Genomic DNA, 144,179 nt, shown 5'->3' with positions numbered 1-144,179 from the left:
TTCCAAGGCCCGCAGTCTGTGTCTGGCCTGCACGAACGAGGGGTGCTGTCCTACTCATCAGTACCTAATCCCCGAAAGACATGCAGAGCTTCCAACAGCACACACCCCCTCCCCCCGCCTCGCAAAAATGTGGATCAAATTAACCCAGCGGCAGCAATGTTCTCTCTCGACAATCAGTTGACTCTCCAAGTCCTAAAAACAGAGAATCTTGTTTCTTCTCCGAGCCAGACATGAACTGTGTTCTCTGCTCCATGTTGTCTGCTGCTGTTTGTTTGACTCTGTCAGTTTCTTAATGACAGAAAAATTGCTCCTCTCCGGAGAACAGAGTAGATTGTTGTAGTCGACTTTTTTCATTAATTACCAGCAGGTGTGCAGGGTCCAAAAACCCAATGCTACGAGCTGGAATGGCGATATTAACCCTTTTGTCATACAACCGCCCTGAGGATTTGTTTTATATTTGCACTTTTCCCAGCCCTAGTCAGGTGAACCACCATGTACCTGTTGGTTTTGGCATGTGTGGTCTCATTAGTGCTCAGAGTAGTCCATCATGTAACTGGCAGCCCGCTCTTGATTGGGATTAACCGTTGCAGCAGTTTCCTTCGCTGGGACTGGGCTGTCAATCAACCGCTCGGTGCTCGTTCCCAAAAAAACTGAGTGTGCCCCTTGTGCGCGAGGATTCCAGCACGAACACAGGCCCTTTTCTTCTCCTGTATGTAAGCGCTCCGAAATGTTTGTAGTTTTATCCTTCATAGAGCGACCAAGGTCAGTTGCTTGTGTGTCACAGTGTCACTGCTAAATGATTGTCCTTTGCTCTGTTAACTAAGCCACCAAACCCCAAGGAAGCAGGGCTCATCTTATTTGAGCCCATGAGAGAAAAACAGAGCAGAACAGGTGAGAAACACAAGAGCAAGAAAGTCGTCATGATGTCATGCTAAGTGTGTTGGTTTGGTTTCTGTCTAGGTTGATGTGCTAAGCTAAATCAAATGAAACCAAAGCCAAGCAGTTAGTGATGCAAGAGGCCTTGAGAAATATGTCTCCACTTTCTGTGTCACAATCATAGACTATAAATAAAAATGGACGATGTGACTGCAATGGTGAAGCCAAAGCAACTTAATTGCCCCCTAGTGGCTGGCTACAGTATAGGTCATAAACCCTGCCTCCTCCGTGTTAATGGGTTGGACACGGACCAAACCAAGAGCTCAATTTACATGTCAGTTGGTTTAAATGACTAATTTAATACTACAAAACAGGGTGAGACATCATGATTGACGGCTGACACTGATTTGCAATAGGTCAAGCGCGTGTATCAGTAGGATCTCATTCGCACAACTCCACTTCACGACTATTACTCTTGCTCCAGATGACGTCTTCAATGCAAGATGGCAGCTCTCGTATGCAGGATACTTTGGCTTGATTTCTGGATAGTGGAAAGAGGTGGATACTTGTCGTCCATCTTTGTTTACAGTTTGTGATCATAAACCACTCCCGTCCATATGCTACGTTTGTTTAACCACATCGATCCCATCTCAGTCCTCACACTCTGTCACCTCGATTCCTGACAAAGTCTCCCACTTTGATAGCCTTCAGGAGTCACACATTCATCAAAACATGACTGCATTGATAACCAAAACAACAACCCTAAAAATACCTTTTCCCCCGACCAGTGAAAGAGCAGGAGGTTGGTGCCTTTGATATGTGAAAATCAATGTGTGCAAAAGTTGTGAGAGGAGAGAGGTATATGCCGTGTTGGGAACAGACCAGGCAAACGAACCTAGAGCCGAGAACTAGATGTTCTGCAGAAATGATACGAAATCTTTCTGTGGATATTTAGATTTGTATTTCCACAGCTACAACTGCATCCTACTGGTGTTCATATCCACTGTGATCTGTAAGGAACAATTGTATTTTAAAGCTGCCTCTTAAACCCACAGAGAATGACTTTTTAATGCTTACAAAAAGAGTTTGGGTGGAGTATCAGTTAATTCAACTTTAACTACAGTAGCAGTGTGGAAACATTGGCTAATTTCAGGGCCATATTATTTGAAACCACAAGGATTTAACAAAAGCTATTCAAATGGAGTCAAATTACTTTTCTATTAGTTTTGCATTTTGCCTCGAACCCTCTTGCCCCACGAATAAATGTAATCCATTATGTAAGAGTAAGGAGATGAACAATGTATAAATCTCTATCAGCACTGTTGCCCTCCTTTATTCAGCCATATACGTTTTTGGGTCACACATGTTTAAAACGGAAAAGAAATTGGGACAATCTCTCCAGTTTTAGTTTTCCCTGCACATGTCCTGCTGTAATAAGAGGAGCAGTGGAAAGTGGGAGTAGCTTATCCAATTCAACCACTGGATCTAACCAGAAATAACTTGTCCAAATAATATGGTTCATAATAAAAGCGTCTTCCAAGTTTTAAGCGACCATTGGAAGTTTAGCTGGAAATAAATGAAAAGGAAAGCAGTTTTTCCTTCGCCACTTCAAGGGGACATCCTAATTAAAGTGAAATGTAACCCATATTAGTGAATGTTTAAAGCTCTGGAGTAAGAGGACAACAAAAAACATTAAATCAAACACGTGTAACTTTCAAGATCCATTTATTTGAGTTGATACAGTACTACAGACGCTTTGTGTTGAGTAGAAATACACCCAAAATGGATGAGTTAAGACATTTTATAAGATTTGAGGAACCCCTATTTATTTCTTATAATGCACACTTGAGCACTGGCTTCACGATGAGATGATACCACTCTAACTTTGAACAAACACGTGTTCGCGTGAAGTATGTTCTGAACACAACACACTGCCTGAAGCTGGCCGAAGCATTGACACGGAGCACTTAACTAATTAAATGGCTTGATCACCAATAAATACAAGTATAAAAACACATTGATAATAAGTTTCATTATCAAAAAAAGAAAAAAAAGATAATAAAAGATACCAAAGGCACACAACTTAATCCACCTTGGCAGTCCAGAATCACCAACAAAAGTAATGAGCCATAACGAAAATAATAATACTTAAATAACATAATAATACTAACTTATTATTATTGTCATAACAATATCCAGTCAAGTTTTCCTATGAGTAGACTTTCTGCTAACTAACAGATATGCACCATTTCCAGTTTGGCAGAGTTAAAGTTTCATCTTCACTTTTTTTCCATTCTCGAGATGCTGTTCCAGCATTTGGGACTGTTTGGATCTCCTGTGCTTTGGTAGAGGTGATGCTGAAGTTCAATTTTTTAAATTTTTCAGAGCGTCACCTGTCCACATATGGGTACATATGTTTTCATTTTCCCCTATTCGATTTGAAATTTAAAATCCAAAAAGTCAGTTTTTGCCACTTGGATGTGGTTAATGGGTTTCACTTACGACAACGAAACAGAGGGGAAATTAAGTTTAGCCAATTTTTTCTGTTTTTTGGAGAGATATTTTAGCACTTCGAGGAAGGAAGTATTTTCTGCCATAACATAAAGCAATACAAAGTTTCTTATATTTTGGAAAATCAAAAACAGAAGCATAATAAAACAAAATACTAACATAGTATAATTTTCTCACTGTAAATCCAGTTGACAATAAAAATGCAATACAAAAAGGCAATAAAATGCAATATAATACGCAGCGGGTCTTTCATTTGACTACCCAGGACCTTTCCTTCACACGAGCCGACCACTGAAACATTCAACATGTGCTCCGGTTTTCCTCGGGGGTCATCCACTGCATGGTTTTATATCCACATAATCTGATATCTAGGATGTCAGGCACCGTTTTCCCACTTCCCTTTGTCACTGCTGCTTAAAAGCATAACACACTTTCTAAGGCCATGCAGGACACACAAAGTCACACACTGACCCTCAAGAACAACACCCTCCGGCCTCTCGCAGCCAACGTGGTGGTGATTTCAATCCAAAGGGATCTTATTAGTCCCTATATTAGTTCCCCTGAATCCTGTCAAAGCTTCCTCACATCTTTGGTATAAAATAAAAACGTTCCATCTACTCTTTCTACTTACTTTTCTTTACTCTTACTCATCTACAGTGCAATCCCTTCTCAAAAAGAAATCTATCTCCTTCACCTCTCCTGTTTTCCAGGAGAAGCCCTCTCTAATCTACAGCACCACTCCGTGCATCCCTCTTTCACACTTTTCTCAACTCCCTCTAGCTATCAATCTCTACGCTCTGCTGCTCTCTTACTCACAAATGGAAACAATAGCTGGCTAATTGTACTCGGTTGGAATAATGGACTAGTATACACAGCTGGAGGGCTCAGCGCGGACCGCAGATCCCACCTGTGCTGAGTCGGACTGGAGCTGATAGCGATCTCGAGCACCGACATGTCTCCAGCCTTTTGTCTGAGGAATGCGCTGTGTCATCAGCTGGCAAAAAAACAAAAAACCTTACTTGGCTTTTCTCGAAACGCTCCGGGTGAAATATTAACCAGTCCAACAATGGGAAAACACCTTAACTTATCTTTGGTAGGAAAAAAAAAAATCTCACACAAAAGATCCTATTTGATCAGGTAGCCCTGTAAATGTGGACAGGTCAAAGGAGCACCAGGCACATTCCAGGACTGTGAGATGGTGTCTGTGCCATCTCCCTCCACCACATGTAGGTGAGTCCCCGCAGACCTCTGGTGCTGTCGGCTAATCTGTGTTCGACCAAGCAACCTAAACTGCTGACAAACCCAACTATGGGCTTAGACACTGACAAAGAACACAGAGGAGGTTGTTCTGAGGCTGCCTGCAGATGTTGGCATATCTGTGTGTGAGTGTGTGAAGGCACGGGAAGGGATGGGATGGGGGGGGGGGGGGGGGACGAGAGCGTTTGATCTCAACTCTCTCAGTTTGACCTTTGAACCACAACATAAGTAAAGCTAGTCAGCTGTGCGGCGAAGGCCCTGGGTCTCTCCACATTCACAAACAACATGAAAAAAAAAAAAAAGCACAACTGGTGACAGGTTGGCCTGGCTTTTCCCTCCACTTTCAGGAAATGACATACATAATTTTTTTATTATGAATCAAAAAAGGCACTTCCTACATAGTCCATAGTATCATACACATATATAGGACATACGCTTTTATGAAGGTATAATCGCCTGCGTTTCTTACATGCACAGACGTAGTTATATATGCTGAGTATATATATGTTTCTCATCACCGAGTAACATAATTATATATGTCAGTTCCACACCTGGAGTTGGAGACTCTTCCAGTAACAGCCAGCGCCCACCAGTTTAGCACATGAAAGTAAAAAGCTACGCAAAACATTATTAATAAATAATCAGCAATGTCAGTTTTTTTTTGGAACAAGACCCTGGTTTGTTTTTCAAAGGAAGTAAAGATCACAAAAGCATGTGCTCTGTGTGAGTTTTAAGGTGCTTTTGTAAACTCAAACTCAAAGATTGGGTGGTGTACGAGGAGAGGCAACCAGTGTCATGGTCGCTGCGTTTGTGATTCTAACTTGCCTTCTTGCTGAATATGTAAACATGTTGAACACAGCAAAGTCTATGGGCGGGCCGAGAAAGCAGACTGGGTGGCATTCTCCCGTGCCAGCTCCCTCTCCTCCTCTCTCCTGTTCACAAAGCCCTAACTGAATTTCCTCTGGCCAGAGAAGTTCACCTAAGTGTGTGCACGTGTGTGTGTAGATGTAGATCATTTCCTTCAAGACTTCAGTCCTATTTCGAGAAGCCGCAGCTTCCAAAAAAGGTGTATCCCAGTAACGCACTGGTCGTTAATGCCGCCCACATACATCTGTGCACACACATACACGCACACACTCAGGTTTAACTCCCTCTGCTTCTTCTCTCATTGCCACCCGAGTGTTAGGTGAGGTTGCCGCTGATGTCCAGGGCTTGCTGGTACACCTGAGTCATGTCCTCGAGGTCCCCCAGCAAGGAGAAGCTGCCATTGTCCGCCGGGGAGCCTTTCGTTTTGGAGCAGCGGCCGAACTTGGGTCCCTGGAGAGGCGGGGCTGCCTGGAAGCCCTTGAAGTTGGCGAGCTGCAGCAGGTTTTCGGCCGAGGCGCATGCCCTGATGTTCGGGCGGAGGTGCTGGGTGGAAGGATGCCACTCTGCCCCGCTTAGAGAAGTGGGCGACAGGGACAGGACAGAGCTGTCCTCCCCGACTATGCTGGAGGGCCGACTCTGACTGCGTGACAGACCGGCATCAGTCGATGGAGGAGGCTCGCCATGAACTCCGGCCAATGCTGCTGCTGAGGGAGGCCCGCTGTAGGTGGAGTACTTGCCATTTCGCTTCAAGATGCCTTTTCTCCCCATCATTCTCTTGGGTGGGGAGGTGGCGAGTAGAGACATACTGGCCCCTCCTAAAAGCTCCGAGGACTCGCTACGCTCCGGGGAGGAGTAGTACCCTGATTCCCGCTGTTGGTTGTTCTTCAAGATGCCTTTCTTGGGCAGAGAGGGCACTATCTTCGCTGTCGAGCCTCCTCCCAGAATCGGCTCCTCTTCCTCTGGGTCTGGACTTGAGGCCTCCTCTCCCCCTTCAGCTTGTTGAGGCAGTGCCGTCTGGCCCAACTCCACTCCATCCAGACAGGCTGCCTGCTGCTCCTCAGTGACCCTGGTCTTCAGGATGCCCTTGGGTCTCTTTAGACCCGGCTTGTCCTCTGCTCCGCAGTGCGTCTGTCCCCCTTCAACATTTTCCTTCTTGGACTTTTTGGGCCTCTGGCGCAGCAGCTGGGGCATGGCCGCAGCTTTGGCTCCAGAACCACGTGGCTCAGTGCGATTCTGCCAGTCGATGAAGCGGGCCAGCATGGGCGAGCCTCCGTGGTCACGTTGGGTCTCGCAGTCACACACACTGTTCTTCCAGCCCCAGTTTACCCACCAGTGATTAGCTATGTCCTCAACTGTGGCCCGGCGGTCAGGGTTCACCATCAGCATCCAGCGGATCAGTCCACGGGCATCTGGCGGCAGACAACAAGAACATCTGTATGCTGTCTCATACAACACAACACTTGACAATAAAATTATTGCAATCTGATAAGAATATATTGCTTTACTGAGCACTGAATGGAGAGGTGGAGTGGAGAAGTCTCACTCTGACATACGGAGGGACTGTGAAGTTCAGTGCATGTCTAAAAGCAGCTACATAGTGTTTTTACTGCGATAAAAAAATCCCTCAATATTTTTCATGGTTACTTTTAATAATTTTGTCTTGTGTAAACCTCAAAATCCACAGTAAAATAAGACAACACAATGACAGTGAACAAAGTCAAACATCCACGTGTCTATGCTGGTTTAGCAACATTCAGAACTCAAAAATAAAAGCTTGAAAAGAAAATAGTTTTATAGTTCCTCTGTTTCCAATTCTGTAATTCTAGTGTGATACAATACAAATAAATGGTATTTCTCACTCTCACATGTTGTTTGTATAAAGGGCAGATGTGTTTTCCTGCCATGACTAAATATACAGAGTCAAAGGTTCCAGTCGTACCTGAGGACTGAGTGGGCTCTTTGTACTCGCCGTTGCTAATCTGGCGAATGAGGTTCTTATGGTCTCCCCCATCGAATGGCATGGTCCCGTAGACCAGGGTGTACAACAGCACGCCCAGAGCCCAGCTGTCCACCTGGTGAAAAGGAAAACATCGTCATGAGCTTGTTCATTCAGTCACACAAAACAAACACAGCCCACAGCGTGAGGTGGAGATACTGTTATACATACAGAAAATAATAGATAGATAAAAATATCCCTGTCTTGTTTTATTTAGTTATTCAATGCATTCGACTTGCTCAGCACAATAAACACCTTTTCACACTTACATCTCACATGTTGGAACATTTTAGACAAAGATACTCTTTGGCTTGGCTTTTATAGAAATCATGACAAACTCCAGTTCTCTGGTGGGAAATGTCTCGTTTTCACACACACATCCACTCACCCGACCCCAGCCCTTACCCTTTCACCCTCCCATTCTCTCCTGCTCTGTCAGGCAGAAGCAAGAACTTTCCGACCACCAACCTAATGCAGTGAGGCTCTCTAAGTTAGCGGTTACATAAGACTTTGTGTCTGGGGCATGAGGAGGAGCAGCAGCCGAGGGGGAAGCGGTTGGGAGACGAGACGGTGTAATGAGTCCAGCAGAGATGGCAGCGTTGTGATATCCTGAGCTCCTGAAGACTGAGCGGAGACGGGCTGCCACTCAGTGATCAGCGGATGACCCATCTCACTGTGTGTGTGTGTGTGTCTGTGTGTGTGTGACAGAGCTGTAAATGTATTGTGTGCATGTGTGAGGTGACTGCGGTTAGGGGAGGATGAGATGTCCTGAGGAATTTGCTGCTGATGGCAGCTCTGAGGCTATGAGACATAGTCAAGGAAGTGGAAATCAGATAGGACCAGTTAAGGAGCTGGTGTACTTCCTCTAAAAGGCTCTGGAACCCACATCAAAAAATAATTTCACTCTCCTGCTGCCATTGGTCCATTCCTGAGGGCGAGACAGGGCACGCACTATTGTTTAGTTCTATTTTTGCTGCCTGTGTTTGCTGTAATTTGTGGCCTCACCCCAAACTGAGGTTCTGTAATTTCGATCGCAATCGGACTGCTGTCGTTTTTAGCACTCTATAGTAAATTATAGTGAATTACGCAAAATTGAACGGTTGGACTTGAAATCTAAATCTGAAAGTGCAACTTTTTTTTCCCCTCCCTCCGCTGCTTTGTCTTATGGATCTGATGGGATTCCAGAGCCGACGCCCTTCAGAGCGACTTTGGAATTTCCAGATAAGTGGCTTTGAGGAGATGTTTTCACTCTTTCTTTAACCAAAACTATTTGACTTTGACCGTGGCGCTCATTTCTATCCCATTAAGCACAGGAGAAAAATGAGCAAATTCTATCCTCCAGTTCCTCACTTCAAAGACGCCAGGCGTAGGAAGGAGAGGACTGGGGAGGGATGCAGAGGGTTTCTGGGCGGACCCACTGTGTTGTTGCCGGAGAGACCTCCCTCTGACTGGAAACGAACAGTAATCCCATCAAAGAACCAGAAACTAAATCTGACCCACAACTTTGTGTACGGCCTGATGATGACGACAATCCCAAACGATGATAAAAGCTACATACGGTGAGAACCAGGAAGGACGATAATGATAAGGATGGCTACACAAAAGGAGAGCAGGTCCTGGAAATTAAATTCTAGGGATTAAGTCATTGTCACGGTTCGGTTCAGCGGGCCTCACCTCTGGCCCACGGTACGGTCTCCCATTGACGATCTCTGGCGAAGCGTAGAGCGGGCTCCCGCAGAAGGTTTGCAGCAGCTTGTCCTTGTGGTAGAGGTTCGACAGCCCAAAGTCAGCAATCTGTGGAGACAGGAGTACGTGTCATTTCTCTTTCCTTTTTACACCAGCCTCATGATAGCTAATCTCATGCAAAGGTCCTTTGAGGTGAGGTATTTCAGTCCAACGCATCACAGATCTAGGACAAACCTTAATATTACAGTTTTCATCCAGTAGCACATTTTCCAGTTTTAGATCCCTGTGCACCACTCCATTCTGAAACACAAAGAGTTACAAAATGATTAAAGGATGAATCAATGTATTCATTCAAGAGAGATGGATCCAAGTATTGTGGAGTGGATCCTTTGTGTGAACAGATGATTTGCTCTGACAGTGTTAGCCTGTGTCTCTCGGGGGGAATCAAGGCCTGTTGGTCTAGTTCTCTTTAATTGCTCCTGTCCCCTCTGGGGTCTTTATGCTGACATGCTGCAATTTCTTTTTTCAAATCCACTCACATGTGTCACGTAAAGCTGAGCCTGCAATTACCATCATGTATGAATTATGTTCTCACAGCATCTTTGGATTAAAAAACAACTAAACTGTTAAAAAAAAGAAAAAAAAGAATGAACTTGTGGTATGCAGACAGACAGATCACCGCTCAGATGTGGTCTGACTTCACTTTAGCCACCTGGTCGTGCTCTGCGTGGCATCTCCTATTGGTTACGGCCTAGCAGGGGATCTCACCCTGATTGGTGGATACAAAAGAAGAAATAGCTTCTTGCTCGTGGTGTCAGTGACTCACGTCACCCCACCCGACGGGAGGATGTGCATGGTAGTGATGATTCATCGCGCACAGCAGTTTGGGACTCCTATCTTAGGAGCATGACATCATCTCTATCTCCAGCTGGGAAAGAGTGTGGCAGGAGGAGACCGTCCTACAAGGGCCGTGGGAGCTTGGGAGTATGATGGGAATTACTGAGGTGTGGAACGAGGGTTGATGCGGGGTGTGGCTGGATAGACATCTTCAGGGGGGAAAGCTTAGGGGGTATCTTGGGACGTCCATCAGCGTGTCAACAGATGAGGCGCAGAATTAAGGCTTGTTTGGTGCAGAGGGCATAAGCATGAATTAAACTGGCCTGTGTTTCATCTCCACTCAGAAACAGATGACTCCCTTCGACCAGCACGCCAAGAAAAGCATACGGAGTAGGGCCTGCAGATTAACTGGCTATATGACTGAGTGCGGAGGTGCATGGTTAATGTAACAAAAAAGCCTGGAAAATAAAGACTGTGTGTATGTGCGCTTGTGTGAGAGAGAAAAACAGATATTTAAGGTGGGCAGGAAATAAATGTGCATGTGTTTTTTCTGTATGTAAAGTACAGTATGGGTTGTCTCACCTTGTGGCAGTGGTGTACGGCGGAGACTATCTGTCTGAAGAAGTGTCGCGTCTCCCGCTCGCTCAGGCGCCTGCGCTCGCTGATGTAGTCGTACAGCTCGCCCTTGCTGGCATACTCCATCACAATCACGATCTTGTCCTTGTTCTCAAACACTGAGAAAATAGGAAAGAAAAAAATTGGGAGTTCACTGATATGTACTTTCAGGGAAAGAACATCTACATTAAGAGCAGGAGAGGTGGGAGGACAATCTTTAAAGTCGGGCCATGTACGTTCTATCACATTACAATAACACGTTGTTATGTAAAATACAGAGGGAAACAGCTGACACACACACACACACGCATCCCTGCTTAAGTTTCGGAGCAGGAATCCAGATTTCAGAGAAGCACATTACATCTATACACTTCTCCCAAGGTGACATCACCCCAAACCCCACCTCATGAGTTTGGCTCCTTCACAACATCGCCGGGAGGGGCTGTTAACTCAATCAAGCCCACTCCTCAGAGACCGGAGTGAGTGGAGAGACCAGTGAAAAAAAAGAAAACTGAGAGAAGGCAGGAACTGGGACAAGAACAAAAAGGAGTTATCATCGTGGAGGATCACGCGATGGCCCCTGACACGTCCCAGGTCCCAACACAATCTCACACTCTCAAGTCTGTCACAAAAATATTACAACAGCAGGTGATTACCCCTAAAACGAATTATCAGAGAGTGAACGATAATGGAAACTATGTTATTTCCTTTATTTGTTCTCCATTATGTTCACATTTGCTAATAATTATGATTTATTATTAATTATTTATGTTTCCTTTTCCACTTATTTTTTCCTTTTTTGACCCTCGCTTTCTTTTTTTTCTGTCTACTAGTTTCATTTTCATTTTCAGTTACTGTAATTATTACTGTTCATTTATTTCCTTTTCTCTTGTTACCTAAATTTTGTTAATAAGATACAACCCATATATGGACTATTGATTGTAACAATTGTACTTATTTATTTATTGTCATCGGTGGGATGGCATGTGAAGATAAAGAAGTGTTGTTACAATAACAAAATTAAGGGATCAAATTCTAAGAGATGAAGAATATATCAAATTAAAGTCCTGACTAATTATGAAGCATAATCGTACAATCCTACAATATAGCTTCCAATTGGCTTTTAAAAGAGACAACAGCATGATCAGTTGGGTTTTTGTGTTTTACAGGATCATTTCAATTAAAACGGTGAATTGCTACACTTCCAGTGACTGAGGGGAAATCAGTGTTGTTACAGTGGTATTACTGTGATGCATTAGATGCAGCTGCAGCTCATCAAACACACCATTCTGTCTCAGTATTTAGTCCCGTAGTGTATAATTTCAACTTGGCAACTTCCTTTCTCTCCCAGTGCCTTGGCATGAAGGGAATGACAGTGGTTAGGCAGAGGAGAGGGAAGGAGAGAGAGGGGGGGGAAAAGGCCAAGGGAACACTGAGGAGATGACAACAACACAGTCCACCATGTTGCTCTGCATTGTGCGGCTGGATTTTCCCACACAGCGGGGTCGCCGGGGTGAGGGCCTCTGCTTTCTGCACCCTTGAGTGAGCACCTTCATAGTTTGTCACACTACTTTCCTCACCCCCCTCCGCTACCTCCACCAGGGTCCTTTTAAAGATATAATCCTCTACAAAAACACAAAGTTGCTGAGTGATGGTAATGCTCCCTGATTGTGACCGTCTGGCCGCTTTGTAGAAGTAACAGACGGGACGTGAGCCAAGCAGCCTGGGCGGGCAGAGTCCATGCTGCCCTCCGATTGGTGGACGGAGCGGTGACCTAGGGTGACATTTGCGCTGATCCATGGTTGGGGTTGTTCTCAGCTTGCATTCCCATTTACCCTTGACCCCTGGGGTTGAAGTAATTACCTGGCTTACATAACTTGGGTTTGTTACGGCCTGTTGGGTACAACAGCCACCGCCACAGCCATGCTGTCACTCACTGGGCTTTGTTAAGAGGTCAGGCCCTCAAATCTGACTAATTAGCACCTATTGTCCCATCGCCTTCGCTGATGATAGACAGCTATTGCTTAAGAGGCAAAAAGCCGAGAAGTATTACAGTGTATTCCAGAAGAGTGGTAGTGAACTAATGCTGCAGACCATAAAGACGCAAACACTTAAAGCTGAATACTTTTCTGGTTTTAAGTATTTTAATGCTGTAGGAATAGTTGTTTTTCCCCCAAACTGGTGTATTTTGAGGACTTAACTACCATTACAACATATCTACAGGCTTTAACTCACCATAGGTGTATGTCACCTTTGGAGAATGCAGTATAATGAGTACAATAAAAAAAATGTGGCTCTTTGTTCACAGCAGGGTGAATGGTTTTAAGTCTGTTCTGAGTTTATGTGTCCATCTCATTTCCCCCTTTCACTCCCCAAAAAGAATTGGTTCAATGTTACTGGGAAATACTTGTCTCTTGCCAAGAATTTCAGGAAAAGATTGATACCAGTCTCATATCTCTTTGGTAAATATGTGAAGCTTTGGCCAGCTGCTGTGAAGCTTAGCTTAGTCTGTGCCCCAAGGTAAAAAAGTCTGTCTCCCAGCGCCATCCAATCTTACTGATTTACACACTATACAACAAGTTCTGCTTTTCTAGATGGGTTATGTGTTAGACTACTTCAGCTAACCAGCTGCTTGTGTTACATTTACTGTCAAAGTCATATCAAACGTCTCATCTAACTCTTGCAATACTTTTAACTTTTCCTTTAATGTGTCTTTGCCTCGTCGGGCGTAGTTTTACTTAAACCATCTCTTTCTGCAAACATGAACGTGCTAGTAATGTTTTATTTGGCTGTATCAATTTGCACATTTACAGCATTCTTCGGGTTTGACTATTTGTTTTAAGAGGGGGGCAACGGGGCTACATGCTATCGCCTGAGGAGCGAAGAGCAAAATCCGCTTTTTAAATGCCCCGCACAGCATGCTGAGGGATGCAGAATGTGAGGGAGTGGTAGAAAATCTCTCTTCACACACACATCTGGTTCAGCTTTGCTTCACACAAGGCAGTTAGCAGGGGCTGTTGAAGAGGGTGTTGCCAGATACACAAATCTCAGGGCCTCCTATATATCTCTAAAGCGAGGCTGGGCAGAGGCCAGGCCACAACAGTAAACGCTGGGTTTGAGGGGAAACACCAAAAGACTGCGTGCAATGAGTGTGTTTGGTGGAGTGCAGCGTTTTTAAAAGGGAGGCAGCGCACACAGGAAAAGGATCCTCCAAGTTTACAAAACTGGGTGTTCTTTTAATCATTCTCTTCTCAAATGCATAAAACCCCCGGCTGCACTTCCGCTCTCCAGCTGACTACTGGCACGTTCCCATGACAAATAGTGATGTTTGTCACATATACACGTTACCGATAACGACCTGGGGACTCTGATACTGAACAAAGGAGAGTTGGTAAGCCAGTTTGAGCAGTGGCACACACACACATTGTGCTGGGGCAGCTAGCCTGAAAAGGGCATTGAAAGTGTTGCTCTGTTGACACAGGCATTAAAATTGTCACGAGTCACAAATCATATGAAACTGACTGACAGCCTTGTGACTTTAATTGCCTGCACATAGGCCCGAGCTACGTTATAAGAGATGATTAATAGCGAGCGATATGTTGAAAAAGTTCAGTGGGAATTGTTCAGCCTTTACACCGTATGTTTTCCTCTAGTAAGGTTAAGGTCATTTGAAAGGGCTCATATCGAAAACGGAAAGAGTAAGTAAGTGTGCTGTTTTAGCCCGACTCAAGGGCTTTGACATTTAAAGAGTTGCTTCCTGGGGTAGAGATACGTTGATGTTGCTCCAGGGAGAGTTTAAAGCCCTTTCCTCCCTCTGAAAAGCACTGGACCAGAGTCAGGCAGGGTGCAGGTCTGGGTGACCGGGGTCAATCCAATGTCTAAATGCATGCTCACCTCACCGGCACATATTTATACAAAAACGTACAAAGGAACACGCACACACACACACACACACACACACCGGACAAGTAGAGTCTGGTTCCCAGCTGCAGTTGTCCCTAAGTATCCGCAGATGTCTGGCCCTGAGATCAAGACCAGAGGAGACAAGGGATGAGACCTCTCAGATGTGGGAGAGGCAATCCCTTAGAATACCACCTCTCTTATGCACACAAACTTTCATCACACACCAGCACACATGCATTGACAGCGATCCAGACTTTTACTGGCCCAGGCGGCCAGACAGAAGATGAATAACATCCCAGAACCGCAGTCCAGGTCTTATTATGACATCTGCATGTCATAACACGACAATCCTGCAGCTTAAGCCGCGAGTGCTGCATGAGCTGAGGGAGGGCTGGATTTTGGACATGTGTGCTTTTTTGTTTATGCGCGTATCCAGTCAAATGAAAGTGTATTATTTGTTGTGTGTGTGTGTGTGTGTGTGTGTGTGTGTGTGTGTGCGCAATGACATGTCATGCAGCAGAGCCTCACCTTCATATATAGAGATGATGTGTGGGTGGCGGAGCGACGACATGATCTCGATCTCTCTGCGAATGTGAACCATGTCCTGCTCATCCTTGATCTTCTCCTTCCGAATGGACTTGATTGCCACCTGGAACCAGAAGAGCAGACTTTGATCAGCTCTAAATCTTCAGTAACACACAGCTTATGTGCATCATGTGAAACAGGTTCCCTTTTCCCCTGAGATAAGTTGATTCAATTTGGGAAATTTAATTAAAATAAAAACAGTGAAAAAATACTACAAGACAACACAATCATTATATCTGTACAAACATGTGGGCCGACTCAGTGTGTAGCTCATTGCTTCATCACTTTCTCCAATAAACTCTGTGTGCTTCATCTGGCTCATTTACCTCCCCCTCTCAGGGGTCCTATAGGGCCAAAAGAGCAACCTTTGACCTCATCACCAAGCCTCGCTGACATGACAGCCAGATGAGTCAAGCAAGCAGAGGTATCATCTTCTCACACTGTGTAATTTACTCAGTCTCCACTCTGGATGAAGCGAAATGAAGGGGAGAAAAACAACCCGTGACACGTGGAGCCATAATGTAGGCTCGCTTTGTACTCTCTCAGGGCGAGAGCCTACATTTAACCAAGTATTAGTCAGTGTTTGGGCTGGACCTAGGATCTGACCCCCCAACTCTTCTCTAACAGAAAGATCAGAAGGCAGACTTGCATGGTAAAACACAGTGGTTTCCCTAGCAGCCGTTTACCCGGGTGCAGCTGTAGTTAGAAAACAAGAAGAATATTCTGCTACGATTCAGACACACACATGCTTCGTGCTATATGCTAATGTCAGCAAGTTTATCATGTATAATGTTCACCATTTTCTTCTTTTCTTTCATGTTTCTAATTAGAAACATTATGAAACGTCCATTCAAATTATTTTTCAACAAGCAACATTGCCACCCAGAGCGCCAGTGAGGACCATGACCATCATGAAATTGAGGTGGGAAAGGTGTGAAATTGTCATGATTTCTGGGGGTAAGGGAGGCCTCGAGGTCAGAACTCCTCCATAAATCTGATGTCAGTTTCAACCTGCAAAGCTGTGTTTCCCAAGCTGTTCAAAAGGCCTTGAGAGGACACTACATCAGTAACCGCTCTCTTATTCTTACTTATTCTGATTAGGAACAGCCAATGGCCTACTTTTGAAAAGCTGGCCTGCTGGGAGTTTTATGGAGAAATCAGAGGAGAGTTAGCTGGGCTTGGGGAAGCCATTCAGTCTCCTTGCCTTGCCAACAGGGGTTAGCTGCAGCCGATTCAACTGCACTTGATTTGACAGCTTTTCACTGTCATGGCAATGCCACCGGAGTACGAGTGAACCGCAACTGCATGCATTCAAACTTCCACTCAGTGCACTCCTTAAATGAGAGGTTAGCGGCCCTCTCCAAATAAACCGATCGAGAGCACAGTGCAGCACATGTCACTATAATTGTAGCCTAAACATTTTTGATTGAGTCCTGGGTTTTGCTTTGATCCGGCCTGTATAGAGTCTGTCCGCTCAAAATTCTGTTGGTTTAAACTTTTGTCCTCTCCTAGCTAAGCTGTGTCTTCTGAAGAGCCCAGCATCATTCCACGCAGCCCAAACCACAGGCAGTAGCAGAGTGCCAAGCTAATTACCGTGTACATCAATAAAAATAACCCCAAACCGGAATAGTTCCCTTCCAGAGAATGCCTTGATTAAACAGAATTCAAAGAAATGATACCATAACAAACAAGCTGGGGTCTGGAGTGGGGGTCAACATGCTGTGTTCTGAATTGCTAAAAGTTGTTTGTGCCTTAACAGTCATGTTTTCCTTTACCTCATTGCAATCATCGGCACTTCATTTCCAGAATGTGAGCAACATCTTTGACTTTGGTGCTCAACAGAGAATTAGAATGTAAGACCTCCTGGACTTAGTGCAGGAATTAAGTCAGGAACAGTTAAGACGTGAGAAAGTTTCAGGCAGAGGCAAGTCAAAATGTTTCTGTAAGACTACTGCCTAAAACCAAAAATGATGTTGTCTCCCCCCCCCACACACAAAGGGCTTGAGACAAAGCCAGGTATCTATGTGGATCTCCTCATGTTCGCCTGCCCTGACCCCAACGTGGATCATTAAACAGGACTGCAGATCAGCCACTTGCCAGCTGGCCGGGTCGGCTGACACAGCTACGCTTGTCCTTAAGTGGATCCCTATTACTGTCACTCACAGTAAACAGGCGCCGCACTACTGCCCACACTAGCCACTGCCAGGTATGGGGCCCGTCTTGTCTGCCCCCCCCACCCCCCAACGCCCTTGTTCACAACCGACCTAGTTTCAAGTGAAAGTCCATGTTCGCTTCAGCGGAGCCTGACGTCTTCCTCAGCTTTCTCAGGCCATTAAAATAGATGAAGTATTCATCACAAGCTCGCCCATCCCAACACTTTCAAAAGATCGCGACCATTTGTTGTGGTGACCGCGTGCCTGGGAAAATAGAAAGGGTAAGAGCTCTTCCAGGAAACTATATATTCTCAAACACAGCCAGGAGTCATAATACCTCATCAACAGCACCACATATAGCTGAGGAATGTCTGTGTTTTCACCTCTCGCGTACCTCTCCTGTGAATCCATTTTTGGGGAATGATGTAATCTGGTGCTTTAAGCTCATATTAATATGACTCCCTGACCGCTTTAACTGAGGCCATCCCTCCCTTGTTATGGTGGTGGGTTTCCCTGTGTCTCTGTGCTGCCCACCCCTCCTCTCTGCGATGGGTGCCCCCCCCCCCATACAGGATATTAACCTTCCCCTCCAATCTCATTTCCTGCTGTGGATGGCCTTTCATGTGTCACTGCCCATTTTAGGCCTGCTTGCCACCACGACCTTTTCATTATCGTAATCTAGATGGCAAATAATACAGCACGACGCACACGTCTCTTTCTATCTCTCTCACTAGTATACAAACATGAAACACATCTTCTAGAGGCATGCACAAACACATGAGCCTGCGCATGTTTAACATAACCCTTCTATGATCTCTATGATCAATTGCACTTCACATAATGCTGGGTTTCCATGAGGCTGCCAAGCGGCCCTACATATGGCTTTGCAGATTAAAGCAGACAGTCACTCAGTTCCACTTTTCGCTGACACGCTGAATGTGCCCACATCTAATCAATCATCCTCCAGTGCCTTCGGTGCACTCCACACTTGTGTGTACACAGTCATGCACAGTACTTCCTCAGTCTGCGTCCTCGTCGGGTTATCTCTGCTCCTCTCATTTGGTTTGTGGTGCGAGCCAGGAAACGGCACAGGGAGTCGAGTTGATTGCATAACGGCCTCGCCACGCTGCTCTATCTGCCATATGGACGCAAGGGACTTCCACTGGGTCAGAGGTCGCGTAAACCCGAGCATTGCATTGCCAGACACATGTGGCCCGTGAGGTGGCCGGCAGACCAGCTCTATGTGTAGAGGTGCTGATTCTTCGAGGGCTTCCTTAACTGAGATATACAAACTCCCACGTAAAACTGTGTAATCTAAGGAAGCCCCATACTTTACTGAGCTCTAACTCTAAGTCTGACTCTGGTGCTTGGAAGAGTGATGCAGATAATGGGAGAATGAAAGAAATTGGGCTCCTGATTGCTGTCCTACATTTATGTGTGTGTGTTTTGGGTATTTGGCTAATTTAAGCATCAATGCAAACAAGGTGTGCTTTCTTGCATGATGTTAGAAACATTATAAATGTAAACAGATCTAAAGTTTGTTCAAAGATTGTTACTCCCCCTTCTTGACTCAGCTAGTGCTATCACAGGGAAACAATGTCTTTATATCTCTCATGTCTAAACAGTAAACTTTGACCTGTACAGCACTTAAACATTGTGCAATGTTACCACGCAACTGAAAGCGAAATACTTCACATTCGTCTTGCTGCCATGGAAATAATGAACAGGGGAAAACATACAGAAGAAAAGGATAATGTGCCAAGAGAGAGCCAGCGAGCACTACCAGAGGATTTATGCTCCCCCTATCAAGTACATATGCGTACCAGGAGCAATGAAACCACTGAGGGACACTGTTGACCTATACTAAGTTCCCCCCCTGACATTCTCAGCACATGGAAAATTCCTTGTGTCCTGCCAGGTTGGGCACGGGGGTCCAACTTTGGCACACGTGAACATGTTTTGGAGACATCCGCAGATGGTGGCTTTATTATGGTCAAGTGTGCTAATAACTTTTTCATGAAAGAAACAGACAGTGGTGGGCTACGCAAAGCAAACACACACACGCCATCACAAAGGAATAAAAACAAAACCAAAAGGAGAAAACTGTGTCTAAAATGTTTCGAAACACTACAGGGAGAATGTGAGTGGGAAACTGTAGTAACTCTGACGGACTGCTGGCTGGTTTTACATGATGCTCACTGGGGCCACTGGAGTCGCATTAGTCAGTCAGTAGCCGGATTTGCACTCCAGCATCCGGTCGTGTGGCCCTGCTTTGGAGCAGACATGTGCCGCAACTGCTCCCTGGCCCCATGGGAGCATTTCTGACCATAAGGGGAACTCCCAGTGGTGGCAGGAGGTGCACTCGCCTCTGAGAGCAACAACGCTTATTTTAGGACCACTGATGTTTGCAGTGGGGACTGGGGAGCATTACAAAAACATGCATGCACACAAGGACTGAGTCTGCAGGCGTTGCACGAGTGCATTTAACCATCTGGACTTGTTTCTTGAAGACAGTTCACCTCTCATCCAAGAGACTTCTTCAGTTATTTTTCAAATGCTTCTTCTTTATCCAGGGGGCTAGTGAAGAAAGCACTGAACAGAAGTGAAGAAGCCCCTTGGATGAGAGGTGAAATGCCAGCAGGTCCAGTTGTCTACTTCCACATGTGCAACTCCTGAGAATCATGCGTCAGGGCAGGTTAAAGGCATCATGACAGATGTTTCCCCTCGAGTGGCTCACCTCTCTGCCGGAGTGCCGCTCGATGGCCTTCTTGACCTTCCCGTAGGTGCCTCTCCCCAGCGTCTCCAGCAGCTCGTAGCGGTGCTTCAGGTTGTGCTTGTGGTGGTGCTTCTTCACGCCCGAGCAGCGTCGCCCGTCGCCGCTCGCCGGGACCTCCGCGCCGGGCGGCGGAGCAGCTGGAGGTGGAGAACGGGGCAGGTCACCACCACCACCACCACCAACGCCGCCCACCGCCTTTCCCGCTGACGTTTGCCCGGCTCCCGGGACCTCGGGCCGGGTTGCCCCCCGCTGGGGCGATAAATATGCGGTTTCCATCTCAACTATATGGGGAAGCGTTTTAACAACGCACCCCTGCTGTTTAAAAAATATATATTTCAAACTACCTACTTGATGCTATAATACTTAAAGGCCTAATAATAGTTACAATAAATAAATAAATTACAAGGAATAACGCATAGCTTGCTAGTCATGTTAAAACACGTGGAAACATTTCCAGATTGTCTTGGTTGATCATTTGGCTCTGATCATAGCTGGTTCCTACCTAGTCATGTTATTATCGATACATAATCAATCTACTAATGGATTAAGCACGAGGAGTCTATTATCGGTCTATAATAACCTGATACATAATCATGGAGCCTGATACACATGAACTCTAGTGCCAATGTTGTAATAACAGGTTTGAGGAGCAGGCTGCTTTAAAAAACGACGCCCCTCCTCCGGTAGTAATAATAATAATGATGCTAATAATAATAATAAAACGGGATAAATGGGTCTGATCCCGTCACTCTTTCACTGACTGGCACGATCTGTCTGATTCTGGCTCGTCTGTCATCCTACACGCTGCCGACATCACCGACTCACGTCTACGGGGGCCGAGAAAGCTGCGACGAAACCGGCGTTTAGGATGAAGATGACCCGCATTTTGTCCGCGGCCCAGGTGCAGCGGAGCCTCATTCATCCGGACTCTGTCTATTGTGCGACTGCAGGCTCCGTGCCGGGCTCGACTCAGGCAGAGGCGCGCTGTGCTCGGACACCAGCTCAGGCTGAGGCGCTCTGGACATTGCCATGGTGGTTCCGCTGCTCCCCCCGTGTTCGTCTTCGTCCTCTGCCTTTCTTTTTCGTCTCCTTTTTGATTCTCCTGTGTTGTTCCCCTCTTCTCCTTTCTCTCTCTCTCTCGCTCTCTTTCTCTCTCTCTCTCTCTCTCTCTCTCTCTCACTCTATTCTCAACGTCAGAGGCTGTGAATAAGGAAAGCGCAAGGATCCGAAGGCGGAGGCGGGGTTTTACGCAGACCTCCTCCTCCTTCTCCTCCTCCTGCACTGTCTTCTCTCTTGCCTTTCGCCATCTCTGGTATATCAGGGGCGTAGCCAGGATTCATGTGTTTCCCCCCGTCCCCCCCTCCCATCCACACACACACACACACACACACACACACACACACATACACTTCAACGTCATCTCTTTCCCCCCCAAAAATGCGTCAGCCATTCATAACTCAAATACAAATCATTATCTACTTCTCTCTAAGAGGCACATGGACATCCAATAATCTAACGTTTTTAGAAAATACACTGAGAAACATGTCGATACCACTCTCGTCTCTTTCAGTGAATATCTTTAATTGTTATCAGCTGACTGATTTAGCATTAGGACAAAAGACCCATGGGGAAAAGAAGCTTTGCTTTTATCAGAATATTACCAAATCAGCCTATACCAGCATCTTCAAAGCTCAATAGTCATCACATTATTAACATCCATTAACCAATTCTGCATGTGAATGAAGGTGGTGTAAGATTTTGGGTCTGGAAGCCTTCTGCTTTGTGTTTCCAGTTTAACCAATGACAATTGAGCAGGTGTTGGTTTCTTGCTGGTCAATCGTCCGTGTGAGGGAGGAACACATTGACCAAAATGCATTGGCTATTGTTTTTCTGCATTCATATGTAGATAGATGTTCATAGAGATATAATATTTACAAAAAGTATCAATGTTTATGTTTTATGTTGAGAAACATTCAAATCACATGGACTCGTCAGACTTTAAACAGTGAACAGAAGACAGAGTCTTGGTGCGTTTATCCACTGTCTTCACCGGAAGCCCCAAAATATCAGCCGCAGCCCCCAGAGGATAATTTGCCATCAGACGATAGCTGATGAGACAAACACGTTATAGATAGTTCAGTTTGTTCATACAAAAACTCCCAAGAACTTCCCATATTGTTCCATTGACTGATCTAAATGCATGGGCTAACAGCTTTTAAAATGATCTGCATTCACATGCACATAGCTGTTATAGAGATTAGTCAAAAGGCTATCTGGACCTAAACAATACAACAAGTATTGCTATTTTTATGGATAAATGTTCCACTTGGACTTGTCAGACTGTAAAGATTGCAGACAGAGTCTTTGCCTGGATATTCACTGTCTACACAGCCATCCAGTGTTTCCACTGCAAATTTTCTCCTGTAGGTAAAGGTGAGAGTGTAAGCACACTGACCACATCAGGAATGAGTGATTAAACGTCACACCATCTTTTAGATAACTGACTAAATGATTGATACTCCTGGTATCTAATGTTCCACATAAAATACAATGATACATCAAAACAGATCAATACTCTTACAGTATTGATATAGAGAATGGAATTGTAAATGGCAATCATCAATCAATGACAGCCATTGTTATCGCTTGCAGCTACCATATGAAACATTTTGCACGGCAGGGTTCACACTGACAATGACATGAATATTCAAAGTGTGCGAGCACTACTTAACGTTGCTAAATTTTTGTCTCCATGTTTTTTCCAATAGTTTGCAAGATGTTATAAAAACCACATGCTAACCATGAATTTCATCTCAAATATCTTAACAGGGCAAAATGCGAAAGAAAACAATTCTCACACATATCCCAACATCTGCCTCAATGTTTCTTTCAATTAATTGCATTTTTATTATCTCAATGCAAACAACAGCAACAAATACTAGACACTAAATGAAAGCATTGGCTCTGTTTGCCGGTGCTAGGTTCCTACACTTCCCCCTGTGTTTTACACACATTCATCAAAACAAATCAATTCCTATTTGCATCTGGTTTCAATACTGGATGGTAATGGAGATAGATGTCAGAAGGGAATATCTTGTGAATCCAGTTTTTTTTGGTTCTCCACTATACATATACACAGTAGGCTACATGTGTCCATATATACAGTATTATTGTTTAAGTCCTGCTTATAGTATATTTTTTATTTGCTTCTACTTAATGTACATTTTTTATATTCAACTTTTGTTTCCTATTTTTATATTGTCTATATTTATAATTGCACAAACACACCACAGCAAATTCCTTGTATGTGTAAACCTGCTTTACAATAAAACTATTCTAACCGATTCTGATTCTGATGTGTTTGTCAAATCATAACTCGAAGGGAAAAAAACTCCACTTTAGAGCTTAGAGTTATTTCTTCTAGGAGGATTCTATTGTGTATCTGTGGAACTTGATATTGACCTCACATTGACCTCTGTTCGAGGAGCACTGTATCGTTCTCATGGAGGAATATACATTTGTTGTAAGTCTCAAGTGATATGTACAAAAGAAGGACAAATATAATGTTGTGGTTAACACTGGATTACACATTATGTGGCATATAAAGAATGTTTGAATTTGAGGGGATTTTTCTCTAAACACCACATGTTTTGACATCTGAAAACATTTCCCATTGACATCATCAACTTGCAAATATTTGTTTCTTTGGTCAGTTTTGAACGATTTTAAATATATCTTTTCATGTTTTTTAAATTGACATGCTTAATGTTTGTAAACAGGCAGGGAGCCATTTCTTCAAATTCTTGAGCAGCCAACCTGTTGTGGCCAAACTCCTGTCTAACAGTCAGACTCGTGACTCTAGTGGTCACCAGCATGCTTGTGTATTAAGATGCTAATTACAGAAGAGGAAGTTTAGGCCCTTGTCAAACACTATCAGATTAAACAGGGAAATCTGTTTTCCCTCTCTGCGCCGCACAATAGCAGGCTTAATTTCTAAGCATTCGCGGCATTTGTTGCCATTGAACAGGGTAAGTAGAGTGTCCAGTTATAGCAACAGAGACTGTGAGATTAGTATCTGATCTGATTTCTCCCTTGGCCTCATTTGTCCCCTGCAGCACAGACTGTAGCCGTCTGGTGAACAAAGAGGGGAACCACTGCTCTCTTTTGGTGAAAGTTGGGTACTGTCAATGTCAGATGTAGAGTGTACACAAGCAAATTAATTTGGGGCTGGCAGGGGAAAAGATCCCCTCTCTTAAAGTATATGACAAGATCAGTAATATGTCACAGTTGTTGCATGTTTTACAATTTGCATGTCCACAGACTATAAATATCGTATACCACCCTTAACTGCTGAGCACTTTCTATCGCAAGACTTTGGGATATTTAGTCTTCAAGACAACAATATGGCAGTGTGAAATCAGCATGTTTGCAAAACAATATTACCAGTTCAATAACTTGAATGTGCTGAATAATAAAAAATTATATTAAAAAAATGTTAATCTAGAGAACAGCCGCTTAATGGACCGTGTGCTGTATCCCAGTTTAAGATCCAACAATCAATCTCTGTTTTTAAGTAAACGTGAAGGAGAAATATGATTTTAACACCAAACTCCATCTGCTGATAAAGACTGTGCATGATCAAATCTCCACAAAGCAACCGAGTGTTTTGTTTGTTAAGGCTGGTTCTTGAAATCTTAGTCTTACAATCTTGAAATTTGAATAGAAGTAAATTTAACTACAAAGGATGTAGTATCCACACGATCACCCGATAGTAAAGAAAAACCTGTCGACCCCAGTCCAGGGAGGCAGGGGCGGCTCCTGGTACAGGGGACATAGCCGGTTGCCTAGGGCTCAACATACCGAGAGGGCGGCACAAGAGACTGATTTGTCATGACGTAACACATGCAATGTAAAACAATACAGTAACGTCACACCATCATCCTCGAACCCCGGGGACGCACCGGAGCTGGAAGCGCTGCGAAAAGCGATCAGCCTCCTTTCCTCGCCCATGTTGAATACTTGGGCTGTTCGCACCGGCTACGTAGTGCCGGGAAGAGAAGAACCTGGAAGCGTCGCGGCCACACACACACACGCTCTAGCACATCATCTCCGGTGGGGGGGCTTGCGTAGGTCAATCATCTGTGAAGACCATCATCATTTACCCCTAAACCAGCGCGGAGAAATGCTCCCTGGGCCACAGGGATGAGCCAGCCCCACGCAACTACGCTGCCACGGCTGAGGGGTGTTTTGATTACGGCGAAACAACTGTTGCACCAGTTGTGTCCCTAACATTTCAAAAGAGAGATTCGCCATCTCGACTGTATTCAGAGAGTCTTTTCAAATGGAACCGCGCTGTTTGACTCATTACGGTAAACTGCGCAGATTCTGCGCAGAAGCCCATTGCGCATGAATTGCGCGCGCATTTTTTAAATATTTAACTTAAATTAAAATGTTATTTAATTAGCTTACGCTTTTTTGTATTTAGTTAGGTATTGAATTTTTTTTGCAAATTATGAGAGTTCAGTATATTGCCGCCATGAAGAGGGGAGGAGCAGGACTCGAACCATAGACGATTTCATTGGAGTCACCCACCACACCTACTAGACCACACAGCCTGCTGATTTCCATGAAGAACTAAGCACATTAAGAAAATGTGATGTCCTGAGGCTGCCCCTGCTGGCTGCTGGGTTCCTCTGCATTCCAGCTTTTGTCCTGAATGAGCTTTGCTGAGGAAAGAATACTGCATAGTCACATGCAGTATACTATCAACACATCTCCTTTAATTAATTAATTAACACTGCATACAGTACAAGCGACACAAAAGTTTTGTACTAACAGGAGAAAACAATCTTGCCTAGGGCGCCAACATTGCCAGGGAGGGAGACAGAACATATAACTAGGAAATGCAATAGATGGATGATATTCTTTATTTCTTCTTTTAGTATTTTTGGTGGTTCCTCAAAAATTCCTTATGGTTGTACTGGGCCAATTTGGACCTAAGAAATCTTTTATTATTATTATTTTTTTTAACTCTTGGCTACTGTCCTGTCTGGAAGACACTTCAAGTTCATTAAAACATTGTGGAAGGTATATGATACAATTTGAGAAATGATTGGCAGTGATATAAAATCTGTATTTTTAGACCGAAACTACCAGGTACTACTTAATATTATTAATATCTATCGATGAATTTGCATGATATAAGCTACAACAGCTCTGAACATCTACAGTAAAACTACCAGATGCAAAAGTTTATAGCGTACAGTGATATACGCTTCACACTTACATTCACAGCACATACATTCTGCAAGTCTTCACTACTGAACCACTGAAAATGATTTACCAGTGGATATTCCAATTCTCTTTTGCTGATAGTATTAGTGTTAGTGACACAGAAACGACACCCACATATTTGACAGAGTGAGAATCTAAAGAGAGGTGGGATTCTTTGACATGAATGAACATCTGCGGGATCAAACATAAACTGAGCGACATGAAGAGTTTTATGTGGTACCCTTTGACAGTGTAGAGCAGAGGATAGTGACAAGGAAACATTTCACACTTCGTCATCAGATGACAGCCAACATGGTGACTCATTGGTTCAGTTTGTCATTAGTTTAGTGATGCAGCATGGAGACTTGTACCAGGCACGTCACAGATGGAAATGTGATGGTTCTGAGAGAACGTGCTCCGGCAGAAAAAGAGCAGAGTAGATGTTTTCCTTCAATGTATCCAATCTCGCCAAAATGTAATCCACTGTCTTCTTTCTATGGAAAAATGCAAAAAGAGCCAAAAAGTAGTTGACGTGCAAGAGGCGAATGAGGTGAATGAGGCCCAGGGACAGTTGGTGAGGAACCAGTTGGTGCTTTTATACTCATATGTTTCTAAAAGGCAAACTGGATGGATGTTATTTCGGATAAATTTCCATACTGCATTGGATTTCACAAGTTTTTAACAAATAAAATGTTTCACAATGGACTCTGTATGAATTTTGATTCCCTGTCTTTGCAGCAGAGTTAAAGTTTTCATAATCAATTAAAAATGTAAATGCATGTATGGTTAAATAGAATAAAATGTCAAACTGCAGAAGCCAAAACAATAATGTGAGACTTTGGCAAATAAAGCCGGAAAGGTTATCAAAATATATGTTTGTATTATTCTGATGGCACAGTGAAAATGCACAGTAATTCTGTGAGGTCTCTGATTAAAGCTTTGGGCCTTTAAACGCACATATGTCTATATATCTATATCTAAATAGGAGGGTTTGAGGATTTTGTATGTTTTCGATCCCACATACAGAGCTGAATACCACTGAGTTTACTCGCGGTGAATTCTGGGATACCAGAACACATTTGATGGGTTCACGGAAAATCTCAAAACACCAGCTCTCACCAAAGCCATGACCTGGTGCCCCCGCGCGTGCCCGTCAAACACTTCGTATTCGTGAGAAAGGTGCACAGAAGGCTCGCTCCTGATCCTGACACGTGAACTGCACTTTCATATTAAGTCTTGAGAAAGGTAATTTTTAAATAATCTGCGCGCTTCCTCTGTTCCACACGTAAATTGTGTACTTCTATCCACACGCTGGGCGTTGTGTTGGAGCTCAGGTAACTTTAGCTAACATTAGCCTTGAGGCCGTTTTTGCTAACGCGCTAATAACAAAAACCTGCATTTGCTGACGACCGAGCTTACTTCCAAAAAAATATATTTTCTGTGTTGTTTTTCCGGCTCCTGGACGCGTTAGCTAGCTCAGGAAGTATAACAGCTAACGTTGCTAGCTCACCTATAGCTAACTAGCTTCCAATAACTGGCTAAATTAATCGGGTTGCCAAAGGTGTTGAATGTACTAATTGTAAGTCGCTTTGGATAAAAGCGTCCGCCAAATGACATGTAATGTAATGTAATGTTAAAGCTGTTCTCTGTTGATAGGAGCTCAGACATGCTGACTGCCCTGCGCTGTGTGCTGTCCAAGCTGGTGTCTCCACTGTGGAGGACCGAAAAGGTGGATGGAGAAGACAGCTTCCCCAGTGCACCAGGTCAATGTAACAACCCTAAAAAAACCTGTCTCCGCCATTCTGCACATCTAAACCACTGCATTTCAAACACACTAACATGTCGGGTGGCCCTTATTTCTCACGGGGGTCAGGCACGGAGGACGTCCGCCACCTGCGGGGCGGTGTGGTGACCCAGCTCTTCCTCGACCATGGCATGATAGACGGTGCTGTGTACTTCACCAGCGGCCAGGTGTTGGGCGGGATGCCGCTGAAAGAAGGGGACCTGGTGAACTGTATAGCAGTGAGAGATGGTGCCCAGGGTGGATGGAAAGCTGTCAGGGTGAGTCGTTATTCTCCTGCAAGTAGCTCAAAGGTTGTGTTCCTAAGTACAGGATATGCGCAGCCTGTTGATCCAGTGCCAGAATCCAAATGGCTGTGTACCACTTTGGATATGGACGTCCATTTTGGGCTTTACAATACACAGGCTGTTTCATCCTGTCGTTCAGGTGGAGAAGAGTGCCGATGCCTGGGAGGACGGAGGAAGAACCTCCCTAGAGGCTGACAGCATGCATCTCCGGCCTCTCATCGGCACAGTCACGTCATTTGACAGAGATGGCGGCTACATTAACCAGACCACATACTTCCCACGCAACAGTCTTTGGGAAGGTACGGCTACTGTACTTCACACACCAACAGTTTGAGCCTGTTTAACCTCCATGATGATTTGCATTTACTTACTGTGTCACATTAGCCCACAGTAGTCATGGAGCCCCAGACAGCATTTTTCTTCAATTTGTTTTACAGTTGATGTTTGGTTAGCTTTAAGACCGAGTGTGGGTTAAACAAACTTGCAGCTAGACCAAAATGTACTACCACTTGGATGAATGCTGATGTTGACTTCCCTGCCCACTGGCACACTCAGTGTATTTCCTCTCCTCTCTTTTAGGTTATGAGCCAATGAAAGGAGACTGGGTCCAAGCTAAATATTTTGTCAATCCAACCCAGTGGACCACCCAGGCTCATTCTGTGGTCCCCTTACGCTATTGCCGCCTAGACCAGGTAATTGCATCATTGAAAGTGTTAGGCTCTACACACTTATTAGGCTTTTTGCACTACATATGGAAAAGATTAAAAAAATGTTGTGTTAGTGCCTCAAAAGTAATTATGCTCATGCAGGAGTTAATCCTTGTTAAGTTCTAAGTGTAATTACTTCTTTATTTTTGCTTTCCCCTTATTTGAATGATCCTCTGTTCTCAGGTGCGTGTGACCAGCGTGTTTGGTAACAATGGAGTGCTGGAGGAAAAAGTGTTCTTCAGCCTGGACTCTCTGCTACTGCCCGCACAATACCGGCCTGTTCTAGGGCACCTGGTGAACCTGGTAATGGTGGAGAGCAATCAGTCCATCTACAGTTGGAGAGCCCTGTGCATGGCGCCCTGTCTTCAGAGGTAGTGTGTTTTGACTTCTATTGTTCATAGGACTTCAACAAACAATTAGATGCATTATTGATTAATCTGCTGATTTGTTTTTAATCTTTGGATTGTTGTAATACCAGTGACAAGTTCACAAGGTCGTGGTATTCAGTTTACCGTGTTCAAATTTCGATGATGGTGATGCAGATAAGTAATTTGATGCCTTCCTTTTTTGTTTGTTGGTGTTGCAGTGTGAGTCTTCCTGCTGCAATTCTCCCAGATACTGAAGTCCAGAGCCTCCTTGAAAACAAAGGAGGCCTGAACGTAACAGAGTATGGACAGTTTGGAGATCTGAGTATTGGGGAGAGACGAGAGCTGGTGCTTTGGATACAGTAAGTGACCACAATAAAAAAAAGAAAATATTCACATTCTAAGTGAACAAATTTGTAAGCATTGGCACTGCCCTTCATTTTTGATTGATGTTGCACATTATACTGTGATTCATTTTCATCTTTCTACTACAACAGAAATAAAGGTTCAGAGAACCACAGGTTGAAATGCTGCGACTTTGCCGGCTGGGACTCTGAAAAACAGTTCAGCCTTGTTACTGTCAGAGACTCCGCATCACAGGGACGGAAACAACATTTGCGTGGAAACAGTTCAGGGCCTGGCTCTACTCCTGTGTCTACTGAACATCTAGCCTGTGATTTAAAAGAGGTAGAGAAAGAAAATGGTGATGTGGATAAGGAGAATATCCATATCCAGGAAAGAGAGCTGGATATTCCACCAGGAGGGCGGCTGGCTTGTGTAGTAGCCTGCCAAGCAAAGTAAGTTACTTTTTTAAATTCTTGTGGCAATATAGTATAAATTACAGAAGGAGTAATGGGTCAAAAAGATAAATGTAGACTGTAGAAGTTTTTGGCTTCATCTCTGTCGGGACTTGCTCTGCTGCCATGAAAAATGAGCTCCACTCACTGAGGTGCCAAGTGTGTCTGAATTTCATGGGGAAATTGCTCAGGAGTCTGGGAAGCTGTGCCGAGCTGCTGTTGCTGCACTTCTCTTCTTTCACCATTGGGAGGCGCCTGGAGGTCACAGTGGGCAGTGAAGAGGAGAACCTGCTGCAGCCCTCGCTGCCCTACGCTCCCAGTGACGCTTGTTCTCTCCCAGCAGTACCCTCTCAAGTGATCACTGTCAGTGCTGCAAAAGGTCCACCAAGGTATGCACTGAGGAAGAGCTCTGGAATTCATTGCCCACCAGTCTATACGTTTTGTTACGGAAACTGATATCCAGTCTTTGCTGTGTTTTGCCTTTTATACAAGTCAATTGAGTATTTAGATTTAGTACATCATTTTGCAGCAGCATCCCATCCTCCCTCCTCACTCCCCCACTGGTCTGCGCTCAGTTTGTACTTCAACAATGAACACCAACACTAATGAAGATTTAAGGATCCATCCAGTTTTGAAGCTCAAGAATTTATGGGGAACACATTTCCCATAAAAAAAAAAAAAAAATCAACATTTTGTACACACGCAACTCACCTGCCACACACCACACAAGATGCACACAGCCAGGACATCAGGTTAAATTTGATTGCAACAATTTGGATTCGTGATAACAATGATTAATAACTATTTGAATGCGATTGTCAGTTTGTGTGTGAAGAGCAGACAAACACGCACACACTCACAGTTAAAGAATCCGAGAGGAAACCCTGTCAGGATTGTCATAGATGTCTGTTGTTATTATAAGTGATAAATACTATACGTGTACATTGCTGTGCCTAATTGACCATGAAGATAGCTTCCTCTGTGTATTTCTGAAACACAGGCTTACATTTGTCAAAAATGTACTGTTTATGTCCCCTTGTTTGACTTGGCTTTTCCTCCACCAGGCTTACTAATCGGCGGCTGCCAAACTTCTTAGGGAGCTTTCCAGCGCCTCGTGCTTTGAGAGACTGTGTGGAGGCGCAGAGGGACGTGCTGGTGGTTGAGCCAAGCCTCGGAGAGGTGAGCAGGCACATGATGATGTTTAGTGGTCATGTTGATCAATGTAAGAAAAGTATTAAAAAAAAAGGGGGGCCACTTCATCAACACGTGTTGATTAGTTGTGTAGCCATTGATTTTTGATGATGGAGTCTACCAATGTTTACTTACCATAAGTATAGATTAAATGCTAAGGAAGGAGATGAGCTCTAGGTCAACATTTTTCAGCACAGAGTTTGCTCCAGACTCTCCTGTTGTGTGTTATATTTCACCTTTGGTGTGGAAAAGAATAATTTGAAATATCCGGTTTCCTTCTCCTGCTGTGTCTTTTTGCTCAGGTGCTGTCACCATCCAACATGTATTCACGCTTCTCAGCCCTTCTCTGGTTGGAAGAACTGCATGCAGAGAGGGAAGTGGGAGAATTCACAATCATTGGAGCCATTCTCAGGAAGGGAGCTGTCCACCTGCACTTAGAGGTTTTGGGGTTGGCTGAAGGCAGACCCAGTCTTAATATAGGTGAATAATATAAGTGTCTTTCTGTTAATGCTGAGGTATTGCAGCGATTTATCTTGTAAGTTTTTGTGTAACACAAGAAGTCTTGACTAGCTGTTTCTACAGGGGACAGAATAGTGTTGAAGAAACCACGGAGTGACGGTGCGGTAATGGAGTACTTGAGTTTCGTTACTGAGGTACGGAGATATTTTATACTTTGAAGTACAGGTTATCCCGAGTCCACACAAAGCCAAGGACCCAAGACCTGACCCTGGACCTGTATGGGTTGGATCCACCTTTTACACAGTTAGTCGGGTCGGGCCCTGTTCTATTACCACTGGCCCAGGTCTATGTAACAATATGTGTAATAATGCAAAGGGTTTCTGGGCGGCCATAGATAATAGCTATTTAGCAATGGTAGCAGCCACAACTACGAACATGTAATTGTAGAAGGGAATATCCAAATTATCTTTATTATACTGGAACAGAACTGCAAATCTAATTGTAAACGAATAATGTTAACAGATAAAGATTTAAGATTTAATCTGAACTCACTAGTCGATTAAATTAGCCATGCTGCTATTACAATCCGCAAATGAAGAATAGCACAAAGTCTCTTTCTTGGAGGACAGCTGATTCATGGCCAGGAACAGGGGACAAGGCTGCTAAAATGGCTTTAGGTTAAAAACAATGTTTGGTTTTGACACCTTCTGAACTAATATTAACTAAATAAAGAAATCAAATGTGGAAATCTGTTCCGGTCGGGTCTCCCGGACTGATTCCAGTCCAGCGTTTCTCGGCTCTGCAAAGGTCCGGTTCCCAGCTTTCAAATGAAAGATGGGTACGGCTTGTGTTCTGGTAAACCATATCCGGGTCTGTTCAGTTTCGGGCGTGAATTTTTGGAACTGGGATGCATCTTGCTCGATCAATCATAAATATTGATAAAATGTTGATGTAATCTGATGCTCTGTTTTGACACAGATCAATGATGAGGATGTTAGTTTGAGAGTAAACTCAGAGTTTCAGCGCAGTTACATCGGAGAGCCGCTTGATGTCGAGTTTTCTTACAACAGGTGAGAAAAAGAGGAAGTCTTAATATCATATTAAATTCTTCTCTCAATGATGCTTTTACATTTCAGTTGCACATAATGCTTTGTGGTTGATCTGATTCAATTTGCCTTTAATATGAGTCCTTTGACCATTTGCATTTGCAGAACAACCTCGAGGCGATGTCATAATGCACTTCTCCAGACCAAGCAGTTTGGAGGCAGTAAGCTGAGGCTTTTTCTGAATTGCTCTTTATTGCATGTGTTTCCTGACATTTTAGGGATTATTGTTTTCAAAAAGGTTAATATCCAAATTATATAAAATAAGAAATAATAGATAAATGCTATGTAAAAGTCTTTATATTATCGTAAATATATAGGTAAAAGAGATAATTCCTTATGATATAGAGTACGCATTGTTTGCAAAGTTAAAGAAAAGAGTAAATATTTCTGCCTCATTTCAGTAACACAAAACTTACACCAGAGGACGCTATTTGTCCTTTACCTCCTCCTTTAGTACACTAGTATTGTTAGCTTGCACAGATGCTTAGAATCATTTTCACACAGTAGCACCACAATAGTTTAATAGACAAAATCCCCAATTAAATGCTTAACCTGCTTGGTTTAGGTTTTAATAGTATCTGTTTTTAAATGGTTTAAATTGCTGTCATTTCCCCTTTCTTGTGCAGTTCTCTTCCCCTCCAGAGTGACTCCTCAAACCCCTCAGTGGACAGGAAAGTGGATGGAGGACAATGAGGTGAAAGAAAGAAACTCAGACACCAATGTCTGTTTTTGTTTAGCTTTTCATTAATTGTATCTGTATCTTAAAACCAGGCTCCAAGTCCGAAAAACAGTAAGGTGTCGAGGGTTTCCATCGATATGAAATCAAAGGCCACGCAGACTAAAAGTACAAGTTACTTTGATTTTCAGTTTTGTTTTTAACATTTCGTTTACATATCAGGTCACTTTGTGCACATCAATAACAAAAGCATTATTGCTCTTAGGTGGAGGACTGCTGTCGAAACCCATTCCCAGCCAAGGGCACCTCTTTAACCCAGAGCTGAACCCCCCTCAGAGAAAGGCAGTGAAGAGCATCCTGGAAGGAGAGTGTCGCCCCATTCCATATGTGCTATTTGGACCTCCAGGCACCGGAAAGACAATCACCCTCATAGAGGCCATACTACAGGTGCATACACACATTCTCTCCCTTCTCAAAGGCTAAATTCAGTGTAACATTAAAAGTAGCTCCAAACCTCTCAAAAGAAACCCCATGTATTGATGATAATGTGTTTTATGATTATAGCAAATCAGTCCTAACTTTAGGATTACTTGTTCAAAGATAATTAGACTTGAACATAATGTGTTTTAGAAAATAATCTGAAAATACTGGTATTGATGGAAATCATAAGTTAAGTTATTATAAACTATATTACCTGTAGTGGTCATCGGGGTTTGTACCTGCCTAAGGTTTTTCTCACTCTGGTCCCCTGTTTGAGCAACTTCATAGTCAAAGTCTTTTCCCCTCCAGGTTTACCACTTTATCCCCAGCAGCCGGGTCCTCGTGTGCACTCCCTCCAACAGTGCTGCTGATCTCATCTGCGTCCGTCTGCTTGAGAGCGGCTTCCTGCATTCAGCAAGTCTGGCCCGCGTCAATGCGTCTTGTAGGCAGGATGAGGTACCCAGCAGCAGCAGGAAAACGTTATTCACTGCAGGTTTTTGGCTACAGGCACCTCAGTTTCATTATGTATGATCAAAGGGAGAATATGCATGTTCCACTGTGCAGTAATGTCTGTACAGATGCCATCGCCACCAGGTAGGGTGGTACAGTTGTCAGTAATCCTTTATAAATAATAGATGAGGCTTTGGTGAAATACTCTGCCCGCATCTTCTTTTAGTATCTTGCTTAATAATCAAAAATGTATATGCCACGTTGATATGTCTGTTTCTTACTAGTCAATCCCAGAAGTGCTGAGACTGTACTCCAGGGCAGGAGAGGACATCCGTCAGGCCTCTTTTCACAGGATCGTGGTCAGCACCTGCTCCAGTGCTGGGATGTTCCACAGTATTGGACTACAGTAAGAGCTGTATTCAACAGTGTATACATGTTAAGGGGAGATATATTATGCTCATATTCAGATTCATAATTTTATTTGAGCTATTAGGTGAAATGGTGTACATGCTCTAATGTTCAGACAAGCTTTCAATTTCCTCATTATGTTCACTGCTGAAGCTCCTCTTTGTAGCCTCGGTCTAAAGCCTAGTTCACATGATTTTTCGTCATTAATGAATCCCAGATTCTGATCAGATTTCTAACTTGCTGTAAATCTAGTTTGTGTCTGTGACAATTCCAGACATCAGAACACAGGACAAGGTAAAGGTGGTAAATGTGTCACCTCATCCAGCCTGATGTTTCATGCTGTGAGAAGGATGACGCAGAAGAGCAGGAGAATCATTTTGACTCGGACTAGCTTCACAAACAAATGTTTTTTGTCAGGTGTTGGTCCTCGTGAAAGATTGTGTAGTGTGTGACCCCCTGTTTCCAGTCAGCTTTGTAGTGTGAACTCACTATACCTGCAAGACTCCCAATCGCACGAAAAAGGAAGTCAAGGAGTGTGAACTCTGCTTCAAAAACTCAGGTCTATGCTAGCCGCAAGGCATGTATTCTGCATATGTGAGGCATGACTCATCACAGGACATCACGATTCCCCAGAAGTATCAGCCAGACTACTGGAGAGATGCATGACAGGAGCAGAGACTTCTGTGGGGGAGAGGGGCTCCCTTTACCATGAACTGTATAGACCTTTTACAGACACATGAAACTTCAATAACACACTAAAGAGGAAAAATGTATTGTGAAATAGTATAATGTGTCCAAACACACTGTCTCCTACTTCAGTTTCTATTTACTTACTATGATTTTGATCTTACTCAGAGTGGGACATTTCACTCACTTGTTCTTGGACGAAGCCGGCCAGGCCACTGAGCCAGAGTCCCTGATCCCCATGAGCCTTGTGTCAGAGAGAGATGGACAGGTCAGCACACATCATACTCACACACAGTCTTAGTTCATAGTGAAGTCAAGTATCCAGTATTTGTCTAATTATATCATATTTTTCAGAATCAGAACTCTTTTTATTGCCATGTATATTTGCACATACAGGAAATTGCCTTGGTGTGGTTGGTGCACTTTACAAACAACAATATAAAAACAACAATATCAAACAATATAAACAACAATATAAAAGACAATATATACAGTAAAAGAGTAACGTGTGGTTTTAAGGTGCAGAGATTGGTGATAGTGCCAGTAATATAGAGTTATGAATTATGTGCAAGGGTGGGTGGGGGGTGGGGGGTGGGGGGGAGGGTCAGCCGAGTCAGTGTGATGCAGGGGGCTTGTTTGTGAGCCCCACTACCTGTTCAGGTGACGCAAGGTTTTAGTCCTGATGGCCCGGAGCCTTTTTCTGGACGGGATTCTCTGGAACAGGTGGTGACCAGGATGGGAAGGATCAGCGATGATCTTGCCTGCTCTCTTACTGGTCCTGGAGTGGAACAGATCTATGAGAGCCGGCAGATCACAGCCGATGACCTTCTCAGCTGACCGAATGATCCGCAGTCTGCCCTTATCCTTGGCAGTGGAGGCAGTGAACCAGACGGTGATGGATGAGGTGAGGATGGACTCAATGATGGCTGTGTAGAACTCAACCATCACTTTCCGCGGCATGCTGAATTTCCTCAGTTGCCGCAGGAAGAACATCCTCTGCTGGGCCTTCTTGATGATGGAGGGGATGTTATCCGCCCATCTCAGTTCCTGTGCAATGATCGTCCCCAGGAATCTGAAAGACACAATTGTTTTAACTGGGGAGTCGCACATGGTGAGGGGGCGGTTTGGGCTGGGCTCCTCCTGAAGTCTGCTACCAACTCTACAGTTTTTAAAGCGTTCAGCTCCAGTTGGTTCTGGCTGCACCAGGAAGCCAGGCTGTTAACTTCCTCTCTATAGGCGGCCTCGTCCCCATTGGAAATTAATCCAATAAGGGTTGTGTCGTCAGCAAACTTCAGAAGTTTTACAGAGGGGTGGCTGGAGGTGCAGTTGTTGGTGTAGAGGGAGAAGAGGAGAGGAGAGAGCACACAACCTTGAGGGGCTCCAGTGCTGATGGTCCGGGTCTCAGAGACAAGCTTCCCCAGCCTAATGCACTGCTTCCTGTCGGTCAAGAAGTTAGTGATCCATCTGCAGGTGGGCTCAGGCACACTCAGCTGTGTCAGCTTGTCCCGGAGAAGAGCTGGGGAGATGGTGTTGAATGCGGAGCTGAAGTCCACAAACAGGATCCTGGCGTAGGTGCCAGGGGAGTCAAGGTGCTGGAGGAGGAAGTGGAGTCCCATGTTGACTGCGTCGTCTACAGACCTGTTGGCTCTGTAGGCAAACTGCAGTGGTTCGAGGAGGTGGTTGGTTATGGTCTTGAGGTGGGTCAGCACGAGGCGCTCGAAGGTCTTCATTACTACGGAGGTCAGGGCGCCTGGTCTGTAGTCATTAAGGCCTGTGATCCTCTGCTTCTTGGGAACGGGGATGATGGTGGAAGTTTTGGGGCAGGCGGGTAAACACATTCAGCCAGTGAGGTGTTAAAGATTTGGATCAAAGATTAAATTTGCAACAGCCCTGTTTCTATTGTGGATGCATAAGAGCAACACCAATTGCAGTTAACATTTTTACTTCTTCACTTCACTTAATTAAAACTAATTAATTGCTTACCCTCACATTTTTCATGCCTTTTTTATTATCACTTGTGGTCCTTTCCTGGATAAACTGATTCATTTATGTATTTCTGTATTCTTAGCAAATCAGGGTAACAGATTGTGAATTAACTCCCTGATGGATTGAGCTTTGTTTATTCATTACTCTTTTGTACCCTTGCCTGCTTAGATAGTGTTGGCCGGAGACCCCCGTCAGTTGGGTCCAATAGTGAAGTCCAAGCTGGCTGCTGCATTTGGCCTGGGGGTGTCTTTGTTGGAGAGGCTCATGTCCAACCCACTGTACTCCAGACAGGACTGGGGATACAACCCAAAGCTGGTGGGTGCACAGCATTCAACAGTCTATTGTGTGATCAGCTATTTTAAGGTGGTCTCTGAGAGAAAGAGTCACACTGGCAATCATGAGTATCTCACATGTTATGTAGATTCTGTGCTACATGGTGCCTGTAATGTGTATATATATGTTTATTTTTAAATAATTGTACGTTAATACAATAATAATTGTTGAGAACGGTAAATCTTTGTGCTCTGTATACTTAATGAATTTGCTTCTTTTTTTACTACAGGTGACTAAGCTTATTTACAACTATCGTTCTCATGAGGCCCTGCTCACGCTTCCCTCCAAGCTCTTCTACCAGGGGGAGCTGTGCTGTGAAGCCTCCAGGGCCGTAGTAGAGTCCCTCTGTCAGTGGAAAACCCTGCCCAAAAAAGGCTTCCCTCTCCTCTTTCACGGCGTCAGGGTAAGGAGGACTCTTTTCAATAACGTATATGCAACTTTGCAAGTCTAATCTCCTGTAGAGTGAGACTTATTGTTGACCATGGACTGAATATACATTTGCACCAGGTTACCAGTTTCCATCCAGGTCACATCTGTGCACTCTAATAGTATCTAATATTTATTGCAGTGATTTTGATTTCTTTTTTAGGGTACAGAAATGAGGGAAGGTAAAAACCCATCGTGGTTCAACCCTGTGGAGGCCGTGCAGGTGATGCTCTACTGCTGCCAGCTGGCCAAGAAGCTCTACAACCCTGTGGGTGCCTCTGACATTGGCATCATTGCCCCCTACAAGAAACAAGTAAGAGTCCTCAGAATAGCTGAGTGGGAACTACTTACTTTCATTATCTTATTAGAATAAAAGTAAAGTAAACGAGAATGGCCATTGGTTGAGCACATGAGTCATTCCCCCCTCCCCAAAATTTGTGAAAATAAGTTAAGTCTTTTTTGTGTGTAATGCTGCAAAGTAACCAATAAGCAAACTGGTGAAAACAATGTAATTCAATATCATTTTATATTCAACCTCAATAAACATTAAATGGCTTTTAGAATTGTGGATGTTCAGCTTTTCATTGTGCAGATCCTGACGTGTTCTTGTTTTCAAATTGCTGTTTTCAGTGTGAGAAGATTCGGGTGCTGCTGGGTAAAGTTGGCCTCTCTGACATCAAAGTGGGCTCAGTGGAAGAGTTCCAAGGACAAGAGTTCCTGGTCATCATCATGTCTACGGTAGGCAAACACTGACTCTGTGTAATTCTTATAAGATAAACATCAGAATGAGCTTTATTCTGAATCAGATGTCCTTTTTTAATTTAACAGCATCTACATGACTTAACATTTCATCCAAGCACTTGAAAAGTATAAAAAAGGAACTGGATCAGATCTTAATAATGTATTTCTGAGAAACTAGCACTAATCTGTGCTAATTCTCCTCATCAGAAAGGTGTTTGCAGATGGCCGCTTATTTTTGAGGAACAGTTAAAATCCTGAATTATATTACAGTATATCCTCTTCTTCATTGAACTTGCATAAAATATGAACTTGTAAAAGCAGCTATCTTTGCTCCACACCAAAATATACATTTAACTTTTGCCTCTTTATATGAAGGCGCTGACTATAATGTATTTTAAATTGTGAGATTTACCAACAATAAAGAAAACCCCACTGTTTGCCAGAATCAAGAAATCACATCAGCCATTATCCTCCTTTTTAAGCGAGGAGAGTCTGTGGAGCACGAACATCAGTCATAACCTTCCCGTAGTACATTTCCTGTATTCGTTCTCTGATGATATAGGTGCGCTCTAATGAGTCAGTACCGAGTGATGATTTGCAGAACTCGCTCGGCTTCCTCGCCAACCCCAAACGCTTCAACGTGGCCGTCACTCGTCCCAAAGCACTGCTCTTAATTGTCGGAAATCCCCACATTCTCATTAGGGTAAGTGACAAACCACTGAATTAGATCCTGGCTCTAATACAGCATGTTTGTTGGTTCAGTCCTGTTATACACTGCATCTTGCCTATTAGGTTCTTTACACGTTTTCATCCCTTTCCAGGATTTATGCTTCAGGGCTCTGCTGCAGTACTGTTTCATCAATGGAGCATATCTGGGCTGCGACCCCCCTCCCTCCCTCAGAGACTCCCAGATGTACGTAAACCCATCACAGATGCACGCTTTATCCATAATGGACATTTACACTCAGTGGCCAGTCTATTAGGTACACATTTACAATCTAATGCAGCACAACACAACTGGTTCTGCCATGAAGTCGTTTATGATCTTTTTTTTTACGATGGAGCTCTGTGGTCATGTTAGTTGTACTAGACAAAATTATATTTAGAGGAGTTTCTAATATCTTTACTTTGTCTTATATGGACATTCGGGAGGACAGAAAACGAAATGATGGATCGATTTAGGTGTTACAGCGGCAGAAGTACGCAATACATAAAATAAAATAACATCCATGAGTGATGTGCTGGACCAAGTCAGCAGATTTAGTTCATGTAAAGTAAATAATAGCAGCTCACCAAGGCATCCCATGAAATGTATATGTAATTAAACTTAAGCTGGTGCAAATCCTAAACAGTATAGCAATATGGCTCAGTTTAAGATGTATAATATATATATAGTAAATAAATAATGTATAGTCTTTGTAAAGGAGTTAGTTGTTTTGAATTGCTGCAAGTTGTACAGATGTAACAAAAAAAATTGACACAGAGTGCATGAGTTTCGTTATAAATCTATACTTTGTATCTGATGTGTGCGATATGCAACAATATTAACTGTAAATCAATTTTTTCTTTGTGTTAAAATTGTTTTTGCTTGTCACAAAGTTGGTGTTTTTTAGTTTTCAGTTTTTTGCAAAGTAGAAAAACATTTCTAAGTGAAAAAACTATTTCACAAGCTTTATATGACAAATGGAGTTTTAATGTTGTTTGAATCCATCTTCTGCCCCTAATCAACTTACTTCTCTAACTCTCCCACAGTGTTACAGAGGAGCAAAGGGTTGAATAGGTGGATGATGTAATCATGGTGTACCTCAGCTCTGTCAACTGGACTGTATTTTTTTTGTTCCCTTCACTTTTCCTTGGCTTGTCTCTGTTGACTGAAATGTCTTGTTTCTGTGAAAGCTCAATACAGCTCCAGTCGGGGATAGAAATGAATAAAGATAATTATTGTGTACACTGCACAATTACTTGTCATTATTAGCCTGATGTGCTTGACTGTGCATAAGATTTTCTTCTATTTAGCCCTTTCAGATCAATGGTAAATAATCGTGAATTGCGTCACAGCAATTCCAATGACCTCTGCACAATACTACTCAGAATGATCTTATTTGCCTGATTTGGACAGCAGAAATGTCAGTGCTTTAGTATCAAAGAGAAATTAGATGCAAGCGAAACACTTTATTTTAGTACTTGGAGAGCAGTACCCTGGTTTAACAAACTGAGTGGATCCACAGAAGTCTGCAGGTACTGGGGGCAAGTTGTCTGGACACCTCGGTGTGGCTGCGTCTGCCCACAGGACCCGGAGACTGGATGTGGCAATTGAGTGCTACTGACAGTCTGCACGGGGACTGTCAGTCCTACTGGAGCCCAGCAGGATGCAGGGGTGGGGGGGGTTTTGGGTAAGGGTGAATGGGGAGGGAGGGGGCGAGGGGCAAAAAGAGACAAATGGGGATTCAATCTCTTTAAGTTAATGAGTCTCTTATGTGCAGGGAGGAGACCGCTTTTATCTGAGTGTGTTGTGCTGCAAGGGAGCCCAGCTCAGACACCCAGACCCCCCCAACCCACTCTCGTCCTTCCCCATCCAGTCACACCTTTGTCTTTGAAGTATGTCTCAGGTGTTTGGTCTGCTGTCCCACTCTGTCCAGAAAGACTCAACTTTCCATCGAGACCAATCTGTCACAGGACAAACAATCCAACCTGTTTTATAGATAAATGATTTTAGACAATAACTACAATAGCTCCACAGTGACCTGTCCTCGCTGTATATTGGAGCATGAAGACTTTCAGCCTTGTATTGGCAGTACTGTTGTGCTCATGGAATATTTGAGATATCAGAAATTATGGCTGTCAATCCGAAATCACCTCCATATCGTTGCCATGGTGTAAGTGTGATTATTTCACATTATAGTTTGACTCCAAACGACTCTTGTTATTCTCTTATCAGGTTAATAGAACGTTTCAGATTCACAATTTAAAACTCTGCAATATTACAGAAATATGAGTTCAGCCTTAGAATTGAAATGATGCATCTTATATTTATAGTAAATTTCTATATACTAGTCATCACATATACAATAGAAAATGAAACTAATATTCTTCCTGTTGTCCCCTCAGTCTGCTGCTGTTCAACATCACATCTTTTTTTAAATGTTTTTGTACACAAGAATGGAAGTATCACACAGCTTGTTAGCGAGTTCGAAACATATACTCTGTACAGAAAGACAGAAGCATGGGAAATTACTTTCCAGATTATAATCTGATATTATTTTTAAGTTTCACCTAGAGCAGGAGCACGTTTTGAGCAGGCAGGTTGATTTGTGAGTTGTAGGTCAGCGCTTTAATAGTTTGTGTTCTCCAGTGGTTTTTAGTATTGTTAGATTTCCTGAAATCTAGCTCTGATTCATTTTATGGCAGCGTCAAGTTTTTGAACAATCTCGTTTCTATCTTCCAAGAGACTCATAACAAGACAACATAGTATAGTTATTAAAGATACATATCATACTTGCTGCAGACATTTATTTTTTATGATTTTCATTTACTTTTTTAAAAACTTTAGCTCGAGTCAGAAATGAACACTGAGCCACACTATTTGATAAAATAACTAATTATTATATTTAAGGGTGAATTTACGCTTAGATATTCCTGCAATCAATCTGGCAGTGTTGAATCAGACAGCATGTCCTGCACCAGCAAAAAAATCCAATACTTGACAACACTTTGTCAACTTTGGTTGGTTGATAGTTGTGATTTTGTATCTAAAGATTTGTCCTGTTCCTCCAGCCATGTTTTTTTTTTGACCAGACTGCTCTCTGAAGTCTGTTTGACAGACAGGTGCCCATCAATTCAGCTCGTACTCTTATCACCTTCTCATTAACTGAGGCAGGGGCAGGCCACACATTACCAACACAGACACCGTGTCTACAGGGCAGCCATTAGGCCCAACAACAGACCCCTGCTGGGCTCCTGGCAGGGGGAGCTTGTTAATTGTGTGGCCTTATTGTTCTCCCAAATTGGTCTGTGACTCTAATTGCCCAGTTAGTCCCCTCTTACGGGCTGTACTCGTCTACCCAAACTCCACTCATCAGATCGGGCCGTAAAAGAAAACAAAAAAAACATTGGCTGTACTGTGGCTGATGGAGGGCTGTGGCCGGCTGGGAGTCGGGCCAATCAGAATGGGCTTTACTGTGGCACGTCTGAAGCATGTCTGAGGCCGCAGGCTCGGTGGGATAGAGACCTCTGATTCATGAGGGCCCAGAGGCATCAGGAGCAGATCTGCATCTAAATCTGGAGACAGACGACATCTAAACAAACACGATGATGCTGTAACGTGGCTGTTTTGTTAGATTTAAGAGGCATAAATACAGGAGACAATAGAGAACGAGACAAATTAGCTCTGACGTCTTTGCCGCTGGTCTGCGTCTCAGGACGGGATCTGTGGAACTCTTGAATGGGATGTTAGGAGTGTGTAGATGTTGCCCTGGTTATTTTTAAAATATACGAAATGCCATTGAAAGACATCCCGTTGAATATTCACATCTATATTATTTCCAAAAGAAAGGACAGAAATGTACATATATGTCCTTAGAACATCGTTTGAAGCAATCATTTTTAAACCGCATGAACCCATTTTAGACTGTATAACACAGATCTTTGTTTTTCTGACAAGCGCCAGTTGTACAGTAGCTGATGCTGAAATGTCTTTGCATCAAACAGGCAAGCGAAATAAAAGCAGCCTCGTGGTATTTTGCATGTGGGTCTCAGTCGGTGTTATTGGCACATCAAAGCCAGGTGAGCAGGAGAGACGCTGCCTTGCTAATGAGAACCGGAGGCCCTGCCGAAGAAACCCTCCAATTAGGAAGCAGGAGCACATGAAAGGGACTGGCAATATGTAGGAGACTGTCTGTCTACGAAAAAATCTGATTTCTCTCCAAAGGAGCTCAGAGATGATTGTGTTTTATTTGTCTCTTCATATTAGCCTACGGAGAAGGGGGTGCAATTATTTTCTATCTTTTTCAGACAAGTTATTACGTAAGAAGTGAACAAAATAACAAACTCACGATTGACTCGCTGGAAAAGCTCACAGGGTGATAAGCATTACATGTCAGTTTACACTACTGTCTCATACCTCCTACAACATAAAAGCAAATGAACGTATTCAGCTCTGTGTTATACTGGGCCTCAGTCACACAGTGAAAGCTGGGCTGTGATTGCCCATTGTGATTGCCCCCCCCCCCCCCCCCAGCAACCTCACCCTTCTCATTCTCACAACGCCCTCCATCTGCTTACGGCCCCCCTCTCTGTCTGCAGTCATCACAAAACAAGCCGTTGTCTCCCAACACATCGTCTCGGTGTCTTTGATAGGTACTTGATAACAGACTGGAGACTTGATGGGGCTGGCTCAGCACCGGTATATAAAGCGAGCTGCAGCAGTGACAAAGCCATCCAAGGACAGCACTGTCTCCTGACAACACCAGGCAGCCCTCAGTCAAAAGCTGATCTTTCCATCTCCTGGATTCCCTGTATTTTTTTGGCGAGACTCTTTCGACATGGCTCTGTTCTTCACCCTGGCTCTCCTGGCTCTGGCACCACATCTTTCAATGGCATTTGACATGGGGCAGTCCACTCGCTGCGTCACCATCCCTAACCAGATGAAGGTCTGCAAAGACGTGGGATACTCCGAGATGCGTCTGCCCAATTTCCTGGGCCATAGCAACCTGGAGCTGGAGGTGGTGCCACGGTCGGAGGACTGGAAGCCCCTGCTGCAGACAGGCTGCCACCCTCAAGCCCAGGCCTTCCTCTGCTCCATCATCGCCCCCGTCTGTCTCGACACGTAAGTTGAATTTACCACTTCTTTTTTTACTCTCTGTTTGTCCACAAATTGCCCAATAATTCACTCCCATGTTTTCCTGTGTACATTGTTTGACATTCGTTCTTTCTCTCCTTCAGTTTCATCCAGCCCTGCCGCAGTCTGTGTGTGGCAGTGAGGGACAGCTGTGCCCCAGTGCTGGCCTGCCAGGGTCACCAATGGCCAGAGGCTCTTGAATGTGACCGATTCCCGGCTGAAGAGGAAACGTGCCTCACTCCCCACGCGAAAACAAGTCACTTTGCCAAAGGTAAGGACCACAGTCTTACTATTATACTGTATTATTACATATCTCTCAAGTGCTGGCTGTTCATGTTGCATGTTATTGCTTCACATGCCCTGTAATTTTACTAAATGATTTGCTTTTGATCCCAGATCTTCCTAAACCTGCTTGCCAAAACTGTCCAGCGGTGGAAGAGGCTCCTGCAATGGAAACTGTCCTGGAGGCTTTTTGTCATCATGACTTCAGTAAGTCAGAATTCTTTCAGAAAGCTGTGGCTTGCTGATGCGTAATGATGTTAGTTGAGTCAAATTTTTCAGTCCTGTTTATTAATTTATTTCTTCTCTTTTCCACAGCTGTAACCGCCAAACTCCATCGCCATCGCCTTCCCACGGGTGAACCAGAATTTGAGGTGGGGGGCCGGGTCGAGTTTATCCATCAGGGACCTCTGCTGCCCTACGACACAAAGCTCCTGCTCCAGCAGTGGCTCCTCATCAACCTGCGATGTGCCAAAGTCCTTGTGCGCTCTGGACGCTCCCAGCTGTACGTGCTGACCGGCTCTGTGCAGCCTGACGGCACTCTGGCTCTCACCCAACTCTTCCCGTGGCACAAAAAAGACGCAAACATTGCAGTGGCCACACGTAAGTGGAAGCACCACAGGTGTTGATTGGCCTGATACTTAACAAATGAAAACTAGAGCCCTGAATCAATGATTGAATTGTAGAATCACATAACTTTTTAAGATTATATATCAAGGAGCAGTTTTGAGAAGGAGACTTTCTTAACATTGGGTGTTAATGAGAAATTGTCCAGCAAGCTAAATGGAAAAAGGACGAGAGCTGGACTCAGCTAAACATCAGCACTATTTGCTTCCCTCTGTAGCTCTCGGTCTCATCTCTGTTCTCGCAGCACATTGGAATTAAATGCACTCAACTCTTGTACATAGTAATAATAAATGTAAATTGATTGTAAATTCTATTTTCTATAAGGATATTGGTGTATTTATGAAATCGTTTTGATGTGTATTTTATAAGAAAAAGATGACAATAAAATATTTGCGTTGTAAAACTATCTCTGATGGCTATTTGTGATTATTAACAATGTTGCACATAAATGCACCGTATGAGTGTGTGTGTGTGTGTCAATGGGCGATATCATTTACCATTTGTTGTCGATCACATTGAGTCGTTATTTAATGCTGGCAAATTGCACTTTTAAACAACAAAGGGAAGGGGGTATGTACAGGAGAACCGGAGCAGCACGGCACTGTTTTTTCTATCGTGTTGCCATACCAAGTATTAGTATTGTACTCTCAAATTGGTCTCCCCATAATGTAGAAAGGGACTCAAACTGGTTGGAATGACTGGAGACTGTATTCATAGTGGGTGCGTGTGGTGCTGATCGTACAATGTCGCACTAATGAGAAGATGAATCACTTGCTTTACATCTGAATGGGCCTGTTTTCATGACCAGGCTGAACAGGTCTCATTGGGGTTAATGGACAATGGGGTCATTCAAAAACGCTTTTTCACAATACTAGTTCCCTGCACAGATAATGAGCTGTCCTGCGGTTTAAAATAAATGATGAATGCCTTCAAAGTTGACCCTTAATTATCTCTGTATGAGTTTGTTCAGGGGACATGTTTTCCCTCGAGCGACAATGGGTAGCAGTGAAGTTATGGCGTCTTTATTCAATAGCACGCAATAAAAATGGTATTCATCACGATTTTGATTTTACTGCTAAAGCAAGATAAACGCCTTGAAGATTTGAAAAGGGTTAACTTACACAAAGTGTTGACAATTACCAACAGCCTGCATCTTCTGTATTCTTTTATTTCCTAATTTACCAATATGAGAAAAATGTTAGTCATTTATTCCATACTGTAATGTTGTTTGTAATTTTAAATTGACAAATTGCCCACGTCCGTCTTCCGTGTGTAAGACAGTTTCCGCCTGGAATAGTTGTGTCTGCTCTGGGCCGAGCGGATAACTAAGCCAAGCATGTGACGTGCAAATTCCTTTTTTTTTTAATCACTTGGTATGCTTTATAAAGTCACTTGTTTTAATCAGTGACATCATTATATGACTTAGCTTCTGCTGGAAGTACTCTAGCAGCAAAAGAGCTCTACTCGTCATCCCGTGCATCATCATCTACAAAGGAGGCATGAAAAAAGGTAAGATGAAATGTCAAATGGAATTTAATTTTAAAGCAGTGTTATCATCTTGGGTGACTTTGTTTTTTTTTCCAGTTTGGTTTACCGTCCTCACACTGGTGTACCTGGAGCGTTCCATGAGGGCTGGCTCAGCTCCGATCTGTGCTTACGGACAGGCTGGATGTCTCCTCCCTTCCCTGGCCGATCTCTTTGATAGAGTCATACAGCACTCTTCAAGAATGCATGGCATCTCCAGTGATCTGCACTCTGAATTCGTGAGTCCTTTTTTTCAACTCTGGTCTTGACATCACCATCCATCACCCTTCATTCAGGCCCAATTCATTCATCATCAATCATTCCTGTTTGGGCTGACAACTTTTTCAAGCTAAGATAGCAGTGAGTGAGTGTGATTTGTGTTTCTTTCTGCGCAGGAGCAGTATTTCCTTCCCAGCAAACACCTCATCGGAAAACGGAAATGCCACACATACGGAATACTGACGCCAGACGACAAAGAGAATGCCCAACGAATGGGAGTGAGTGTTCATTTAAATATGTCATGGTTCATGCACGCACGGAAACGATACCACTGCATCTTAACATCAAGACCATGTTAATTAAAAGTTCAGTGCTTTACGATTTTGGATAAAATGGATCTATTAGCAGAAATTGAAAATAAAATAATCCTAGTGATGTTCTCACTAGGATTACTTAATTGTAGGAATTGTGGTTTTCTTTACCCTAGAATAGTTTCCACAGGTTCTCTTTCATGTTTGGAATGGGAGGGTGAGGTGAAGGGTATATTCAGCTGCAACATGCAACTTCACAAATAACTTCCACACAGTGACCCATTAACTTTTTTCACTTGCAGCGAGAACAACTGACGGAGGTGATCCTGAGGCTGCTGGGGGCTTGGGGTGATCCCTTGTCCCAGTTCTACCAGAGCATGTCTGAGGATCAGAATCAAGACTTCAACCACTACAGCTCCAACAAGGCACTGGAAATCGGTGATATGGTGTACGAGCTGAGGGATGGAGTAGCTAAAATGGCGGAAAGGGTAAGAAGAAAATATATAACAGAATATCAGTAGAAAATATCTGTTATTTAAATTTTTTTGTGTATATTTACATTTCGGTGACATACCGTATGTCTCTTTATTTGTTCTTTTATGAAATGAGTTGTGTCTCTTGAATCCCCCCCCCCCTTAGATGAAGCTGTTGGGAGTGCTTGACAACACTGTGGGTTTCGTTTCCCCTGAGAGTTTTGTCCCCCTCTCTTCCATTTCCTTCTACAAACGGGGAGAGCTCAGATCAATGGACCACCATGATCTGCTCTACTGCTTCCGCAGAGACTCCAACAAAGTCAAAAACTATCTACGGATCCTGAAATGCACCACCCTCCCCGGACTGGACTGTTGATAGTCACTGCAAAACAGTGAAGTACGAGGCCTTTGCTTTTACCTACAAATCGGGCTCTTGCTGCATGTGCTCATGTCCTTTGTAATGTACGAAATTAAAATGTCCAAAAATAAAAGACTAAGTAAACCTACTCTATCCTCGTTGGTCATCTTATGAATCGGGAGCTCTGCATATCTACAGGTGTGCTGCACAGTGCTTATTATAATGTAAGAGGTTTTGCCCCAGAGCGACACAGCTAGAATAAATATTGAGGACAAGTGGATTCACTGAAACACTTTATTTACAACAGATCTATGCATTTAAGATCATGAAAAGAAATATTTACAAAATATATCATGAGTAATTTGACTTCAAGAAGGATTTGGGGTAATATTGTAAAGATTACCAAAGATGAGACAAGAAATCGCTGTTCGCCGTTTTCCTCCGATACTGTTCAACCAATTGACTTCAAACTAGGTTGTTTCATTGGACCTGAGGAAGTGTGGTGTTGACAGTGTTTTGGCTGAGCAGTTGCACATTTTAACCCACACACGCGATGCACAACTAAGACACCATCAGTGACATTGCAGAATGATGCTTAGATGATGCTATGCTAGTTACCAGATGGAAAATAGTCTAATTTGTAAATGCAGCAAATGTCGTGACAAATTTCCCCCTTTAACTGATTGTAATTATAATCGGAGAGTAGGAATCCTCCTGGAAAGACTTGTCAGGGTAATAACCATGAAATTGATCATCCGAAGCCAGTGAAACCCAATGAGATGATTGACCAGGCAGTTGAGCCTAATCATGTTTCTTTTTTAACGAAACAATCCCTTGCCTTCTTGACAGAAAAGTTAACATTATCAGTTTTAGTTTTCACAGACAGCATATTCCATCCACATTTTTTAAACAACCCTACTGTGGAAGTCAGAAAGTCCACATTTTACTCTCCACTCATTACAGCCCCTCATGTGTCTCTGACACTCTTGTGTGGTGGTGATTGCTGTGTCTTTGCGCCAGTGTTATTCTGAGGTGGTTCTTCCTCGTCCTCTGCGAGACCTCGGGCCATGAGCTCATCCATCGGGGAACGGGTATTATGGACCTCCTTCTCCTTGCAGTTTCTCCACTTCATTCGTCGGTTCTGGAACCAGATCTTCACCTGGAGTGAAAGAATCAATTTAGTTCAATTTCTGTCGTCCAGTCATTGTTAGCCATGCCAGTGGTGTAGATCTGTCTGGCTACCATTTAGGGACACTCTGAAATATCTCAAATACATGCAGACATTCATGTCGGCCAGTGATCCTGAAAGTTTCGCTCCAGGACGACTATGAAGCTCCTATTTGTGGCTTTGAACAATTGTGTCTCAACAGCTATTGAAAAAAAAAAATGGTATAAAATTCAAAATCCCCTACAGATTGGTTATCCTGGTTAGACTTTTTATTGGCACTGTCATCGGTTCAAAATTTCAATTTGACTTATAATTTGGTTTATTAACAAATCATTTCAAACTAATGAAATAAGCTGCAGCTTGAGCTGTACCTAAAATGTTCTGCTTAAACAACTAATCATCAAATGTAAACCAAATGGGCAAATGGTAAGTATTATACCTGATTAGCATCAGTATGCTAGCATTATTAACACCTAACCCAGCCTGTTAAAGGCAGCAATGTTGCACCTTCATTCAGCCTAGCTGTTCTGTATAAGAAGTGCAAATAGGGAATGGGGGTGCGTTGTTGTTCGGCCTGTATGCCAGCCAGGGAGGTAGTTGTAATAGTCACAGAGTCAAATCAATGAAATGAGTCTGAAAGTAGGGACACATGCTGACGCTGTTGTGTTACACATCATTGCTCTGATCCTAGAGTGCCAACATGCTATGGGTCCATTGGGAGCATTTGAATATGTAGCTTAGCCAAGACCACCACTAGTATGGCTTTAGACTCTTTGCATGTTAAAGCCAATATTTATCTTGATGTTGCTCACTTGTGTCATGTTTCTGCCCCCTCACATTTACATGCATGTCTTTAAGCTAACGGGCAGTCTTCAATTATTCGTCACAAAGTGAGATTTAGGTTCCTTCATCAAGAGTTGATGATGAAAACCTTCAGGATCATTCAAAGTGTCAGGTAATATACACATCCGATTACCTGTGACTCTTTGAGACTGAGATCAGCTGCCAGTTTGTTCCGGTCTGTCTTGCTGATGTACTTCTGTCTGCGAAAAGTTCTCTCCAGCTCCTTCCGTTGTTCTTCTGAGAACACAGCCCTCCGAAGGATCCCTCTGCGAACTTTCGGGCTCACATCAGCAGACCACATCCGAAGATTTGCTCCCTCTTAAAGATGAAAGGGAAAAAAAATAAACTTTATTATTGTCAGTGGGAACCATCCTGCAGATTTTTGTAAGGGGGAGAAAGGGTACATGTAGCCGCTGGGAGAATACAGACTTGCAGTGAATTGAGACAAACCAGCTAAATTAATATTTAAACTGCCCAGATCAGATTATTTACGGATCATTTATACGAGATTTAAGTCAATTGAATTCCGAAGTAAAAAATCAGATTCGGTCCACAGCCGCCCTGTATACATTTTTTACCAACCATTACCCCATTTCCTTCCTTTTCAAACCAAGATGATGCCTGTTTTTGTCACACTCACTTTATCACTCACTTTCAATTCCTCTCCCTCTGTTTGCCCAATTTAACAAACTGGGGGTGACTAAAGAGAATAGAAAGCCATTTCAACTGTGAAAAAAGAGATTTGGTGACCTGTGAGGAGCAATCCCACGCTGCTTCACTCACAGGTGCACTCACAACAAAAGTCAAGTGGAACAATTTATCCGATCCATTCAACGTTGCCTTTTTAATCTGTACGACAAATCTGCACATAGACCACCTCTAGGGAGCACATAAGAGGTTTCGACATGCTTCTCAATTCTCTATTGGGACTCAATGGCTTTCACTTAAATAGCTGATTACCAGGTCATTCCTGGGCAACGTGTGTGTCTACCCTAGTGGGCCAACTATAGAGCCCTGGGGGACACCAACAATAGAGCCGTTCAATGGAAATGCCATTACGCGATGGCTCAGTAGCCCAACACTAAATCTTTTCACTTGCAGGTATGAAGCAAGTTTGTATGTGAAGATGAGCTCGAATAAGTCTATAAAAGTCACTTTCATTGAATGCTTTATGTCGTAGTCAAGAGGTCTCCAATGGGAAGGAATGGGAGTTGAGGGACAGGAGAAAGGAGGGGGGGCAGCGAACCAAACCCTTTAGCCACACAATGGCCGGGGGATGTTCCTGGTCCATCCCTCTTCTGCAGAGAAATGGGCAGGTTTTTTGTGCTTGGCGGAGTTCATTGCTGCAATGAAAAATTGCAGTGAGGTCGCGTGTGGATGGTGGAGTGAATGTGCCAATTGGTCACGGCCTGACTTGGCATTGTTGTGTTGCTGGGCACTGTGGGAAAGTGTCAGCCTACTAAGGCGATTCCAGGGACCTGTGGGATGAGGCCTTTCTGATTTGTGCTTTTTTCCACAAGTCTTGACAGGCATCATAGGATGCAGCAAGTAATAACTTCCAATTGCTTTAGGACAATGCCAAAATAAGACAGCTGCTAGATTTAATGCTACCCAAGTATAATATTGTAAAAGTGTACTTCTGCTACTCAAGTCTTAAATTAGATGCATTTCAAGCACAATTCTTGGACAATTTTAACATTTCATTGTTGCTCTTTCCAGGATGTTTTCAATTTTATGGCAGCCTTAAAATTTAACTTGAATGTGTTTAAATTTACAGCAAAATTAATTTATGTGCTGTGGGAGTATTAAACTTTGGATCAATCTGCCTTATTCAGCAGTAACAATCTGCACCTGGAAATTATGATCTTCATATGACAGAAGACAAGATGTTTATTAGCTCTGCATAGCTTTGCCAGTAAAAGTCTGTATTTGCAAGCGCAAAATAGGGGGCCCCAGTGACTCAAAAGCCTTGCAACACAGCCCCCCCGCTTCGTCCTGAACAGCCGTGAATGGTTATGAATAGAGCTGTGCAGAGTGGAGCGGAGAATTAGTTCTTTGGTATTGCATCAGTAATTAGCTGGGGAGAGCATGGGAGACCGGGCTGATGCTAATGCTTAGAGAGTAGCTGAGGCATTGCTGATGAGGCATAAAACACTCACTGGAGAAGACGGGAGGGGGGCTGGACCCACCGCAGCATGCCAGCAGATACTGGGGGCTCCGCAGGAAAACACTGTTGAGAACACCTGCAAAGACAGATAGGGACAGTCAGATATGGTCATGTAATATCCAGGTGTGACATATGGTCTTCAAGGGACTCTATGAGTCCCACTCTGCCTCATTTTATTGGTTGTTTTTCTTATCTACTTTTTTAACAACAGTGCTGAGCTTAAGGCGATGAGCACAGATGGACCTTCTACTTTTTTGAATGATGGAATTTTGTAAAATTTGATCTTATTTGAAACCTGCAGAGGAAAGATAGGTAATCCAGTCTGATAAGTATTTGCTTAAATGACGCTAAGGCTATCAAAAGTATCATGTTGTGATTAGAGGATACAAATTTTTCTTGCATATCTTTATAGTATTCTAATAGAAACATTTAGATTTTCCTTCTCAAAACATTTGCAGTTGTTGTATCTATTGGATCAGTAGATCCAATTATCTACTCTTGACTATCAGTTATTTGTTGATACTTTTGGTATTTATTTAAATGTATTACCAATTTTTTATTTCATTTTGTTGAGTTTCTAACTAACTTAAAATATTTTTTTCTTTACTTTGCCATGTTTTCAATGGCAAAGTAAATGTTTTTCTTTGCCATTGAAGGTGGGGCAAAGTAAAATGTTTCAAATTAATTTGGTAATTTGGAAAAATGAATGTGATAATAAATTATACATTGATTGCATAAAAACAGTTAATAATGGTAGTGTGTGAATGACTCATGCCATGCGTAGTTGTGATCTCTCTTACAACATAGCCCTCTTACAAGACATGTTATCTACCTCATTTTAATTTAAGAGCTATAGATAATTTCCTATTTAAAAGAAATACCTGAAGCTTAATTCATACCTTAACATTATTTATCTTTATAAAAATTATAAGTCATTGTGTTATATTATACATTGTAGCTCCACACATTTAAAACCCTGTCATAACCAAATATATTAGACTAAGTTTAAAAATAAGCTTTGCTTAGAAAGAAATAAATCAGTTCACCTGAGTGTGCCAGAAGTGGTCCTCCTAGGTCTTTCACCTGCTGGGGACCCTGGGCCTGGCTTTGGAAGGTTCTATGCTCATGGCCCCAGGTTCTTCTGGAATGTTCACATGCTGCTCGTCTCAGGTGTCCCCCGATTGTCCCTTCCGAGCGGGCTGAAGACGTCTGCAGTAGATTGTCAATGAGAAAGCTCTTCCCCGAGCTCCCGAAACCCGGTAAAGCGGGAGGAGAACCAGGCATATTCCTCCTGGAGTAGCTCTGAACTGAGACCATCCTGTTCACACAGTGACCCGAACACTGGAGCTCCCTCTTCAGCAGTCACTGCTCAGTGACACCAAATTCTCCTCTAATCCCTTCTTGAGTGACCAGGCCAACTTCATTAAACTCTGGAGAAAACAAAAGTTCTCTGCTCTTCCTCTTTCGGGCCTGCACTTTGCTACAGGGCTGCGTCGTGATTGGCTGAGAGGGTCTAATGTGCTTCTCAATTCAGATAAGGCTGGGGTCCTTTCTGGAGTGGCAGAAGGTGGGTCTGGTTCATTCATTATGTCAACTAGCCTATTAAATGATAGACACCAGAGACAATGAACTGCTGGCAAAAGTTTAACATGCACCAAACAGACCTTTATAGTAGTAAATAGTTTTCTCTATTCTCCGGACTCCTCAGAGCTCAGTCGTGCTTTAGACTAACCTCACAGAGGTTCATTAACAATGTGCTTTTATGCTGTTTCATTTCAGAAACATTTAGCCTGTGAGAGTTTTCTGAATTGTTAAATAATCCAAAGGTGACAGAACACATTGGTGTGAATACATGTGTTGACAAAATAACGTGTTGACTAAAATAGCATGTTGACAAAATAACATGGTCAAATAATAGGAAAAGGTGCAAGAATTGAATAAAATAAAACTTCTAATCTTTTTACCTAACCTACGGTCACTTTGTACTGCCTTACAAGATGACTTGTTTTTTTTAGTTGGCGGCATTGCATCACAATTTTATTAATAATACCACTAAACAGTGGTTAAACTTTTTTAGGTATTTAAAATAAAACTTTTTTCGAACATTTTACGAAATGCTAATACTGAATTGTTTTAGTGGATGAAAATTCTTCACACTAATCAGACTTATTGAGTACATTTTTATTTTATGTTTTAACAGGACAGCATTATTTTATATTGTAAATGTCATTTATAGTAAAAAAAAATTGATAGAACAAGATTTCATTAATGAAACAACCCTCCTAACCATTACTTTTAATGATAATTTAATTTAGAGTGTGAAAGGCTATTTGCCATAGGGTCAAAACGTATATTGTACATTTACAGAGGGGTTGGCAGGATCCTGGTAGGATTCAGTTCTAGGTTGGCAGTGGTAGAAACATGTGGCTCGACAGGCAGCAGATCCAACCACCTCACACTGATATTTGAGGTTGCAACTCGGTCACACGTATGCATGTGGTGATGTTTTGGTACAAACATGTCGAATGAGAAGCTTGTGTAACCTTTCACACTGCAACTAATGATCCTCAACATCATAATAGAAAGTCCAACAAGAGAGGCGACGGACCTGGAGTTTAGGCACAGTAAACAGGCATATCCGCACTGGTCCGGGGTTTTCTGTGTGTGTGCGTGCGGTGGGGGGGTGTTGGAGCAGGGAGCTGCAGTCTGCGCGTGTAGATACCTCATGCTGAGCATGGAAATTGGCCCAGACAGCTCAGCCTATTGTGTGATGGCCAGGGAGCCAAAGGTTGCTTGTAATCAAATTTGAGGTTTTTATTCCTCAGACTGGTGGAGAAGGCATAGCGCTCTGTCACTTGATGAGTGTTAGCAAATCTGTGTGCACTCTCTACTTTTGTGTAGCGAGTGTGTGGTAACATGCAGCACATAGACCTGTGACAGTGGTAGGTCCCAGGCTTTTTGTGTGGTGGACTCATTTGTTTCTATGCCACACATGGAAAACAGGAGGGACAGATGGCGTTTCAGAGCTAGGGAATGTATTTGTTTTCAATTTGAAAAGTTTTATGTGATGACATTGAGGAGTTTTGTTTAGTTTATTTGTGCAGTCACACTCTCTCCTATTCGAATAGCTTCTGAACAACAAATGAGAATCTGTGGCAAGTTTAAAAGTCGTTCCATGCACCTCAAAACGACCTGCCTTAAATGTTCCTGTTAAAATCTGATATTTCTCTGCTTTCCCAGATGTTGTTTTGGAGGAACAAATCTCACACGACTGTGTGCACATTTTAAAAAGGCACAGCTAAGAGCGTATCATCATTAAGATTCACCACTTCGTAATTAGTCAGATTCCAAAAGAGCTCTCCAGGAGAGGGAGGTATAATTAAGCTATTCTTAAACGGTAGGTCTTGGAAACACCCTGAAGCAAGTTCATGTGAATTTATTTGATGTCCATCTCTTTTAAGAAATGGAGGGAAAAAACAGGGGTCCCTTCATTCAGAATCCTCACAATGGCCCTGTTGAAAGCTCGCACTCTGCAGTCCGGCTGAGATCCCTTTTCTCTCTTTTTTAACCCCACTAAAGCTCTTAAAAAGATACCGGCCCATTGCACACGCAATTGATATTCCACCACTCGAACTTAATATCGTGAATGGAGGGCCAGGCTCTATGAATCAGGAAGACAATGCGCTTAGCTTAGCAGCAAACTGGCACTTTGTGTGCGGTGTCTGTGCCCCTGAGGAGGAAGTTTCTAATGTGAGCCTCACAATTGTGTGTCTATAGAGTTCTAATGAGCTTCTGTATGCTGAGTGAATGGCCGTGGGCCTTTCACTACGAGGGCCCAATGAGCCAGCTCACTGCACACATTCACAATAGGATCCAGGGGGAATGGGAGTGGCTGTGTGGAGCAACCGCACTGCCTGGGCAGTCTATAAAAGATCAACCCACGTAGAACCAAGTTACGATCAAGGCTTTCTTCATGTTAAGCCGATTACCGTTTAAAATACATATTTTTTTGCTAATCTTCGTTTTCATATCCTGCATGTTTATGTCTTTTTCTAACCCCAAAATGTTGCCTTTTTGATATGGTCTTTAGAGTGTTAAAATGTTTTTCACTGTTAACTAAATAGAGCTTTTGCAAATCAATGACGTAAGCCTGCTCAGTCCTATAGCTGGGGGGTTGTACAGAAGTTCATAAAAGAAAAAGGTACCTCAGGTTATGGCCTCTGCAACAGTGACATAAATATTGACCAATTAATAGCATTGATATTTAGCTCCTGCATTGTTGATGCACTTGGTAAAATGTTTGGAAAAACGTTAATAAATAGCTACTATCAGTCCATTCTTCCTTCTTTGAGGGGAGCTCGGGATGGGAGCCAATCACAGCTGACATCATGCAAGCGTAGTTCCAGTCCATCGCAGGGACGACATGTTGGGACAAACAAACACACATTCTCAAATGTACAATTATGAGCAATTTATAGTTTTCACTTGACCTCACAGTCATTAAATCAAAAACACATAAACTCATAAAAGATACACAAAACCCATATAGACGATTCTTGTTTCCCCCTTTCCTTCCTTTTTGTTTATGAATTTCACACATTTAATGATAATACCAATAATTATTATAAGCTCTATGAATCTTTTTTTTGCAACACGTGGCAGATTTGTGATCAGGAGAGTTTTACCACTTTACCACAAGTATTATTTTCAGAATCGTCTTCACAGTTTTGGTTTTTCACAATATACCAGTATTATATCCCTGTGTACCAAAATAGATAATACCACTGTTCAAATATACAAATACAAAACATCAGGGTACAGATAAACACATCCTTGGTCCCAGACATCCACAGGTTGAAACGTCAATAGACCAGTAAGGGAGGTCCCGCACTATACAGCATTTCCTATTTTTAATATTTGTTCATAATTCTTTTCGATCCACATTGTCTGTGCACTAACTTTGTTGTTGTCCAGATCTCAGCTCATCATGTATTGGCCTGAGGTGGTCCCAGGGTGACACTGTCTGTCTGACCTCAGTACTGCTCCTCTTTGCAGACTCTGTGGCTGCAGTTCACCATCATGACCCCAAGGTGGCGCTGGGAGAACGAGAACCGTCTATTTTAGAGGATGAGCGTGGTGGAGGATTTAAAAAAATCTTCTTTTAGAATCAAACCTTTGTTTAACATTTTCTTATTTTTTAGTGAATCACATATTGTACCTGAATTACAACTTATACATGGTGGATTTCCAATGACATAATTCCCAATGTAGTCACTTAAGTCAAATTTCCCTTTCATATTCAAATTCATCTTATGAAGTCCATGCCGTGCTCATGAATATCACTTGGGCACACAGTTTTTAATATGACTCATGGATGTCAGATTTGAAAAAAGAGACAAGGTCAGTTTAACATGGGAGTTATGCAACATATAAATCGCAGGAGAGCCCTGTGGGACCAGTAGCTTCTCTCTGCAGTTCATTTAAACCTGGCATGGCGACTCTGAGCGATTTCCATTCTATCTGTGGCGTGTCTGTGTGCGACAGCTATGGCTCTAAGTGATGACACGTTTGTAATGCATCACCCATCTGGATCTTCAAGAGGAGAGGAACAAAAGGACTCACTGTCCCTCATGTTTCTCATGTCCTTGCCCAGAGAGATTTGGTGTGTGTGTGTGTGTGTGTGTGTGTGTGTGTGTGTGTGTGTGTGTGTGTGTGCGTGTTTGCGGGCACGTGCACAGCAAGTGTGTGTTACCACTGTGTGCTTTTATTACTATTCATTCCTGGCTGTGCGCTTACTTTAATGACGCTTATTTTCCTGATGGCACTTTAGGAAATGACAACTTGTGGGCAATAAAAAGTAATTACATTTCCCCACGTCTGGACCCAGAAGAAATCTCATAGTAGTAATAATGAAAAGATGGGTGGAGGCCCCCTCACACAGCTGATGTGACACTCTGCACGCAGAGCAATTGGCTGCATTTGTTTTATCCACAATAGGCACCCATTAGCTGCTCACTGTGGAACCACGAACAAGCTTTAGATAAGAGCCCATTTGCCAATATATATCCGTTTTAAAATTAATTAAAACAAAACGTGATTTGGCCCTAATGAAAACCGTAAAGGAAGTGGAGGCGGATTGATATGACAAATATGTTGGTGTTAAATGAGGCACTCAGCAAGGAGCTCTGCACCACACGCTTCTGGAACTGTTCCTATACTCATATCTGCTGGCCTCCACTTGTCAGCCTACTTCAACAGAGCAGCTCAGCCAACAGAAGAGTGTTTGATCCAGGGGTTGGCCACGGTTGCAGGAAATTGATTCAGGGGATTCAAATGTAACTGTTTATCACCCTTCAAATAATCATCTCTAGCAGAGCGTGGCTGCTGATAAGACAGCAATGTTGAAAAAAATAAAAAAATTGCAAGTGCTTTCATGGATGAAGACGATACTAGATGAATAAACAAATATTCAAAGCACAACCTATCTGTGCTCTATAAAAAGACATTAACAGGGGCTGAGTCACACAGGCAGCCGAGCACTCACGTTTTATTCATTTTCATACCACCTGCCAAACAGGCAAACTTGGACTTTACAGGATGACTTAACTAATTGAAGAAAGGGAAATGTACGTGTACAGGAGGTCGTAACTCCATGAAACATTTATGACACTTCTGGTAGACTTGATGCTTTCAGACAATTATTTTACTCTAACCAGCGTCTATTCTCACACGAGGACAGAGAACACAGATGGTGGAAAAGAGCAGTAAAGGAGGCCACCCACTTCGAACTGGAACAACCATTTCTGAACAGAAAAGAGGGGGGGTGTTACTGATCAGCTGCGCATAATGGCCCCCACCCTGACATCCCTTTCCAAGCAGTTAAACCCACATTTACACTCTGATTCATGAGACTCTACAGATGATCGTCATGTGACCTTGACCTCTTCTGTGACCCACTGGTGAGGGTTAAATGCCCGGGGATCTTCCACACATCAGAAGAACAAATGAAGCTGGAGCATCTTCAGAACTAAGACAAGGCTAATCCAGATCTAGATGCCTTTGGCTTAGTATTTCTAGACCACTCTATGTGGATTGACAATTTAATAAAGTGAAAAATATGAACTATCCTTCCTAAATTACCAACTAGTTAGTTAAAGACTGGTAATATACCAAATAAGGGTGCTTCTTCACAACATAAAGTCTTCTGTAGTAAAGGCTTAGGCTAAGTTCACCAATGTTCAGCAGCTTCAAGAATTGTGTGGCTCATGGGATATATAAGCAAATTACCTTTGTCCAATGTAAATTTACAAGCCAGGTGTCTACAACTCCTCTGTAAAGACTCATCGCTGTGATCCAAGTCCTGTCTTCGGGTGATGGTTTGGGTTTCTAGAGATTTGGCTCTTATGTGCAGAACAAATTCCTACCCTACCACTTTCTGCAGAAATACATAGAGGTGATTTAAGTGTATGTGCACGATGCTGTAGAATTCTGGGTTACTCTGCTATGGATACACCCGGCTTACGCTACTCTGGAGTTTTAGATCAACCAAGATTGAGAAGTTATGAAATGCTGCTAGCCCTGTTTTAGTTTGAAACAACTCAAGAGCATGTGCCATACAAGAAAGCTTCTTGAAACAAAAACTAAAAATCTACATTGTGCAAAAACAAATTCTTCTTAATTTTCTACCCACAAAAACAGGTTTTAATTGAAGTAAAAATATGAACCAAAAATTGTCTGTTTGATACACATATTGTTCGATTGAGGCAAAACTGACCCTTATCCATGTGAGCGATGCAAAGTTATTCCTTGAGGGGTTTTCTCATTACCCCACCATCTCCACAGGACTCACAGAAACCACCAGGGGCAGATCCTGCATGAGCTCCATTCCAGTGCCTTTTTAGGGTCCTCTGTTTCCTCATAAGTCTGCAAAAGCACATGGCTTATTTCTTTACTTTTTAGTTTTCCTTCTTTGCGAGGGCTTGGAGGTAAACTCCAGATGGAGGAAATGTATTATTTATCAATAAGAACTATGAAATTTTAGCTCAAATCATTATTTATTTCTTGGAAACCTTATACTTTGCTCTTCAAATTTTGAGCAAACGTTTCACTTGGACTCAATGGTGACCTGATTAGAGCATTGAGATCAAAGGTCAAGGCCACTGTGACCTCACAAAACTCCTTTGCCGAAACACCTCGAGAGAATCCAGGCACAAATGTTCACTTAGACTCACAGGTTAACTGATGGGATTTGGGCAGTCAAAAGGTGGAGGTCTCAGTGTCTTCACAATGGTTTTAAGTCGGCCTTTAGGAATTTCTTCACATCTTTGTGTTGCTTGGACCCAAAGATGACCTGATCAGATTTCAGGTCACAGTGACCTCAAATGACTCTGGGTGAAATATGTCTGTAGCCAAAACCCGCAGGAGCCACCACAGGGCTGACCTGCAGTGACAGTGTTCAATCTTTTCCCCTTTAATTTGAAACGATTGTTTCAAAAGGAATTTACAATTTTTGATCTGTCTACATTTTCTTCTCTTTCCAGTACCAGTGGTTACAATCAACACCAGCAGCCTCGCTGTGGCTCCACCAAGGCGTTCCTCGCCTCAGGCCACAAGGGGGCTTCATTGTCCCTCTTTCCGCCTCCCTCTCTCGCTCCTGATCAGTTCTTTTCTTCTCCCCCTCCCTCTCCCCTCCCATCCTCTCCCTCCTCTCCTCTGGTGCGCAGTTCTCACTGTATCGCTGCTGCTGCTGCTGCCGGAGCGTCTGCTGAGGAAGCGGCTGCTGCGCCCTGTGAGTCCTCTGTGTGCCACCTGTGCCGATGGAGGAGACCACGCGTTACACGGAATAATCTACACCCTCGTGACGCTCCCTCTTCTTCTTCTTTTTCCGTCTGGATTTGCATTGTTTTCCATGTATTTTGCATCGTCTTAAAGTTGTGATGATGCCTCCGCTCAACATTTGGGATTGGTAGAAGCCGTCTGTGCGAGGAGGCTGACAGCGTCGGATTGATTGAACAATCGACCGTCTCTCGGGAAGTGGATAAAAACATGGACTAATATCTTTTTTTATACATTCACCATGGGATTATTACAGCTCTTTCTGGTCCTCGGCATTTTCTGCGCCTCCCCAGGTAGGACACGATGCTGTCATCACCACGCACCGACACTCTCTGGCAACATGCAGCCTCAGAGATCCGATGGCATGATTAAATGATGTGTTGTTTTGCGCGTGTTGGACACTGTGTGCTTCTCACAGACAACCAGACCTGTGCCTGATTTATTGTTTTTTGCATTGTACTGAACACTGTCCTCTCCTCCCCCGATACCTCCTGAGTTTTTATATACAGCACCACACGTGTCCTTTGCCTGCTGTTAACAATGGCAATAATGTTGTTCTCTGTGTGTGTGTTTGTGTGTTTGTGTGCACATTAGTTGCAGGTTTTGGGGTCGACCCTGCCCTGCGCATTAGCGTGTTTGATGAACTAACACTTGGAGAAGGGTTTGATGGAGTTACTCAGGTCCAGGGCTTCCACAGCGAATCTCGAGCTTTCCACTTCCAAGGTACAGTAATCACCCCCCCCCCCCCCCCCCCCCCACACACACACACACACATACACACTCCTTGTGGTTTCCCTCCTAAATGGAAGATACAAATTGTTGACAAAAACCCGCTTGGAATGGAAACTGACACAAAATCTGCATTGCTGCTAATGTTTTTGCTTTAACAACTTCTTGCCAGACTAACAGGATTGCATGAATCCTCGGATCCGCTCCTCTGAGATGCCTGATGCAGGGATCTCTCTCATAATGTCAGATCGTGCGAGGATATTTTTACCTCAATATGCCTTCAAACGGTTCCTACTCTCCATAGTGTAACTGTCAGGGGGCCAACATGCATACAGTGGGTTTTCAGTTTTCCTCGGGGGGGGGGCCCCACGCTGCCACCTGCCTGAACAATAGGCAGAGGGTTGGTGGGCTGAGCAGGGACGAGCAGAGGGGGGGGGGGGGGGTGGGGGGAGATGGGTGAATCACGCAAAGAATCATAAAGACGGGGCATAATCAGATTAGGCAGGGATGTATGATGTGAGTCTGGAGGGTGAACGGGCCCCCTGCCACAGTATAGCCATGGGTGATCCTCTGGAGTGTGTGAGCGAAACAGTTTCTACACCCAGAAAGTATGAATGTGCGGAAGAGTGAGTCAGATGCCCGTGGTGTCGGCTGTAAGTCTGCGTATGTTATATATGTGGCATTCAGCTGTGTTCATAATGAATTTTTCAAAGCTGCGCCCGTGCTTTATCTTCTTATCCACTGTTTTGCCGGTGTTACATCATCGCCATTTAATGTCAGACACTTATTACAGTCCGAAATGAGACTGTTAAACAGTGTCATCACAGGGACGGAGATGTCTATCACAACCCTGCTAATGGTAGCAACAGAGGAAATTGCTTTTGGCTCCCAGATCAGTGGGAAACCGAGGATGTGGCAACACTTGAATCCTCACGAGGACAATCCCGACACGGAACCACAAGATGTACCAAAGTGACAATGTTGTTTTGGGGTTGGGGGGGGGGGCAGAGAAACACCACAAACATTTGTTGGCATGTCTCTGCTGTTCCTCTCCTCCCGCGGCACAGCGGCTGAGACAGCTGCACTTCTTCTGCACGGAGCAGCACCTCCAGCATCAGCATGGTGAATTCAGGCCATTTGATGTCGTCCGCGTAGACAACACTCAGAAGTGCTGTACAACCGAGTCAGGTGGTGAGAGGCAGGGAGGCGGAAGACCATGCACGGGGAAGAGTTGGAGAAAGAGAGAGAGCAACGAAGACAGTCGCAGACATAAGCTCCCACCGCTTTTGTCATAAACTAAAATAAAAAAAAACAAGAGGGCTTGGCAACTGGCACCTCTCCATCATTACTCTCTGTTTTTCCTCTGCATTACCTCTGCTAAGTACATTCAGTCGCAGAGGCAGAGCGGGCGGCGTGTTATTTATGGCAGTGCTAGCCTCCATCCTTCATTTGGGATGTCTATGTTAAGTCAATGATGCTGAGTGAGGGGGAGGCAGCAGGGAGAGGTGTACCCGCTAAAGCAAACCTGGGCCTGCTGCTTGTTTGTGATCAGAAATAGACAGGGACACACAAACACACACACTTACACACACACTCACACACACACAAACAGTACTGTAGATATGCAGAGAGATAGAAGGAAAACGAGGGAGAATGGAGGAGAGAGAGAGAGATAGGGAGCAGAGCTGTCTGGCAGCTGTTTGATAGACTGTGCTGATTCCACATGTGTGGATGCTTGGCTGGTTGGGACCAGGAGACAGGCCCACAGTGACATTCCGACGCTCATTAGATAGCAGGCAGAACACATCCCCGGCTGTCCCCTGCTCTGCCTGCCTGCCTGAAGGGCTGGCTGTTATCTCTGGGCGCTGGGTGCGGAGGCAGGAGGAGGGGTTGCTGGTGAGAGCTGAAAGTGAAAGAGAATGTAATTCACACTATAGGAATGCGTGTATGGATAAATAATTGTGGCGAGCACAATGCCGTTCGCTACAGCAGCCAAAGTGTGTTGTTTCCTGTGTCGGAGTCGGGGAGAGCAGCGAGCGGGGGGGGGGGTGATGGTTCTTAAGCGCCCCCCTGCTGGTGCTTCTGAAGGTAGCTGTCAGTTGCTACATTGCCCGGCATGAGGAGAGGTGGACCTCCAGGGAGAGAGAGAAAAGCCCCGGGGCAGTGCGCACCTCCCTTGTCCCGGTGCGTGGTGATGCACAGCCCCCACCACCCAAAAAAATCACGACATCATTAGCACCCCCCATCCGCCCACCACTTTTTAATATCGAGTCATTGAGATGTCTATCTGTCTCTGTATAAACAAGCAGGGGGGGCCACACCCAGAAGCACTCCCTTCCCCCAACAGACATGCACCAACACTCTGCCTCTCTTGCTACGAGCGTATGGACCAAACTCAGTCCAAGTGCAAACAGCACAATTGCTAGAAGCATCCATTCAGCTGCAGCACAAGGCTCCCTTGTAATTGTATCTCTCCGTGTGTGTGTTTGTGTGTGTGTGTGTGTGTGCATGTGTGAGTCCTGTCTGTCTCAGAATCCTGTTTTTGCTCCGACTGTTTGAACACACCGAGGTGAGGTGTTTCACTGTATGTTGTGATGATTATGTCCATGACTGAAGTGTAACAGGATGGAAGAGACTCATCTATAATATAGGAGCAGATCTTTGTGTGTGTGTGTGTGTGTGTGTGTGTGTGTGTGTGTGAATGAAAGAGGACAGAGGGACTCTGTGTGAATGTGAGTTATCCTGCTTTAACGTGGGTGTGTGTGTGTGGACAAGTGTTTGAATAGGAACAGCAAACGTGGGTTTCCAGTGTAGATTCAAAGATTCAAGCTCCAGTGTAGATTAGCAGCTTCTGAGCACGTCCAGTGGTCAATGTGTAGCTAACACCAGACTTAAAGGAGGACAGGAAAAGAAAATGGAAATTTACCAATAACAATCAACCAGAGTCTTTTGTAACTCTCATTCTAAACTTTATGCTTAAAGGAGCTTTGAATAAGCAAGTGTTATATTTTGCTGATTGTAATTTTTCAGTTCCTGGAACATGAGGTTCTGCAAATCATTGCAAATCTCTCCCAATGGAAAGAAGCTTGTGATGTAATATAGAGAAATGTGGTTGCATCATGCAAAAAAAATGCACATACATGAACAAAGTGAATACAATGTGGGTACAATGTTTGCTTTTTAAAGCCTAAAGCTAAAAATCTATCCTACAACAGACCCTTAAAACAATTTCAGCAGACCTAAAAAGCACTTTAGTGATGCAGTTGTATGCTTTGGAAGAGAGAAATTAGAAAACTGTGTCGAAAAACCAAAGAGGGCAGCTTGTAACAAAGGTTTGATATTTGAACATGTCATTTGGATTTACTTGAAAACTAAGCTAACTTGGGTAATAGCACTGTAATACATGACGAGTTCATTAACCTTTACTTTACTTTCTGGGGAGGATTTCAGTTTTTTTCAGATATAAGCAACGAGTGACCGAACAGAGCTGTGTTTGAAACTGTTTTGCTTCAGTTCAGCCCGGTTAAGGAGTTCATATTTTATTCCCTGAAGGTGAAGAGCTTAAAGAATGGGCTTAAAACAATGCTGACGTGTCCAAATGTGCCTCAACTATAAATACCACACAGTAGAATCGTTAGCAAGCAACAAGGACGTCAAAACTTGTGAAATGTCAAGGATCACATCGATCCTTTTTGGACAATCTCCCTTATAATTTCTCAGAAAAATTAATTAACATGTCCACATATTTGTACAGTATGACATTTCTTTGCAGTTTAAAAAATAGGACTCAATGAAAGATGGAATAACTCTGTGTGGCCTTGTGATGGGTCTTTTTTGTGATTAAACATCTAGAAGGACACGCAATGGAGCGCATTCCTCCACCAAGGCCTAACAGTTGCTTTCAATTCAATAAAGCTGCACCCAAATTTCACAGAGTCATAACTATCCATTCCCTAACTGGGACAGATTTGTTATTATCAAGATCCATGAATTATTAGCTGGGAAAACAAGATAGTCAAGATTTTCTATTTAAATATGAGATGATCACACTTGTTTTGATTCATATATTCTTATATATATTTTTCTCCAAACTGTTGACTGGCATCATCCCCCCAACTCCCCATGGTCAAGATCTGTGTTGCTTACCGCCTTCTGAGGCGAGCCTGATCCCATGTTCCACACAGGAGCACCGGTGACCATGTAGAGAGAGAGAGAGATATTTCTACCCCCCCCAGGGCACTTACACAGTTGGGTGGCTGGGAGCCTGTCATTAGCTCTGTGTATGTGTGAATGACAGGTCACCGAGGAGGCGATCTGAGAATTGGGGGGGGGAAAATTGCTGGCCAAAGCAGTCCTGGAGGTGCCCTTGGCTCAGTTTAGTGTTTGTTCCAGGAGAGTGGAGACACAGTGGGGGGAGACGGGGCGCCGAATGCAGATTGAGTGAGCACGGTGGAATATTCAGGAGCTGTAATGACCAGCTTTTTGGGGTCGGCCTATGCAGCAGTGTACGTATATGTGCGTGTGTGTGTGTGTGTGTGTCTGTGAATGCATTCATCTCTGTGGTTGTGTGGTAGCCCCATGTTGCTGCATATTTCTCTGCGCCCGTCTCTCTCTATTTGTATTGAATAACTGTTAGTGTGGAGCTGTATAGGCTACAGACAAAATGTCTGTAGTTTAGTTTCTTTCTTTGTTTGCACATGTTGTCGTCTACACCTGTTCACTAATGTGCACGTGTGTGTGTGTTGACAGAAAAGAAAGCTTTGCAGTTTGCTGCCGGTGGAGAATTCATCATTAGTCTAATCCCTCTGGAGAGAGATTTTTCTGCCTAACCCTCCCACATATATTCCTCTCAGCTCAGGCCAACAGATAAAATGTGTCCTTTGGAAATATGCTCTATCATAATTTTTTTAAATACAAAACATTATGCAATCCCAAAATTTGTACATTTTCACCCGGTTTATTGTAATACTGTGCTTCTTCCTCTCCTGATTGGATCACAGTGTTTATCCTGACCCCTCTTGGCTCCCCGTGTTTACTGCGTTACGCAACGGCTCGCTGGTGGAAAGATGACTTATTCGCAAAATGTTATTGAAGAGTTGTCGGGGAGATGTAGGAGGTGTTATTTTGTACTGGCAGTCCAGACCAAAGAACCAGAGTCCTCATTATTCACATATAAAAGTGGCTATGATCTTCTTCTAGTATCAGCAACAACCTTTTTTTAGTCCCAGTTTCCTCTGGAAGTTCATTAAATCGGAAGCCAAATATCTAATGCAAATAAAAGACACTTCATACTATGTTATTTTTACTGGGGGGGGGGAACGGACCAGCTCTTTCCAGTACAAAAACCCTCACTCTGTAAGCACAGGTAGAAGTGAAAAGCAGTGTGTGAGAAAGGGATTGTGTTAAAGCTCGGTATAGCTGCGCTCTCAAGCTTTGCTGCAGGGCACCTGTTCTAAATACTCGATGTGTGAGCAAGCGACCGGTGGAGCACCGACGGTATATGTACATGTAATACTGAGTGCGGGGGTCTTACAGCTGTGTGTGTCCTAACTGTCAGACCAAATAAGACCACATTAGACCGTTTAAGATTAGAGGTGATGCTGAGGGATGGAAGTTGTGGCCTGAGTGTGACCGTTAGAGCACAATGTACACAGGAGATAAGATTAGGCTGTAGCCCGAAGCTGCGCTTCCTCCGGATGCTGTTGAGCTGGAGGCTTTTTGGAAATCCCTCCAGTAAAACTTTGTATGTCTCTCTGACAAGAGGTGACAAGAGCTGTGCTGAAAATCTTTTGCTGATTGGAATTTGATTGCTCCATCATCATTTTAAAGCTATTTTGTGTCAATGTCTCTCGTCAAAGTGGTGGTTACAGGAGCAGGTGGCTGCCCCATCCAGGCTGCTGCCAATAGATAATCGACCAAAGGCCCCCCTCTGCAGGGCCACATTGATTTGGAAGGTGGGAAAGCTGGCCCCCTCATCACAGCACAAACTAATGTACTGCTCCTTCATGTAGTTTTTAGGGAATGGAGAGCAATGGCGGATCTAGAATTTGTCTAAATCAGGGGTTGCAAAGGGGCCATCATTTACAGGGAGGGGCCAATTATGTCCAACGTCCATGCTCACCTTTCATTTCCTGTTTACTGTTATATCAATACAAATATATTGAAATTTCTTCCTTGTTTAAGCACATTGTGGAAATCAAAAAAAGTGTAGAAAATAATATGTTTAGTTCAGTTAGTTTTAATGTTTCTGGTATATCTGATCAATATTCGTTTGAAGACCAGTTAGGAGTACTGAGATCCGTACGCTTTTTCCTACAGACAAGTCTACAGACCAACCTCATCACTCCATCCAAATGATGCCTCCTCCGCCCCCTTTACAACCCCCACAGACCCACTTGAAGCAGCCCCTTCCCCTCAAAGTACAAAGATTGGCGATGAGCGTTATCCCCTCATAGATCAAACGTGGCTGCCAAAGCTGTGGAGCAGCCCAGTGTGGTGGTTTTCTTCAGTCCTCACCATCCCCCCCCACCCCCTGCATCATCAACCGTCCCTCCGTGCGGACCCCGCCCTGACACCTGCTCCCACTGCGCTCATTTTGCCCGTGATTAAAATGTCAGCGTTCCCTCTGTTCAACACAGCACATTGGGGTCGTTAGACTGACCTGGCCGGAGCTTATCTTTGTTCCAAAAGTGGAAAATTACAAATTTCACAAGCATTTGTGTAAAAAAAAATGCTAACATATAAGACAGACCGTTGAAGCTTTAATTGCAGCTCAGTAAACACAAAATGATATCCTATATTTTCTGCGGTTACTGTCACCAGTGGTCATTTGGATTTGGTTATTAAGTGGGATCTGTTGATGAAGGCAGATTACTGCGAGGCAGAACTCCTGTCACAGTCATCGGACCATCTGTCCCGCCTCAGCCAATGACACTGGAATGATACTCTGCTGGCAATGCAAGACGCATGATAACGGGCCCTGTGCATCTCTGCTGCTGAGAAACAGATCCAGTGAGCAGTTTTTGTGTAGACAGAAATGACTCCCAATGTATCCCTGATGGGCTTAAAGCCTCCATCAGGGCAGAAAGGGCTAATGCTAGCACGATGAGTGCTTTGCTGAAGGTCTAAGAAGAGAAACTCGAACACAGCTTCCTGTTTTTTTCAGTGTTGTCATTGTGTGGCATGAAAGCGATGAGCACCCCAGTCGTGGCTTTTTCTTGCTGTTTCATGTTGCATTGTGTTAATTGGCTTCTCTCACCAGCTGGAAATAATGTTAATACACTGAGGAGAAGCTGCCACGCTAGCTTCCTGGAGCGCTTAAGTGTGCCAGGGCATCTTGCATGCATCCCATAGCTGGAAGTGAACTCTTTGATGTGATTGCTTCTGAGAAACGTCATCATTTATTGATGCCTCCATTAAAGTGGCATGGACGTCTGTGTGGAGTCGGGGAGGAGGAACAGGAGCTCACGAGCGAACAGCACAGAAAACGCCCTCGCTGTCCGCACCACCAGCTGTCGATTCATGTAGATTCATGTCAATTCATGTAGATTCATGAGGCTGTAGCGCTACACCCTTGATAATGCTTTTGATCAGGTTTCCGTGGTGGGTGAATGAAATTATGTCATGTGTGACGGCACTTAAAGGGATAGTTCAGCCAAAACTGAACATTCACTCATTGTCTACTCACCACTATCCACAAAACATCTTTTGGAGTTCCAGTGGTAAACAACGTTGCAGCCAAATCAAATACAATTGAAGTAAATCGGAACAGATTTTTCAAACATAAAAAAAAAAAAATTGCTCCATACTACTGTGGTGTCTTCAAATTGTCTGGAAACCCCCCGTTTATAAAACGTGTGGATGTATTGGCAATGTATGGGAACACATTGTCAAGACATCAGTTGTTCACACTATGAAACAAACAGACTTCTCTGTCGATTTTTGTTCATGCCACTTAGTGTGTTTCGGGGGTTCAGTGTTGATTTTTCATTCATGAATTCCAATTTGTCCAGAGAGTGAAAACATTAAATATTTAGAGCGTATGGCCTGTGAAGTCCCAACCCGATGTTCAGGAGTTTTGCACAGCAAATGTTCCTGTCCGACGACTTGTGTTCCCAAAATGACTGACGTGTTTTGAATTCTCTCAACAGGATATTTAAAATTGGTGTAATTAACAGTGGCATAATATGTGCCTTTATCTAATTGGTGTTTTCATTCCAGAATTCTGTGGTTTGAATAAAGTAATACCAAAGAAATGATTACAGTTAGGAAAAATTGCTTGATTTTGATAGAGATATTGCATTTTTATTTATTTTCATTAATTAATTAACGCAGCATCTGTATAATGTGGCTTGTATGATGTGTTTAAACAGCTTTTCAGTGGCATCACCCTGTCATCAATGTATTCAGCATCAATCTGTACAAGACGTGATGTCTAATAATACCTGATCTTGCTGTCTTCTCTCAGGGTCCTCCAGGGAAGTCAAGGCTCCCGCTGAGGTCTCTGAGCAAATGGTTCACAAGCTGAGAGGCAAGAATGAGTTTACTGTGCTGGTGACCCTCAAACAGGATCACCTCAACTCCGGGGTCATCCTCTCCATCCATCACTCCGAGCACAGGTATGATCGGTTCCTCTTTCACTGCACATTCTGTTTGAATGATGGTTTATTATTTACAGGAAGTGTATTCCAATAGTCATTTAGGATATAACGCTTGGATTTACCATATATCTAACTATATGGATGACATGACAGATTTACAGCTGAGACTGACCCACGATTGGTCACGAGCGTGTATCGGCACAACCTACATTCTAAATAACAGAAGTGCATACAGATGAAAAATATTGAATCAGTGTTATATAAAATACATACAAATGCATTTTGGAAATGGAAATATTGTGAAGAAGAACTATGGTCCAAAATGTCCCATGGAGTATTGTGAAGCTGTTTGTGAAAGCTGCACTGATAAGCCATGATTGAAGCTTATTTCTGTTTTGCCACGTCAGCAGTAATCTGTAATATGTGGATTGAAACCTGAATATTTGTATTCAATGAGCGTTGAGTTGCTTTACGCACCAGTCGAGTAAACAAAGCAAATCATCCTGTACGCCGGCGTATTATTCACAGGCCATCAACGATCCGAACATTGAGTCTGTAATCGTGGTTCGAAAACTAATGACGTACTGTATCTGCAGTTAGCATGCTAATGTTTTCCATCAGTTTGTGGCGGCTGAGCCGTTGGAGGATCAGCACCGAAATCTGAATTCCACATAATGCATCGATGGACCAGTTAGTGCATTAAAGTCAGCGCTGAGCGTGCGAGCTCAGAAGAATGTTAATGACTCTCCCCCCTCTGCTGATTAGCTTTCCCAGCCGTTCATATGTAACTAAGCAGCGCTGCATGACACAGCCAGGGCATTTACGGAGCCAGGATGAATGTGCATGCATGGCAGGGGGAGAGAGTACATCCATTAGATATGGTTTGCAGATTAATCAATTTTATTGCCTCACATGCATGAATGTGTATCGTATTCTTTCCTTTTTTTCGCCGGCAATAGTTTAAATAAGTCTTTGAAGGCAGATCGGATGGGTGTATATCGGCAGCTCTCTCCATCAGTGAAACTATGCAGGCTGAGTCTCACTGGTGTGGAGAAGAGGATTCTCTGTGAATACTAATACTCCAATGGAAAGAGTTGAACCTCTACATGTGGGCCATTATTCTGTATTACCGATGTTGCACCTAACAGCCATATAGTGCCATTATGCTTGACTACTGATGTGATTAAATTCTAAATGGTGTTGCAAATCTGGATGGATGTGAGTGTGCGCTGCCTGGAAATGAGGGATGTGCCGTCTCTCAACACAGTGCTGAGAGGAGCTCTGGGTTCAGACACTTAAATGGTGCCTGCAGGTTTCTGTGTCGACAGACCTAAGTATTTTGCTCCGACTATTGAGGCTATAAGGCTTCAATACATACTGTGCACTGTAGTTAACACCAACCCTGTCCTTGTGCGGCTGTTACTTGAAGCAGAATGCTGGTATTTTGTTGTTCTCCAGGTTTCTGGAGCTGGAGAGCAGTGGCCAGCGCAGCGAGGTGCGTCTTCACTACCGCACCAAAGGCCAGCAGGCCCACACTGAGGTGTTCCCTTACAGCCTGGCCGACGACCAGTGGCACAAGGTCTCTGTGGCCGTCAGTGCCTCTCACATCATACTGCATGTCGACTGCAATAGGTAAGAAGCCTGGGAATTTCTATCTAAAGTGTGTAGCAGTGAAGAGCAACTCCTCCTCTTTCACACATCCTAGTCTATGTCTCAAGGAGAAAAGTTTTTAAAACTCTAGTTGGTGCTTCTGAGGGAGATATGTGAAACCTGAGGTTTTCCCCTAAGTGATGCCGTTTGAGTCTGTGTCTTCTGGGGGCTGAAGTCAACGAGTTTAGAATGAAAAACATGGAGGTGTGTAGTGAAAAGAGAAATTGAGTTAACCCGACTTCCTTAGCTCTGCTTGAGGCGCACAGCTTAGTACTAACACACCTGAATCCCTGACCAAACTGCCAGTGTTCCAGTTAATATAGGTTATTGACAAAAAAGAATGAAAAACCCTATGTCCGATTTTTTCTTTTCCATATTGGTTTTAAATTCTTTTGAACATTACATATGTTTGGTTTTGAGAAGAATAGTATTAATGGGGGAGGTTCTCTGATGTCATGATTGATTAAAACTGAAAACAGTCAATGTCATTGTGTTAATGAGGGATGAGCCAATCCAATCCACTGGATTAGTATCAGCCACAGCATGACTGATCCGGTTTAAGTCCGGTTTCTATGTCAACATCATTATAAACATTCAGTGTTTTCACGTGTTTTCATTCATTCAATGGGGAAAGAGACACCAAAAACTTTATTAAGTTTTAATACATTTTCTATAAATCATTTTTTTTCCCAATTAGTCAACAAGTGAGAGGTACAGAATTTGGAAAAAGAGAACACTGGTATTTGTTATTGGCAAATAGCTGGATTGGTGTGTTCCTACTTTAAGTACCACATCATATCTTTTCACGAAGCTGTTGTTGGTCAGTAAGTTCTAAATGGAGAAGAAACACCACACACATATCACACATTCCTGTACATCCATACACATATGTTTAGGCGCTTTAATACAACAACTTTTCTGTCTCTGTTGCCAACGAAACAGTTGTTTGTGGTTACAGTTGCTTAAATGTTGGAGAGCCATTTCTACACATCCTTTTCACCAGACGTCATGCAGACTGGCCTTGGAACGGGTCAACAAATGTCAGCCAGCCCTCTTCACTACCCTTCTCTTTATCAGGGATCCATCGTATTGCTGTTATTAAGCCCCCTCATCCTTTCAGCTCTACTCGTTTACATTCAACTTATTACAGGCAGTATGAAGGCAGTATAAACCTGCCCTGGTGATTTTTATACAGAATACGCCCGTGTTCTCAATTCAGAGACGTGATATGTCAGCATCTGTCCGACCCTCCCTTCTCTCCCTTTTACAACGATCTGGATCTGTGATCATCTCCACTTCAAGCTTAGTGCCGCAAAAACAACAGCCCTCCATTTGTATCTTTTATACAGAACAGCATGGCAGAATAAAGGTGCGTAAGAGCTGGACAATAAAAAAGTATCAATAATGTATTGATATTTCCGCAAAATAAATGTCACTAATAGCCTTACTATAAAAGCTCAACAAACATCAATATAATGCTTATTCATTGTGTGAGGAGTTGTAACGCATTAACTGTTTATCCTAAGATTTGAAAAATGTTTTGTTGTTAAAAAGAAGAACCTTCACTCTGGAGCAAAAATTGGTCTTAAAACGTAAAAAAGATAATCATGACACATTTATGGTGATAAACCCTAACCCAGCGGTGGACAACCTGCGGCTCCGGAGCCGCATGCTGCTCTTCAGCCCCTCTGCAGTGGCTCCCTGTGCAGAGCATGTTGCGCAATGCGCATATTTTTCGCGAACGGTGAACTTAACGAATCAGTTCTTTCATATGATGAACGTGAGTGAACGTCACGTTCACATACATTTTTTAAACAATCATCTTAAATATCAGGCCATCATTAAATACCAGGAGCGGGTGAATGTGTGTGTGTGTGTGTGTGTGTGTGTGTGTGTGTGTGTGTCCGCGCTCCCGATGCTGTCTTACATGTATGTTTGATATGTGGCGAGGAATTACCAAACAATAAGAAATGTAATGTTGAAAGATATTTCCAAAGCAAGCACACAGCATCTGCTGAAAAGTACCAAGCTGGAGATGAGCAAAAAAAGCTGAGCTCTGTGTTTAATTTATTCCAAAGTATGCCCACACATTGTATTTTGTTCTCCAATTCATAAGAGTTTGGTGTTTTCCTATTTTGTAACAGGTAAAAATAGCACTTAAATGTCAACAGTTTTTTTTATTGTCGTTCTACTATTAAATAAATGCAACAAACTATAGTTTTTATTTATATTGTATAACTATATATATATATATATAACTTTATAACCTGTATTATCAAATATGTTGTGCGGCTCCAGGCAGATTTAATTTGGGGGAAGAGGGGGCAAAATGGCTCTTTCGATAGTAAAGGTTGCCTACCCCTGCTCTAACCCTAACCCTATTATCAATATGGAATAATTTAAATATCTAAAATATCTTTTTTATCTTGATATCCTTTTGGTCATATTGCCCAGCCATAAGTTGCATCAACCCCGTCTTGCAGGTGTATGACAAGGAAACGGAGTTAAATGAGGGCTGCCCGTCGCCTTTCTATTAGAAACAAAGAAATGACTATGATACTTCACGTTAAACATCTGTTACTACCTCTTGCAGGCGAGAGAGGCTGTGTGTGGACTGAATGACAGAGCTGAAAACAAAGCTTAATTTGGTGATTACTCTGTGTAATTGAGTGTATTGTTGTTGTTTAGCAGTTAAATGCTCGGCGCCACACTGCAGACTGTCGTGTCTCTGCTGACGGCAAGCGGCGTGGGTCACATGCACCCCGAGCAGACCAGCATCGCAGATGCATCTGCTGTAGGAAAGGGTTGTTACTGTTTATGTACGAGGATCTTCCTTGGCACAATGAATGAAGCAGACGGTAACACCATGTGTATCACGGAGAGCATGCGGCTATGTATAGCCTCCTCGGGAGAAAGAGTTAACAGAAAGATTTAACAGGGCAAGGCCTGCAGTGTGGGGGGGGACATGGTTGTTAGAAATCAGTGAAAAATGACGAGGGATGAATCGATGAGTAGAAACTTCCAGGGATTCCGCCAACAGCTCTGTGTGTGTGTGTTTTGCAGGATTTACGAGCGGGTGGTGGAAGCCCCGTACATGGACGTACCTGAGGATGCATCCTTCTGGCTCGGACAGAGAAACGCCGCTCACGGGTTCTTTAAGGTGAGCACAAAACGTTTCCTCCCTGAGTATGACTGTGGATGCACGTCCCTATCTGGGATATTAGAGAACAACAAATTATGCAGAATGGCGAGAACGAGTCATTTGTCGCAATCTCGGGTTTATGCTGTATCTTCTGCTTCTCCTTTGTTTGGCTTGTTTGGGTTTTATTTATTATAGCTGTTGTGTTTAATTGCATGCGTTTCTCAAGGCTTACCATTTTAATTTGAGGGTTGTTCGGCCCATCCTAGGAATTGACTTTTTTCTTCCTTTTGTCATTGTTGCTCCCTTTCCCTTAGTCTGCAGCTAAGCCCAGTGCAATTATCTCAGCAAGTCCCACAACGCTGATCTGGGAGAAATCATTAAATAGCCTCTGGACCATGCTCATTAAGCTTAGTCTATGGTATTGTTTATTAGACTGAGAGACATACTGTATTTTGCTTCTCCCAGACTGCTCCACACTCCCAAAATTTCCCACCTGGGGAGACATGTTCGGGGCAAAATGTCAACTCGCCAGCATCTATAACAATTTTAATCAGCGTCTCGCTCTGTGTTTGATGGTGTGTAGATGTGTACCTTCGTCTGTGTGTTGATGCTCTACACATTGTGTCGTGGCCGTTGAATTTCCTCTGTGTTAATTGGTAGATGAAAGAAGCCTCGGAGGTCACGACTAATCCTGTCACGTAGCGGCATCTCTCCCCGCTGCTCTGCGAAGCCCTGCTTAGTTGCTAGGACGCCACGTCTCCTTTAAAAACACACTGCTTCATTAGCACACATGCGCTCACACACACACAAACAGTACGATTGTATGTGGACGCTAGTGTGAGCGGAACCCGAGGACAATCTCAGCCGTGGCATTGTAAGTAAAGATTTTAATCAGAGCTCGCATGCCTGTACCTGTGCCTAACAACCTAATAAATACATATATATATATATATATATATATCTTTATAGTCTACACACACAGCTAAATTACTGTACTTTCATATGTAGTGACACATATGTTGAGTATCATGAGAGATCTGTCATTTACACTTGATTTGTAAGGTCATGTATCCCAATTATAAAAAAGCAGAAAACATTTTACATTTTGACGTAGGCAAAACTAAATGTAACAAGAAACATACAAACGAGAATTTGTTTCTCAGTCAGATTTCATTCCAACATTATTTACTTATAGCCTGGCTGGATATTTCCTCTCATCATTGTTTGCATCTTGTAGAAAATTAATAGAACTTCACCCAAAGTGATCCAGCTTCAATTCGGCCACTTCCTGTGTTGGACAAATTCATCATTTCCTGTGCAGATGGGGCGAGCGTCCACGTCCCACGTCTTACTGCCTGCGTGGTGCTATAACAGAAAGTCCCTGACACTGAAGGATCAGTCTCTCTTCTTTTCACTTGCCAGAAGGTGCAAAGCAAAGTCTGGCTACTGGTTGTTTAGATGGTGCTGCGCTAGAACACAGGCGCTGCTTAAAGTCAGTTCAATAATGTGATTCAATATCCCTTTGTTAAATGTTTAATCATCCATTTTTATTTTAAAAGATATTATTTTCATTATTTGTAAATTTGTATTATTCATCATGGGCGTATTTACAGACTTTTATCCAGGTAATAAACATATTATTCGATTTTCCGACTGTTTTCAAATCATTAAATCTAAGGATAAGAACAGAATAATTTTAAGCCAGTGAATTTGGTGGAAATAATGATTATCCATTTGTGAATACGAAATTTACCCCACAAGACGAGCAAGTTAATAACAAAATAAAATAATTATTGTTCCAATCAAAATATGTTATTAAATTCTTGCAGTTAATTTCAATATTATAATTTCTAATCAGTATGATTTTTTTAAACTGAGACCAGAAGGATTTGGAACATGTGCAATGAAAAAATGAATATATCACAGATTAAGATCATACCAGATTAGATACGGTGTGATACGACACAATACGACAAGAAATGATACGATACAATATGATGCGATGCAACGCATATTTCTATTGGTCCTCTGGCACAAGGAAGTAGCAGCGCATGGGAGAAATGTAGTTAATTATAAAAACATAAATATGGAATAAATTAGATAAAAATTGAAATACTGTATACAATATTAGGCGGTTTTGAATATGTGCAATATAAAGGTAAAAGGTGTGTGACTTGGACACAGAGAATGTAGTAGAGCCAAACAATCCCTTCAGAAATGTCCCCAAAAGCCTCTTGGCTGAATTTCGGTTCAATCCATCTTTTCCAATCCAATGCAATTAGGGATGAATAACTTTCCCCACACATCATATACATCTACGCTCGACCATTAGCTAGTGGATCATTAGAGGGGGGCTTATGACTGTCAATTATATGTAGCCGGGGTCAAATCTATAAAAAGAAAAGACTGACATCTCCCTACTTCTATTCAGCTCTGTATCAAGCCAGAGTCGCCATATGCTCACTTTACAGTGATCCAATCAAACCTAGAGGGGTTTCATTTAAATCCCTATAGCTAAACCTCACCCATTTATATTTCATTTCCCTCTGAAATACACAACACTACTGGAGCTAAAAGCATATATAGTAAAAGCACAGTAATAATTACAGTACAGATAAGGTGTTCTGTCGAGGCCTTGTGGGACCAGCGTGCGATGGCTGCAGATAAATATGAAGCTTTATAGTTTCATTACAAGTTGTGATAGACACGGCTCCTGTCCGCCTGCATTTCAGCGCGTCGCTGTGACCAATCAGCACATCATTTCGACAGGATTTTAAATTTACGGCCGGTAAATTGAAGTGGGAAGACAATTTAAAAAACAATTTCTCCTAAGTTGCCCCACTCCACTTCTGTAGGAGAAATACATGCACTCAAGAAAATGAAATAGGCCGGGTTGCCATGGCGACGTAGCATTTGTTTCGATGTGTGTGTTTGTGTGAGTTTGTGTTTGGACTTTGTACACAGGTGGAGAGGCTGCCGGTCAGGGACTTATGAACCAAATTTAATCTGTATCTTCTATTTCTGCTCATCAGAGGAGATTGGAGAAAAACAAAATATGATAAAAGTCCCATCTACCTGCAGGAACCTGCACGCCACTCGCTCTCTCCACTTCCTGCTGGTGTCCAGTTAGGAGATGATTCATCTCACAATTAACTTCTCCCTCCCTCGCTCCCAGACTGACTGCTGTGTCACTGTGCTCCGCTTTATGATGCGGCAGTTACCAAGGCTTCTCATAAACGGGGTTGTTGGTTTTGTGTTTGCTCGTCCGGCTCATCCTTGTGCTCCAAGTTATCTCATGTGGAAAATGCACCGCGGGCACGCTAAAGACACCACCCCACCCCTCTGGGTCCTTACCCACTTAGTACACATTAACATGCTCCATCTCATTTCTTATCACACTGCCTGCTCTCCGCTCGGTGTTATTCTCCGTCATTAAAAGGTCTGTTGTGTGTGTGTCTGTGTCCAGGGGGTGATGCAGGACGTGGAGATCGTGGTGATGCCACAGGGTTACATCTCCCAGTGTCCGGACCTGAACAGAAGTGAGTGCTCGCTCTAACTCTTACTTAACACACCCAAGGAGCATTTCGCTGAGTGGTTAATTTCATTTAAATTACCCCCCGGCACTTATTTTGTGAGGCTTTGATTTGTTTTTTATTTAAATTCTTGAAAGGCTCTTTACTCACTGGAGCAAAAACAGCTTTAAAAGTGCTTTGCAATTAAGAAGCAATTTTGCATCTAGAAACTTTGGATAATTTAGCAAATAGTCGATAAATCAGCAAGAGGGGGAGTTTCCTACTTTTTGCCTTGATGTCTTTTCCTTTGGATTCACTTGTACTGTACATTTCACAAATAATAAACCCTATTTAAATAGGACTTTTTCAAAACAGATGAAGATGCAAAATAAACTAATGAATATATTTGAACAAATTCAATTTTATATGTGCAAAAGGTATAATCTGTGGCTGTTGCAGGAACCAATCACACACACATATAACACATCTCAATTAGTTAATTAATGTATACCTTGGTTTACCATGATTTTAAGTTCTAATTAGTGAGACTCCTGAGAAGGTAAACATTTTGACATTGAGCTTTTTTTGTGATTCAGATATTTGTCAATGATTTCTACAAGTTGTCGCTCTTTTCCTCCAATCTTCTCCGTAAAAATTCCAATTTAATATAAAAAATCTAGATTTTGTTGTTGTTATCTTTCAATTTGAAGTGCTCATTCAACAACTTGACACATAACATGGGGCTGCCTTCGGTTCTGTACAATACACCTGCAATATAAGTTTCAGATATAGCGATCGCAAAGTTACAAAGTTTGATTTGTAATAATAACATCATTAGACAGCATCACATGCACTAAATGAGTCTGTCTCTTTTGTCTCAGCTTGCCCAACCTGCAATGATTTCCATGGACTTGTGCAGAAAATCATGGAGCTGCAGGACATCCTCGCTAAAACATCCAGCAAGGTAAAGTAGTGTGATGGGATCTGTCCCACTCAGTCACACTCATTTTCTATAAAACTGTGCTGTAGCCTAACAATCACAGCAACAGGCAGTCAGGGCCATATTAACAACAGGCGTAGGCAATTGTTGAAGTCTGTTGTGTTATGATGCAGAGAATGTGATTTTGTGTGTGTGTTTGTGTAAGACCTGTTCATTTTCTGCTACCACTAGATTACACTTGATGCTCTGATTTATATATGTTTATATAGACACACATATCAACACACTCATCCTCGTTCATCTTCTCTCCTTCTTGCTTTTGTTTTTGTTTTTTTCCCTTCTTTGGGTGGGGGGTGTCATGAGCAGCTGTCCAGGGCCGAGGAGAAGATGAATGGACTGGATGGCTGCTATTGTGAGAGAACCTGCAGTGTCAAGGGGGTCGTCTACAGGGAGGACGAGGGCTGGACAGATGGCTGCAGGAACTGCACATGCACGGTGGGGCGTCACACACACGATCGAACGTGTGCGTGTGTGTTTGTGTGTGTGTGCGTGTTTGAACACTAGGTACATGAGTGTGTATGTTAGAGTAATATAGAGCAAGGCTGGGAATTTTATTTGTACGTGTGCGTGTCTGAATTTTGGATTAATGTGCTTGTCATACTGTGTGTGTTTGTGTGATTGTATGTCTACAGGCATGTGAATGTGTCATAAAATAAATAGATGTGTGTGTCTGTGTATGAATGTGTGGGTAAATGTGATGTATGGGTGTGCATATGTTGTTGTGTTTGTGTCCTATGTGTCTGTGTGTCTGTGTCTGTGAGTTTTCGAAGAAAGAGAAAGGAGTAAATGCATTTTTCATCAAGTCTGCATCGCGGTGTGTTGTGTTTGTGTGCACGGCTCAGTTTGTGTGTATGTGACTGTCTACATCCAACACAGACACTGCTTCCATTGTTTTCATTGTCTTTTGGTTGTTTTGCACCCTTGTTCATCGAGTGTGTTGGGGGGGGTAGAGAGTGCAGGGGCCTCTTTGTCAACAGCTTGTATTTTCATTATTTCCTTGAGTTAGAGGAGGGTGGCCCCAGTTACCCGAAAAATCAAAAAGATAGTGTCTTAAAAACTTGTGCGACAGTGCTCAGGATTAGACATCAACACGTCAACCACGGTGCTTCGTGATGCTTGATCCTCTCATGGGCTTTGTGTTGCATAAGGTTTGAAAAATGGCCACAAAGACAATTAGAAGCGACCGGAGAGATCTGGGGCTTGTACCACATCAGCAAACAGATTTCACCCCCTGTCAGTCTCCTCAGCTTTTGGTACATGAAACTCATTCGCTGCAACTGAAGACCTCCGACCAGCCAATGAGGAGCCTTCGCGCACCGCTACCCATAGTGCAAAAAATAGGAAATCACATATATCTCAGTGCACCGCACCTAATTGCTCTTGACAGATGATAATTATCATCAGGGATTTGTTCTGCCCACTCATCCTATGAAATCGCTCCATCGCCAGGAACGGTGTGTTTCCATTCCTGGGCTGCAATTAAGAAATTAGATGGGATATGTTCCTTACCTTATGTCTGGCAATTAGCCGGGACCTTTAAAATTCAAAGGTCATGCAATAAGATGTTATCAATTATGTGCATAAGGTTCAGAGATGTTGCTGTCACAGAGCTTTCATCCGTGGAGGCACTGTTAATTATAGGCACAGCCGGGGAAGAGGAGATAACATTTAAGACTTTTCCATGTAGGAGTTCCGGTTGAAATCCGCTGCAGGTTATGAGCCAATTTACAACGGGGACTTCTATTTTAAAGAGTAAACACACCCTTGATTTTCTGATAGTATCCTCCTCTACAGCTACTCAGGCAAATATTTATATATGGGCCTTGTCACCCCAGCATTTGCAAAGGAAACATTTACCCCAAAATCAATGAGTTCTCATACAATTCCAGTTTGACGTGCACATTTGTACGACAACTAACTCTTGTTGCTGCACTGCACTGTAAAAACTTATGAGGGAACCAGATCCAAAATGAAAGAGGTTTTCATATTAATAGTCCTGCACCACTCAGTAATATGTAGCCTTGGTACAACCTACTTTAAGCTGCAGGCTGAGACTATATAAAGATGGATGACAAGTTTCCATGTCCTCTCACTATATAGAAATGAATCTAAAATATCCTGCATACTAACGCGTACATCTTGTGCATTTGAAGTCCAACCCACGCTGACCGATCACCTGTCATCATGACATTTCACAGCGTATCAATAGCATCAACTAATCTAATTTAGATCAATCTTATGAGAAGCATTTGAACAAACAGTGAGATAAGGACGACCTAAATTGACTGACACCATCTTTGAGAAGGATTTACATGATGTCTACGTTGACACTTTAGTTCGGTCCATGTCCCATCCATTATCATGGAGGAGGCATGAGTTACTGAGAGATGATCACTAAGCCACTGTATGTCACTAATTTTAATTTAATCAGATATGTACAACAAGGACTTTCGTGCTGATCGACTTTTTGAGAACAAAACATAATGGCAAAGAAACAATAGCATTCCAAATGAAAGAAAAGAGAATACAACAGCTGATGTGTTTTTCTCACTGTTGGATTGTGTTGCATGAATCTCATTCCTCTTAATTTGAAAATAAGAGCTGAATGCTGATCATGACAACAAATCTTCGGCACAGATGTCTGATGAAGATGGCTGGATTTCTAATTGGTGTTCACAGTGGCGAATAAAAGAATAAACTAGATGAGCTTCAGTTGTCGTTTAGTTGAATATATGAGTTTATTACATAAACACTGATCTGCTTACAGAGAATATTCTTGGTCCAACACATATGGCAGCAGTCAAACCCCAAAAACCTAATGGGGGGGGGGGGGGGGGGGGGGGGGGTAACAGTCTTATCACAACGCTAGGGAGAGGATGGCATAAAATATAAAACATCCTCATGTTCCAAGTCTTTAAGATTTCTCATACACAATATGAAAGGTCTTAAAAGATTAACAGTCACACATTTCCTGATAATCAATCAAAGTCAGTGACCTGTCTGCTATTTAACAGAATTTCTGTTTTTGTACAAGTGCTCTTGTACATATGATTCATCTTTGTTGAATATCTTCTGCAGGTGTCACTCACCTGGAGAATACACTATTTTTATAAACAACGTATATGCAAAAAAAATAAATCAAATCTTTACCAAAAGTCCACTTACCTGCCCTTTTGGGGTCTTCACCTGTGGTATTCTTTTTGATTTCTGTAATTTGAATTGACAAAATAAAATAGTTTTCATATATATACAGTATATTTCATGATGGCACCAGGTAGAAACATTAGGAAATAATATTTTATAAATAAACAAGCATCTTCAACAACTCAAAAAGGATTATCTGCCTAGATGATATCTTCTTTTGCAAATTCCAGATATTGGTGAAGCATCTAACGGTACCTTTTAAATAACTTGTTCCTCTCCCTCCTCCAGAACGGCACGGTGCAGTGCGAGGCCGTCTCCTGCCCCCCCCCTCAGTGCCCGGCTGCCACAGCGCCTGCCTACGTGAAGGGGGCCTGCTGCAAGGAGTGCCAGCGTGAGTGGAGTACCCTTAACCCCGTCACCCTCCCACACTCTCACCATCATGGACACGATTGTGCGCCAACACGTTCGCACCACAGCAGAAGCAACCTCCACCGCCGCCACCAGAGTTAGAGAACACATCACGCCTCCACAAGTGCTGCCTAACAATTGACCAGGGCTCTGCTGTGTTGCTAAGTAACCTCCTAACATGCCTCTTGAGATGGGTCCATCCTTTTTGCATATACATGGGCCGATCAATTATTCACTAGTGGGCTTCAAAAACACAGATGGCCGCCAGTCACACAGACGTGAGCCAATGGATCTGTGATGCCTGCGTGCGATGTTAAGTGGTTCCTGTTGGTGACGGACGTGACTGTGGGAAAAGCGAAAGAAGAAAGAGACGTTAAATGTTTGAAATGAGGATCGCTGGTCTTTTTAAATGTCCGTTTTTTAAAAACTTTTGAGCACAGGCGTCCTTGCTGGATAAATAATGCTGTTTCATCACATATCCACATCGAGGGTCTGTCTTTTTTTTCCCGTCACAGCAGTGAACTCCTATTAGCCTCATCACTGCGGCTCTCTGCATCTCCTATTCGTTCAATTCCCATCTCAATAAAAATAGATTTTAGGGGATATTAACTTTTCTCACCCCAATATTATTCTGATGTTGACCCAAATGAGATGTGATGTACTTGCTGTTAAAATGCAAAGAGAGTTGCCGGTCAACGTCATGAACAAAATCTAGCGTATATATATATATATATATATAAAGTAAAGGGGGAGTTATTATTTTGTACCGGTTTAAAATGAGTGATTTTATTAGCTGATCCTCTCGCCTACACACCATATGAATGATACAAATTTTAGCAGACTTTTGGGCATGCCGACTGTAAATATAGTAAATTATGTGTTTATAGTATTTATTTGCAGATTTGACTGAAGCCTCACTTTCTCACCATACACTCCCACACACGGTTGCCACTTCCCTCACGAAAGGAAATATCAGAAGAGATTTAACTCTTTATCAGAAAGACGCTGTTAGTCTCGGATTCTAATCAGCCGAGGTCGGCATCGCTTCCCCCGACCCGAGGGGTCACGGCTGCAACACAGGGGTTTAAAGTATGATGCGGGAATCTGCCGCCGTGTTAACACAAACATAAACACACGGCGGGTAATCCCCTTAAACTCGACACCCCTATGCTCACTTATCTCCAGCGAGGTAGACAAACACACACACACGGCTAATTACGTACGCTCTGGCTTTGTAGTGAAGAGGGCTGCAAGTTTCACCCCCCCCCCCCCCCGCTACAAAGACATGATTCACTCTCCAAATTGAAGCCTTATCTCGCAGCACAAGGCCTCGCAGGGAGGAGCTTCTGAGTAGTAGAGAAGTCCTTTGCTTTTATGATGCCCGGGTTTGTGATAGGGCCCAACCTGCAGTGTCAATCATCTCTTCCCCGGTATCGGTCGGAATCTGTCTGGCCCCAGCTTCTCATCGGATGCATTTTTCTGCCCTTTTTGTTGGTTCGGCTCCCGTCTAACATTTCTCTCTGCTCGCTCTCTCCTCACGTGTTAATTATCTCGTCACGACCTCGGTAGCGTCGCTCGTCTGGGTTTGATGATATGCTTGATCTGGTTTGACTTGATTTACCTCAGGAAAAAAGCTGAAAATATCAAGGACAGATTGTATCTTACAATTAAAAAGCACTGTTATATAAGATCCCTGGTGTTCATCCGGTGTTTGTGTCCGTTGAATAATTCCTTTACCTCATTTCTGGAAATGCAGAAGTACATGGACAACAGCACAACGTGGCTGGACACTGTACGCTCTCTATCTACTGCATGGCGCACTAGAAAAAAAGTCTCCTTCACGCGTGAACTTACATTAAACATAAATCTGTCCAAACGCACTCCCACTGACAATATATGGCACAATCACACAGCTGACATTACAGGCTACTGCTCAGTAAAGCATGTTTACACTCTTTACCGTGAAAACTCTGATATAAATCAAGTATAGTAGTATTCATAATCCAGCATTCCAGACGCTCTCTCTATATAAATACTTCGTTGTTACACCTCTCAATTTATGTTAAACACTGTCTTAATATTTGTTATTTGGTTGCAATGCCCTGCTAGACGTCCCATCTGTTATATTTCTGTCTGTCCTGGGAGAGTGATCCCTCACCTGCGGCTCTCCCTGAGGTTTCTGAGGGCTTTTTGTCCTCACCCTTGCTGAGGCTTAAGGGCACAGGATGTCGCACCTTGTTAAACCCAGGGAGACAGATTGTGATTTGTGAATACGGGCTGTACCAATTCTGTTCAGTTAAGTGACTTTGCTCACCTGGACATACAGTAGCACACGGGCGTCAGCACAACGTGGCCACGCACTGCACGCCGCTTGTGTCTGAGTGGTGCGACTCTCTCTGAGGACCCCCTGCGCTTCCCCAGAATGCCTGTGTGAACTATATCGTAACCACCAATTAACCTGCCTATTTATTACAGTTGCTGCGCACATGAACATTTATCAGGTGAACGCCATTGAGATTATGAATGAACAAAATTATAACACAAAACTATTGCTCATTGAATGTCTTCTTTGTCTTTCTCTTTTTGATTGTTTGTTATTTTGTTTTCCAGACATCACATGAGGCATCATCCAATTTTCTTTTACGTCTTTCAGGCTCAATTATTAATTGACATTCTTTGCTAAATAGTGGAATATTAAACCGTGAATTTGTTCGGCAGCAGATCATATTTAAACATCTTAAGAATGTAAGAGCAAGACATATTTTTAGACAAGCTCACAATCCTTTATTTAGGACTGATGCATTAAAGATGAGACACAATCATTAAATAGAACAGAAACCCAGATTACTATCTCACATAGGCTACCGAGGAAACGCAGTTTTTTCAAATGAGCAATGTGTTTTTATGTGTTTATCTATTTTTCATGTGTTTATTTGTATGTGCACTGATAGTGTGTCTGTGTCTTCCTACCAGCTGTCTGCATGTTCGGCGGAAGGGAGCTGGTGGAGGCTGATCGGAAGGCTGTGCGCGACTCCTCTGGCCGGTGCCTGTTGTTTGAATGCAGGGTGAGTCAACAACACACACAGAAAGAGTTAAAGCGCATTAGTGCACATTTATTCCAAAGGATTCCGATCACGACTCTCTCTAGAAAGAGACACAGTAATAACTGATGTAACAAAGCACTCCAGCAGCTCTATCAATTTCCATGTTGCGGTGCATGACAGCTCGCTAAATACTCATTCCACAGCTACCTTGGCCCATTCCCCGGGAAATATAAATCAAGCCCCAGCGAGCCGGCATTCAAGACTGTCCACTTCTGCTGAATCTCATTGATCCGACTTGTCATTGTGACGGCCACCGAGGAGGTTATGTTGTCGTCTGCGTTTTCTTTGTTTGCCTGTTAGTCAGCAGGATTCCACAAAAAAACGACTGAAAACTTGGCAGAAGGATGTTTTACGGGTCAGGAGAGATTTGTTTTTCACTTTCTTTAACATTGTGATATCTTTGTTGATTTCTCAGAGTCATTTTGGGATTTGGGAAACTGATATTTGGTGCAGATCAAGATAAGAATCTGAATCTAGTGAATTTGAATCTGGTTTCATAAGAGGACTGTCGATCTTTGTCTGAGGAATGCACTCTCCACTAAGAGCCTTTCTATTTCTCTTTGTTATCTAAAGAAATGGGTTCAACCCCCTTCTCATTAAGTTTACATTTGGGGACCAGAGCAGTGAGCTTGTCAATCACAAGATGCCACCGCCATTCTTCGGCACCAATCATCAGACATCACGGGGGTCCCAAATCATATTTATTCCCCAATTATTCAGATGTGTGCTTTTGTCTTCCTGACGCACCAGATGGGGGGGTCCCTCGCTTTTGGGAGTAATTTGCTTGATGACATTACACCAGGCAGGCCCAATCAATCACTGAGAAGTGATTTGAAGTTTTTAATCGCCCAACTCGGTCATATCAAGCAGCTCTTCCATGAATTCTGCAAAGCTCCATAAGTATCAGCCGTTTCAGAGAGCCGTATGGCTCGCTGGCCCACACCTGGCCCATCTGTAGTCCCAGTTTACTGACTGGCATTCGGAGGCAGATCAAAGAAACGAGGACGGGGAGCTCTGTCAGTCGGCCCGCTGCTGCACATTTCTGCAGGCTTCCTCTGGCAGCTGCTTGTCACATCTCTGATCTTCTGTCTGCCTGCTGGCTGCAGGGGGGGGTAGAGGTTTTTGGGTGGTGGGCGGTAGAAAGGTGAGGCTAGTTAGGAGGGCGGCTTCGGGCCTTTTTCCTTTTGAAACTTGCCGTTTTCAAACTAAAACCATCTCTCTCCCCACAAGCATTTTTAATATGACCATTCACGAATACTGGGCATAAACTAGAACTGTCAGAGGTTGCTGGGATAATGGCTCATCTCCTACTGCTGGTAAACAAGGCTAAAGCCGGTTGTATTTTCTTTTGGAAAAAGATTTTATGACTCAATCTGCAAACGGTGAAGATCTGCTCATCCAGAGTAAAACACAGCCCCGGAGTTTTCAAGCAGTATTTACAAACTTCTCAGTTGAGGCTGCTCCAAATCTCCGAAGTCGTGTGGATTCCCTGCGCGTCTGTAGCAGAATTGATGCGCTCTCAAATGAAAGTATAGTCAGTATGGATGTAGCCTTGGGGGAGGTTTGTCTGTGATTCCATGTGAGTGAAGAGATCGTGACACCTCGTGGAGCCGTCAGCTGAATAGGTTGGGTTTGAGCTTTTCTCAAATATTTGTGCTCCACAAATACGATGGAGAAGGTCTATTGTTTTTGTCCAACTGTGTCTGGTGTTAATGTCTCTAAATTAGCATCAGTCAGAGGGACATGGATGAGATCATTAGAGAGACCTGCCAAAGGCATGCTGGGTAAAGGACCCCCCTAATTAGGTTTTACACTCTGACTAAACACCCATGCAGAGATAATCCAGAAGATTGATTCACTGTTTGTATAATAAAGATGTGCCATGAATCACAATGTAAATCATTGTGGAAAACAGGAGAGAGGAAGAAGAATAAGAACGCTTTTTTCTCTCTCTTCCAGTGAAGTAGTTTTTTTTTGGGGGGGGGGGGGACTGCTATTGACCATATGAGTAATTGGCCTGTAATGAAAACACAGGGAGGAGGGAAACTAGGAGAGCGAGGGAGGAAACAGGATAGATGAATAATTAGCTTCATAATTACATCCAAGCCCTCAGTGACCCAGAGGAGCCCGGGAGGAGCTCACAAGGATTTTGTCTCTGCTCATCACAGGACAGGACGATGCATCGAGTGGTCCCCAGCGAGCCGTGTCCTGAGCTCAACTGTCCGGAGTCGGAGCAGATCACCTTGAGTGACAGATGCTGTAAAGTCTGCAGAGGTATGGAGGGAACCATCGACCTATGCTGCTGTGTGACTACACCACCCCAGCTGACATTATTGCAAGGCAAAACAGAAGACATGTACAGAAATATTCATGTTTGTTATAGTTTTAAAAAGATATAAGAATTTACGATTGTCTCACAGACAGTACATTACTAGTCATCCTTTGTGCACCAAAGGAAAATAATATATATAGGTAAGAAGTATAAAATGCATTCCTTCAATAAAATATATATAGCAACTCGATAATAATGATAATACATTTTATTTTAATAAAGCTTTTCAAGAAAACACTTTACAAAGGATAAAAAGAGAATGACTAAAATACACACTTAATGAGGAAACTTCCAAATTCTCATGACCCCTTTTACAATATCTTTATGTGCTCAGTTGTTTCTCTCAACATTTGATTTTGTGACAGAATAAATCAGCATCTCCAAATTATTGTTTGTGCAGGAAGGAACTGAAGTCAGTCGATAAATCTTAAAATCACCATAACACAAATAATGTGTGAATCCTAAGAAATGGGTTTAACATTTACTAAATGGGTTTAACATTTGCTAATCGTTAGTTCATAGTTCCATTATTTTATATTTCCAGTAGGATGTTCTTTTCTTGATGATGAATCAGAGATGAATATTCATTTGCCGTAATACGCCAAGGAAAGAGGCCACAGTAAGGCTACTGATGCCACAATAACATAACCTTTCCAAAACCCCCAGTATGCCTCCGTCACTCGTCTCCTCTTCTCTCCTCTGGGTCTCAACCTTTTCCTTTCCCATCCCTCCTGCAGGTCATGACTTCTGCTCAGAGGGCCATGGCTGCGTGGAGCACTCAGACTGTGTGAACCTGGAGGCAGGAGACTGCTGTGTCTGTAAGGACGGCTTCCGCCCACTGCGAGACGATAATGCCTACTGTGAAGGTAAGGCATGGCTCTGAATAACAAACCCCTGACTTTTAGCTGAAGTTTATTTGCCCTCTAGACTGGAAATGTGGTTGTTTTCTTTCTGTCAATGTGCCTGGACCGTATGAAAAGGGGTCGTGAGGGGATCCTGTCCTTTGCTTTGGGGACATGGTGGTTTCACGTCGGGGTTGTTTTTCTTGACAGAGGAGGATTTACAGTTGTCGGGGTGATCTGACTGTTTGGTCTGAGCCTGATCTGGTTCAGCTTTGTGAAATGAGCGCACGGCATGTAACATATTCTGTGTGTAGCAGTCAGTACAGCAAGGAAAAACCTGAGAACCTGAGAATGTGCAGGACGTGGAAGTGAATGTCTCTGAGTCAGTCATGCTCAGGGGATCACATTATTTATTTTATTATTTTTTCATGATTTACAGATTTAATTCTGCAGGTTCTGCCATGGCCAGTATAACTAGTACAGCTGGAGATCTTACAAATGATGTTCCACCTTTTCAAAAGTCATTATTTGCTTACAAATAGAAGATCAGTCCATCATTGAGCATCAGATACAGGAAGGCCTGCAACTATTTAAGGCGTTTAGCAACTCACATAGTCACATACTAATAATCAAACTGATAAAAAACTTAACGCAGACTGATTATTTGGTGTTATTCGTTACTCATTATGCTCTTAGTTATATAGTGAACAATGTGAAGCTGAGCCCACATAACATTATTATTATTTATATATTTAAAAAACTAAAGGAAACCACCAGACCTGCTTCACTAAACATTATACATTTGACTGAAAGATGCCACATATACTCTCTGCTGACTTGACACTTGCAAGCTTAATAATACTGCCAAGTTTTTATATTTGGACAGTTATTGTTAGTTTGATTGAATTTTTGAACCGTAGCTGTTGCAAAACATAATGTCGACATTTTGCTGAATAACCATGACAACACTTTGTTGAATTCATTCTTTTATGGCATAATCCTTTTGTGATGGGAGGCTGTAATCCTCTCATTATTTTCAGAATGCATTCCCAGAGACCAATGTTTCCCTTCTCTGTGAGTTGATTAATTTGCGATATGTAAACCTGCTGAGGGTCTCAGCGTCTGCATGTATCCAGTGACACTGTGCCGTGGCAGCGATTAAACTGGTACCATCTATCATCAGCCAGGTCGTTCATTACTGATGCACACTGGGGTTGGGATGGCTCCAGCCATGTTGCACTTAAAAGTAACACACGATGCAATTGATTATATCAGCGGTGCTCTGACAAGGTTTTAGCTGATTGCCTGCAGCATGTCCCACATGAGATGATCGGAAAACATGCTCTGTATCTTACTGAGCATTTCTTGTTGATGGCGGTCGCCCATTTCAAACATTCACTCGTGAAACTGATGGTGCTTCAGCTCAATTTGTCTGCACACATACTGGCTGAGGTTTGGCTCAATTTAACCAGTTGCATCATTAAAACATGAGTGAAGTGCCCGTTCTGAAGCTGCCTGTTTGGATGGAACTGTTTTCTTGTCCTCTGTTAATGCTCCGGCACGACTTTATAATTATTCCTTGTCAGTAGTGAGTCCTCCTCAAACAGCTCCACAATATAGTGTCACTTTTAATTGTTTGTGTGCTAGTGGATGCTGAGCTTTTTTATAAACAGTCTATGGCGCAGATAATAGTTGGAAAACTTTGTGTTCATTCTACCTGGTTTATCTGCAGTGAAGATTTTAAAGTCATGAAATTAACCGGAATTGGCTTTAATTACTGTTGACGTGTGTGGTTTATATGTACGTCTATTAATAATTTACTGAAATGGTGTTATTCATTCTCGTACATTGCATGTCGGCAACATCACAGGCGTGTCTAACAACGGACACAATCTTCAGAGCAAAGTTCACAGCTTTTCAAAATAAAAGTTTTAAAATTCCGCTCAGTATAAAACATTGCGGAAACAAAATTAACAATCGGCTTTTACTTTAAAGACAACTTGCCAAACAGGAAGTTTTGCTGGCATGAACAGGTAGTCGATGGTCTGTAGCATGCAGTGAACACAATGTCATAGCTGTTGAAATGGACATTTTCCTGATAATTTAGTTTATGCTTATAGCAAACATTCCAATCTAGGGTACAGCTCAACATAAACTTTAAGGTGCACCCACTGTCTAGCATCTGAGCCTTAATCTATTCATGTCTTGCAGAAGTTGATCCTGAGATCACGTGAATTCTATAGTGACCTTTTGCTCTACTCTAGTTTAACTGTGTTTGTCCTTTGTTTGAAGAACCCAGCAGACTGACACAACACCCTCGCCATACATGATACTCTTTCCTCTCCAACACATTTAGGATGCAGCCTATCAGTCACACCTTTTACAGAAGATACTTTACAGACACTTCACATTTCATCACGCTTGCAACCTCCACCTTGCCTGTGTGATCCTTTCTGCGGAAAGGGCATCTGTTTATGAGTACATGCCTTGGCCTATTTTTTTATCGACAGTCCACACACTCCCAATAATATATTCCCTGTCACTTTCAACAACATGAGGCTAAAGAGTCAATGGAGCGACCAAGTGTTTTTGTTGACGTAATCAAGTTGCGGAATTAAAGAGTGGTAGTTCACAACTTCTGTAGATCTCGCATTACTTTACAGATGGGAGCAGTTGTTCCGATAAAGAGGCTTAAGGAATCTGCATGATTAAAGATGCTATCAGTCTTAATTTAATTGGAAGTGATGCTGTGGGCTGTAGTTTGTGATCAAGCGGACATTAACAGTGAATAGCCGTGGTCTCTTTGAAAACATAATTCAGTCACTGGTGGAAAGTGATTAACATTCAATTAAGCTGATGGGACTAAAGTAGAATTCAGATGCACCTGTACACAAGTATTTCTGTTTGATGCTTTCTACTCATACTCCACTACATGTCATGTGTATAAATATGTATGTAAAACACTCAAATATACGTCTTTCAAAGAAATTTGAATGGTGAATAAACTCGAAATATGGAAATATACAAAGCAACATGTACTGATGATGTGTCCCTTCTCAGCTCCACTTAAATCTCTTCAGTGATATTAAACTAAATATCTTTGTCATTTACGTGATATAAAAATACTCTACTTGGGCTAGGGACAATTATAATGGGTATTTTTAACTATATTCTTGTTTTATAATTATAATTATAATTTATTTAATTGCAAAGGAAAAGCTAATTATTAAATAATTATAAAAATAATAATTTGTTGAAGCACTATTAACCATCCATCAATTTGTAATGTGTTGCTGAAACGACAACCTTATAAAGTAGTTGTGTTTTTATCGTAACGCACTGCTCCCAAGTGGCCTAGAGAAAAAAATATTTTTGTAATTGTGTACACAATTTGAATGCTTCTCCTCCGATGTTTTGAGTTTATTTTGACCCCAGTTTCTTGAGAGTGGGAAGAAGACAAATCAAATTCTTTGGCAACAGCTTTAAACACACATTTAATTCAAGTGTCTTAATTGGTCTTGAGTCAAGGCTGCATTTTTGTTAACATTTGAAAACACAACAGAAAAATGTCCTTGTCTTTTCTTTGCAGCTCGGTAGATTTGAGCTTCGTTTTTTATCGCGGGTGTAATATCCAAGCTGACCAAAAGCTTTCAGCACTTCATTGTTGTAGAAATCAGGATAGAGCTGACCGTCCCATCACTAGTGAGAGAAGAAGTGCAAGCTGACAGACTTTGGCTTCCAATATCAACACTTCAGCCCCAGACTATTCCTCTCAAGATCAACCTGACTCGCTATGAAATTGGATGGCAGTGTTTGTGGTAAGTGTTTGCATCAGAGACGACAGAGAGAAACCTGAAATTGACTCAATTTGCTGATGGAGTTCTCTCAAAAGCAATTGATTTTCTGTGTGTCTCTGTAACTCACTTACTATATATATGATTGCGTGTGTGTGTGTGTCCTGTGTGGAAAAACAAAGAACACTGTAGCCAAAACACTGAGGATCCCACGGATGGGTGTAAACTATTTTGCTGCTGCAAGGAGATGAACGGTGAGAGATGAGTGAAATCGTTCGCTTTCAATTCTAGATGAGTTTCAAGGCAGCCGGTGCATGTGAGAGGAAATGAGACGTCCAGCTTACCGGGAAGGTTGTGTATTGAACACAGCAGGGAGATGATAAAAAAGAAACCGGCAGACACCCACACATTTGCTTTTTTAATGTTAGACACTTTCACACACATTTCTTTGTGGGTCTTGTCAAACGTAAAGACAAACATCACACAAGGCGGAGACGGATACTAGCTCTTTAAAACATTCCTAGGTCAGAGATGGGCTCAAAATAGCCGATGAGATCACTTCTGCGTAAATTTTTCATAGAAGCAGCAGTAGGGAAAACTCAGGGGGATACTAGCCCAGTCTTTGTGTAAATCTGTGTGTGCGTGCAGGTGCATGTCTGTGTGTGTGTGTGCTTGAGTTCTCAGAGAACCGCTTCTATCCCTCCATCCTCTCCTCACAGTGCCGTCAGGCTGGAGGCCTGGTTTGCAACATGCATGCATGTGTTTAGGGCAGAATTAGACAGAGGGGCGAGCATTGGAGAACTGACAGACTGTGTGATTGTCTCTAAATTGAACAATCAGTATAGTTCAACGTGCTGGGATAATACCATTATTCATCGCAGCATTGGAGAGGACTGCAGGCAGCAAGACATCTCCCATTGTTGTCTGGCTTTCTGAAATGCCCTACTTTAGAAATTGCTCAAAAAGACGGACTGTTGTGGTACTTTTTTTGTTTTTCTTGTCTTGTCCTTGTGGGAAATGTGAAATACATAATGATACTCTGGTAAATAGAGGAAATAGAAGGAGACAGAGGAGGTGACAGGATTTTACATTTATGTAGAGTATATCCTAGAAAGTTTTATTTTACTAACTTATTTTATTTTTCAGGGACATTATTAATTTGAATATTGTTCATGTGTACAACAATCAGGCAAATAGATAGTGATTAATTGTTAGATTACAATCTTGGAGCCCATCAGATATAATCTGATGAAGAATTAACCTTTGCGGGCAACAACCAATATTTTTGTGCTTTTGGTGTGGACAGATAACTGGGTCAAAGTTCTGTCCTTCATTCCCATTAGACTGTTTACAGTCAGAGTCTAATCTACAGAGATTAGTAGTTATGTAAACAACGCTTGGTTCACCCAAATTGTAGTCATCATTTTCACACTTACATAATCTGGTATTTAGCCAAGCTGGCAGTTGTGGTTTGTTTTTATTCTCACCAAATCTGACCCAGTTAGTTAATATTTCTATAATTCCTGACTTCCTGCTCTTTCTGTTGAATTTGTTGCTGTGTAGTAATGATAACCTTCCAAAAAACAAACTTTACAGATAATTTAGGTGTGAGAAGTATCATTGACCACTGCCACACCACTGACTGCCACATGTTGTGTAGTTTTACCAAGTATGTCACTCATGACAGAGACATGATAGAGTGCTAGAAACATGTGGAATACTTTGGCAAATCAGCACAGCCACCTAGTCGGAAATCATTCTGTTGGTTTGTGACTGAAGCGTGGATTCACATTATTCACATGGTATAAGTGAAATATCAGAGAACTACATAGAAAAGACATCATGCATTTCATCAGGTTGCCCATCACTATTAATATAATAATATTTTATAGCGATTTTAGGGAGGGGAGGTTTTTGTCCCGAATGTGCTGATACACTTAACAAAATGTTGGTATTATTTAAATGGTGTAGTTATTCGAAGGGTTAAAATACTGAATATGAATGAATATATGTTATATATTTAGGACTTATTAAAAAATAAAAATAAAGCCATTGAAAGTGAAAAAAGTATATTCATATTTAGTGTTTTTATGAGTTTTATCGTGGGGATGTTTTGTGTCTGAAAGGTGCGGAGTGGACATTTTTTTAAAGGAGCACTAAGGGTTAATGATGTAACTATTAGAATTTTTTTCAAAAACATATTGTTTTCATTTAGAAAAGTCTGAGTGAACTCCTTAAACAAACGGGCGGTTAACCTTTTAGTGAACATGAAGTGGATTCAGCTGCTTATTATTACATGTTTGATTTGCTGTAGTTATTGTTTACAGCAGCAGGACAGTGTATATGGGGCCCACTTAATATAAACTACAGTGGCCGTGTTTATCATAATGAAAGAATGTGTCACCCTGTGCAACAATGTGGTTCACTGATGTGTTTTTAATAGGTGTTGGGCCAACAATGGAGCTCTCTGTTTTAGAGGAAATTGTAATATGAGGCTTGTTAGAAGATAATAAGACAAATATTAAATATCACCAGACTTAAAGTATTAAAAAAATCCTCCAGCAATGCCTCCTTCCAGAGTGGTGTATGTGTATGTATTTATGTTATAGGGGTGAACCAGCTTGTACTTATAGCATAAATGAAAGTATATCAAAACACTCTTTTGTTTGTCCAGTAACCAGATTATTTACTTAACGTCACGTAAACTACACTTGAGATAATTCATGTAGATCTGATAATGGCCACATATGTCATATAACTGAATAATAAACTCAAGGCTGTTTGAACACAGAATGGGGTTTCATCACCTGTAAGGCATGACTGAGTGTGTGAGCCACTGCGATTGCCACTGCCGTCTTTTGAATGTCAAAAGGTAGCAGCAGGCTAATTGGCAGTGACTGAAGAGCACGGCCTGCTCCCAAACCCAATCACTGTCGGGATGAGCCCCGCGCCCCATGGGCTCCCCACCTGCTAGTTCCCTGACCCTCTCACACACACGGGCAAACATGCACACACCCTGGCTGGCCGTGTGTTTGTTTACACACACCTCACCTCTGTGACCGCACTGAAATGTCACCCAAAACAGACAATGCCCTCATCATCCAGAAGGTCCCCTCCAGTGCAAATAGCAGTATCTGCTCACCGCTCGACCAATATCCTTCAACTGACACGTGGGTCTCCTCTCTGCTCCGTCGTTTCCAGATGGGATCACATCTAATTCATCCACTGCTTTGTGCTCAAGTGGAGTTTTTCCCCGCACGGCTTTGATAAAACCTCTACGTCACTGTGTATCAGTGCAGTAACACACTGTTAAGTTACTGAATCATTTCCAGATTCAATTTTTACATAAAAAAAAACATGGCCTTGTAATCTTCTTTAAAAGATCTTGTCAAATGGGATGCATGGTTTTAAATTAAACTATTCCAAGTATGTAAGATTAGCTCCACTTTAAACAGCTGCTACATTAACATTATGCATATTGATAATGATTCACAGCAATTCAATTACATTTACATTTGCTACTGGATTAAAATAAGATATCCTGCTGGATTAAGCAGTTTTTCATGGTTATTCTGCAAGATTTAATATTATATGATGAGCATCATCATAAAAATATTGACATAATGACCATTTTGTTCGCAGCCGTTGCCATCTTGATTTGCTTTGTCTGCTCGTAAAGCATTCTGCAATTTCATCTGCCCCTTGGTTTTTTGGGGGGTCCTTCTTACACTACGTTGTTTGAAGGGCTAGATGGCCACTACCCCTCTGTCTCATAGAGAAATGGAACAACACTACCCCTTCATGGCCACTCAAAACAAAGGGGTTAGGCAAAGTGGTGGGGCTAAGGGGTGAACACCAACAATGGAAGAGAGAAACAATATATGTTGCAACACAACTCAGCCTTTTATAGAGCTCTGATAGCCGCTTTGCTCCTTGTAACTTATTGTTTAGACCTCTGGTCTGCGGGCGACACTCGGTCACAGACTGACGAGTGATGGACGATGATGCTCCATCGATTTACGCATGGTGTAAAAATCTTCCCCAGATTGATGACACCGGAGATGGAGAGCAAAACCCCCATTCACGCTTACTGCATATAAACACGACCGTTTTGTCCCAAGACGCACAGTGCTTCATTTAACTCGAGACAAATCATGGTGTCAAGTGCCGGGTTAATGTTACATATATGTAGAAACACACACACACACACACACACACACACACACACACACACACACACACACACACTCAAGGCCTGATGGATGTCTGCCTGAAATAATAAGTTAATGGTGTTTAACTAGATGAAATGTATCTTTATCCACATTTAGAAATTTTCTGGTTGTGTGTTGAATTGACAGGAAGAAGAAAGCTAACACACATTCTCACATGTTGAAACTCCACCAACAGACGCACATACAGAACAAACACACCTTTTAGTTGTTTGATGTTCAAGTTGTTCGTCAGGAGGCAGGTTCACAGTGATTGATCACAATGTGAGGGTCAGGTGTTTAGACAATGAATCTCTGAATTTAAATTTTCACTCGCTAATGGGATCCTATCCATCCTGTCATATTAATTGGCTCTTGCTCCTGCTCAAATTGTCAGTGACGTTATTGCATGTCTGAGCCGGTTCTTTTAGGAATCAATGTTCTAATTTATTCAAATCAAACGACACAAAAACAATTATTATGAGAAGATTCCAGACTGACTTTGTGGTTCATGTTCAGGTAATGTCTCTGAAAGTAAAACTATGAGCTGCTCTGTTCTACAAAAAAAAAAATCCATTCTGTCTTTAGTTTTTTCCTCACTGTGAATTTTCTATAAGATTATTTAGAGTAATGCAGCTTGTTACAGGGTCTTAACCTGACACACCCAATAATACACTATATATATAATTATATAATAATACGTATTTACAGCCCTTAATACTCAGGCTTTAGCATGAAGAAGAAAATGACTAAACCTGAAACAGAGAAATTGCAATAAATATAAAATAAATAATACCCTGCTGGGAGAATGGTCTTTTAATAAAATGTGTTTATCTATGGGTCCATACACCACTTATGGGAGTAAGAAGTCATCAACATCTGCTTGTTTTAATGTCCATTGTTTCACGAGTGGAAGAAGGCGTGAGCTATCATGGGTTTCTAGTAATATATCCCAATAGGCAGCAGCTAACAGGAGCTAACAGCCCCGCATATGGAGAAAGCACTGCCATGAAAAGTCTGGAAACCCTACGAGTTGGTCGTCTCCATTTTAACAAACAGAACAGAAAATGCATCAAAGTCAGTTTACTATTTTGCTGGGAGTTATATTAGAAGCCTGATACTACACCTCTCAACAAAATAACTATTTTCCACCAGCTAGATCTCAATATTTGATCTTGTGACACAGCCATAAACCAATAGCGTCCTCTGACACTTAGCTCCACCCATGTGGGACCATGGGCATCGTAGTGGAGATTATTTGCTGAGTGGGTTAGATGCTGTTCGGCCGACAGGGAGGGTGCTTTGTCTCTCCGCCTACCCTCAGATTGCTTTATATCTGGCCACGAGGGAACCGGCTACTGAGGGATATCAGGCAACATTTTTGGCAAGCCTCGTCCCTCTGCCATTTACTTAAAACCATCTGCTTGAGTAAGTGAGCTGGTAAGGGTAAGGGATGGATAGAGGAGAGGGAGATAGAGAGAAAGAGAGATAAAGTGGAAGGCCTCTGGTGGAATGGCTCACATTTGGCTGTCTTTGTGGGCCGTCCAATGGCAATGACGGTGTTATCTCCATACTGCCAGACCTTGGTGTACTGCTGTATGAACCACAGATAGTGAGGCCATTTCCCATTAGAAACTATATGCTATACAAGCAGGGAGGGATACACTGTAATTCTCTCTATTAACATGCTGTACATATAGTTGTGAAATTAACAATAATGGGATTTTTTTTGACTGAATACGCTCGGGCCTAACGTGTGTAGTATTGCTGTGTATTTGGATGCATAGATATTAATACTCAGGGTACAGAGACACATTTAGAGTAAACTGTAGTACTATTTAGAGAACCACAGTCCTGATGCCTCTTCTTGGTCCGCTGCTGTTCCACCTGCTTCTGCAACAGAAGTCAAATCTTTCGTCTTTTCATTCAGGGTTTCTTTATAGAGGCGTCTCTGAAAATGTGAAACATATTCCTGGGGATTCTGTTTGTACTCTGAGATAAATCAAGATTTCAACCTTTTGTGATTTTTAGCTACGCTAGTTGCATGACTGTAGACATGATAGTTGGTTTACCACTTCAGTTCAGACTGAAATTGTCAAATATCTCTAACAACAGGCTGCCATCATGAGCCCCAGAGGATGAAGCCTGGTGTCCCACTCAATGAACACAGAGAGTACACCTAAAGCAGGTGTTGCAAACCTATAGGTTAATAGAAGAACAGAAAAGTGGCTGACAGGGACGTGATGCAGGCAAATGTCTAAATGTCATCCACAAAAGTCAGTCAGGATCAGGCATTTAAAAACAGGCAAAGTGTGGGCAATGCAGAATCTGAAAAGCAAAAAACTGGTGACTAGCCATCTACTAACATGGAGGAGACCCGAAATGGACAGGAAGGCTACGGGTAGTGATATGACCAAAATAAAACGGGAAGTCCAATCACGATGGAGATTATGACTTCTCCTTAAGCGCCTCAATCAGCTTGACATTTTTAGTTTTTAGTAAAAGCTATCAGATACTGTAAGATGTCTGAGGCTGGATTAAATTGTCTAATAGTAGCTATGTTAAATGGTCTATGGTCAGTTTTTATATAACCATTTTCAAGTCTTGAATGCCATTCACCCATTCACAAACTTTAGTACAGTGTTTCTATGGGCAGCACTTTTTTCTATGAGGAGCAATTCATGATTCAGTATCTTGCCCAAGGACACTTTGGCATATAGATAGGGCAGCCTGGGATCGAACCGCCGACTTTTTGGTTCGAGGTTCTTGATGTTAAATGTTACGATATGTCAAAATATCTAAACCAGGGGATTCTGATTTAATAAAACTTTCTAAATGCTACATTATTTCTATCCTGCTGGGATTGTTGCCTTACATAAGGACTTAAAACTCTATAAAGATTCCCACTCTCCACGGCTATGACTATGTCAGAGTTATTAAAGAGAAGGAACAAAATCCATATTCTATTCATTTAACGGGTTGCAACAGCAGCCTAAGCACTTCGGCGATAAAAGCCGCCGCTGACTTTTGGCCGGCCTTCTTCGCTTGATGCGTCACGAGGGTCCGTGTGACAGGCCAATCAAGGAAATGGAGTGCGTTAATGGAGATGGAGATTGTGCCCCCCCCCATACATACACACACATGTACGTGTGCTGCCCCTCATCATCTCACCTCCTAACATATTGTTTTAGCAAACGCAACTGCTGTCAGCAAGGGCGGGATGGATGGTGTCTTACAGTTAATAGGCTCTAAATCATAGCGGTGTGCAGGGACGGCCAATCAGCTGTCACCTAAGACCTCTGCTCAAGGTTACCATTGTGGCTGTGGACGGACTGGATTTTCTCGCTCGTATGCTTTCTGTCTTGCAGGGACAGTTAATACCTTCTGCTGCATTCTCTTCACTTCTGTTCCTCTGCCATCCAAATATCTTTCTCCTGTTAAACTGTTCACACACACACACACACACACACACACACACACACAAACACTCCAAACTGAATCTCCCTCTTTCTGCAGTTTTCTGTTTAATCCTCCACTTTACCTGCCCTTTACTGTCCACCTCCTTCTGTCCTCCCTTTGGGTCTCTCCTGCTTCATTCACCCTCTCCCCAACCGCCACATCTCCCCCTTTTCTGTCTCCCACTGCAGTACAGCTCGTTGTGACTCTATCTCTGCTCATAATCCACCGCCTCTCTTTACCTGTGCTGCTATCTGCCCTTCTATTTACTTCACAATTTATGTGTTTTGCTCGCTCCCTCTCAAAGCCAGTCGCTGGTTTTAATTAGGCTCCATTCATTTGCTGAAGGACACAAGCACTTTCATAGGTGGCCAGCGATTGTCTCCCCGCTTCATTTATCCGTGAAGCCTCTGAATAGATGGAGGCAGCCTGTATTGATGAAAGCGTGAAAGGAGGAAGACCAAGGAAATGTGAATGCCACAGTTGTAGGCAGGTGCTAAGCTCTTAGTGTGCAGGGTGGTGGGCGGCGCTCTTCCCAAGGACATGCAGGCTGAGTGAATGCCAATGCAGATCTATTGAAATTCAATATCAAGTGCTCTTCGCAAAGGCATCTGGCACGGAACATATTCGGGGTGAATGTCCTCTTGTGCTCTCACAGGATCTGAATACAGTGAGTGAATAATGAATTGATAACGCCATGGACTGCGTAGCTTGTCTTTCAGAAGGTGCTGATATTTAACCTGTGCCATCGCTGGGAACAAGGAGCATAAACACACGGCCGAGTTTGTTCGGCTCGACTTGGATTTGCATCGAGTTGCATTCGGTTGCATCACATTATCAAGAATATTTTGTTTACCCTAGCAGTGTTGTGCATCTTGTGTCTGATGGTTTGGCATGCAGTTAGACCCCAGGAATAGCTGTTGCTAGGGCAACAACTTAATATGGATCCAAATATGGAATCATGAGAGGGAGAAGGAAAAACAAAAGACAATCTAATAAATGCTATTCTTAAAGCTGCACTAAGCAAGCTTTAATTACTACAGGACAGGAAGCCTTTAAAACAAACACAGCCTTAATATTCTGTTTATTCATCATGTTGCACGTTTCACAATTCAGATGAAATCAAAGCTTTGGATTCAGACCTGGGAAGTCATAGTCCCGCCCTTATTGCTGATACCTAGCTAAAGTTGGATGGAATGGGACCTACTCTTATTGCTGTGATTCAATCGGTCTTCAAATGCAGCCTCCTGAGGATGCAGCCCCTGAATTGAGACACAGCTATGGACAAACACATAAACTTTCGGCTTCACAACAGAAGAAATGTGACGAAAAGTAAATACATTAGTTGATGATAAGTATTATGATGATAAATTGTGAAATTAAAGCATAATATAAATGCTTGGATGGTTGTAGGATCCACTCTAATGTAGGATGGTTGGACTCAGCCTTTTACAGTATGTGCTAAGTATTTTGGTTAAGCATCCGTTAAGCTGAAGAGCTGGTTCTTAATTCTCAGTGGGTCTGGCACTAATGACCCTTGCACATTACACAGTCAGTGTGTATTGTGACTCTTCAGGCTCACGCTGGTGTTTTTCAGTCAATCTGGTGGATTAGACCTGTACATGGGTTGATGTGGGAAGGCTGGGACTAATGTTTCACTATTGAATGTACAAATTAGAATGATAACCTTCATAGATCTGTCACAAGATAAATGAGGAATAAAACACTAGAACATGACACCAAAAAGGGTTTGCACAAGAGACCTGAGTACAGCACAGAGAATAAACACAAACACTTCCAGACTTAAGCATATACAGCATCAAAGACTTGGCTAAATAGAATTTAAATAGATTAAAAGATAAAAGTTTAAAATAACCACTGGGATGGAACATTCAAGTCTTAAATTCCTCTGCGATTCTTCACATTATGTGGTTCAAAGTAGAGGAAGGCAGTCTTCCTCAGTTCAGTATTTACCTCAGGGGTACGTGGAGTAAAACAGGCCTGAGATCTGGTCTGGTGAGCAGTGCTTTTAAATTTGAGAGGAGGAGTGATATTCTGTGACAGCGTTCGCAGACCATGTTATGAATAGGAATGAAGAGTGTGGTTTTCTTTCAGCTTGTTGCTACTGAGGACCAGTCTACGTTTTCATACCATTCCCAGTGATAGAGTTTTATTTATCTCCAGTAGAAGGAGCTCAATAAACTGCATCGAGTTATGGAAATAATAATTATCGAAATAATCTTCTCACGTCATGACAGAAGCATGCTTCATTCTATTGTATTAATTTCATATTCTTTACTATCGGTGTGTAGGGATTTAAAATGACATGTACTGTATATTGTTGCAGGAGATTCAAAGTGCTTTGACACTCATGGTAAATCAACTTACTTTGCCTGATTCAACTTCTCTGTTTGGACTGTGTGGATATCAAAGACTAAAGCCAAAATATACCAAATTGGGAGCCACTATCTTGTGCTTGTGACAAATTTAAAGACACAGTCTGCATGGTTTGGTATAGATGTCTTGACCAATCACGAGCCAATCTCGACGTCTCATCCTGTTTCTACAGCATCAAATAATTATTTGAAACCAAACTTACTGGAAAAACTCGATAAGAACCTAAAATGACAGAAACCGTTTTTGAGAAAGAGATGATCTAACATGTACTGTGACTTATTAGTTTGCTCCATGTCCAGTCTGCTAAAATGGAGGGGGGCAGGGTTTATGACCTTTACTGCAGCCAGCCACCAGGAGTTGATCGAGATATTTCTGCTTCGCGTTTCAGGATCTGTCATGTCGTCCATCTTTAAATCCCATTACAAGAATAACCATATTCATATTTCTGTCATAATTCTGTCTCCTCAGTGTCTGCTTACAGCTCTCTAAAACTGGAAGTATAAAATAAAGTGCTGAGATAAACTGAATGACGAGTAGTTGTCTGGAGCAAAGCAGCTAAGCCACCATGTGGAGTGCTTTACTTTAAATAGATTGAAAATCGAGTGGTGCAACCTTTAAGTGCTTCAGTGCCCACCTCTCATGCACCTGCATGTCGATCTTCCCCTGATAAAGACAAATGGCCCTTTCCTACTGGCTGCTCAGGAGCCTTTAGGAACCTTTTGTAGTAAGAGCCAGCCAAGACAAACAAGGTGGTTCCCAGCACAGAGCAGACAACTAAGATATGGTACAGTGGAATAGTGGGAGATGTCACAGTCTGAATATATGCTTCCTCCTCAATACAAATCAAGCTTGTCTTCGCAGGAAGAAAAATAGCATCAGTTATTTCAGTGAGTGGCTCGGAATAACGAATGTTAGATTAGACTCAAAGTTATTATCATTGAGCAGAATATAAGTGCAAAGACAATCAAATGCAGTTTAGCATCTAACCAGAAATGTATATATGAAAACACTGAGACATATACAGTATGTACATATGCAGTAGTTACAGTAAGCTATTGAAGGGTATAAGTATATATCAGTGTAGGTGTATAAGTATGCAGTGTGGGTGCTTCTCTCCATAGAACTAGGAAGCACAACAACATACACTAAAATATCCGTCTCCTCAACATGTCAGATTCTTCTCATCGAAATCCACAAATCAAAGAAAATGTATACGGCGATGTTAAAGACAGGCAAACTAATAAGCAAACAAACATATGGACAAAGTGGTGAAGACATAACCTCCTTGGGAGAGGTAATTAAATGATAAACTAAGACATCTACAGCATGTGCAGTTGTTACAGTAAACTATTGCAGGTATAAGGGTGGGTGTATAAGCATTATGTGTGTGTGCTTCTCTCCATAGAACTAGGAAGCATAATACAGCATACTTAGTATTAAAGATGAACTCAGACAAATTAAAATGTTCACAGTAAATAATGAAACATCGCCATTTACAACTCATTTCAAAGGGGGAAACTGCTGCTGCTACTGCTACTGAATGCCTCTCATTTAAAAGACAGATTATTATAATCTACTAACAAATGTTGTTTTAACATGAAGGTCAATTCATCTATGTGACCTAATTGACTCTAAGTTGATGTGTTAATGAAAAAGTCTAACAGATACATTTCCAGATGGATCTGCAGATAATTAAATGTCAACAGCCTGAATATACAGTGTGACAACAAACCACCTCTAACTCAGCTTTGTTGTCCTCCTCTCTCCTTCTCCCTCTCTTCTCCTCTAGATATTGATGAGTGCGCTGAAGGGAAGCACTACTGCAGGGAGAACACCATGTGTGTTAATACCCCCGGCTCCTTCATGTGCATCTGCCATACTGGTTACATCAGGATTGATGACTACTCCTGCACAGGTGAGCTCCTCTGCTGCCCTTTCTGACAGACTGGAATCAAGTGGACTGGAGGAGGCTCCTTGAGCTTCAGCTTCCAGAGCAGAGGTTTCTAACAGACCTGAGGTCGTACAAATGAGGATTATACTTTGTCACTTCCTGGGTGTGTAGATTCAGTAGGAGGACGTCTCTCCAGTTATCTACTAAATGAGCTTTCAAAGAAAATAATTTCATTTCACTACAGAAAGTTATACACCGGAGGATGATGACTGATTTCATGATAGTGAATTGTGCAGCCTAAAGGTGCACAGACATCCAGAGACTTAGAAAAGAAGCAGCAGCCTCACATTCAGACAAACATGTAGTGAGTTATTAGAGTTGGTGTGTGGAGAACAGTTTCTATACCGCTTATTCGTCGAGGATCATGGGGGAGCTGGAGCCAATCACTGGAAAGGTCGCCGGTGCATCACATGGCCAGCATAAGCCTGCTGCGGAAATCACGTGTTTTTGTTTACAGCACATCGACATACACAGTGTTGTCATCCAAGTTACATGTTCTACACGTATGGAGAATCTTTTTCAAAGGGCCTGGAAAATGTCAAAAGCAATCCGGACATTTGAGCTGGAAAATGTCTGGAGTTTAGTGCCTGTCTGGAGGCAGCATACATGCTCCAATTCACACCTGTGGGCAATTTCCGGGACTCCAATTACCATAATCTGTTTGTCTTTGAATGGTGGGAGGATGCAGCCAAATACTAAATCAAGTTATGAGCGAGGGAGACATTGTCATCAAGTAACACCTGTAAAACCCACTGAAAAGCTGAACCACGTGTTACACCTCTTCTTTAGCCATCATACTCTCAGACGGGGTTAGACACGTTTGTATATTAAGGATATAACCCTGCAATTATGCACAGTCTGTTCATTTAATATGCGTAGAGATGAATGTCAGAGTTTGATTTGCTCCCATTGGTTTTGCTCTGATTACTAGCGTCACGTTAAAACACACGCACACGCACACGCACACACACACACAAACTCACACACTCACACTCAAATCAATATTGCTGAACATTTAGAGAAATTTGATTGAGCTGCTTTGTGTGGATCATAAAGCGTATCCGTCTGTCGTTCCTCCTTAGATTCAACTTTTTGTCAGACTCCATAATTATACACGTATTTATTCTATCAAAAGCATTGACAGAAATCTATAAGCTCTGTTATATGGTGGGTCAGGTCAGATGCTTGTTATTTGACATATTTGAGCATTTTAAAAGTTACTTTATCATTGATAAACAACACTCTGCCCTTTTGCATGTTTGTATGTTACAGTCTTCATCTGGGGTTTGAATTCAATCGCTGTGTGTGTGTGTGTGTGTGCGCGTGTGTGCGTGTGTGTGTGTGTGCGTGTGAGAGAGAGCGATAACAAAGTCCCAGAGAGACTGAGACTGTGAGTGGAGGCAGCAGATCCATTTGTTCCTGATCAAAGTGAATTTCCAGGGTTTTTCCCGGCCAAAAATGTTGGCGGGGGTGGTACCGAGCCGTCAGAGTGGGGGGGGATGCACTGCTCCACCAAGTCTGTTTACAAGCGATCATTTTGGGGGGTTTCAGACATGTTTGGACCGCATATAGGTTAGTCAGTAGTTTACTGCTCTACTCTGTGTCTCTATCATTCCTGTGCGCCTCGCCATCTCATCCAGCTCTCCATAGTTCACAAATTCTGTTGTTTTTACCCTGCCTGAGTTTTGACATATGTCTGATGGCACTTTCCTTTCCCTCAAGTTCCAGGACAATCATACAGAAGCCAAGCAATTCTTATCAACCGCTAAACGTAAACAATGAGCTGTTTCCACTGTACTAAAATTGTCTTGGGGCAGAGGCGGCTAGAAATTGGACGGAGGCGGCCGCAGGAAAAACCCTGATTTTCGAAAGCAAGACAGATCAATCAGGAAAGATCCAAATGGTCGACTCCCAGTTTGCTCTCTGTCTGTGGTGAAGAGATTGCCGTCGTAGCCCCACATGTTTATGACCGTGTCTCCCACAATAATTAATCAGTAGATGAGACAAACTTAAATACACATAAGAGAGGTAGACCTAGGGTAAATTACCGTTACTGATTGGACTGCCTCAAATTCAGGTGTATATTTAACTCATGCTTTAAAAAAATAAATGCAAGCTAACTTTTATTTGACTCAACTCAAGGGTAAAAGCAATATGAAGGCTGAGCTAACACTGCAGTAGGAGCAAAGAATATGAGTTTTAAACAAATCATATGTTAGGATTTAGTAAGCCCATTCCTCAAAACAGGCAACGAGCTGGCTGACTTCACTGAACACATCACATTATTATTTTTTGATTAAAAATTGGATATATATGAGAGATGAGCATCCTGCAGGGGAAACTTTGGCTGGCATTGCACAAACAGTAACTTCAGTGCTTGTGGACATTAAGTGAATGAAATAGTCTTAAATGGATCGAGGACACTTTTAGTCTATCACAAGAAACAGATGATATATTGTTTTTAAATCTGTATTTTGGAGATTTTGCACGAAATTAGTAGGAGGGAGTTGCAAGAAACGTCCCTGCTCGGATTGCTACCAGGAATACTTCTGGCTCATATATTCTGCATCATACATAAAGTAAACTCAGGCAAAAATCATACAACTTGTGGTAACTTTTAAGGTTCAGAATTTAATATGTGGGACTTTTAAGCTCAAGACAAATTCTTGCTCACCAGTCTTATCCAAATGTGCTTTGGATCAAAATCTGGCTTAAAAGATGCAGGAAATCTCACCCTCATGAGACCCTTTGTGCTCACTGTAATTACATTTCAGTCCTTATACAGTATGTTCATGTAGTCAAATTTACACAGGGATGGGTTTTACCTGTTGAACTTGCACAGTCTGTGGGATTTCTTGGCTTTCTCACAGTCAAAGCTTAAAAGAATCTTTAAGCTCAACAGAAATATTGACTTTGTTTCCTGTAGGTGAGGATATACATGTATATACTGACTGATTGGATTGATGGATCATTTTTTCTACATAATCCAAACCGATGTTATCCTGCTGGAGATATGTAATTCTTGCAAAGGAATTTAATGAGAAGAACCAGAAGGTAGGCGGTAACATCTGTATAAATCAGATACCATGATTTACTGGCTGAAGGGAGTTTCAATGTGTTTTCATGTCAAGAGTGAAGAATGCTGCGGAAACACTCAAAGTCTTAAATAGAACTTTTGAGACCGATGTGTGTTTTTTGAACAATTATAACTTGGTTACTCTGCTGAATGCAGAACTCTTCAAAAAATCAGTTATCATCATCTTTCATATAGAATAACACAATGTCACACCACAGCGGCAGATCCATCTCATTCCTCACCAGTTGTTTGCAGTGTGTGAAACATGACGCTAAGTAGCTCCCTGTGAGCACCATCTCTGACGAGGAGGCAGCATGCTGCATTTCCTCCATGTCTGTAATTAAAAAAGCAATTTGCACCGATGCAAACTAACTCAGCGGCAGTGGACTGAAGAGGGCGGCTGCCGCCTGCGCTGGAGGATTTTGGCCCGCAGCCTTCCTGCGGTGCCGGCAGAGTTTGAATTAGAGCCGTAAGACTCGCTAGACAATAAACAGCTGGTAAAGACTCCCATTTCCTGCTCCATCATGCCCCCCTGCAGAGTTTGTCTTCCCCCTTGTCAATGGAAATCAGGAAATGATAGAGAAAAGTTAAGGATTCGTGACTTTGTGTCTTTTTATGGAAAAGCTTCTGAAAGGCATAAAGTGTTAGATTTGAGATTGAGGAATCGATTTTAAGGGAGATACAAATTCATCTCTTCTCTTGTGCCCTTGTGATTTATTTAGTGAGAGAGACCTCCTTGCTTACTCAGTCCTTTCTTTATTATCTTTAGACAACCACTGTACCGTGTGTTATTTCACTCACGTGCACGTTTTCTCTAATCTTCCGAGCTGCGGGGCAAGTTTATATTGTTTTACTCGTCTGTCTTTCCTCCACTGTGTGCTCATTCCCCACATTCACAATGAAGATTAATACCTCCAGACCCAGTGGATTAAACTGTGTCACTATATTTTATGTAGTTTCCTATTAAAATGCCTTCAAGCCACCACAGTGGAATACACAGCCCCGCGTCTCCTTATAAAAGTCAATTTGTGTGATTAAACCAAGGCTTATGCGGAGGCTTGATGTAATGACTTTTTTTTTTTTCCTGCTTCGGTCAAATTAACGTCGTCATCTCCCCACTGAGTTATTGGAATATCAGCACTCACTCATCCATGATGAGGGGGCAGCTTGATACTCAATACAATAACTACTTTATAGGCATGTCTCTCCTTTGAGAGCCAAACAGAAGCTGTTTTCAGACCTGAACTCCAAAGAATGTCCACACGATCGGGTCCGGACTTTCTCCGGAGTTTGCCTTTCCCACATGGAGCAGGAAGTTCGCCACTCTGACTTCCATGTTTTTGTTAACATCACATTGACCCTTTATATACGAAGGCTGTCATGTCGTCTTTGTTGGTGTCCTCTACGTGTATAGCACCGCTTTTTCATCCCGAGTTATTTGAATATTTTCTTTTCCATTTTTGAATCTGTTGTGTGTTAAAAAAATCCAGGTGCCCATTTGCTCGCTGTGAATCCTGCAGAGGATCTCCTGCTGTGCTTTCTCATCAGCTCATTCAGATATTCTGATTCAGAGGAACTCCGCAGGGAGTCTGGATGCTCTCAGTCGGACACTTGCTTTCTCACATACAGCCCCACCGGACAATGTCTGGAGATTACCGGTACATGTCTGAAAGCAGCTTGAGCAAACTGAAGGAAAAAGAAACAATGAGTACACAACATGCTCATATGTTGAGTTCGGTGTCACCTCTGCAGTGCTGTCATCAGTAATTGACAATAAAAATGGGAAGATGCTAACCCACTTGCTGCAGGAATCTATTGCCTGTTGCAATTGAACATCTGTCGGTGTTTGAAAGGGCTCCAGAGGGAGCGAGAGAGTTGCATGTAGATGACAAATTACAGCTGCGGAAGGAAACATTAAACCAGCCCCTTCAGTATCTATTGACATTGTACATTCACATGATTTACAGGCATCTTTATCATCCTCAATAGCTCTCACCAATTAACCAAATCGCAGACTCAGCAGAAACCACTGTCCCTGTATTGACTGCTATATCTCCCCATGTGTTACCGTGTTGTGTGCGAGCTGGTCCACCTGCTAAAGAGGATTAAGTCGACTGTAGTTCATTTCATGGCTCAGTGTTAATGTGCAGAATAGTGGATTAAAGGAGTGATTCGCAGATTTAAGTCTCGGGCGGAACAGCACGGATCCCTGGTTATATTTCTCCTCAGCACGCCAGCGTATCGGTGAACTCAGATAGACGTCCATATTTTACATCAGAACCTCCTGCATGAAGGGAGGTTGCAGGTTCAAGTCCCAGCTGGTGGTAGACTGAAACCTGCAGACTTCACATGCTTCTTAAAATGAAATCTATTCAAGAAAACTTCCTGCTGCAGTCCTGGCTACGTATCTAACGGAGCCTTTAGCAAATTAAACAAGCCCAACTTTCTTTTGCCACTTTATTTGACTTGCACTTTATCCTTGATCATGAAGGTCAAGATTCCTCCTCCCTCTTCCCCCTCCGCTCTTGGACTTCTCCCCAAAGTGCCCGAGGTGCTCCGCGCTCTGTGAGATTAGCAGCTAAGCCATGAAAGGTAGCGGATTGGTTGTGCTCTCCCTTTGAATGATATTAAAGAAGGCTGTCCTGAGGTGTGCGTGTATCCTTCGTGTGCGTGTCCAATGTGTGTGCTTGTGCCCAAGGTGTGTGTGCTGGGTGTGTGTCCTTGGTCTAATCCTGTGATAACCAGACCTGGGCGCCTGAGGCAGGGGAACGGATGGAGGGCTGGGCAGGGAGGAGAAAGCAGGGATGGATCGGGGCCAGACGTGTAGCAGGGGGTTCGTCAACAACAGAGATCAGTGGAGATGACTTTCAGTCTGACGACTTAAAGAGTCTGGTAGCTGAGGGGGATTCAAACACATGTCTCTGCCTCTTGTTCCTTGATATCCAAGGACTTAGCTTGAATGGAGTTTCCTTGTGAAAGTTATTTTAAGTATGTTTAAACTCAGGGTTTATCCCCATGACACATTGTCTGTATCCTGTGGGTCCAGCACTCGACAAACAATGCTCAGTTGCCCTGCCTGTAGTCACAAACTCTATAGGGTGGCATTAAGTTTGAAGCTTTATACATTTAAACTTTCTAGTCCAACTACAGCTGTGTTGCTAGGCAGGAAGCTAATGATGTCGATCATGGACATCCCCTGCAGACCAGACCATCTCACTGTGGTTCAGCCTTTGCGATCTGCACAGCCCACTGCACCCTACACAGGTTACTCTTTTGTGATTTTGCCTTTTCTATCCTCTTGTAGCAGAAAAATGCTGGGACACAGAAAAGGCTAAATATATTTATAATTTCTTCGCTGACTTGCTTATCATAAAATCACTGTCCTCTCAAAGGCCTGTAATTGGGAAGTGTTGAGGCGACAGTGTTTTTAAGGGAAAGCAGTCTGAGGTCTGACTTTACTGAGACTAGTGTTGTTTTGGTAGAAGGTGGAGGGAGTCGAGCTGGAGGAGAATCGGGCGGCTGGAGACACCCCTGCTGACAGGCTGTACATAATTGATTGTTTATCTGTCTGCAGCCTGAGTATCAGCAGTCAGTGAGGAAATACCTACTCATACAGTCGTCATAGCAACCGGTATATTTGAATACAATAAAACAAAATACAATAGAATAAAATAAAAAATATTGAGGTAGATAGAATAAAAACAGAAACACAAGATAAATAGGTAGATAAGATGCAGTGGCAAGATGATGGTAATAGTACTGATGATATGATGGTAATGTTACCCGAGTCGAAAGTTTGTCCACAAAAAACGGAAACAGTGGTAACATTTGTAGGTGTTTAAGGTCCAAAACAAAAATGTCCTTTTTGGTCAATGTGTCTCTTTTACTCTCGACAAGGAATGTTATCCTGTGGGCGGCCAAAGCCTTCTCAAAACCAGAAGGCGTCCCACCCCAAAAACGTTTCCCTCACCTTCACATACATATTCACATATGTTCAGAAAGACAGTTAGGTTTATGCTCTGGCAGATGCGACCTCTGGGGAAAATACACCTTATTATCTTTCCTCTCTGCTGTGTTCCATTTACCGTTTTATACACCCATGAGAAGACTTAAATTCTGCCCACCTGCAGGCGAGACAGTGTGTGTGTGTGTGTGTGTGTGTGAGAGACTGTGGTGCAGCAGTGAGAGAGGAGTGGCTGCCCTTCCTAGCAGCCCGTCAATCTCTCTCTCACACGTGCGCACATACATCATACCCTCGATGGACGAGCTCATCACAATGTCACTTTCAATTTGGATGAGCCTCCGGTCTGTTGAGGAGATATAATGGATTGGATGATGGCAGGAAAACCGGCGACGCGGCTCAGGTCTCCTGCAACAAGCATTCAGATGTTTGATCCCCCCCCCCCCCTCCCCTCGTCTTTCCCACTCACTTGCATTGGAAACTAAAATATAAATAAACAATTTTCAAAGAATATTGCATCTCTGTTGTTGGGGAACACTCCAGAGATCTGCTTAATGTCTAAACAACATGTGCCAGAGGAAACCGCAAAGAGAAATTATATTACATCTATCACAAGTCCAAACTGTGGCCTCCAGATTGGCTCCAGTGTTTTCATCAGTGTCTTTCAATGGGACTAAGCTGATGATTTGTCCTTTAAGCAACCTCTATTCGTTCTGTGTACAATTTAAATATATGTAAATAATGAAAAAGAAGATTTATCGGACATTGTTACTATATGTTTTTAACAGACCATTGTTAGGGAAGGAATTCTGTTCCCAAGAGACAGATTTTCATGTTGAATCTGAATGTTGAAGTTATATTTATGTTTAATCTTTAACAATTACATTTTTACAAAGTGATAACTATTAACCTTTTATGTTTTTCAGAGGAATAAAAAAACAGCCACTGTGGTCAGGTGTAGATGAAGGACGTGCATTTAAGTTCCTTTTAATTATTTCACCGTTTGGTTGATGCTGATCCAGAATCAGAGGATATTTTCACTTGCTTTTTGAATTTGAGTGTTGTAGTTAGGGCAGGGATTACGAATACGAACATTAAAAACCTTTCACTGTGTAATAAAGACATGACGGATGCTCCAGGGGATAAGACCAGAGGAGTTCAGTGGGTCAAGTACAATGTGATGGCCTCTAGTTTAAGGAGGGTAAACATTTATGTCTGGTGGTTCACAACATTAATATGCAACAGTGGACAAAAAATGGGGGATTTACCTTGAGCGAGTAAGCTGTTTGTCAGCAGTAATAGAGACTATAAACCACTGATATATGTATATGATATAAGCTGATATAAGCGTCCTATTTTAATTTATAGTCACTTGTAGTTAAGTTAATGGTTTAACTATTAATTGTATTTGTCAAAAATCCCATATAAGAAATCATAATTATAATAGATAAATCGACCAATTTATCGTTAATAGAATTTTCCTGACAATTGGAGGAAACACAGAATGTGATATGAACGAAAAATAAGGATACGTATCTTCCGATTGTCTAATTTACAACTTTAATTCCTTTAAAAAAAAGTTATCTATTTCTAAACTCTTTTCGTCTTCGTGAAATTGATGATAATTCTTTTTCCAAAGTTATTATAGCGATGTTTTATGAAAGCAACACAAGTGGTATCAGCCATATTATTCTAATGGTCTACTTTCTATTGCATCATCCACAGAACTTGTTATGGTAACAAAAAATACACTAGGGACACACTTTACTTTTTAAGCACAGTACCCTATAAAAAAGGCTCTGCACTACTTTTGAATGTACTTCCACTTCCTCTTTGTATTATATTCCTTAAATACAACCTACTGCTAAATATAGACCTTACTGCCTTTGTGAAAACGTCCTCTCACTTTTTACAAAAGTTTTTTTCCCACCCTACAGCTGTTTTAACTTGTTTTCTGCTCTACTCAGCACTGGCTTCATGGTATTTCTTTCACATGGTATCATTACAGCATTTGTACCTGGACTGTTTGACTTGTGCAGCAGCGTAGCAGCGTATCCTCCGGGCTTTTATCGCATTGAATTCTTCCACCTTTGCGTCCTGCATCCTGTGGTGCGGAGATTAGTTTGCCAGTTGGATTCAGTGCGTCATCGCGGTCTGTGGTCATCAGTCAAGCTACTCAGTGATTCATAACACAACTGCACCATCTAACTCAAGAGCAGCAGCGACGAGAGCTTGGGAGTCCTGCTTCCTTTGGTGCTTAATCACCAAATGTTTCATTTTACAACACATTAAACTACAGGGCCAACGGCTTGTAAATGCAAAATACAACACAAGATGGAGCCTTTTTAATGTTTAGGTACAAATCAGGGCATTTATTTTCAGTTGTAATGAAGCTCAGATATATCATCGAGGACTGGTCCATCCCTCATTTTGTTTCAAACAAATGTGACGAATTAAGGAAAAACATCTTGTACAATTTCTTTTAATGACTCATGATGAGAGAAATGGCTTCTCCTGCAGCCGGCAGTTTGTCTCTGGCATCTTATGACTAGTTCACACAGCTGTCGTCACTATCAAGTTATATAACCCAAGAATGAGTCTGAAATCTAATTTCAGGAACGTAAAAGAAATCAAAAGCTGGCAGGGACCGTTCTTTATATTTATATCAACTAAATCAACGATCGTCTGTCGGTATATGGAGCGTACATCAACCTCTATGTGTGTCCCTAGTGGCAAGAGGGAGTGCAGTGTTCAACAGTGCGATTTGGACAAAGTAGTCGTGATTTGCAGATGTAACACAAATGCCTGTTTGACTAAACACCGTTGTGTTGTCTTGTTCTCCAGAGCATGATGAGTGCCTCAGCGGACTCCACAACTGTGACGAGAACGCCTTGTGCTTCAACATGGTCGGAGGCCACAGTTGCTCCTGTAAGCCCGGCTACACTGGGAACGGAACAGTGTGCAAAGGTGAGCATCATATTTATTTATTTGTTTTGATACCTCATTGACTTAAAAGACATCACAACATGTTTAAACAGTGGAGATATTTTTGTGGAACATAACCTCACCTTACATCACTTTATTACATTACGTTGCAAGGTCTACAGATGATAAATAAAATCTGCGACAAAAAATGTTCCCTTCATAAACACAGCTCAGGTTATGAGGCTCATCCATCCAGAAGAGCCTACAGTCATTCTGTTTGACAGGTTGTGCCTCATGTAGGTTTTCTACCAAACATAAACAGACCACCTTCTCTTTCTCCCGGGCCACACTGGATCTTGCATTTCTTTTTTTATGCCCATGTTATCAGGTGGTCACATTGCCCTGACAGTTTCAATGCGCGTCTGCTAAATATGTCAGAAACATAACATATTTGCAGCTCTTCCCTTTCAAAGAAAAAGCACTCTAGTGTGACTTTTGACAGAATCCATTCATTTGTTTTCAAAATATTATTATTTTGGTTGCAGGACCAAAGGATGAATAGCTTCATAGCTTCCTAAGAGTACATAGGCCACTCATAGCTGAGGAAATAGAGTTATCATACCAGGAACCTCATGCAGCAGCTCTGCAGCAGATCAGCGACTCAGACGTTCCACACTACAAGCTCACCTAGTGTGGCCAATGGACACAGAAGATTTTGTGCATTACGAATATAATTATTATTAAAGTCATACAAAATAGGAATTTTACATCAGTAATCCAGGGATGTCCATGAAACTTGCCACTTTAAAAAATCTTGTTTAGTTCAGGCACACCCACGAATTCGCTCTAAAGTTGACTCATCTCAAATTCATGTCTGACATTTGAAGGTTCCCGTCTCCTCATCACCACCATATAAACTGTGCTGTGGTCGCTCCTGCTGAATAGCCTATGAGCCAGGTTCAATGGGCCTCTCTCTGTTTGCTCTTCTGTTAGTGCAGAATTGACTTGATCTTAGCTGGTTGATCAATCATTGTGATTAGGGGAGGAACTCAGTGGTTTTACAAATAACAGAAGTTTACTCCTCATGGGGAGTTTACCACACATTTTTCTGAGAACACTAATCGAAGGATAAAATTCCCATTATATTTTCAAAAAGCTGATTAGTCATGAAGTTGCTTCTTTGCTCCAATCAATGAGCTAAAAGCCCTAATTATTTAGTTTTCTACCCAATAAAAAATGAAGTTAATCCTCAAAAAGAAGGAAAGTTACCTTTTTGCTTGAAATTGCAAACAAAAAAATACGAATTACCAAGGTGCTGATTATTATTCTGTCAATGCACTTATTGGTTAATTGACTAACCAGCTCTATAGTAACCCTAATGGTGTCAAAGTGATTAGTCATTAGTCAATCCTGCTTCGGCTAGAGATGGTGGGGGAGGGGCATCGTGTAAATGTGGTGCTGGGAAGTCTGGGATCCATTATTTCGGGATCTTGATCCAAAGTATTCATGATATTAAATTCACGATTTAATTCTGTCTCTTGTGAGTGCCCCCAACTCTACAGAAGTGCAATAATTGTTAGTAAAAATTAGAGACACTGTGTGATCCTCCTTTTTACTGGATTGGATTTCTTTTGTTTTTAATCCTACTTATTCTTTCATCTATTACATTAATTTCCATTAAATTCTGTCAGCTACAATGACTTGTCTGTGTTTTGCGGACACATTAACTGAGAGTCTACCTACGGATAATGAACATTTTTTAAATTAACCTTGGTGAGACGCATTAATCACATGGAATCATTTTGCGCGAGCCTGTAATGGATCACATCACTAAATTAGCTCTTATTCTGTATGCAAATACATATGCTGCTGCTGGTCTAATTACGTAGTTAGTGCTCGTTAATCTTAGTGAGAAATGGCTCTTCTCTTCTCGTCTACCTCTAGCTATGTGTGACGGCTTGTGCCAGAACGGGGGAACCTGCGTCTCACCTAACAACTGCGTTTGCCAGCAAGGATTTACCGGGAAGAGATGCGAGACAGGTAAGGACTTCATTTTATCTCCACTCCTGCAATTTATCTTATCAAAAATAGCTCGAGGAGCTGTTCTGACTGGATGTTTTAAGTTGAGGAAGAAGATGGAACGTGAAATGAGGGGGTGTTGCCTCACGTCCAACGGTAAAAAGGACAAAAGAAAAGAGGAGAGATCAAAGGTGTTGCTTCTTTTTTCTTGGCGTTTCTGGGCTTTTGTTTAAGCAGGCAGTGATTATTCTTACTTTGTGCGGCTGTCTTTGCTTCTGACCTCCACAAAACAGCTGATCTGTAAACGTGCGATCATTTCAGTGTGTGTGTGTGTGTTTGAAAAGTGTTTGTGGCTGTGTGTGTGTGTCTGCGAGTGTGTCAGACTGTGTGGGTCTGTGCTCTGTGGTGAATAATGAGCTTGTACCTCCTCCAATGGCTCGGTGGAGGATTTGAACTGCAGTTGCAGCAGTATGGGAATCACCCTATATTATAGCCCATATTAATCAGTTTGGGATGTAGGCTCCGCGCCACATCCCAAACTACAGCCGCAGCAATTCCTAATGCACAATATCTGATCGGGCACGATAGCTAAAGCAGGTATTAAGTCAGCTTGTGTTTACAGCAGAGGCCATATCACAACTTGCTCTCGTGCATGGAAATATGTCATACACAGTGTTATTATAAGACTCAGTGTTTACCCCTCCAGTACTAGTGATCTAAGGTACCCGAGGAAGAGCACAATCCTGGTGGTTGTGTCCCGGCTGCACCGTAGATCTGAGCCACAGCAGCGACCCCCTTCTCATGGCCCGATCCGGCCCTTTGTGGGGTGTCCTTCAGGAGACAAGCGGCCGAGCTAATGGAAAGTCAAGTCATCGCGGTTTCACCCGGTGCACGCGCTTGTGTTTGAGTAAAGCCAATGCGGCCTCTCTGCTTGCTCACTGGTTCAGGTATTGATTGCGCGTAAAGGATTTTTTTTTTTTTTTTTACGAGGCGTCCTTTTTACTGCCTATCTTAAAGTAAATGAATATCCTCATGCTCTGAGATGCTGAGGAGGATGGGATAGAGAGAACGAGTGTGTGTCTGTGTGTGAGGGAGACACACAGACACACACAGAGACCGTGTTAACACATCTAAACCATAATGACTTATCCTCCTCCCTACTTTGCAGCAGAAAAGGTTCTGAGGACCTCGTCCCTCAGTAATGGCACGAGAGCCAGGCAATCACACATTTCATTACCCTCCACACTATTTTAGATCCCTGCCCTTTTTCTTTCTGCCTCTCTCTCTCTCACAATACTCTCTTTTGTGAGTGTTCTGTGAATCACAAACGGTTCCAACACAGTCCAAGAAAAAAATCACAATATGTACCTGAGTTTTTTCCAAGGTGATTCTGTTCATCATTTGATGGCTCAGAGACACACATTTTTAAATACATTTCTTTGGTTCAAAACATTCTGTCTGTTTTTATCAGAATATTTATGCCCAGGCTGCATTTGGAGAAAGTTGTTTCAATCGTGCATATTTTCAATCACAACAGAAACAAGTAACTGTAAGTCAGAGACAATAAAACAATGAGATCAGGTCACATCTCTCTGTCTTGATTTATCAAGAGTATTTCCAGTTATATAGTGTAAACCGTGATTTTTGTATTTAAAATTTACCATTTTAAATATGTCATATTATCTATTAGTCTCTTTGCTGGGCTAAGCTAAGTGTTCCCTGGTTATAGGTAGTTTAAAAGTTATTTTTCAGTGGGAGAACAAAACAAACTTAAATATACCTCCATTGTAGTGAGAGGAAATAGATACCAGTGAGAAAATGTGTTTCATCATAGTTTGTGTTAATTAAACCTTTAAGATGTGACAGCAGAACAACTGTTTGCAAACAATTTCCTCCTTAAATACAGTTGTCTGTTTCTTAATCACTCAATGACGTTAATCAGCGGATGAGTGATTGGTAGCTCTGGGATCAGTCTGTTTTTTAGACTCTGTGTTCTTCATCGAGTCTGATTGGACTTTGAGGTTCGGGGACGTACACACATCAAGCTCATGTGCACAAAACTCTTGAACACTCCTCAAGCCTCAAGCAACAACATGTTTTTCACCACAGCTGCTGCTGCTTTGTGCATGTCCCTCTCTTTCTGTCTCCCCCCCTCCAACAATCCCTCCCGATCCCACACGAGTCAGCTCGGTGACAGCTACTATTGTTGGTTCTTTTTTTTATCTCTTGGTTTTATAGTCCAGGACCAATGTCAAGGTCCCTAGCTACCAGGCTAAAGCCTCTGGCACTGTTTAGAGACTTCACCAGTCTTTCAGCTAGTAAGGGGGGGGGTTACAGCTTCTCACTGGTTCCTCAGTGTGACAGGAGCTCCCAGTGAGGGAAGAGTCTACTGGAGAAGATGTATGGAGCTTAATGTACTATTGGATAAGCTGCTCCAGAATGGGGGGGAGGAGGGGAATGGAGGACAATAGTTAGGGGAAAGGAGATGGAGATGTACAGGGAGAGTGACAGATCCAGAGAGAGAGCGAGAGAGGAAAAAGAGAGGTAACGACTGGATGGGGGGGGGTGAGAGGATGTGAAGTGGAAAGGAAGATACAGGACAACGTTGGGAAAACTGACAGATGCGGAGATGGAGTGGGAAATGCAAGGAGAGAGATGGGGATGCAGGGTACAGGGGTTAGTGAGTTTCCTCCGCATTTGGATGCGGAATGAGGCTGACGCAGTCGGTGCTGCTGCAGGAGGAGGAGAGGCAGAGCCGGCTGGAGGAACATGGAAAAGCTTTCACTGAGTCTGGGCTCACCACCCCCCAGAACCCTGTGAGCTTTTAGAGGCCTCCCCGGGGACGCCACCACTTCTGCTGCTGCAGTGGCAGACTGGCGGCCTGTCATGAGACACCGAGCGGTGGCTCTTCAGGGCGGTGCTTGACTCACCCGCACGCCACCGAGCACGCACGCACACATTCGGGCGTGGGAAGACGCCAACAGTTTACTGATTGTCAACCTTACGCCTCGTTTCTAATAGTTTTTTTTCATGGTGTTGGTGCATACATGTGCTATTCGGTGTATATTTGTCTCTGACGGTGTGTAATTGTGCACGCATGCGGATGTGTGTTAATGTGTTGTCCCTCTCTGGTGTGTTTGCGCTCGCTGAATTGTCATTACCATTCAGGGGGAATGGATTGGGAGGGACAGGGGACACGCAGCGCTGACAGACAGACACCAGCTAGTGGAGAACTCTGACACATCATGAATTATGCAGGATACAGCTGTGGCAGGGCACATGCACTTCAGTCATGGATATAAATGTACACACGGCCAGCCATGTAATGCTTGCCCTGAACATGCAGCATTGTTGATGTTGTAGCCTCGGGCTGGTATTATTTTCTATATGGCCCGAATGAGAGATGGGCAACTGCTGGAATATTATTATATTATTATGTTTATTTTAAATCCATTTTTCTCCTTATGGCTCGGAGAAACAGAAAATAAAAAATAGCTGTAAGGATGTTCAGAGGTATTAAACACCTATTAAAGCCTCTGCTGTTTTTAACGTCCAGTATTTCAACAACACATCTGTCACAAAATGTAAGCACATGCGAAAGAACGGGAAGATCATTAATTTGTGAGATAAATAGTTTTTCCAAAAATATCCCTCCAAATTCAGTGTTTCATTAATTTATTAACATTTAAAGGATCCAGTTGTCAAAGGCAGATATTTGAGATGTTTTAGCTCATTCTCTGGCTCAGGTTGTCCTTCGCTGCCTGACAATCATGGATGCGTTAAAAAAAAAACACACAAAGACACAAGATACAGCGCCTGAATGTGACTCCATCTAGTTTTTTGTTTTTATTTGGGTCTATGTGTGTAAATTTCTATTCGAACCAAAATGAATTCTGCTAATGGTAACTAATGCATGGGAATAGAAGAAGAGGAGACAGTTTAAAGCAGAAAATCTAATGGGCAAAATAATATTAATATGTTATTGAAGATAAATGCTTAGGGATATATGAGCAATAAGCTCTAGCTATCAAGTGCTCTAAAAAATAAGGATAAAGTACAAATGAAATTCACATCAAATGAAACACTTCTCTATCCATTAACGTACAGTTCTCAGTGTGTAGGTTTAATATCATTGCTCTGGTTGGCTTTTATAACTGATCAATATGAGAGTGACAATGGAAACTGTCAGATTTGTTCATGCATACTTCATGATCGTTTGATTTAAAGGGATAAAGACAATCCTCTTATCCCCGGTCATGTCCATCTCCTCTGTCATAGCCTATAGAGCTGTTTAATTTAATGTTTGCATTTAAAAGAGCTTCACTTGTATATATCGCAAAATAAATAAATAAACAACCAGAAAACATCACAATGCTGATAAAAGACTTAATCTTTAAATGTAATAAACTAACCCATTACCTCTATTGCAGTTGTGTCTGATAGTGGTCAGTCTGATTTGGCTGAGTGGGCTGGAGGAACTCGTGAAGCCTTTACTGATGGTGCTTTTAGGATATGAGTCTTCATAACAGCTGGCCTTACTGATCACATGAGCTTTAATTTGCTTTTAGGAAACAGGACTGTAAAGATTATTCCCCAGCTAAGTCCGTGCATGAAATAATTGGACATAGCATCTGTGAACATCCTCTCCCCCCTTCAGATCAGACGCATGTTTATTAAGTGAATAGCTGAACTGCTCCTATGAGATGAATGGGGAGGTTGTCTTAGTATTTCCTTTATTTCCAGCTCATTACCTTGTCCTTTCAAGTCCCTATAAGCTTGTTAGGATGCTTGGCCGCTGGTTAAAATGTTCCGTCACCATGCCATCGGTTCTGCAACTAATGGCCGTCTCCGCTGTCCTGGCGTGGCCTCTCGCTAAAGTTTCCTCAGAGGATCCCGTTGGCCGCTGAAGAGCATTTGATCAGATGCTGGGGATGGACACCTCCCGCTTTTCATCTCTCCATTCATCTGCCGTCTCTAGCACTTTTAATCAGCGGCGCCGAATCACGGGGAGGCCAGTTTAGCATCAACAGTGTTCTGTAAGGACAAGGAGAAAGAGATAAAAGATTTTTATGTTTGGCGTTAATGATGCCGTTTAGATTTGTGACTCCTACACACTCCAGGAGGGTTGTGTTCAAGAGCGCCATCGGGGAGCCTCGGTGCATTACACCTACACTGTAAATTGATGTTTTATTGGTCGGCAAAACTCTCATTTTCTCAAGTCGTGATAAATTACCTGCTTGCTTCATCTACCGGAGTGATACTCTCGTAAAGAGACGTGATCTAAAGAGGAGAATGTTATGTTTATGTGAGTGAAATAGCACTTTTTTCCTATTTTTAATCAGAGCTTTGATTTACTTTGTATTGCCTTTGACCTTTTACGAGGGAGTGAAGGACAGAACATTTATGGACAAAGAAAGCTGAGAGGTTAAAAAAGTGACAGGATTTTTTATTTTGGGGTGAAGGCAATGAGAGGAAAAGGGTGGCATGGGAAAAGGAAGCTAAAAGGTTGACGATATATAGCGAGTCATAAAAATGGAAGAAGAAGAAAGCGGTGAAAAGGAGGATGAGAGGAGAAGGAGACAAGTAGACGGCCGTGAGTTCATGAGGAAACTTGAGAGAAGCAGTGTGAAGCCCCGAGGTCACGCTGGCATATTGACTGGGAGAGAGAGCAGAACGGGGCCAGACAAACAATTTGTTCCTCAGGCCTCATTTACATTGATGTTGAGCTCCAGGAAGCTTGTCAGTTTTCAACAGAGAGACTCAGTAGACGGACCAAAACTCAGAGGACTGACAGAGACAAAACTACAATAAACAGACTGCAAGAGTCACACAAGCCGGAAGGTGAATAGCAAATAGAATAGAACATTCATTTGTTATGGATGAATACAAGTATAAAAGAGGTGTAGTTTAGTTTATTTCTAAGTAATAATTTAACAGGGACCATGCGCCAGCCAAAGTCAGTTACTTAGTTCATTTGCTTGAGGCCCCTGAACAGGAAAATATAAAAGACAATGCAACAAAACAAGAAAAATAAAATAACTGGACATTTTTTACGTTGTGTTTGGGGCAACTGTGGCTCAGGAGTTAGGGTGGGTCGTCCAGTAACCACAACGTCGGTGGTTTGATCCTGGCTCATCCAGTCTGCATTCTAACTGTACTTGGGCTGAACCTTAAATTGCCAATGACAGACTTGCTGAGAGTGTGTGAATGGTAGAAAAGGTGCTCTGTATAGTAACCTGCTGTATGAATGGGTGAAGGTGGCTTGTGCTGTGAAGCACTTTCAGTGGTCGATGGGACAAGAAAGGTGCCGTATGAATACAGGTCCCCTCTGACTGATGCCCTGGAGAACCTGGCATTGCCTCTGCAGAGTGACACACATTCTTTAAAGGACTCATCGTATGCCCATTTTACCACAGTTGATATGGTTCCTTGGGATCTCAATGAAATGTCAAAACATAATTTAATACCGCACCCTTTTTACCCGGTCTAAAACAGCCCTCCTTAGGTATGAGTCAGGGGAGGACACATAAAAGGTTTCTAGGTACCTGGATAAGAGGGCGTTTTGGAAATTTAATAATTACTGGATCTTGGTGACAACAATCAGGCATGTTAAGGCAACTGATATTAACGAGTGTGTGAAATATGGTGCACATAAATAAATAATCTCCAGCTAGTGAATTTAAATGTGGTTTTATAAACGGACTTTGACATTGTATTTTATTTATAGACCCGACACATATCCACCAAACAAAAGAAACGAAGTCAATAAATCATCAGGATACATACTTATAAATGAATAGATATATAATATATAGATGTGCCACACGTGCCTGACACAATTATGTAATTAATAATACATTGAATAAAATAATAAATTGGACAGAAGATCAGTTGCTCCCAGTGTTACTTTGCCCTTGTGTCATTTTAAATAGCAACAGTGTCTCTCATACCGTAGCAGGTAAGAAAAAAACATCACAGACTCATCAGAGTTGAAATCTCCCCTGGGCACCTCCCACCCGACACTCAGGCACAGGTAGTGAATATTTTAAACCATATTCATTTTATTCCACCGCTTGACAGCTCCCATGATGCACCGCGGCAGCACTCCCTCTCTCCCTCCTTTGCTTCTCGATTTACCCACAAGGCCCGAGGCGCTGTGGCTGTTTAAGCTCAAGCGGCTTGTTTAAGCACAATGATTATGTATTCATTATTTATTTAGAGACGGCCTTACAAAGCACTCACTCCATCACCCATAATTAGTGTGTCTTAATTAGGCCCTGCTAATGGCCGGAACTGTCGTTTAGCTGAGCACAACCTGCTGCGTCTACCTAAATGACACGTCTCCCAGGGAGAGCTCACTGCTGCAGCTGCTGCACTGCAGCACACCGCACTGGCACTGGACAGCTAGACTGGCGTAAAGGACACCGGTCACAACATTGCATGTTTTTTCTCCGCTGAAGCAAACAGATCAGCTCTAGTTTGAGGAAACATCTTTATTCAAAAGCGAAAAATCCTGGACTTATTATGGAACTGCTGTATCTGTGCATACACCCCTCAAGAGTCCAGGTAAACAACATGAAGCAGGGACTGTCTTGGTTCTATCATTGACTGACAGAGATACAGACTAACAGCTTGTTACACATTAAGAGCCACAGAACCAGAACAAACATTAGCTTTCTAGAGTCCTCATCATCTTGGAAATGTATCTTGTGTTGCATCATGGGCTCGCTGAATGAGCAAGCAAACATCCACCAACACAACAGGTCAACATACGGACGCATATTTAGACGAAAGCTTTAGTCGGCCGTTCGACTGCACGATTGGTTGAATCTGATCAAATTCGCATTTGTTGCACCAACTCTGTTTCATGAGGACAAAAGTGCGACATCGATAACCTTCCAGGATTATTTTTTAACAGCAGAGGCAACAGACTACCTGGGAAATCTGTCCGGTTTTCTGCTGTAGGTTGAATACATTTATTAATGTTTATTTGGTTCCATGTTTTGTGACATCATGTAAGTGATGTAGTTGGAGTACAAACATTTTGTTTGAATGGCCCAAAAGTATTGTAGTGTGACTTTTTAGTATGAGCACACTATAAAAATATCTTAATTCTGTATATCTAGTCAAATAATCAAGTTGAAATGAATTAATATGCTGTTCAGAGTTGCTTTTTGTGTTTATTTGAAATTCACTTAGGCTAATACTAGGCTAATACAAGCCACATTAAAGGACCGCCTACTCAGCTGATGTCCTCTGACCTACTACAGATTCCATAATAAACCAAAGGTATTTTCTCATTGTGTCCCAGATATTTACCACTACATATGGATTTTTTCTTATTTACTATTTCAGATGGTAACTGAAAACATTACAGAGGAAAATCGTTTATTGTCGAGCAGCATGCTGAGCATTGGCCTGCTCAGCTGCTCCTGTCACCAGCTTCTCTAACAATCTCTCACATAGACACATCGATAGACAACGGAAACATCTGAATGTCCGACTTGCTAAAAACAACATGAGTGGGTGTTGGGGAACAGAAAGGATTTACATGTTTTGTGCGTATAAGGCAGGGAAGTGAGAATTGATTACAAGCGGTCACTGAAGACGCATGTGGTGATGCATTTTAATGGCAGTTGTTAACTGACGTACTCAGAGCCGTCCATTTGTGGTCAGATCACTCAAGAGATGTTAGTTAAAAACCATCTTCTCACGTGGAGCAGCAGTTGTGGCTGTCGTTGACACAAGTGAATCAAACCCAGTGGTGGATTTAGGATTTTTCTAAATCTGGGGCCATACAGGGGCCAATTATATGTCCAACATCCGTGCATCATTTCTGATTCTCTGAGATGTAATAAGAAGTCATTCCTTAATTGTCCAAGAACTTTGTGAACTTCCACAAAGCTTAGAAAGATCAAATTCAAAATACGGTGTCGGATCAATTCTCAGTAAGTGACTAGTTTTTTAATGAGCTTACAGCTTGGGCCAGTGCCCCCTAGGCCCTGCCCCTGGATCCTCCCCTGACCAAAAAAGTACAATTATGGTCTGGAAAAGCAGGACGTGCTAAATGCTCAGTCAAGCTTAGGTGGAGATGTGTGATTCACGATGGTTTGTCACAATAAGTGAAATCTTTAATGTTGCATTTAAAAGCTTTAAATAATATTATAATTCATAATGTAAATATAGTGATTAGTGAAGCTTAGAATGCTTCTGCTAACACAGCTACTTGGCTCTATAGCTACAAGGTAAAGTAGCTGTTTCCCAAAGAGGTTTGTTTATAGTGTGTCTCATTTCCCCTGCTGGCTCAGCTGTCAGTCAAACACATCCATCCATCCTCCCACTCTTAGGCTAAAGCAGCGTTGCTCATCTATAGAAACCTTTGTTTCTTTCTTACTTTCAAAAATAAAACAATCGATCTGAAATTCACGTTCTGACACGTTTTGACTGCAAAAAGCAGACGTCAAATACTGGTTTAACTTGGAGGAATTTATCGGCTGCAGGTAAGTGATGCGGAGCGATTGCAACCTGTGCGGGCTTGCAGCTACCGATTGTTCACAAGGCTCGTTTCCAATTTGCCACAAGTGCTCATCCACTCTCCAATTCAAGAGCTCGCAGATATGGATTTGCGTTTCGGTGTCTGTTTCATCATCAGGATCCCAGTGTGAAACTCAATTTGCCTCAGGTGACTGATTGATTATTCGAGTCCATACTTTCCCTTAATGAAGACTGAGGACCAATGACAATCACTCAATTACACCTTACGGTATATAAAAAAATAACGAGGATCCACAATCCATTTCCATAACCAATAAAAGCTGTGTGTTCACTATTATTGACCGCAGCCTTTTCTCTCAACCGTTACTGTAAATGTGATCCGACATGACAAATTCAGCTCAGTTTAAAATCCACTTATCTTCAAATGCTATCTGACTGGAGAGCGGGAGGGACGGCTCAGTTGAGATCCAGAGAAGTTTTTCTGAGTAACTCCTCCCACTGCAGCCAGTCAGGATTATCAGGTAGACCTCTGCGGAAATGGAAATCAGTTTGAATTAGGTTATTGTACGGGTGAATGTACGTGTGGCAGCAGGAGCTGGTTCTGCACTGAGTAATGCAACGCAGCAGAACTGTATGCCAGCCCCTGGGGCTACCTGTCAGTCAAGGGAGGTAAGGAAGGAAGGAAGGAAGGAAGGAAGGAAAAAGGGATGAGTGAGTTAAAGCAGAGAACTGCACCTGCCCAGGATCGGAACAATGGGGAACAGGAGGATTGAGGGATGAAGAAGAGGAGGGCAGGGTTGGCCCAAAGAGCAGAAAACCGCAGGGATGACGGGGGGTTGATGATGGGTTCATCGCAAATTTGGAAAGCAGATCGACAGGTGAATTGAAAATTGAACATGTGGAGGGGCGAAGGCAGAGGATGAAGAAGGAACGGGGGGGAGGGGGTGCACAGCGGCTTAAGAAGCCCAGGAGGCTGCAGAGGAGAGACAGTCCACTTGTTCTTTACTTTGTCTTCTCAGAGCTGCCTTAATAGAGCTCTTGTTTCCAGGCTGCCACTCAGGATAACGAGTAGGAAAACTCTCCAAATGTGGCTCTTTCTCCTCCTCTTCCTACATCTTCCTTCCGCTCCTCCTTGTCTCCTCCTTCACCTCTGTCTCTTTCCTATTGTGCCCGATCTCATCCTCCTCTCTTTGTGTGGGTAGACCTCTGTCAGCCACCATGTCTCCCAGTCACCTCTGAAGGTAAATTCAAAATAACTCTTCCTCTGTGCCCTTCACCTCTCCGGGAGAGATTCACAAAGATGGCTTTTATTTTGTTTGTGTCATCTCTTTTCATTTTTATCTGGAGCGGAGTGCGGGAAAACATGACATGATTTAACAAGCGACAAGGCTGCACTATTCACATCTATGATTTAACAAAAGCAAAAGCCTAGCGAGTCAGTCGAGACGGAGCTTTCAAGCGGCGGTCTTGTCTTACTGTCATTTTTGACGACTTAATTACAATGATTGTCTATTATCATTTACGCGGGATGATAAAAGAGAAGGGGGGGACCTTTGGTGAGCGTGTTGTATCTCTGCCGTACCTCACACATTCAATCTCGTTGAGTCGCGACAACTGCGAATTTCACGGCCCTAAAACACAACAGCGCTTTTACAAATTTGACTTGACAGCAGTCTGAGAAGCATCATGCCGTAATTGCAGCTGACAGGTTGCGCTCAGATTAAAAAAACAAAAAAATGACAAATCTTTGGTTGAGGGTGTAACCCTCTGTTGTTGTAGCCAGACACTGGAGCTTTAAAAACGCCTGAATGAAACTCAAAATAAACCATTTGCATATTTTTAGTCTGTTATAAATAGTACCGGACTGCTCAGTTGTACTTTGAACACTCTCCTACAGCCTTATTTGGGAGAGGAGGAGGATTCAAACTAATTCTACTTGAAATTTTAATATACTGACAAGACACCTCCTGAATTCAATGCCCCTGTGGTTTTATCACACTGACATTCACCGGCAACAAAGAGCATTGGACATCTGTCGTCAGCGGGCAAGAGAATTTAGATTTTCAAAGATAGGACATGTACAGCATTAGCTGTTGACTCGTTTTAAGCAGTGTCCTTTTAACCTGCTTTTGCTCTCAGCTCTCACCGAACTAATGTAATTAGACAAGATAGCGCAGTGTCCGCTCTAAACCTGTCTCTGTGGGGAATGGACTGTTCTCTTGGTCTGTGTTATATATATATATAGCTCTGTAATTCAGCTAGATAGAAAGCATTACAGCTACCAACGTTGTGCTTTTACTTTGAAGACACCTTGCCAAAGAGAAAGGGATTCTATAAATGTTGATGCCATGACAGAAACAAAATCTTATTATTAAAATGTTCTGTTTCCGATATTGACCTGTGATTGGACCTAGTGGCCGACCACAACTGTACTTTATCTGAGATGCAGAAAAAGTGTGACGCCACTTACATGAGAAGTCTACCACACCAACAGATGCTGCTTTTTGAACCAGACCAGTGGAAAACAGAAACAAAGTTAGTTCATTTTATATCTTTTTGTGCCAACCTCAGACTCATGCGGATAATTTTTCAACGGATAAAGCCCTAATCTGTGGGACATTTGATCAATGCTTAATCTGCTGCAGAAATTCTATTTAAAGGCTGAGGGCTCATTAGCCAATAGATCTTAATCCCATTACTGCCTGGGCGGTGGGGGACCATGAGCCCAGTCTGCATGTCTCTCTGTGGGGGATACTGTTCCAGGCAGTCGTAGAGAAGGTCAGACACGGCACACTGCCATTTTCATAATGAGAGCGGAGCATCATGCATCATGCACCATCATAAAAAAGCCATCATTGGCTATACGCAGACACATTTAATCACTGTGCATTTCTGGGCCCCAACATATTTAGCCCCACTGTGTAATAACAGGATTTATACCCTCTCTCACGTGGGCTCGGCCCTCGGTTTAATTAAATATAAGCTGAAATATCAGAGCAATCTGTCTCTCATGGGCATATTATGCTCATTGAAAATTACAGTGTATTGTTCTTGGCTGATGCTGTAGGAAAGTTGCGGGGTTGCTTGTTGACATGGAAAGGGCTGAACGTTGGCCAGTTGGAAACAGAAAGGAAATAAAAGGAGACGAAGACAATCTTACAATACAATTCACGGGGGGGGGGGTCGAAGACAAGAGCTGAAAAAGGAGGCAGAGTCGGGGATTGATCCAGAGTGAAGCTGTGTGCACACAAAACCCGGCTCCACCTATCCACAGCCACCCACGGGCCACGATAGAAGAAGTTTCCGACCCTTGACTGAGCTTCTTCACACTTCACATCAGAGAAACTCCTTGCCATCAAGCAAAGGGTAATGAAAAGCGAGCGCACAGTATTTGTGTGCCTGCGTGTGTCAGAGGAAGAGACTGTGTAGGATTTCAACAACACAAGCCTGTTGCATGCGTGGCTTCTATGAATAGTCTTGTTGTTTTAGTTTCATTCATTCCCTGCTATCTTTTATTGATGCTCATGTCCGTCTCTGGCCATGCATCCATGCTAGATCAATAAAACCCATGGTCTGGATTCACTGTGATGCCAGACACGCTGTTTTATCAATTATGAATCAGTCAATTGCAAATGCCTACCAGGCAAGTATGGAGCATATTTCTCAATACCAACATGATCCTGATTGAATGTGCTTCTCTTCTCTTCTCTTCTCTTCTCTTCTCTTCTCTTCTCTTCTCTTCTCTTCTCTTCTCTTCTCTTCTGTTCTGTTCTGTTCTGTTCTCTTCTCTTCTCTTCTCTTCTCTTCTCTTCTCTTGTTTCCTCTCCTCTCCTCTCCTCAGATATTGATGAGTGTGCGGACGGCTTTGTGGAGTGTGATAGCAAATCTACTTGTGTCAACTTGCCCGGCTGGTACCACTGTGAATGCCGCGATGGCTACCATGACAACGGCTTGTTTTCTGCCAGTGGGGAATCGTGTGTAGGTCAGTGGCCCACCTTTATTTCACACAAACATGTCATGTCTGTTGGAGAAAAGAAAAACTTTGACTTGTCTTCAAATTTGATTTCAAAGATAGCAACTTTGATAAGTCAGGAGAATCTATTATTTAACACAAATCACAGGTAAAACAGTTCTATTGGTAAAGCTCATATTGTGAAAAAAAAAAAAAATCACAAATGAGAAGAAAATGTACGAGAATAGATTTGTAATTTACAAAAAAGGAAAAAAAAATCATAATACTACGAGTATCAAGTCGGAATTGAGAGAAAGTCATAATACTTCGAGAATAAAGTTTAATGAATAAAGTCATTAGGGTTAGGCTTATTGTAAAATATAAGAGAATAAAGAAAATGGAAATAAGCAGCGAGGAGATCCAGTGCTCACTGGAGTTTCGCTTCTTCTGGATCCAACCAATCTCATTGTTTCTTGAAAAAGTATGAAACCTGTTTGAATATCACAAAGATGGAACCATGATCACCTCCCAGTCAACCACTGCCCAACGTTTCCTCCTCCACAAAAAAGCCATTTCCTCCAAGTCTGTAATTAGTTATATGTGAAATATACTCAAATGTAATTTAACACAGGCGACAGGCTAATCTTCTGATATTCCTGCTCTAAGATGACAACAGCCTTAGATTATAACTTATGACTCAATTAAATCCCTTATATTAAAGGCCCTAAATCTATGTCGTACATTAATTTGAAAATTATATGAAATATTCAAATGTCAAAATTTAAATGTTTAAATCTGTATTATCTTTTGTATTCGTTATTTCTATCAACCAAATTAAAAGCGCTAAAAACAGCACATTTTGTTTGACCAAAACTTCTAAACGTGTGAGTCGCCCTGCATCATAAATAAAAAAAGATCGGATGTTTTCTTGCACTTGTGTACGTAATGGTATTTTTGGATAGGTGCGTCATTACCAGTGCGTCTTTCTCCCCAACATGTCAGTTTTGTTTTTCGCTGCCTGTTCATTTTCTGTATCATTCTCTCAGATGCAGCCTGTCAGGAGAAGTGTCAGCTGTCAAAACGGAAACCCCCCAATCTACACTAACATTGAAGCACCGCCTGTAACAATAGTGCGAGCGCTGCTCCACTCGTTGACCCCGTCCTGGCTGTCAGTTTGAGCTGAAGGAGGCAGGGGGGGGGGGGGCATATTAAAGGCGTTCTCAAAAATCCGAACCTGTCTGCGTCTCACAAAGCAAAGTTATAATTTGACCCAAAGTGGGTTTCTGGGTTACATTACAGCTGCTTACTGTGGTGGTTCCCTTTTAGATGTGGAAGATGTTGCGTTGCTACATTTCGCTACAGTCGCGTTTTGAAGCCTGCGGGCGTCTTGAGCAACTTGAGGGTGCACCGAGCGGGTCACAGACAACAAAGCGTGTCAACTCATCGAAACGTGAAGAGTGTGTAACCACACTGCGACAGGACAGGCTCTTTTACCCCCGTGTGTTTGCCTCCAAAGCGACATCACCGGACTTATTATAAGGAAAAACACAGGTCGAGCAAGAGGACAGTGTTATTTGTGCAGAGCGTGTGTGTAATGTCATCTTCTCCTCCTCCCCCCCCCCACAGACATCAATGAATGCAAGACGGGGAGGAACACCTGTGCCAACGACACGGTGTGCTTCAACCTGGACGGAGGCTACGACTGCCGCTGCCCCCACGGCCACAACTGCACCGGGGACTGTATCCATGACAACAGGGTCAAGCACAGCGGGCAGATCTGGGTGCTGGACAGCGACCGGTGCTCCGTGTGCTCCTGTCAGGTGAGGGCCGGAGGGAGGTGGGCATGGAGACAGAGACAAGCTGAGAGAGAAGACAAAGCAGAGGGGGACGGGTTAGTGGAGACAGGCAGAGGGGTGGATATGACAAAAACAGAAACCCGAGCAGCATCGGAACAGAGAAGATGTGCTCTGTGCTTTTTTTTTATATTGGAGTAAGGATGTTGTCTCGGTGTTACTGCCTGTGGACCCGACCACTCGTTCAATTTCTCCTCCTGTGTTTATTCTCTCTCTCTCAGCCTCAGAGGAACAAGGCAGTTGTCAACCTGTTGCCTCTTGTCCTGTCAACGCGCTGCTCCTCTTTAAGCGGTCGCTGACATTTTGAAGAGTACCGTGTTAAAGTAGATGATGCATGAAACCAACATTTCATTGAATTTGTGACAATCACTGGATTCATTAACTCTGGATGAATACATAATAACATCAGATTTGGACATTTTGATTTTTTTTAATTTGCATCTCGTTGACATTTAAAAGGATTTTCACGGTAAAGTCCTGAATCCAATGTTTCTTTGTTAATGTTTCATTCACTCAGCTCACGCAGTCATGATAAGTAGATCCATGTTCTTAAAGCCGCACTCATAAATGTCTTATATTCACAATCGGTGAAATCAATATTTACAATGTTATAGGGATCAAACCACCCAGAGTGCTAATTATTAATAATTATTGCCAACTGTGTGGTCCCCCTGTAAAGTTGTTGTATGGTACAGTGCTGGCTAATCCAAACAACAAATTAGGTTTTATCATACGTTGAGAAGAAAGAGTTTATTCATGGCTGGAAATATAAAGTTCACCAAATACACGTTATCAGTTAATAATTTGTCATACAGCATGATGCAGAGGTATAATTCATAAATCTAGATACTGCCTGTTCTGGCGATTTCTGTTAAGACTGGGATCTGACACGATTAAGGAAAAACCCTACCCCTAACCCTAAACCCTAACCCTAACCCTAAACCTTAACCCTAACCCTAACCCTAACCCTAACCCTAACCCATGAAATACATGTAGTGCCCAGAAATTTAATCCACACTAGAATGTCAGTGAGTAGAGCGCTGACCTCCACAAGCAGTCCCTTCATGAATCCACATTCATCTGCTAGATGCAGATTTCCATTTGGATCTGCATCAAATTGCACACACTCAAGGGTGTCAGTGGCTATATACCCTTTTTTTTCCCCCATGAATAATTTCCTAGAAATTGAGATTTTGATGGGTTCTCTCTTGCAAACAAAACAGATCCATCGACAAACAAAATGGACTGACCCAGTTTCCATCCCTTATTTATTTTTGAATACATCACTAGGTGTGAAGTAGCCATGATACATGGAGCGATAAAGTCCTGATGGAAATGGCAATACAGAAACATAGAGCTCCACTCCTCTCTGTCTTCAGTGAGTGGCAGAGAACGCAGCAGTTACTACCCAGACGAAGGCAGCGCACCTTGCGCTGTGAACACAAATGTTGAAATCTGTTGACCTGGACAATAAGCTCCCAACAAGCCAAGTTCATGTACTGTCTCTTTGTACAAACAGGCAACCAGTCAAACCAGCTGAAATAACATGGAACACGAATACAGTGGAACAACGTCATCAGTATATTTATTGGAGTACTGTGGTTCCACAACACTTTTCAACTTCTTCCCACATTGACCATAAACAGCCCAAATGTTTTGAGAGGTCCACCACAGTGTCTCTATTGATTTTTGACGCCAGGTTCCTGGAAACATTCGATCTAGAAGACTCAACCCATCGTCCCAATCTTCCCCCCCGAACATCAGGTCACGGACCAGTCACACTTTGCATTTAAGCATTTCACTCAACCTAATACCGAGTGTCTGGCAGTAGTGGAAGGTGATTATAGTGGATTAGTGTCGGTAGTGAATGATCAAGCGGCAAATTATTCATTTGATTACAAAGGACCAGGGCAGAAATGGCTCCCTAATTAAATGAGTCATATTAATTGATTGGAGAGATTGAAGAGCTGCCTGTCAAAATTAGTGATATCGAGCAGCTGAAGGAGCAGAGGAGTAAACATGTTATTGTTTTGGCGGCAGGGCAGAGGCACAGCTGGGTATTAGATGGACTGCAGCAACTAAGTTACAGGGGAAACCAAGGTCACACATCAGAGAGAGGACAAAGACTGGGTGTTGTCCACAATGACATCATGTGAGACTTCAGGGTTTCAGTCTGCTGGGAGCAGCAGGAGGGCGGGGTCGACCGCATCAGCGCATTTGGTAGTGGAGGTTGCTTATTTATAAAACATAAAATAAAATAAAAAGAAAAGAAATGTAAACAGATTTATTTGATTTGCAGGAAAAATCTGGGGCTCATTTGCGACAATAACGAAAAATCAACGCACATTGTCTCTGATCAAAGTTACACACACTTTCATTGAACCCTTTTTTTAAGCAGGATAGTTTCATTGAGATATAATATAAATAAATATAAACAGTCCCATGTTCAGAACTATACGATAATGTTAATTAAATCAATGGATTTAATGTAAATAGGATTTATACCATAGTTTCTGACAGTAACAAGAAGAAGCGACTTGTGATAAATCTCCTTCGAACTAAACGTACTCTTCCTGTTTGTAAATAACATCTAAAAGAGAATCGATATAAAGGCAACAAGTAGAACCTGTTCCTAAATTCATATCTTACCCACTGTATATCTAGTATAGTATTTTGTTTGTGCGCCTGCAGATTATTCTCTCTTGCCCGTTGCAGTTTCTCAAAGGCCAGACTGGTGTTAAAAAATATTTTATTTTGTCTGCCCATCTCTCGAAAACCAAAAGATAAGTTGTTTTAAAATCACAGTCCAAGAAAATCAGTAGATATTCACATTTAAGAAGGTAGAGCCAAAGAATTTGGGACATTTTTGCTTGAAAAAATGTTCTCACATGTGAAAAGCTCCTTAAATCACTGGGACAACAACAAGACAGCAAAGTAAATCCTCCTCATACACCACACTGACGACCAGGAGCTCCCAGTGAACTGCTCTGGATCAGCTTTCAGAATATATATCCCATGATCGTGTGTTTTAGCCGTAGCTCTCGCTGAGACCGAATCAGCTTCAAAGCAGTTGCTCAGGGATGGGCGACGCAGCCTTTATTACAATATTTACGATCAACATGCATATTTAATGATCCCATTAAACAAATGGCCCTCTCTGTGCATGCATATGAATCTGTGCACACGACCCTGCAGCCCTGTGATGTCTCATTTTTTGCTCACGTGATGGTTTTGGTTTGTGCCCTGCGCCCAGGCCGGCCAAGTCATGTGCCGCAGGATGGTCTGCGACTGCGACAACCCCAACGCCGACCTGTTCTGCTGCCCCGAGTGCGACCCCCGCCTGAGCAGCCAGTGTCTGCACCAGAACGGCCTGCTCACCTATGGCAGCGGGGACACGTGGGTGGAGAACTGCCAGCAGTGTCAATGCCTGGTGAGTACAAGGGAACATATGATGTCTGTGGAATTTACATTGCAGGAATTCTGATCAAAATTTTCATCCAGAAGTGAAGTGCCGCGAAGAAATGCAACAAACATGCCAGTCTCCATGGAAATGCTCTCAGATAGAGAGATGTGCTCTGTGAAGAAAGTCAAGGAGAGATGTTTTTGTGTTGAGGTGAATAGGAAAGGTTGCGGAGAAGATTGTTTTTCTCATCCCGCAGCAGAAGAAAGGGAGGGAGGGTGATTAGTGCCATTTTTAAAGAATTCAAAAGACCCTCTGCATTTGTCTGCTCTGATGGAATTATACATTTCAGTGAAGGGTACTTCCAAGGTTAAGAGAACAGGAGGTTTGAGTTTCAAGAGTCGGCGGGTGTAACTGTGTGTGTGTGTGTGCGTGCTTGTGTGTGTGCGTGAATAGAAGGTTGTGTGCTTTTGTTGATTGATGACTACTTGCCGCAAGTGTGTTTCCGTGGCTTTGAGTGTCCTCTACTCGCACTCCTATTTCTCACACTAAACAAAAATAACATTGTGTACTTTTTTGCAGTAACACTCGCACACACCCGCTGCTCACCCCCCCTCTGCCGTGTCGATCTGTAACAGGTTTACACAGTGCGGCTGTTCCATCAGCGGGAAGGCCTTTCGGAAGTGTTCCCCAATCAACTTGACACCAGCGATAAATCCTTCTACCTGTGACGCCCCTCTCACTTTACAGCCAAATGCACATTAAACGCTAATGTCATGCTTTACATCCTGCCGCACGGCCACGTCTCACCCCCACACTCTTTAACGCACACCCACACCAGTGTCACCCCGTCTGTTCAGTGACTCACAAATCATCTCCTCTGTGGAACTCAAGACGAGCACTTTACAACTCCTTTTCCTCTTTTCCGTTACCCCCCCACCCTCACCGTTTGTCGCTTCTAAAGATCACCCGCACTCGTAGCCAATGTTACTCGGCTGCACTCTGACAGATTTATGGTCTGAGTAGAAAACGGCGATGCCATTTCCATCCCCCCCCCGTCCCCGCCATTGTAGCGCGGTCCAGATGCCCAGTGCCCGAGGGCAGATTTCCGGATTTCTTCCAGCAAACCATTAAAGAGAAGCTTGAAAATCACAGCCCAGCTGAGAGGCGGTGGCGGCCGCGGGGAAGCACAGTCGGCTGAAAATGGGTTCGCTCTCTCTCTCTCTCACTGCGCGCCCTTATATGCCCGTCGCATAAAAATCGGTAATGCCCGTCGCAGCAGCAGAGCTCACACAAGGATTAGGGGTTACGGGGATGTATACACGCACGTCCCCATGTTTGAGAATGTAGGCACACCTGTCACCACGGCAACATATCTCTCGCACATCCTTTTCATGCATCCACGCAAACGCACATGAAATCCCATCAATTATAGATGTAGAGACACACACACACACGAAGCTCAGCACCAGCAGCCAAAGAGCAGGCGCTTGACAGGGCGAGGGCCGCTGTGAGATACCGTGCAGCGTTTCCAGTGGCGTGAAATGAACCTTGAACGCTGCTACACTTAGCCGAGCCAGGGCCACGCAGGCTCAGCGGGGGGGGGCCTTAAGATACACAGTGACGGCGGGCGGGCGGGCGGGCGGGCGGACAAAATACTCTACCCAGACCGAGATGTGAATCCTCCTCTGATGGGCGTGCAGACATTTGGAATCCAGAACGTGGCCTTGGCAGACGGTGCTCACCTGGGCCACTTTGTGATTTGCTATCTTGTTAAATCGCCGGAAGATCAGAGATGCGTCGAGTTCCCCAGCGACTGTAGGTCGAGGCCCGTGAAAGAATGGAGCGCGCTAATTCCCAGTCAAAGATAAATGTCACTAGATATGAATATGCTGGAGGCCTTTTGTACCATTACACACATCCTTACATCAGTCCATGTTAAGGCACTCGTGTTCAATTGCAGTGGGATACCGGGGACACTGATTGAATCCAGATTAAAACGATAACCTCCTGAAATATCAGGAAGCAAATGAAATCGCCGGCTTCAGTTGAACGTGGCTCAAGCGAACACGCCGCGGTTGTTCTGTTCCAAAGGCGGAAAAAGAAGCTGATCGTGTGGCAAATCCCTTTCTCCTCTGTGATCATAGGCCACATCTGCGTAAAGAGACAAATACCACTGTCTCCCTTATCGCAGTGTGGGGGAGATACCGAGGCTGCGCTTGGTGTCTCCCTCTGGCTACAGTCTAAGATTCCTTCCCCACTTCAGCTGTTTACACACTACATGGAGGGAGAGAGTGGGCATTAGCGCTACGTGAGCAAGTGCTTTACAGCCGGGCTAATTTACAGCAACATTTCTGAAATGCTGAGCCGGACGATTTTCAGTGATATTAAATATCCGCGGTGGGACACTTGCATCAAGCCTCTTGTAACTTTATGTGTGTGTGTGTGTGTCTTTTGTATCTCCTTGTGTGTTTGAACATATAAATTCCGGGCTCATATTTCATGCTGCATTAAGGCGTGAAGCAGAAAGCGCTCACAGACGACAGCGTAAGCAGAAGTGGGTCAGGCCAGAATGATATAGCATTACAGCGGATAGGATTTGTTGAGTTGGTCAAAATTTATTTACGACACGTTTTCTCAGGCCAAGAGAAAATGGCAGCGGGAGAAATCCAATAAGGCTTTCTGTGCTGAAAGTTTGCTGAGAGATTAATAGAGGAACGACAACAAGGGGTGGGGGTGGGTGGGGGGGGGACTATAACAAGTCAATTAAAACACTGGAGCATTTACCTCCACCGTCTGAAAAAAAAAAAAAAATGCTGACTGTGTTTGGAAGAGTGCTCCGCTCATCTATATTTTCCAGTTACCTTGAGAACTTTCCTTTCTTTTTTTCATCAAGTGGAGTCGCTCCCTCTAGCATGCAAATAATAAGAGTCAGGAGAAAAATGGTTATTTGTAAGAGTCACTGTTTCGGCACGGACGATACAATAGTGAGGGATTCTTTTTAACTTTCCCTCCTTCTCTCCCTCTCTCCGTCTCCAAATCTTCCCCCCTCCACCTTCGCAGCAAGGGCAGGTGGACTGCTGGCCTCTGCCGTGTCCACCCGTGGACTGTGAGTTTACCGTGGTGCCCGAGGGCGAGTGCTGCCCCCGCTGTGTCACCGACCCCTGCCTGGCCGACACCATCCGCAACGACATCACCAAGACGTGCACGGACGAGCACAACATCTCACGCTTCAGTGGCTCCTCTTGGATCAAACATGGCACCGAGTGCACTCTGTGCCAGTGCAAGGTAAGGTGCCGGCCCTGCAGGAAGCCCTGAGACAGCATATTACAGTTTGAGGAGGTCAGCGGCAGATCAGACACCGAGGAAGAATGTTTTGTGAATCGAGACACTGTGGTGCAGACATCTATTACACAGGTTGTAATCTATGTGCACACAAAACGTATGCACATATACAAGACATATTTACCCACATTTTAGTGGGGGGGGGGATGAAAAATAAGCTTAATAACATGACTAATCTCAGTAACTTAGTTAAATAAAACAAGGTTAAAGTGATAGATGTGACCAATGCTTTTTTCTGTCAGAGAATATAATAAACAAAAGATATGATGTTCCATTTGAGAATAATTGGCTTTCAAATGAAAAAGTCATGTTTTGTGTCCCATGTGCCACTTATGTTTACAGAATACTGAAAGTCTCCTATCTCTGCTCCTTTTTAAATTAATAGTTTGACATTTTGGGAAATGCACTTGTTTTTTTGTTGCTTCCCACGACCGTACCTGTGGCCCAATTCGGAGAAAGCCTCCTTCGCAGGAAGCGGTCTATGCAGTCCACAAAGGAGGCAGCCTTCATGGACTGCATAGGCGGCTAAGGCCAGACCGAAATAAGACGGTGCGCTCTCCAGAGAATAGCCACGATTTGCATCTCCAGCTTGCCCCGCCTCTACTGGTGCTGCCTAGCAACAGAGCGACATTTGAAATTTGCACAGTCAAATTTTGTAATGCCCCTTAGTTTTATAAAGATTTGTGACGTATGGTTGAGTATAAATAAGATATTTACGAGTGTTGTTACCGGACATTTTGGTCTTTGCTTGCTGTCCCCATTATCCCCTTAAAGAACAGTTTGTAAGCGCAATGAATCCTGGGATAGGTTGGCCCTGAGAAGATCCACTCATTGGAGCTTTCGTTGCTCAGGGTAGAAAGGTTGGGCATTTTGGAAGGAGCAATAAAAGACTAACACCATCAGCCATTAAATGAAGCCTCTGAATTGAGACACAGCTAATATCTGTCTACTACAGCCAGCAGCCAGTTAACATCATACACTTTAAAAGAAGACTGGGATGATCTCGAAAGCTCATTATATTACCCATTATGTCCCTCATTATGTCCGTAAAAATACCTGTGTCATAAAAAGTACTAAAAGTGTAAAAATAATGGGAGATATAACTACCCGAAGTCACTGCTTGTTGCCTGGCAACCTCACAGCGATGACAAGTCGGCTGTTTCCATGTGTTTTAGTTACGCTGGCCATGTGCTGGCTGTAATTCCATATGGACGGACTCTTTCTCACACCAAAAGCAATATGCATATTTCAGAGAATGTTGAACCATCCCCTTAACTAAAGAAGAAGTGAGACCCCGGAACCAGAGCATTCCCGCTCTGAGAAAACATCAGTCAGCTTCTGGTCCTCTGGTTCGGGGGGGGGGAAGTCACACTGCTCTCTCCTCCGCTCTGTGTTAACCAAGCAGACATGTTGGCACATTGCAGTGCTTACAATGTATGGAGCCTCAGATAGTCTTATCTAGAAAACCGGGACACGCTCGTATAATTGGTTCTAGTAAATCAGGTGGAGTTTGCTGCCCTCCGCAACTTTTTGTTTTTAAGAGTTGTGGAGTTTTGTAGAATAATCCCAGAGAGTAAACTATGCAGGTGCACAGCCACTTCATTACCTGTTGTGAGCACAAATTGTTTCCCCAGCTTCAGCGCTAATCCAGTGGCAGCCTCGTCTGGCTCCTGATCCAGAGTCTTTAGGAGAGAATATTCTCCCCCCTGCTTCCCTGGCAATGATCTCCACATCTTAGAAAGAGGACAGCAGCCATTCCCGACAGACACACTGATAAATATTCAGTGTGTCTGCCAGCTTTCAAAAGATGTCAAAGATTTAGATTGAATTCGAATGAATGAACTCAGACTAAGGACACTTTCACACCTACCTTGTTTGGTCCGAACCTTCAGACTCGTCAGATCAGCCTGAACCAGAGAAACAGTTGTGAAGGTGCCTCAGGCCAGCAGACCAAAAGGTGGATCTTAGTCACTAGTGTCCAGTACTACACCTGTAGTTGATGATTGTGGTAATAATACCATAATAATATTACCGTAACCAGTCAAAAAAAAATTCCATTCAAAAGGAGAGACAACCAATCAATGTCAAGTTTATGTAGACGCAGCTCCTTTAGAATGAAATTATTTAGTGTATTCACTAAATTGCAAAGTGAAACCAAAACTAACTAGATATATCTCCTAAAAATAGATATACACCTTCAGATGAGAATATGCCCCTAGTGTTTTTTAACCTTGGCTGTTTGGTGATATAACACATCCCTAACCACAACCACAACCAGGGAGTTTATCAGCCTCTAGAACATTTAAAGCAGAAGGACTCTGTGACCACTCACGTCTGTAGTCTCAGTGGAATATATCGCCAGGCTGGATCGCTCGGTGCAGACATTACGCCTGGAGGAATCCTAAATGCCAAACTGAGTCAGAATGCCGCAGCGCCGTCTCCACCTGGAAATACTATCAGCGGAGCTTCAAATGGATATTTGCCTGAGGTTAAAGTGTGAAGATAATCCACTCATGTGTTTCTTCTCTCTCATCTCTTTTCCAGAATGGACACATCTGTTGCTCAGTGGACCCCATGTGCCTTTAGTCCTGGCAGATCTGAAGGCACCTGTACAGTGTTTTCCATGTAAAAAAACAAAAAATGGTATCACCGCCCCTGTGTCTCTTCACTGTCCTCCTCACAGGCGTGGGTCAAACGGTTTTTGCGTATTAGGATGTGAGTAAGTGCTAAACCAGCTGGATGGGGGGGAGCTGATCATATCACTTCACATTGTAGGATACAGACAAATGTACAAATTTACCCTTCAGGTACTTTTCCGCTGGTCTCTTTTTACCATACTCTACATGGGGATCTCCACCCACCTGGTAGCTCATTGAAAAGCATTAAAAGCGTTTTTGCAAATACTCTTGTGACCCGCGTCTGCCTCCTCAACTCTTCTTTATACCAAATGCAGATCTATATCATACCAAACCGAAGATGGACTACAGTTCCCTCAAACCCGCTCTCTCTCTCTCTCTCTCTCTCTCTCTCTCTCTCTCTCTCTCTGATCTGTCTCAACACGTACAGTGAACCTTTAAGGATCACCTTCCCCTCCCACTCTGAACCATCGCCACATGAATCTGTAAGATATTACTATTACTGGCATGACTGTGCTTGATGTCCAGACATTTTTGCTGATTTCTAAATTCTTAATGATGATGATGATATATTAGGTAGAGTACAGGCCGTTAGCATAAGGTTTCGTTGAAACATTTATGAGTCTTCTATATTATGTGGTGCTTTGTAGATTTTGGTTCCATTTCTCTTTTTTGTAATTTTGTTTCTTTCCCAGCTTGTTATTGTGCAATAGTGAAATAAAGTATTTCTGTTTACATTTATCTCTTGACTTCGCTTTATGTATCATTATAGTATAAGAACTTATTCACTTAACTACATATAAATATTTGGTACCCTTCATTAGTAATTGATTAAGAAAAACTGCATTTCCGTACTCCCCCACTAGGATGCATGGGTAGCATTGTCACCTCACAGCAACAAGGTTCTTGGTTCAAATCCCGGATAATTAATTTGTAACTACAGTTATAATGCTGATTAACTTTAATCAATGTACAGTAAGTTTATATATAATAAGTCATTTGGCAACACTTTTATAAAAGGAATTATAATTGGTCATATCAGTTGGCTTATGACAGCTTTGAAACTCATCAGTAGTTCTTATTAATGACTTATTTTCTTTAATAAAAATGCTCAGGTTTTAGTTCCCCACCTTTTTGAAACACTCTCTCCCATTTGGAGCTGAAGGGTTTGCTGACGTTTATTTTGTCTTGTCATATAACAACTGAGGAAACTCCATCTGCGCATGAAGCTCAAGAACAACTTTTAAATATTCACTGAAATAAAAAAAAGCGCCACCTCATCAATGAAATACAGGAATACAATTATATGAATTCTTCCCTCTTATTTTTGGGATAAAGCGATATTGGTGGTTATCGATTTTTTACAGGATGTG

General features: G+C 42.7%; 6 protein-coding genes across 7 annotated transcripts; 4 read left to right on the top strand and 2 right to left on the bottom strand.

The window, feature by feature from the left end:
* Positions 1–2,584: 2,584 nt before the first annotated feature.
* On the bottom strand, positions 2,585–21,239 carry nuak1b (NUAK family, SNF1-like kinase, 1b). Its single transcript, XM_062390574.1, has 7 exons — positions 20,024–21,239; positions 15,077–15,197; positions 10,613–10,764; positions 9,428–9,493; positions 9,182–9,301; positions 7,451–7,583; positions 2,585–6,920 (listed from the first exon to the last, which is right to left on the bottom strand). Exons 1-7 carry the CDS (start codon positions 20,336–20,338, stop codon positions 5,827–5,829), a joined length of 2,001 nt encoding a protein of 666 aa, XP_062246558.1. The 5' UTR covers positions 20,339–21,239; the 3' UTR covers positions 2,585–5,826.
* Positions 21,240–27,449: 6,210 nt separating this feature from the next.
* Positions 27,450–41,183, top strand: mov10l1 (Mov10 like RNA helicase 1). The gene is made up of 27 exons (XM_062390359.1): positions 27,450–27,580; positions 27,992–28,098; positions 28,209–28,396; positions 28,563–28,722; positions 29,003–29,115; positions 29,314–29,501; positions 29,717–29,857; positions 29,993–30,292; positions 30,484–30,681; positions 31,357–31,471; positions 31,786–31,963; positions 32,066–32,136; positions 32,921–33,012; positions 33,154–33,209; positions 33,675–33,742; positions 33,820–33,892; positions 33,990–34,171; positions 34,514–34,660; positions 34,939–35,060; positions 35,918–36,017; positions 37,904–38,050; positions 38,298–38,471; positions 38,658–38,807; positions 39,125–39,232; positions 39,798–39,938; positions 40,057–40,148; positions 40,988–41,183. Exons 2-27 carry the CDS (start codon positions 28,002–28,004, stop codon positions 41,013–41,015), a joined length of 3,429 nt encoding a protein of 1,142 aa, XP_062246343.1. The 5' UTR covers positions 27,450–27,580; positions 27,992–28,001; the 3' UTR covers positions 41,016–41,183.
* A 3,592-nt stretch (positions 41,184–44,775) lies between these two features.
* On the top strand, positions 44,776–46,003 carry szl (sizzled). Its single transcript, XM_062390893.1, has 4 exons — positions 44,776–45,059; positions 45,176–45,342; positions 45,468–45,560; positions 45,669–46,003. Exons 1-4 carry the CDS (start codon positions 44,776–44,778, stop codon positions 45,977–45,979), a joined length of 855 nt encoding a protein of 284 aa, XP_062246877.1. The 3' UTR covers positions 45,980–46,003.
* Positions 46,004–47,476: 1,473 nt separating this feature from the next.
* LOC133955077 (prolactin-like) lies at positions 47,477–48,880 on the top strand. Its single transcript, XM_062389729.1, has 5 exons — positions 47,477–47,486; positions 47,562–47,740; positions 47,897–47,998; positions 48,334–48,519; positions 48,671–48,880. The coding sequence occupies exons 1-5, from the start codon at positions 47,477–47,479 to the stop codon at positions 48,878–48,880; spliced, it is 687 nt and encodes a 228-aa protein (XP_062245713.1).
* Positions 48,881–49,234: 354 nt separating this feature from the next.
* dbx2 (developing brain homeobox 2) lies at positions 49,235–54,357 on the bottom strand. The gene is made up of 4 exons (XM_062389728.1): positions 54,087–54,357; positions 53,033–53,116; positions 51,007–51,191; positions 49,235–50,021 (listed from the first exon to the last, which is right to left on the bottom strand). The coding sequence occupies exons 1-4, from the start codon at positions 54,355–54,357 to the stop codon at positions 49,830–49,832; spliced, it is 732 nt and encodes a 243-aa protein (XP_062245712.1). The 3' UTR covers positions 49,235–49,829.
* A 7,428-nt stretch (positions 54,358–61,785) lies between these two features.
* Positions 61,786–143,547, top strand: nell2a (neural EGFL like 2a). Of its 2 annotated transcripts, XM_062390895.1 has the most exons (20): positions 61,787–62,168; positions 62,470–62,598; positions 71,072–71,222; positions 72,663–72,836; positions 75,918–76,014; positions 79,463–79,535; positions 80,390–80,472; positions 80,815–80,943; positions 83,941–84,043; positions 87,034–87,125; positions 89,333–89,438; positions 90,234–90,362; positions 105,983–106,108; positions 116,026–116,148; positions 118,051–118,146; positions 131,462–131,602; positions 133,199–133,392; positions 136,679–136,855; positions 139,889–140,113; positions 142,715–143,547. In XM_062390895.1, exons 1-20 carry the CDS (start codon positions 62,117–62,119, stop codon positions 142,754–142,756), a joined length of 2,442 nt encoding a protein of 813 aa, XP_062246879.1. In that variant the 5' UTR covers positions 61,787–62,116; the 3' UTR covers positions 142,757–143,547. The 2 variants fall into 2 exon arrangements, with proteins under 2 accessions (XP_062246880.1, XP_062246879.1); XM_062390896.1 differs by lacking the exon at positions 131,462–131,602 and having other exon boundaries at positions 61,786–62,168.
* The last annotated feature ends 632 nt before the right edge of the window (positions 143,548–144,179 follow it).

This window comes from Platichthys flesus, chromosome 6 (assembly GCF_949316205.1).
Source record: "Platichthys flesus chromosome 6, fPlaFle2.1, whole genome shotgun sequence".
Classification (NCBI taxonomy): Eukaryota; Metazoa; Chordata; class Actinopteri; order Pleuronectiformes; family Pleuronectidae; genus Platichthys; species Platichthys flesus.
The sequence above is the reverse complement of the archived record's forward strand: the minus strand, read 5'-3'. Positions and strand labels throughout refer to the sequence as shown.

What these genes read in the sequence shown, in the direction of transcription:
- nuak1b (XM_062390574.1), bottom strand. Translation starts at nt 20,338, where the DNA reads ATGGAAACCGCATATTTATCGCCCCAGCGGGGGGCAACCCGGCCCGAG. An exon ending in CATCATCTCTATATATGAAG is followed by an intron (nt 10,765 to 15,076) that starts GTGAGGCTCTGC and finishes CTATTTTCTCAG; the next exon opens with TGTTTGAGAACAAGGACAAG. An exon ending in GACCGTACCGTGGGCCAGAG is followed by an intron (nt 7,584 to 9,181) that starts GTGAGGCCCGCT and finishes CCTTTTCACCAG; the next exon opens with GTGGACAGCTGGGCTCTGGG.
- LOC133955077 (XM_062389729.1), top strand. An exon ending in AGAATGCCCAACGAATGGGA is followed by an intron (nt 47,999 to 48,333) that starts GTGAGTGTTCAT and finishes TTTCACTTGCAG; the next exon opens with CGAGAACAACTGACGGAGGT. An exon ending in TAGCTAAAATGGCGGAAAGG is followed by an intron (nt 48,520 to 48,670) that starts GTAAGAAGAAAA and finishes CCCCCCCCTTAG; the next exon opens with ATGAAGCTGTTGGGAGTGCT.
- szl (XM_062390893.1), top strand. Translation starts at nt 44,776, where the DNA reads ATGGCTCTGTTCTTCACCCTGGCTCTCCTGGCTCTGGCACCACATCTT. An exon ending in GCCCCCGTCTGTCTCGACAC is followed by an intron (nt 45,060 to 45,175) that starts GTAAGTTGAATT and finishes TCTCTCCTTCAG; the next exon opens with TTTCATCCAGCCCTGCCGCA. An exon ending in TTTTTGTCATCATGACTTCA is followed by an intron (nt 45,561 to 45,668) that starts GTAAGTCAGAAT and finishes TCTTTTCCACAG; the next exon opens with CTGTAACCGCCAAACTCCAT.
- dbx2 (XM_062389728.1), bottom strand. Translation starts at nt 54,357, where the DNA reads ATGGTCTCAGTTCAGAGCTACTCCAGGAGGAATATGCCTGGTTCTCCT. An exon ending in ACCACTTCTGGCACACTCAG is followed by an intron (nt 53,117 to 54,086) that starts GTGAACTGATTT and finishes CTGTCTTTGCAG; the next exon opens with GTGTTCTCAACAGTGTTTTC. An exon ending in CCCCCCTCCCGTCTTCTCCA is followed by an intron (nt 51,192 to 53,032) that starts GTGAGTGTTTTA and finishes TTCATCTTTAAG; the next exon opens with AGGGAGCAAATCTTCGGATG.
- mov10l1 (XM_062390359.1), top strand. Translation starts at nt 28,002, where the DNA reads ATGCTGACTGCCCTGCGCTGTGTGCTGTCCAAGCTGGTGTCTCCACTG. An exon ending in ACGCAACAGTCTTTGGGAAG is followed by an intron (nt 28,723 to 29,002) that starts GTACGGCTACTG and finishes CCTCTCTTTTAG; the next exon opens with GTTATGAGCCAATGAAAGGA. An exon ending in ACTTGAGTTTCGTTACTGAG is followed by an intron (nt 32,137 to 32,920) that starts GTACGGAGATAT and finishes GTTTTGACACAG; the next exon opens with ATCAATGATGAGGATGTTAG.
- nell2a (XM_062390895.1), top strand. Translation starts at nt 62,117, where the DNA reads ATGGGATTATTACAGCTCTTTCTGGTCCTCGGCATTTTCTGCGCCTCC. An exon ending in CGATAATGCCTACTGTGAAG is followed by an intron (nt 90,363 to 105,982) that starts GTAAGGCATGGC and finishes CTTCTCCTCTAG; the next exon opens with ATATTGATGAGTGCGCTGAA. An exon ending in CAGTGGGGAATCGTGTGTAG is followed by an intron (nt 131,603 to 133,198) that starts GTCAGTGGCCCA and finishes CCCCCCCCACAG; the next exon opens with ACATCAATGAATGCAAGACG.